This window comes from Peromyscus maniculatus, chromosome 9, assembly GCF_049852395.1.
Source record: "Peromyscus maniculatus bairdii isolate BWxNUB_F1_BW_parent chromosome 9, HU_Pman_BW_mat_3.1, whole genome shotgun sequence".
Lineage (NCBI taxonomy): Eukaryota > Metazoa > Chordata > Mammalia > Rodentia > Cricetidae > Peromyscus > Peromyscus maniculatus.
In genome coordinates, this window is record NC_134860.1 from 30,882,001 (window position 1) to 31,017,645 (window position 135,645).

Genomic DNA, 135,645 nt, shown 5'->3' on the forward strand with positions numbered 1-135,645 from the left:
AACCTCAACTCTGGAAAAAGGAAGAGGCAGGAAGATCCAGGGGCTCTTTGACCAGCCACTCCAGTCTATCAACAAGCCCTAGGTTCAGGGAGAGACTTGTCTCAAAATTTAAGATGAAGACAGATAGAGGATGATATTCAATGTTGATTTCTAACCTTCACACATGCATGTATGAATATACCTCCACAACATGTGCACAAACATGCATTACCACATACATTTTTTAAAATTTGCTCTATTCATTATCATCAAAAATAGAAACAGCCAACTTTTCCCTGCCTTGTGGTAACAGATTTACCTGATGTTTTTTACTTCTTTTGTTCTATGAATATAAAAGTTCATGTAATGCTTCGGCCTGGAGCATGTTTCTTGGGGCTAACTGAATGTTCCAAGGCCATGCTCACTCATATCTGGGTCAGAATAAACTCTAATTCCCTTTTCATGGAGAGCTGTTTTGCATCCACATCCACAGCTGAGGGTCCAGATGAACTGAAAAGGGAGGGGCAAGACAAGTTCTTTCCCCATCTCCTGGGAAAGAAACATACTTCCACCCTCAGCCATCATCGGAAATACAAGCTTGTGGATTTTGAAGTGCACCACCCAAGTTCACAGGCCTGCAGATCTGCACTGCTTCATACTACCAAGGTCCCTGGTTCTCCCATTTGTCTGTCGCTTAAAGTGCCTTCTCAACCTTCATAATCCCCTTCATACATCTGCATCTATACCTACCTCTCAATTTCTTTACCTATATGTGTTATTGCTCTGTTTCTCTGGAGATTTCTCAGTAAGATAGGCACTTACCTGGCAGTTTTCTGCACCAATGGAACTTTTTTCCTACAATGAGATCAGTTTCTCATGCAAAAATATTTTACTTCATTAACTTATTATAATGTGTGCATGGTAGGTGAGTGTGTATGTGTTTTGAGATGAAGTCTTGCTATGTAGCACAAGACTCCAGGTTCTCAGTCTCTTGACAGCAGGGGTTATAGATATGCATCACCACACTCAGCCTTCAAAATCACTTTAAAACTAAAACTAATCACTCTGTAGCCCAGGCTGGACTTGAACTCACAGAGATCCACCTGCCTCTGTCTCCTGAGTGCTGCAATCAAAGGCAAGCACCACCACCGCCTGGCCATAAAACGTAAGTTTAATCCCAGCACTTGGGAGGCAGAAACAGGCAGATTTCTGTGACTTCAAGGTCAGCTTTGTCTACAAAGTGAGTTCCAGGACAGCTAAAGCTACACACAGAGAAACCCTGTCTCAAAAAAAAAAAAAAAAAAAAAAAAAGGAAGAAAAAGAAAACAAAACAAATATAAGTGTATATGAATATGTTGAAAAGGAATACACCAAAATTATAAATACATTTTGTTCCTAAATGAGATTTATTATGTCATCCTCATTTTTAAACTTTGTGTTATGCTGTGGGATGTTCTGTATATTAAATGTGTTGCTCTGATTGGTTAATAAATAAAACATGCCACCATGAAAATCAAGATGTGAGGTACTGGTAAGCCACGAGCCACGTGGCAACTTATAGACTAATAGATAGGGTTAATTTAAAATGTAAAAACTAGATAGTTAAAAGCCTGAGCCGTTAGGGCAAACAGTTTAAATAATATAAGAGTCTGTGTGTTTATTTTATAAGTGAGCTGCGGGACCGGGGCTTGGTGTGAGCTGGCAAGAAGCTCTCCAGCTACAGTGTTATGCTTCTTTTCTAACCCTTCCTGGATATTTTCTGTATATGAAATGGACAGACAGGCAGGCAGACAGACAGACAGATAGACAGATATTAAAGACATAGATATTAGTATTTATACACAGATAGACATTATATTCAACAGAATTATTAGAGAAATAGCAAATCAAAACCACAAGACATCACTTCATGCACATTAGGATAGTGTTAAACTCACACAATAGCAGGGGTAAGAAGGATATAGAGAGGGGCTGGAGAGAAGGGTAAGTAGTTAAAAGCACTGACTCCTCTTACAGAGGGCCCAGGTTCAGTTCCCACTCATAACTGTCTGTAACTTCAGTCACAGGAGACCCAACAACATCTTCTAGCCTCCTCAGGGACCCACACTAAGACACATATATATAAAGTAAATAACTTTTTAAAGGGGGTAATATAGAGAAACATGCACATTTCTGGTAACTGCTATGGAATTTGGTATGGGAAAATACTAAAAAAAAAAGAAAAAGAAAAATTGAACATATAATCACCATATTATATAGTCATTTCACCTCTGAGTCTATATAGCTGAAAAAATTGAAAATGGAGGGCGAGGATGTAGCTAGTAAGAGTGCTTGCCTGGCATGTACAAAGCCCTGAGTTCAGTCCCCAACAACATACACACACTGAAAGCCAAGATTCAAATAGGCATTTGTACACCAATGTTCATAACGTCATCATTCGCAAAACCCAAAACTCACAATAGATGAGTGAGGTAAACAAAATGTGGTATAAACGTACAATGGAATATTATTCAGCCACAAAAAGAAGTGAAACATGACACACATATGACATCATACTAGAGGAATTAAGATAGTTACAAGAAGACATACTTTGGATATGCCACTTTCATCCAGTCAGTACCTAAAAAAGCCAGATTCATGGGGGAGGGGTGCACACCTTTAATCCCAGCATTTGGGAGGCAGAGGCAATATTAGACCTCTGTGAGTTCAAGACCAGCCTGGTCTACAGAGTGAGATCCAGGACAGCCAAGACAACAGTTATATAGAGAAACTCTGTCTTGGAAAAAAAAAAAAAAAAAAAAAAAAAAAGGAAGAGCCAAATTCAGAGACAGATGGTAGAACTATGATTGGTTGCCAGGGAATGAAGGAGAGAGTGGGAGATACTGTTTAGGGTTTATTGCATGAATCCTAAATGGTCTTATAATAAGAACTTGGAGCCAGATATCAATCACGGTAAAAGCTGAAATATCAGAAAAACAAAGCAAGCCACAGTTACCACCTCTTACCTACCAACTCCTTAGTCTGGCAGGGCCTCTGCAAGAGAGCAAACAGCAAATTTCTGCCTCCTCCTGTCTTATATTCCTTTCTCTGCCCAGCCATATCACTTCCTATCTCAACCTTCCTAATGCTAGGATTAAAGGTGTGTGATCCCAAGTGATTAAATTAATTGCCAGCTGCTGTGGGATGTTCTGTATGGCAAATGTGTTGCTCTGATTGGTCAATAAATAAAACACCGATTGGTCAGTGGCTAGGCAGGAAGTATAGGTGGGACTAACAGAGAGGAGAAAAGAAAGAACAGGAAGGCAGAAGGAGTCACTGCCAACTGCCGCCAGGACAAGCAGCATGAAAAGCCACCAGCCACGTGGCAAGGTATAGATTTATGGAAATGGATTAATTTAAGATATAAGAACAGTTAGCAAGAAGCCTGCCACGGCCATACAGTTTGTAACCAATATAAGTCTCTGTGTTTACTTGGTTGGGTCTGAGCAGCTGTGGGACTGGCGGGTGACAAAGATTTGTCCTGACTGGGCAAGGCAGGAAAACTCTAGCTACAGCCGGCTGTTTCTCTTTAGACTGGATTAATTTCATATATCCCAGTGTGGCCTTGAATTCACAGAAATCCAGACAGATCTCTGCTTCTATCTCCCCAGTGCTAGGATTAAAGGTGTATGCCACCACTGCCTGACCTCTGTGGCTAACTCTGTGGTTAGCTCTGTCCTCTGATCTTCAGGCAAGCTTTATTTCTTGGATTACAAATGTATCACCACAATAGTTGAAGAGCTTTATCTGGGAAGATGAGACAGGTCTTGAGATGGTTGGCGGAGATGGTTAAGAAGCATGAATGGACTGGAGAAATGGCTCAGTGGTTAAGACCCCTTACTGTGCAGAGGATCCAGCCTCAGTTCACAGTATCCATACAGCAGCTCACAACTGTCTGAAACTCCAGTTTCAAGAGATCCAGTGTCCTCTTCTGACTTCCAAGGGCTGTTGGATGCATGTTGTACATGTGCATATACCTAGGTACACTGGTATTCACTTAAAAATGAATGAATAGGGTTTGGGGATTTAGCTCAGTGGTAGAGCACTTGCCTAGCAAACACAAGGCCCTGGGTTCGGTCCTCAGCTCTGGAAAAAACAACAACAACAACAACACAAAACAAAACAAACAAAAATGAATGAATAATTAATAATAAGAATGTGAATAGTATTCACACATGAAAACTAGACACTTCAAACCTCAAAAATGGTAAATTTTAAGTTTGAATATTTTGTACACAAATTTGAAAAATACAATCTAACTAAAATATGGTCAAAAGACTTCACCAAAGATGAAAACATATTACCAAAGAGGATGACACTTCACCAAAGACATATGGCAAATAGGTGAATGGGAAAACCATTAATATCAAGAACTATTTGAGAAAAAAAAATTAAAAAATGAGGATTATCACTACCTATCTAAGGGGTTGTAGGGAGCCCAGTCAGGTGTGTTATCCACATATGTAATCCTAGCGCACAGGAGTCCAGGAAAGAGGACTGAAGTTTGCGGCCAGTGTGAGCTATGGATGTTAATATTCTGATCCATCCCTTGAAATCCCACCCCTTGGTGCCACCCTGCATCCTGACATAAAAGCCTCATTCTGAGGAAAAACTCCCCTTTCTCTCTCTCTCTTCTGCTTTTCCTCCCACGAGGTGAGCACCTTTGACCTCTCTCTCTTCTTCTCTCTCTTTCTGTCTCTCTCTTTCCTATCTTTCCCTTCATCTCTGTGTGGATGCAACATCTGGGTTGTGAATTACTGGCCACTACCACTGCTGCCATGCCTACATGACATGCATCTGCCTAGCCCACCACTGCATCTGCCCAGCATGTTTCCCTGCAAGTGCAGGATACCCTCGGGGGTCCCCACACACAATAATTCATAACATTGGTGCCCAACATCACCAGGCAATCCCGTTGCTTTCTCCTGCCCACCAGCAGTCTGAGGAGCTCTGGGATCCTGTACCACCTGCCATTTTTCAGGCTGGAGCACCACCGGGGACTTTTCACCCTACCAGATCAGGAAGATTCCTCCCTTCCCTTCTGGCCATTTTCCCACAAGTGAGGATACATCTCATTTTGCTCACTGGTACCGTGTGTGTTTCGGGCTCTAAGCCCTTCGGCCCCTGGCCCCATGCGATGGCATATGGAGACGGCTTGTGCCCACTCAATTCCATGACCCACAGCCTTTGTTATGATGGTCCATTGGCTATCTTGTGTTGCTGGAGGGCTTCTCTCCAGGTTCCACCAAGCCCCGCAGTCCCACAATCTACGTATAAAATAATCACTCAGACACTTATATCACTTATAAACTGTATGGCCATGGCAGGCTTCTTGCTAACTGTTCTTATATCTTAAATTAACCCATTTCTATAAATCTATACCTTGCCACGTGGCTGGTGGCTTACCGGTGTCTTTACATATTGCTTGTCCTGGTCGTGGCTGCAGTCTGTCTCTCCCCCTTCTTCCTGTTTCCCCAATTCTCCTCTCTCTTTGTCCTGCCTATACTTCCTGCCTGGTCACTGGCCATCAGTGTTTTATTTATATAGAGTGATATCCACAGCACTTCCCCTTTTCTTCTTTGTTTAAAAAGGAAGGTTTTAATTTTAACATAGTAAAATTACATATAACAAAACAATTATCGAGCAAGAATTACAGTTACAATAGTAAAGAAGATGCCCTATCTATCTTATATTTGTGAGCTTAAGGTTTTATATCTAACTTATTTATCATAACTGAGGAAATTACAACTATCTAGTCTTTAACCACATCAAAGACCTGAGAAGGAACATAATGGTACCTGAGAAATGATAGATGGATGCAAGCAACTTTCAGGAATCTTGGAAGAATAGACCAAGACAGCTGGCAGCATGGACAGTCACCTAATGTTTCTCAGCATTGTTGGTGCATTCAAATTGGCTACAGGCCTAGAGTATATGACAGACCATTTTCATAAGCAGGAATTCTGAAAGACCATCTTATCCTGTCTTGGCAGAGTACAGTGGTCGCTTTTCTTGTGTCCCACTTGTCCAGAAAGGACAGCATTGCATTTGTACTGTCAGCCATCAAGGCAAGGGCAATTCTTTGCCCAGTAGTCCATTTTGTGCCAAAAAGACAAACTTCCAAATGGAAATGTCTTAGAAGCCCAACATTCTCTCGGGATCAATTAGTGCAGCCAGGAGCAATTGTGTCTCACGTCAACAGAATTCTAAGTTATTTAAATGCCATATTCTCTAGGTCTATGAACTGTTTGAAGATTACCTGTCCATCTGACCTATGTATCTGTTAATCTGGATAACCTAACCAACGTAACTATAGAGATGACTAGCAGCTATAGTTACAACTTAGTATATATAATATCTTAGATAGAACATATTAAGTATTAGATTCAGGTTCTTTAGGATAGGACACCTTTGAATGATCTTTATAACATGCCATTTACCTATGCTCTATACTTCTCTGGATTTTAGTATGTGTTTCTTGCTTGATATTGTTTGCATTGATTGTAGTTACATCTTATCTAGGTCATTATCCCTCATTATTCCTGGACAATATTTGATAACCATTCCTTTGTATATAGTCTTGTATTAGTTTAGAACCTTCTTATTTAGAAAAAAAGGGGGAGATGTAGTGGGTAGCCATTCCAGCTTGGATCTGGAAGTTCCAACCCCCATCGAGACTCTGGCAACTGTCATGCCTACGAGGCGGGACAGGGGAGGTGCCTGGAGACTCGAGAGCTGGATGGGCCAGCACTCTCTCTGTGCGCTCTCTCTGTGCCGGGACGCTGAATGTTGGAAGTGGACTGAGCAGAGCTCCAGAGAACACCGCTGGACTACGATACACCTTTCCCAGACCCTGCGACCTACCTATCACTTAATTTGTGAGTTATGCCATTAAATAAATATCCTTTTAACTACGTGGAGTGGCCAAAATAATTTCTCCAATAATTTTGCACTGTTCATTAGTCCTTGCTGACTCTCTGGGTTGCTGGAGGTCAGATTGATCTCATTTCGCTTGCTGGTACCACGTCTTTCGGGCTAATAACCCTTCTGCTCCCATCCCTGTGAGATGACATGTGGAGACGGCCAGATTCCATGGCCCATAGCCTTTGTGTCCATTGGGTATCTTGTGCCATTATCGTTGACCCTCACTGAGCCACTGGGACACTGGAGGTCAATCTGCTGGGCCCCATTCCTCATTGTGGAAAAATGCACCTATCCCTACCCCCACCACCCCCACCCCTACCCCCACCACTGCTGCTTGGGTTTGTTCCCCTTCGACTGCTTGGTCCCTCTCTCCTACCTAGCTGCACTGCTACTTCTCCATCTTTCTTTCACAAAGTCTATTTCCTATGTGTGAATGGAAATGTATGATTAATATGGCCATCTATATGTCTTTCTGACTGACTTAAATGTTTCAATTTATCTGTTCCTCATCTGCTCAGTTTATTTTGGAAAAGAAATAAAACCACATGAACATATATTTGATATGGGCAATCATGTGATCAGGCAGTGCCATCTTAAATAAGGGCAATCACATGATCAAAGTGCCATCTTAAATAAGGACAACCACGTGGTCTAGCCACCCTCTCAGCTAAGGTCAAAACAGGCAGGTCATATGACTTCACCACTGTAGATGTAACAGTCTTATTAAATAAGAAACACAGAGCCAAATGCAGAGCTAAAAGCCCAAGAGGTCAGAGCAGTAGCTAAGAGCTGAGACTTAAAACCCCTTGCTGCCACTGCCATCCTTCCCCTGAAAAAGAGACCTATTTCCTGTGTATCTGTCTTTTTATTGACTTTCTGTTCTGCCTTCTCATTGGTTGTAAACCCAACCACATGACCTCCTCATCACTGCCTGTCTATACAGACCTCCAAGTCTTCTATGGTTGGTATTGAGATTAAAGGTATGTGTCTCTATACTGGTGGTGTCCTTGTACACAGAGATCTGCCTGTCATGTAATCGGGATTACAGGCATGTGCTACCACTGCCAGACTTCTGCTATGGCTTACTATTAGCTCTGACCCCGAGATAACTTTATTTATTAACATACAAATAAAATCACATTTCAGCACAAATAAAATATCACCATATACCACCATCTTTACTAAGGGCAGCATGGGCGGAGCATCCGGTGCTCAGGCTGTCAGTGTGAAGGAAGAAGGTTACGAAATCACCTCCTGCTACACATTGTTTCACTATTGTTTTATGAGCAAAGGAAAAGTCCTCCCGCCCTGGCCTGACATTCCCCCAGCTGCCTCTCTGACTCCAGCTGTCTGGGTGGGGTGGAAGTCCAGTTGAGGCCTGCTGTTCATTCCTTCATAGCTGTTCCTGTGGGCAGGGCCTAGAGTCTTATGTGCATGTAGTTGGTATCATATTAAGATTTTAAATTTCATATTTTAACATTAATACAATTCTGATACACTTTAGGTCACAAGCTCAGGATTTAAAATTTTCCTTGTCTACTCATTACCTGCTTTTGCACAATTTGGATTTCAGTAGTGATTGATAATACTAATTTATCTAAAACTTTTACTTTTTCCTTACTTATCTATTCCTAAGGATGGTATTTTTTCTCTCTCCTGGTCTTGGGACTCCTGCGCTTCTCAATTATTAAGACCATGGCAAAAAGTTTCCAAATAAATTCATGAATTTTAACTCCCATCTCTAGTCTATATTTCAGTAGGCTGGCAGAAACATCGGAGCAGCAGTTATGGACCACAACCTGCAGTACTTTCCCTGCTACAGATGTCAGCAGAGACTCTTGTCTATGTGATGTGGACCAGCCCAGCCAAACATATTGTTGCCTGCCTCTATAGCCAGGTCAGATGACCACATGCCTGGGTTCCCTCCTTACCTTTGACTAGCCAGAGTCCTCCTGACCACCTGTGCCTTGGCTGGAGGGCTAGGTTAAGGATGGAAACCCTGGGATAAAGTCCACTAAGAGGGTCCTTTTCTCTGAGTTGGGCTGTACCCTGACTCACAAGCCCCTTTTCTCCTATTCTCATTTGGCTTTGGGATCTTTCCAATGTCACTCATCTTTGCCTTCATAGGAGACAGCTTAAGAAATAATTATTTCTATGTAAGTCATTCAGGATTATAATCTGGCTGTACTCAAAGATCAGAACTATAGCTACAGGGCCTTAAAAATCATAGTAGATTTAGATATCACTGCCAACAGCTTAAAGAATGTCTCTCCTTACTCAAGGTCTATTCAGGTTTAAGAATGTAAACCTCCCTGTCCTTGCTAACTTCATTAAGCTGTAACTAACTGGGAATTTAAGTTCAAATTTAAGTCATATATATGCTCTCAAAGTTATAAATACATCTAACATATTTTGTTTCCCCAGTCCTCAAACACCCAAGAATATGGCATTTAATATAAAAACTTTTTATGATAAAGAGACATGTCAGCTTTTGGCAGCATCCTGTATCTCCTCCAAGAAGATAGATGGCCACAGAAGAACTTCCACCCAGAAGCTTATGGCAAGGCTGGCCATGCAGCAATAAGCTGAGATCCTGTCCAGACTGAATAAGTGGAACAACAGAGGACCAATTGCTCCATACTGCGAAGTCAAGGTGGGTCAGTCTTCCCAAATTTCTACTCCACAGGAAAAAATCTGTCAGATCTTCTGGTCTTATCAGCTGCCTTTGGGACTTCTGTCCCCCAATGACCATGGAGAGACTTGGGATTGCTGCCTAGGTAGCTGGAAAGCTGTCTTACTTCTTAAATGTATCCTTCTCAGATCTGACCATGTTTGATGACTAGGGTATCAGTTTAACAGCCCCAATCCCAAGATGTATATGCTTTCCAATTACAGACAGGTATGCCTCATACAGACTTCATGGTACAGGATAGACCTGTTTATATATATATAACTCCAGAAGTTCAAAGTTTTAATACTGATAAATGCAGCTTTGATAAACTGATAGAACATTGACTGCAAAGAGTACTTGAGTCCTTAAATGGATTTTCAACCCTTTTCAGCCCTGATGTAAAACCATTCCAGCTGTCTTACAGATACTTGCAGGTTCCAGGGAAAGTTCTGCCATTGCATTAAGAAATCTGGTCTGATGAAAACTAACAATCTCCAGAGCCCATTTCTGACCCCATCTATTTTTTGAGCATATTTTGCATTCACTCTTCCTACCTGACCTCCAGAGAAACAGCAGATGCCATGGCTTCCATACTCCTGATTTGGCATGACATTTATCCACAAGCTCCTGAAACATCACTGCTGCAACCTGCCTCCTCAGCTCCCTCAAGGAACGTTCCTGAGATCTTTCATCATGTGTAATTCCTGGTTCTCCCCTCGCCACTTTGCCCCTTGCCAGCTTGAAGTAGCCTCGAGAATTCAGCACCCTTGTTCCCCCACTTGCTCCCATAACTCACCTCTTCTTATAGTAATCAAAACGGAGGAATGTTAATATTCTGATCTGCCCCTTGAAATCCCACCCTTTGGCACCATCCTGTGTCCTGATGTAAAAGCCTCATTCTGAGGAATCTCTCTGCCCCTTCCTCTATCTCTCTTCTGCTTTTCTCCCACAAGGTGTGCACTCTCGACCTCTCTCTCTTTTCTTCTTCTCTCTCTTTCTCTCTGTCTCTCTCTTTCCTATCTTTCTCTTCATCTCTCTGTGTGTATGCAGCATCTGGATTGTGAGTTACTGGCTGCCGCTGCCACCATGCCCACATGGCATGCCTTTGCCCAGCCCACCACATGCATCTGCCCAGCACGTTTCCCTGCACATGGGGGATACCCTTGGGAGTCCCCTCCTCACAATAATTCATAACAATGGACATAGCAAAACCCTGTTTCAAAACCCAAAACACTGATATCAATATATATTACCGAAGACCTAGAGCAACTGGACAGACATCTCATTTATTGTAGAAGTGAAATAAAATGACATAGTCACACTTGAAAAGCAGCCTGGCAGTTTCTGAAATGTTAAATATGCACTGACCACACAACCATATTCCTGGGTATTACTTGAAAAAAATGAAAACTTACATTTACATAAAGATTTGTAAATTGATGTCCTTAACAGCTTTAGAGGTAAGAGTGGAAAACTCAATACAATATCCCCCCCCCCCGCCAGGACAGGGTTTCTCTGAGTAGCTTTGGCTGTCTTGGAGCTCTCTCTGTAGAGCAGCCCAGCCTCGAACTCACAGAGATCCACCTGCCTCTGCCTCCCCAGTGCTAGGATTAAAGACATGTGCTACCACCACCTGGCTAATCCAGATGTTTTTTAAAGAGTGAATGGACCAGCTGATTTAGCCATATGACTATTTTGTAACAAACTTAAATGTGGAATGCACTAATTTGCATAGCTGTAAAGATGTGAGCTGGTCTCAGAGGGTTACATATTGTATGATTTCATTCATATAACATTCTGTATGTATGTATATGTGTTGCTGGGATTCTAATCCAGACCCTCCCACATGCTAAATACATGCTCTACTGCTGAACTCTACGCTCAAAATATAAAAGAATGAACAGTTGAAATGATAATCAGCACTAGTGGTGGCGCAGGTTACTGACAGAAAAGTCACAAGCCATAGCCATGACTACCAGAGTTACAGAGAGCTTTATTGGTAGGAAGGAGAGAATGGGAGAGAGGAGAGCCAGGCCTGGAGAGAGAGAAAGATGGTGGGGTAGGGGAAGAGGGGAGCAGAGCAGAGCAGGGAGCAGAGAGCAGAGAGAGCGTGGGGTCTGCATCCAGTTTTTAAGGTGCAGATTGCTTACATGTGTAAGTATGTAAGACACAAGACCCCGAGCTGTGCATGTACCGGAGTGAGGGCAAGATCCTAACAGCAGTCATTTGAACACATATCAGCAATTGTTGTGAGTTGAGGACTATAAGGTAACGAGGAAATTTCTTTGTGGTGATATTCTGTGTTTTGATTGGGCTGGTGATTACATGAATCTGTACATGGGATAATACACACACACATACATATATAAGCACATTCATATGGTTAGAATATATAAACATATAAAATAATGCACATAGCTGGGCATGGTGGCATACATCTTTAATTCCAGAATTTGAGAGGAGAGGCAGGATGATTTCTGTGCACTGGAGGTCAGAGCTATAGGTAGGGCTATATACTGAGACCCTGCCTCCAAAAAAGTGAGAGAGAAAGAAAGAAAGAAAGAAAGAAAGAAAGAAAGAAAGAAAGAAAGAAAGAAAGAGAAAGAGAAAGAGAAAGAAAGAGAGAAAGAAAGAAGCAGACTGCGGCAAGAGGACTGAGGAAAGTTTGAGGCTGTCCTGGTCTACACAGGGAGTTCTAGCAAGTCTGGGCTGTGTTCAGATCAAGACTCCTCTTCAATCCAAAACAGCATATAAGGTTGGTCAAACCCATAGAGACAAAACCTTGGATAAAGGGATTTCCCAAAAATTACAAAAGACCCTGAAGGGACAAGCATTTCTTTTTACTCTGCAAAGATTTGATTTTGAGAGAGGACTCTATGGCCAATTAATGCTTCCCAAAGCCTTTCTAGAAAATCTAGTGAGCATGTGAAGACAGGTTTAAGAATTCATGACTTTAAAATCCAGGATTTTCATCATTTATGTTTTTTAAACAGGAAATTTTGTTCAGTCTTTCAAAATTGGCCAGCTTAAAAGGAAAGGAACTGTACCAATTATTATGTACTGTGTCTCTTCCCTGCTGGCAGGAGTCTGACCTCACAGTCTGATTCATTGGTTGGTCTGAAAAGAAAAAGCACTCAGGAAATGAAAGAGGAGGAGGGGAGGAGTCACTGTTCCAAACAGAAAAGGGCATTTGCTTCAGGCCCTCACATTCCAAGAATATAGCAGTGAGCCTTTATATAAACAAAGGTTTTAACAGGTGGGAAAGATTAAAAGATTTTAATGGCAGGGGCACACTGTTAATCCCAGCATTTGGGAGACAGAGGCAGACAGATCTCTGTGAGTTCAAGCCCAGCCTGGTCTACAGAGAGAATTCCAGGACAGCCAGAGCTATATAGAGAAACCCTGCCTTGAAAAATGAAATTAAAAAAAAAAAAGACAAACAAACAAAAAACATTTGCATGAAGATGGCATCCTGGCACATATCATTAATCCCAGCACTCAGGAGGCAGAGGCAGGTGGATCTCTGAGTTCAAGCCCAGCCTGGTGAGTGAGTTCCAGGACAGTCAAAGGCTACACAGAGAAACCCCATCTCATGGGAAAACAAGAGCAAAAAGACATTCCATGAAAGTCTTTCAAAGCAGGGGAAACTGAAAAGTCCTTGCCCTAAACACAAGTTTTTTTTTTAATACTTGATAGAAAAGATCCATATTTGCTCACCCTTCCTTCCCTCCCTCCCTCCCTCCCTCCCTCCCTCCCTCCCTCCCTCCCTCCCTCCCTCCCTCCCTCCCTCCTTCCTTCCTTCCTTCCTTTTCTTTCTTTCCTTTTTTTCCCGAGAGTTTCTCTTTTGCCCTGGCTGTCTTGGAACTTGCTCCGTAGATCAGGCTGACCTCGAACTCAGAGATCCACCTGTCTCTGCCTCCTAAATGCTGGCTCACAGTTGATATTTCTTACAACGTGACCACCAGATGGCAGCAGTGAGAAAGATTTGGAAGGAGTTGATCCCATACCTCTGTGTCCATCTTTCCATTTACAGATGAGATAGAATGCAGAAAATAAAAGCCATATCTAAGCAGCTATTCTCAAACGTCTATCTCTAGCCCTACCAAATCTTCAGGCATCAGGCTTCTCCAGTCTGGGTATTGAGTGGGGGGAAAAAGAAAAAAGAAAGAAAAGGACATGATTACTCCTCGGTATGGTGGAGGAGAAAGTTTATTATAGATAATAATATATAATATAGAGCATAGCCAGAGGCAGAGACATCTGGGAGAGTCCGGAGTGGATTTGGCCAGACTGAGCTGGGCCATGTGAGGAGAGGAGGGGAAACGGGAATCGGGTGCTGCAGCCAAGAGGGCAAAGGTAGAAAAGGGCCAGGAACCAAAATGTCTGGATTAGATGTCGAAGAGCCTCTGGGGGCCGGCTGCTCAGTCCTTTGGCTGGAGAGCTCAGGGTAGAGGGGTGGGATATGTCAGACATACCCAGGAGCAGATAAGGACTGAAGGATGCTGGGAGAACCGGGGAGAACCAAGTCCCCTTTGATAAATTAAATAGGCACCTCAGCCATTTGTACCGGGTTTGAAACTTGGAAGGTATGCCATCAAAATTCAGCATGATTAGAACAGCTTCCTCACCTCTTCACGCCTAGGTGGAGATAAAACTAACAGAAACCACCTACAGTTACTTATGAAGCACACATCACAATACTTGTCACACAGCGGACACAATGGATACTTGAAAGCTATTGTTTATAGTCAATGGACAGCGTCCATTCATACAGTAGCGAGGGCTCTCCCATATGTCTCTGCCTTTGGCTATGCTCTCCCATATATTTATAATAAACTTTTTCCTCTGCCATACTGAGGTGCGGTCATAGCGTTTCCTTGCCTTTTTATTTCGTTTATTTCGTCCCCCTCCATTGGACTGTGTGCAAGAACCACGTGGTACTCAAGGGCCACAGTGCCGCACTATCTCAGCACGTGGGCAGGCAGCAGTACAGAGGTGTGCGCACAGCGTGCTAGCTGCATGACAGCCATTGCAGGCAGTCTGCAAAGCCTTCTCGACAGCGCTGGTCAGAGGATCAAAGCACCTACACACCACCTCGGCAGGTTCCTGACCAGCGGGGTGGGCAGGGCTCGCAGGAATCGCACCCTACCGTTGGCTACGCTCGCAGAGGCCCATAGGGTAGAGCCTTGCTAGCCCGAGGGCGGGACCCTCTGGCATCGCACCTTGCTATTGGCTGCCCTAGGAAGGCGGAACCCTTAATCATCACTCTCTATTGGCTTTGCCCGACGGAGGCGGGCCCTGGAGTCGTCACGCCCCACCATTGGTTGCGCCAGGACGGGTCTGCGGCGCTTCTGTGTTGTCATTAGGCGGCAAGTAGAGGACACAGGCAAGATGGCGGCGGTGGCTGGCATGGTGCGGGGACCCCTGCGGCAGGTAGGTAGCGGCCCCCGCACGCCCGCGGTCTGCCCGTGCCCTCCCTGAACCTCCTTCTCTCTCCCTGCCAGGTTTCCGGGCTGCTGAAGAGGCGTTTTCACCGCTCGGCGCCCGCGGCACTGCAGGTAACTGGCGCCGACGTTGGGCAAGGCCGGGAGGGAGCCCTCGGTCCCGGCGCAGGCCTGAGAGGCCGGGTGGCATCGCGGACCCTGGCGGCGGCCGAGTCCTGCGGATGATCGCGCTGCCTCTGACCCCGCCTGGCGCCGCTCACACTGACACCCATCCCCGCGAGGCTGGTGGCAGTCTAATAAGCGACCGGCCGCTTCCCTGACATTCCCCCCACCCCCGAAATTGTGGTAAAATATAACTTTAAAATCTTTTACTAAAATGTAAAGTTTATTGGCATCGAATGCATTCACTATATACACTATTCACTTTTAGAACTTACTTTGATCATCCCAAACAAGAACGCTGGCCGTTACACAATAATTACTCACACTACTCCAACCACTCTTATATACCATATTGTACTTTTCCGAACCTATGGGTTTGCTTGTTCTAGAATGCCATATAAGTTGAGTCTTTTGTCCTTTTGTGTCTGGCTTATTTAACTTCTCACAGTAGCTTCAAGGTTCATCCGTGTTGTAGAATACATCAGAATTTGTTCTTTGAAAGGGTGAATCATCCTTTGTACATTTTATACATTTATTCAAGGGTGGATATTTGGCTTGTTTCCACCGTTTGGATTTGTAATGGTGCTGCAGATATATGCTTGGGTCCCTGCGTTCAGTTCTTTGGCATAGTATATCTAGAAGTGGAGGATTTTACCTTTCCACATATTAAAGTAGCAGCTCCTGCATTGTGGATGTGAAGTGTTGGGCACTAGTGAGTGCTTAATACTTAGCCTTAGTTAAGACTTCCTTGCTAGTTCTCTGCCTCATAGTACTCCAAATGTAGTGGTAAAACAGCCTAGCATGCTTTCTACTTAGGAAACTGCCTGTGAGCTAGTTTAGGATCCATCAACTTTCTTGTTTGGTGTCCATCAACAACAACACTACAAGTGTTCCATAAGCTTGCCGTTAACATCTAGTGAAGGATTAGTGACAGTGTTACTTTTAAGTCTTTGGAACTTTTGTTTTGTTTTGTTTTTTGTTTGTTTGTTTGTTTTTGTTTTTGTTTTTTTTTTTGAGACAGGGTTTCTCTGTGTAGTTTTGGTGCCTTTCCTGGATCTGGCTTTGTAGACCAGGCTGGCCTCGAACTCACAGAGATCTGCCTGGCTCTGCCTCCTGAGTGCTAGGATTAAAGGCAAGCGCCGCCCACCACCACCTGGCAAGTTCTTGGAACTTTAATTTGAATGATATGCATTTATCTGCTTTGTTTATATGTGTGGGTGTGCATATGAGCACTTGAGGTCAGCTTCCAGGGAATCAGTTTCCTCCTTCCACCATGTGGGACCTAGGTATCAAATTCATCAGACTTGGCCATCTTGCCTCCTCAGATTTTTGGAACTTTAAAGGTAAATGCCTGCTTGAGTGTTAAATTTATGTTTTATGTTGTGGGCAGCCTAGGTAAGTATAAGGAAGGAAATCTTCATGGTATCTAAGTAATCCTTTAGCTAATCCTGTTTATATACCCCCTATGACAGTTGACAGTTCGTGAAGCTATTAATCAAGGTATGGATGAAGAACTAGAAAGAGATGAGAAGGTATTTCTGCTTGGGGAAGAAGTTGCCCAGTATGATGGTGCATACAAGGTAACTGGAATTGGTAACTTGATATAACATCAAAAAGTACCCATTTGCCCTGACAAACACTTGAAAGTCATGGGGTTAAATCTTAATTGTAGGTTAGCAGAGGCCTATGGAAGAAATATGGTGACAAGAGGATTATAGATACTCCCATATCAGAGGTAAGCCTTCCAGATCAGCTTTGAAGAGCTAGTTGAGTATTCCGTTTTAATTTCTGTGGCTGTTTTCTTAGGCTGCTATTTGCTTTACAGATGGGCTTTGCTGGAATCGCTGTTGGTGCAGCTATGGTATGTAATATTATGAAGTTTATCTAAGGAGATTCCCTTTAATATTATCTTCTGAAACTGTTGTTTGAATTGGGCGTGGGGGCACTCACCTTTAACCTAACCCCAGAACTTAGGAAACAGGCAGGTGGGTCTCTGAGTTCAAGGACAGCCTGGTCTACAGAGTGAGTTCCAGGACAGCCTGGACTACACAGAGAAACCCTGTTTTGAAAAACCCACAAAAAGAAAGAAAATATTGTTTGCATATTGGAAGAGTGGAATGGTTATTTAGCACTCATCCGTGTTCTGTTTAGTCTTTTAACATTGATGTTTTCTACTTGACAGGCTGGGTTGCGGCCCATCTGTGAATTTATGACCTTCAACTTCTCTATGCAAGCCATTGACCAGGTTATAAACTCAGCTGCCAAGACTTACTACATGTCTGCTGGCCTTCAGCCTGTGCCCATAGTATTCAGGGGGCCCAATGGTGCCTCAGCAGGTGTAGCTGCTCAGCACTCACAATGCTTTGCTGCATGGTATGGGCACTGCCCTGGTTTAAAAGTGGTCAGCCCCTGGAATTCCGAGGATGCAAAAGGACTTATTAAATCAGCCATTCGTGATGATAATCCAGGTCAGCATAGTAACATTAAAAACTGACATGAACTCTGCATTATGGTTCAAGGCATCTATTTTGGCATAGGCATAGCATATGTAAAGTGCTAATGACAGAAAGACAGTAAAAACTGTGCTTTTCCTCCTCATTGTAAGGTGCTAGTTATTTACTGCATACCTGCACCATTGGCTTAACCTCAGCAGATAGAATAATATTGACCAAACTGCAGGTGTCAGCAAGTAAACCATCCTGAAGTTTCTAGACTGATAGAGGCGAGGCTTGTTAGTATTTAGAAGATGAATGATTTTATTGTATATGTATTCTTAGTCATTTTGTCTGTTTGAGAACTTACTGTATCTTGCAGTGGTGATGCTAGAGAATGAACTGATGTATGGAGTTGCGTTTGAACTTCCTGCAGAAGCTCAATCAAAAGATTTTCTGATTCCTATTGGAAAAGCCAAAATCGAGAGGCAAGGTAAGAACACCTACTAGTGGGCTGGAGAGATGGCTCAGCAGTTAAGAGCACTGGATGTTTTTCCAGAGGTCCTGAGTTCAATTCCCAGCAACCACATGGTGGCTCACAACCATCTCTAATGCGATCTGGCGCCCTCTTCTGGCATGCAGGTAGAACATTGTATACATAATAAATAAATCTTCACACACAAAAAAAAAGAACACCTACTAATGTATACTAAGTATGCATTAATCATTGTTTTTACTGTAGCCCTTGTGTTTGCATAGGTCAGAAGATGCTGCCATGTAGTTTTGACTTACAAAGTAAAGGATGAATGAGTTCAAGTTAGGCTTTTCTGAATTTCTGTCTGGTACATTTGTATTCTGTGTCCAAGAATACAACCTCATTGCTTAGCTCACTGAAATAAAGTGAAGGTCTGATAAGACATGAGCTATAGCTGGCTGTAGACTCACCAGTGCTGCATTAGCTCCATTGACCTCTAATCTGTGACCACTTTATTTCAGGGACCCACATCACTGTAGTTGCCCATTCAAGACCAGTGGGCCACTGCCTAGAAGCTGCAGCTGTATTGTCTAAGGAGGGAATTGAATGTGAAGTAAGTGGACATTCCCCCCCACCCCCTTCTTTAAATCAGAATCTCCTTTTAAGACTCAAGGCTGGTGGGGGCTGGAGAGATGGCTCAAGGGTTAAGAGCATTGACTGATCTCCCAGAAGTCCTGAGTTCAATTCCCAGCAACCACATGGTGACTCACAACCATCTGTAATGAGATTTGTTGTCCTCTTCTAACATTATACATAATAAATAAATCTTAAAAAAAAAAAAAAAGACTCAAGGCTGCTGAGTTGGCTTAGCAGGTTAAGTTGCTGAAATCTAACTAGTTGAAAATCTAATCCCCAGGAGACACACACACACACACAAAACCAAACAACTTTTAAGTACCTTCTCAAGTTAAGATCCAGTCTTGCTGGTCTTGGGAGGGAGCTGTGCAAGCATGAGGACCTGAGTTTGGATTCCTAGCACTCACATGGAAACAAAAACCAAAAAAGCCAGGTGTGGTAGCATTTATCCCAGCCCTGGGGAGACAGTACTAGGAGGGGGATCCCTGGTGTCTGCTAGCTTGGCCATCCAGTCTAACCAATTAGTTAGCTCCAGATTCAGTGAGAGACCATTTTTAAAAAAATAAGGTGAACAATTCAGCAAGAAACCTGAGGTCATTCTCTAACTCCTCACGTGTGTGCACATACAATCACACACGCACAAGATCCAGCCTTAGAGCTGGACTTCAGAAGTAACTAAATCTAATCTCCTGTGTAGAACCTACCAAGTAGTTCTCCTTGGAAAGTATTACTTACTGTGTCTCATAAGCTATAAAATGAGGATAATAGAAATTTCTGCTCCATAGGGTATCATGGTGTAGGGCCTCACCTATTTATTTGGTAAGAGAGATGATGAAACCAAGGAGGGTAAGTGAATCCTATAGGTGAACAAAGCTTTCTCTGATGGGAATACAGGTTTCTGCTTTAACTGTAAGATCTTTTACTTTCTGTTTAAGACAAGGTCTCCCTGTGAAGCCCACACTATCCTCAAACATGTGGTCCTCCTGCCTCAGCCTCCCAAGTGTTGGGATTACAGGTTTGCACTACTGTACTGGTTTTCCTTTTAGTCTCTACGTTTGTATACCTATTGGTAGGCAGGCTCAATTTTCCTAGACCCAGAGATTAACAAAAACAAAAAAGAAGTGATGTTTTGGGGTCGAGGCTGTATTTGTCTCTTGGTTTCTATAAAGTTTATTTACTGCATTGCCTTTAGGTGATAAATTTGCGTACTATCAGACCAATGGACATTGAAGCCATAGAAGCCAGTGTCATGAAGACAAATCACCTTGTAACTGTGGAAGGAGGCTGGCCACAATTTGGAGTGGGAGCTGAGATTTGTGCCAGAATCATGGAAGGTATTTCAAAGAAACTGGTTCTAGGATACAATCAAACTGTAGTGACCAGTGTGCTTGAATACTGACTGAAAAGAGATCAAGAGCTAGGGGTGACCAAATGACTTTTCAACTTGTCAGTCTAGGGTTTTTGTCCTTTGGGTAAATGTTTTAAGAAGTCAAGTCAAAAGCAGTGCCCTAATAACGAGGGTTCATTACCTTGTTTTTCCGAGTCCCACATCAGCCTCTCAGGTGAGCCTTCTCTTCCCCAGGCCCTGCATTCAATTTCCTTGATGCTCCTGCTGTTCGAGTCACTGGTGCTGATGTCCCTATGCCTTATGCAAAGATCCTGGAAGACAACTCTATACCTCAGGTCAAAGACATCATATTCGCAGTAAAGAAGACACTGAATGTCTAATTTGGACTTTTAGTATCAAGTCATTGAAATTTATTTAAAATACTTGTTGGGACTTCATCTGATGTGTACTGAGAAACTTTACTAATCATAAAGTTAATTCTACAGCAGCAGCAGGTGTCTCTGTACTGGTAAGAAGTTTAAACATACTTATGAGTGGAAAACTCCACTCCCCACTCTAGATGCTATACTTTCTTTGTCTGTTACTGTTAATCTAGTCTTTGAATAAGATTTATAAATATTTATCCTCTTTAACTATAAGGGGCAAGAATGTTGCAGAGTCCTGATGAAAGATATTCCCCCCAGAAGATAACTTATATGTTTAAAAAGTATATTATCTGCATTTGCTGTTAAATTGTTTTGAAACGGAATAAAGGGGATTCCTACCTATGAGTAAATTGTATTTTCCTCCCCCCCCCCCACAGAGTTTTTCTCTCTCTAACAGTTCTGGCTGTCTGGGTTCTCACTTTGTAGACCAGCCTGACCTCAAACTCAGAGATCTGCCTGCCTCTGCCTCCCAAGTGCTGGGATTAAAGGCAAGCGCCACCACTGCCTGGCAAGTAGTTGTATTTTTGTATTAGTGAAATAATGTATTTGTAAGTCTTAGAGTACTATTAAGAAATTAGTGTCAGCCGGGCGTTGGTGGCGCACGCCTTTAATCCTAGCACTCGGGAGGCAGAGCCTGGCGGATCTCTGTGAGTTCGAGGCCAGCCTGGGCTACCAAGTGAGCTCCAGGAAAGGCGCAAAGCTACACAGAGAAACCCTGTCTCGAAAAACCAAAAAAAAAAAAAGAAATTAGTGTCAAATGCAAAAGGATTTCACTGTATCCCTGGCTGGCCCAGAACTATCTGTAGACCAGGATCTCATAGAGAGCCACCTGCCTCTGCCTCCCAAGAGCTGACATTTAAAGGTATGTGCCACCGTATCTGGCCCTAATTGAAGTTTTTGGGTTTTTGTTTTTTTTTTAATTTCCAGGATCCAGGATCACAGGTATGTTAGCCAAGTGCTCTACTACATCCCCAGACCCGATTTGCTTTTATTTATATATCTTAAGCTTTACCCAAAATTGTGAAAACTAAGAGCAGAAGCACTCAGCTCCAGGTTTCCATCAGACTGGTCACTAGTCCACACAGCACTGTCCAAAGCCAAACAGCCTTTTTTTTTTTTTTTTTTTTTGAGGCAGACTCATTATTTAATAGAGGATGATGACCTTGAGATTTTGACCCACCTACCTCTCTACCTTCCAAGTGCTATAGACACATACCACCATGCTTAGTTGATAAAATGCTGGTAATGATTAATGATCCAGGGCTTCCTGAGTGCTATACAAGCACTTTGCCAACTGAGTTATATCCCAAGCGCAGTATATTGACTCTTCATAACAAATTTTAATAAAATTTTTTTGAAATTTCTTTTTGAAAATGAAAAAGATTCATGTTGGGTACTCTTCCACAGTGCCAAAACCAGATATTGTCATATATGAGCCTCTTTAGAACTTGATGGAAAGGATTGTTTTCAACAAGTTCTGGAAGCGTACAGATGGTCTCTACATAGTAAGGGCTATTAGCAGTTATGAAGGGATAAGGAGACAGGAAATGAATACACTTGTGACACTACAATTTCTTCACAAAATATGCTGTAAGAAGTTCTCAGATGAAATACCTAGCAAAGCCACAACATATTTTCTTGTCATGATTTATTTTAATAAAAATACAGCTGAGTATATCATAGATTACATGAAACTATACACAATGACATTCTTTCTGCATAGTAACCAACACTGATATGTGTATTTAAATTTTAAAATGGATTTTTTTATAATCCTTTAAAGTGCAATTTATTTAAAGGTTTAAGCAAATCACAGAATGAAAGATTTCTAATAACTGAGTAACATCAGAAAAGATGCTGAAGTTGGATTAATCAAATCAGAAGTGATTGCCATCGATGCCAGATTCACTTGTAATGCTGACTTTCCCCCTACCCTAACCTGGACCTAAATGCTGAGGACTAAGACAACCCTTTAACCTGCAAGAGCTTTTTCTGTGGTTAATGTTTTTCTTTCTGTTTTGGTACATTCTAACTGAAAACTATAAATCCAGAGTGGCTGCTCTCAGCCAGTGAGATTCCCATTGAACTTGAGACAGAGGAATTCCCCCTGTCCTGCGAAAGGGAGAATGAAGAGAGCTCTTGCTTCTCTACCTCAGCCTTGGTTAATGTTAGCATCTGAGGTGAACTACCTAAGAAATGGCCAGAAAATGCGTCAGAGGAATGAGCTATGAGAATGCTTCTGATAGAGTAGGAGGGACAGTAAGGCCAGTCACTGCTGTGATGGAATATTGTCATTGCTTTTGCTTTTTTGTCATTTACCTTTAGCTGGTGCAAATAATATGCTGCTGCCCCTAAAGGAAGCCCATTAGAGTCACAGAAGAGTAAAATGTTAAGGCAGCAATGCTGGCCCCACTTTATTCTACTTGGAGAGCATTTCCCTCTTGCAAGACTGGCTGCACTGGCTCTGCAAGGACTCACCTAGGAAGAGGAAGTTGGGGGGGAGTGGGACAGAAGAGCTTGCCCAGTGTCAACAGGAAACATCAGCCAATCTTAGGAGCACTGTGATCACAGGTTTTGGCTTTCCTTAAAGTTCCCTTTTGGAAATTCTGGATAGAGTTGAGCAAGGCCCCACGGTTCACACCATTCACAGCCTGGGGCAGGAGTGGGACAGGTATCTCTGTGCCTGAGGTTGTTGAGTGACCTGCTGGTGGAGGCGGAGGTGGTGGAGGAGGTGGAGGTAATGCAGAAGACAGCCCTGTAGAGGAAAAAGAAGGTCAGTGTTCCACCTTTCCACTTTGAGCCAGGGCAGAGTGGACTCTGGGGAGACTGAATGTTCTCAGAGGGGCTAAAACCCAGTATTCAGGGTGTTTTCAAACTAATTTAAAAAAGAAAAGAAAGCTTGAAGCAAAGGGGGGATTTAAAGGTTGCATTTCTTTCAAATGACAGTCATGTGAGAAGAGAATTGAATTGAGTATCAGGGATTATGTGAAACCACACAGTAACATCTCTCCCTAGAGTGGCTCAGACTCCACTCCCAGCAGATCGGCTCTACCTACTGAGTACACAGGGTAAGACAGATCTGCATACAGAGTTGGGCCAAAGGGATGAACAATCCCTAGCTGCTTCCTCACACAATATTTGAAGGCTGTGGTTGGCTAGGCTAGGCCAGCAAGCCCCAAGGATCCTCCTATCACTATCTCCTCAGCCTTGCAGTTTTACAAGCATGTGCTCTGCTCCTTGCTATTTATTTATTTATTTTGGGTGCCAGGAATCCAAACTCTGGTCCTCATGCTTGCATAGCAAGCATTCTGACATGATCTCACAGCGCCACAAAACTGCATCTTCACTTGAAAAGCGTGTACTGTTGTAAAACATCCAAAGCCTTAAGTGATAGAAAGCCTTAAGGTTAAGGGTTAAGTATACAGAAAGTGAGCCATTATTTGGCTTTAAGTAGAGACAGAACTTGATGACAAAAGCAGGAGTGACATCTGTTGGCCTGTTAGAGAATAAGCCACTACGGATTCTCAAATAGGAGCTAGTGCCAGCTGGTTACTGGCATTTTGAATCTGGTTTGAATGATTTCCTGTTGGGCTGAATTAAAGAAACATAAAATGCTAGTACTTGTCAGCAGGCTTTTAGAGAAAGGGCTCTCTCCCTGGCAATGGCATTTTCAAGAGGAAGTCTGACCCAAGAACAAAGTGAGCCCGTGTGTGTGTGTGTGTGTGTGTGTGTGTGTGTGTGTGTGTGTGTGTGTGTGTGTGCGCGCACAAGCATAAGGGATCCTGGACAAAGAGCAGGAACCTGGGTACCTAAAGGTAAACATCCTTCAGGTGAATTTTTTTTAAATGTTTATTTATTGTGTATGTGCACCTACACAAGCATGCTACAGTGCATGTGTGGAACTCAGAGGACAACTTGTGGCAGTCAGTTCTCTCTTCCCACCATCTGAGTCCTAGAGACTACTCAGGCTGTTAAGGCTTGGGGGCCTGCACTTTTACCTGCTGAGCCAGCTAGCCAGTCCTTAAATTTCTTTCTTTTTTTTCTTTTTTTCCTTCTCAAAATCACTAGGTAAACTGTTCTTTTTTTTTTTTCTTCTGGAGCTGAGGACTGAACCCAGGGCCTAGCAAGCGCTCTACCACTGAGCTAAATCCCCAACCCCAAACTGTTCTTTCTAATGTGAAACATTACTGCCATAATAGGCTTTAATGTGTGGCAGTTATGGGCACTGGTTTTCTAAGGCCCGGCTTATCTGTTGTTACCACACTGCTATGAGCTGCAAGAATAACAGGCAAGATACCTCGTCCACTAAATATGGATGAAGGAGGAATGACTCAAGGTCACCAATAAAATACTCAAGTAAGTACCTCCTTTCCACTAAGTGGGACAAGCAATGGCCAAAGTCTTGCAATTCACAAAAACCACTTACCTTCCTTTATACCCTTACCCCAACCTAAGGCAGCTGAAATTAAAAACAAAATCACACAAATGCACATTCTCATGCTCTGCAATCATGGAATTCTCAAATAATGATACCATAGCAATACAAATAAAGATTAAATACAGACAAATGAACAAAATGTAATTTGCATTCCTTCTGCTCAACAATGAATAAAATTCAATTCAGTTGTATATAGGATAGATTGTGGAAGACATTCCTGGCTCTCCATCATAGGGTTATAGACCTTGAAGTGACTACTGAGGTGAGAAGCCCAGGTGGGATGAGGGTAGAAGTATTCCACTTACAGCATTTGAGTAATGACAGTGAAATGCTGGAGTTAGGGAGGGTTCTCTTGAAGCTCTGGGAACTGTGTCTCTTGCCTGACAGCATGTAGTACCAAGGCTGCCAGAGGAGGAAGCTCTCTGCCCATGTGGGAATGAATGGCTATCAATAACTCATACACTAGGCACTATCTTAGTGGCCAGAGAAGTGCAGCAGAAGTATTAGACCGGACCAGGAGCTGTAGGTTTCCCCCTCCCAGCTTTGTGCTCAGACCCCTGGCTGAAGAATCACTGCAGGGTTAAAGCTCAGAAGACAGGTTTGGGCTACAACAGCATTGGTGACCCTATTGCATACCTGAAACTGGCCATCCTGAGATGGCTACCTTACAGTCTAGGGTTTAGGAAGGCTAGAGAGAGGCCTAGGGGCTTGAATTCATGAGTATGGTTGGTGGCCTTGGCATACAACAGCCTGGCTTCAGAGAACCAACCCTTGACTCTGGACTCACAATCTCACAATGTACTACCAGAGTTTGGGAGTTAGGGATGGTTTCAGTAAATGGATCTTTATTTTCTAAGTGAAGGCTGAAACTATCACGTAACAAAATCCTCAAGAGGTTGATCGTATTAATATGCCATCTAAAGTATTATGCCTGTATAGTAAACAGAAGAATGAGCATTCTGATGTCTGCTCACAGGGAGCTGGGCTAGCCTGTGCCCATATAACAACCAGAAGAGGGGGCTGTGTGAGAAGTGGTTTTGCTCATTTCAGTGGGGAAAAGTAAACACCCTGATGCCCACTCACAGGGATCTCTACCAACCAATCTCAAGGGGCCTGATGTTCCATGAATTACAGAAGACAAGGAAGGCTAGAACTCAATCTCTAGGGAATACTGCAAGTTGAGGAGAGGCCCTTAGAACTAGAAGGGCAAAACTGGAAGAGGCAGGAACACTACTAGGAGCTCAGTCTCTCTCTGAGGACAAACTCCACCCATTCATTGTCTTTGGCCATTTTAACAGTCTGTTAGCTTCTTTTAAAGGTTAGTGAGTATAAGACAGGACCATTAGCAAAAATGTCAAGATAGGAAAGGAAGGGGCAAAGAACAAACACATGCTCATGATTTGCCCTGAGAAAAACCCCAAAACAACTGCCTGATGCATGCACTCTCCCTGTACCTACACTCTATAAAGAAGTCCCTTTTATTAAAAGGCCTCTAGTAGCTTTATCCCCAAGGCCACAGACAAGAGGAAAGAGCAGACAAACTCAATGTTGTGGGCTGGTGGTCATATGAGGTCCCAACTAGGATGGGGCATGCTCCTAAAAGTGCATCTACAATGACAGCCAGGTCAGTCCTGAGTTTTCCTAGCTCATGTTCTCTTAGACAAAAATCTCAATACTAGCTGTTCTAACTTTCCCAGAAGCCTCTCTACTAGACCCAGTAGGAATGTGGCAATCAGCCATGTGCCAAAAAGAGGATGCACTCTAGGTATGCAAAGAAAAATTATGTATTTTAGATCTTCGGAGGGTTGCTGTGCTAGGAACATCGCTAACACTTTCTTGGAAAGGACATTTGAAGTCCAAGTTTAATAGTTTCTCCAGGTTTCTGTAGGTCTGGATGGGTAAGCCACTAGACCATACCAGACACAGAGGAGACAGCAGTCACACAGCAGTCCTCAGCTTTTTGGGCCACCTTTGCCTTGGCCTTAGACAGATGAGGAGACTCATAGCTTACTCAAGAATCCCCAAATGTATGTTAGAACTATTTATTTGTCATCAATTATAAAAACCAAGAAGTTGTGCCAACAACTTGTCTTCATCAGTAACTAGGAACCAACATTTTGTAGCACGGTTTTGAAAGTAAGTTTTCAAAATTAAATGCACTCAGATACCATTGAGATGCAATTAGAGCTCATATTTCCAAACTAAAATGGAGTGAAAATGTAGATTTTTAGAAGGTCATGATGGAAATGAAATGAATATGGATGAAGTGACTTGGGGGGCCTTTTAAAGATGCTGTGTTTCACTGAAATGTTCCAACAAGGGAGTAGTTTCTGTTCTGCTTCCCATGTTCACCAGTGACACAAACTCATTGGGTCCAATCTCACACATAGAAACACAGCATCTTCAAAGCTGGAAAAGTCAGCATAGCTTACTTTACCGAAAATTCACGTTCAAAGTGGTGCATGCTCTACCGAAGACAGCAGAGAGAGGGGAGAGGGGGAGGGAAGGAGAGAGAGACAGACATAATTATTCAGAGTTTAGTGTTATTTAAGCAAATACTAACAGTAAAATGTTAGTCTGAATTGCATGTTTAATATTCTCACTGCAAAACTAGGGTGCACTTAACTACAAAATGCCATGGTTTACAAACTCAAACATGAACCTTTCAGGATACAGCAAATGAACAAGTCACTTTCTTTGTCACACTTTTCTAAGCCAGTTAAATGCTATTTTTATTTATTTACAAACGTCATAGGAACTTCAGAAGAGCACAGAGCTTTTCACTCTCCAAGTGCAGCAAGAGATGTCCACTTCTGTGTCAAACACACAGATTGCAAGCCCAGCGCCATTTTGAGATTTTTGACAGCAGTTAACTCTGCAGCTCACACATGATTGAGCCTGTATGATAATGAGTATTCAGAGACAGGTAATGCCTGGGGGCACTCACCAACCTAAGACAGAGTGCCTGTGTGGCCTGGACAGGCATCTCTATGACAGGTAAGGTGACCTGCTGACATCCCACCCAACCTAAGTCAGAAGCTCATTTTTTAGTAAAAGGGGGACCTGTAGGGCCCTGGCCCCCGTTTTGGGTAACTGTTGTCTTGCTTGCTGACCTTGATCTTGATATCCTCCCTATGCTAATTCCCTGCCAGGTTCCACCCTCCTGAATGCTTAAGGAAAGATCCTTGTCTGTGTATCCTGCATAATGGGCTTTAGCAGCTTAGATGCAAGATTGTAAAACATCAGTAGCAAACTTCTGCCCTCTAGGGTTCTCCCACTGTGCTGTAAGCCTGTATTTAAGACCTCCTCCCTCTTTCAATAAACGGCATTGGGGGCGGGGGTGGGGGGGTGGGGGTGGGGGGGTGGGGGTGGGGTGGGGGGAGATGTCCGCACCTTATCACCAACCAAGGATGAAGGAAAACTCACTGCTTTACAAAATAGTCTTCCACTGTCTAAAATAGAGATTCTCTTTTTAAGTTGAGAAGAACAAAGTAGCAGAACAGGAGGGTCTGTGGGTGGGCGACCTCTCAGGAAGAGCTGTGGGGACACCCTCTGCAGCCCACTTTAGTCTAGTGAAACTTCCAAACGAAAAAAGCAAGGAAATGGTTTGGTTTTTGTTCTTTCAAACTCACTAGGTTTCAGGTTAAAGGCAAATGATAATGCTTCTTTGTTGGAGCCCATCTGGGGTTCCTGGTGGCTTTGTCCAGCAGTTCTTCATAAAGAGAATGCTTGGACCATGGGCCTGAGAATCAGGTTTTTGGAAGGGTCTACACTTGGCTGTATCTAGCAAGGGGAAGGTCTCTGCTCCTCCCCTTGGCATTGTCATAAAAAGCCCTTTGGAATAAAGTTCAAGGCTGGTGGGTTCAGACCCAAGCCCTCCCGAGGCTATCTTGGGTTTCCTGTCTTTTCTCTTGCTGTCTAGGTATCTCTTTCTAGCTAATATTTCTTACTTCTCCCTACTCAAGAGTACCCTGGGTCATAAGTGGCAGTTGGTCTGCCATACTTTTTTCCCACACAGTGAGCCCCAGAGCTCCTCAGGACAAACAGCAAGAAAGAACATATGACTGAGATGGGCCCCTAAATCCCTGTGGCCACAATGCCAACTCTGGAAGAAGCAAAGGAGGCTGGGAACACTCAGCCAGTCCCTCTCCCTGTACAAGGAGAGAAATCCAGGGAGAAGCTCACACCTTTAGAATGGGGTGAGGGGGTGCTGGAATTCCTAGCTACTCCCCAAGCTACATGACCACACATGCACTGTCCAGTAGCCAGGCAAGATGCTTAGTTATCCCTGGGCCTTACATCCTATGTAATCTGTGTGGTGTGTGATCACGTAATCTATGTGCATGTGGGGCATAGCCACCTAAGCCCATATGCGCATGTGTGGGGAGGGCCTATAAAAGCAGGTCCCACTTATCCCTTCGCCCTTTTCCCTGCACAATCATTCCCATAGGCCTAAGCACATCCCTTCTGTTCCCTTCCCTTAATAAACTCTTATAGTGGTTTTGTTGTACTTTGTGGCTTTTCTAGCATGGTAAACAGTGCCCCTTAATATCTCTGAACTGCTTAATAAATAATGGGGAGGGGGTGCTGAGAAAATGGTAGAACACAGAAATAGAGAGCAGAACCAAGGCACTCCCATGGTCAACCCTGCATGGTGACCTGCTCAGGGCAAAGCACACTGCTTTGTGTATGTGGAGCTCTGCTTACTGGATTGAGAGACCACACCCAGGGTGGAACTACATCTCCAACTGAGAGCTTTTTGAGACATTGTCTCACTACACATAGCTCAGACTGGCCTCAAATTCTGAAGCTCCTGCCACAGCTTCTCAATATTACAAGCATGCTCCACCAAGTTTATGTGTAACTTTTGAAAAGAGTTAATTGTTAATGCTGGATACAAACATTTTAGTATATACTGACTTCAGACTTGACTAGATCAGATAAATTCTGCATTTTAAGTAAGTTAATTTCTATAAGTTCAAAATTCTCTAGATGTTGCAAGTTCTTACTCCTATTAATTCTTAACTCTCCTCAGCTCTCTCTTCTTTGTGCTCTATCATTCTCTAGGTCCATATTCCATTTCATCCCCTTAAGCTCTCCAGATTCAAAACTTTCCATAACCTCCACCCTAATCTGATGATAATTTACTGTTTAGAAAGCCTTGCCATGAATATTAACTAAAAGGGCAAAGGTTCCGTGTGTGTGTGTGTGTGTGTGTGTGTGTGTGTGTGTGTGTGTAGAGAGAGAGCGCACGCACAAGTGCCACAACACAGTGTGGAGGTCAGAGAACAACTTACAGAAGTCAGTTCTCACCTACTATATGGGTTCCAGGGATAGAACTCTAGTTGTAAGGCCTGGTAGTAAGCACCTTTACCAACCCTAAGCCATCTCTTTGGCCTAAGGATCCTCTTAAAAACCAGTTTATCAGAAAGTCATCTAGAGAAGAAGATTTGCAAACCTCTACTACAGAAATCTGGAGATGAAGGGTCAGAAGATGAGGTCTAGGGAAGATTAAAGGTGATGATGGTTTGCAGAGAGATTTTATTTGAAAAAGGAAAAAGGAAACCTGCATAAGACAGGGTCTGAGCTGTGGTTTGACTCATGGCTTTCAGTGCTCTTTCATTTGTCTAGAATGTTTCTCTCTCTGAAAGTTACTTTTAGGCTGTTAGATATGTTGTCTGCCATGCCAAAAGCTTAATTCCTTTATCATGCCTTCACCATTTTGAACTTATTTTCTCTGTTAATTAGGAGTAATTTTGTTTGTTAAAAAACACTATTTAAGGGGTTAGGGATTTAGCTCTGTGGTAGAGTGCTTGCCTAGCAAGTGCAAGGCCCTAGGTTAGGTCCTCAGCTCTGAAAAAAAGAAAAGAAAAAACATTAATTGAAGTAAAGTAAAATAATGCAAATTTCCAAGAACGGAACTCATTTGTTCAAGGTTATAGTAAGCAACTGGTAGAGCTGAGAAAAAGCCTGAGTATTCTGGCTCTGTGTGCAGAATTACCACTCCAGCAGAGTAGGGCTTAACTGTGATGGTCATGGATACTCCCTCAAAAAAGCAGGCACTCACTGAGTTGAGTAAATGAATGGAGGCAGAATCAAGTTCAAATCCTGGCTCTTCAAGCTTCCATTGCCCATGTGACCTTGGTCAAGTTCTCAACATTATTAGTGTGGAACCAAAATAAGACCAAAATGCTCTCACCCCAAAACTAAAGGCCTAAGACTGCTCCTTTTAGCTACAGGCCATAAGTTACTGGAACAGGCCAGAAGTTACTGAGACCAGTCAGTTCAGATTCCAGAAACCAGGAAGTGTAAAAGTACAGAGCCACAAGATAGTCACGAGGTAATGCCTGCCAGACTATGGAATGTCCTCTCCCTGGTTTCCAGGGTAACTGATCACAGAAATGCCTCCACCTGAGGGCAGCCAATGAGAAATGGTGGCGGGCAACCACTCCCTTAGAAGTAATTTCTAGAAGTCCCTAGAAGCGAGCCAATCAGAATTGTACCTGTACTAGCACCCCTAAATGATGTAACCTTGTGACTTTTCCCTTTAAAAACTGAGCTTGCAGATAGGTGGGTGCTTCCTCCAGCCTCCACTGCGTTGGATGTATTGGACGAAGTCCCTGCCTAGGCTTGTATTGCTTTTGGATATCCAGAATTAAACCTTGCTTTTGCATTCCGGCATGCTCGTCTTTGGTGGTCTCTCTGGGGGTCACGATCTGGGCACAACAATTAGAGGCTCAGTTTTTCCCAGAAATAGGGATAAACTAGAATCCATTCTCACTGGACAGGAAGAAAGTTGAAGAATACATGAGACAGTGAATACAAATCACTTGGATGTGATTATCAAAAACAATAGTTTCAGGTTTCCCCTTTATTTAGCTTCCTTAACATACTCCTTTTTAAATGTACTTTTTTATAAAAAAGAGCCAATACATAAAGAGTTTGAGTTCACCCTGGGCTACATAAAATCCCATCTTAACCACCACCACCACACAAAAAGGCTTTGAGAGTTGGCTCAGAGGTTAAGAATGCTTGCTACTGGGCTGGAGAGATAGCTCAGAGGTTAAGAGCACTGACTGCTCTTCCAGAGGTCCTGAGTTCAATTCCCAGCAACCACATGGTGGCTCACAACCATCTGTAATGAGATCTGGCGCCCTCTTCTGTATATATAATAAATAAAATTTAAAAAAAAAAAAAAAAAAAAAAAAAAGAATGCTTGCTGCTCTTCCTGAGTACCTGAGTTCCATCTCTGACATGCCTATGGGGAGGCTCCCAGCTGCCCGTAATTCCAGGGAAACAACAACTTCTTCTGGCTTTCCCCCAAATTTGCACAACACATGTGCATCCTTACACACAGACACACCCATAAATATAAGAGGAAATCAAGACAGTAGGCCTGTTGTCTGTGTGGGGGACCCAAAACAGTTTGACCACATAGCTGCCATGACAGGCTTAGAGGCCCAGACACAGTTTCTGTGGCAGGCTTACTGGCAGGCAACACTCAGACCCAGGAAAAGCCATAAGCTGACCCCACCCAGGGAGAGCCAACATCTAAGGGGAAGTACCTGTCATTCCAAACACTCCAACCATTAGATAAGATGTCCCTTAGTCTAGCACACACCTATTTTCTTTTTTACAGATACCCCTAGACAAAAGTCAGCCAATCAGGGTCCTGAACCTTGGAAATCCCCTCACTCCAACCTCTGCTGTGATAAAAACACTACACCCAGCCTGGGCTCGGGGCTCCCTGCTCTCACTGCTGCATCGGACAGACAGACAGACCAAGCCGGGAGCTTGAAAATAAAAGCTCTTTGCTTTTACATATGGAATTAGGTATCTTTGGTGGTCTTTTGGGGGTCCCCGAGATATGGGCATAACAGTCTGTTCACCGAATACAGTGAGAGCAAATATTTGTATATGTGCAAACTAGGACATTTTAAAACACTCAGCTCCACATGAATGTACAGAAGGAATACTCCTTGTGACACATGGCATGAGATGTGTTGGGATAAAGGAATTTTAAAGCTTCCCAAAGAGACCTTTATGAGTCATGGAACAGTAGAAAAGTATTAGAAATTTTCTAACTAAGGAAAAAAAAAAAACAGGGCTTTACTAAAGAGAATGCTACTCCACCAAATGCAACTGCCACCAGACTTAATTTAGTGTGGATCTCAACAAGTTCCAAAGGAAACACCTGCAGAGAGGGTCCCAGTTGCTAGACAGGGATCATTTGTTATTAGCTCTTCAGTTAGAAATGTCTGCCACTTCACCTCTGCCAAATCCTAAGTAGCTAAGAACAAGACCTCATCTAGTTACCATGATCACTTAAAACTGAAGCTGTAGGGAAGAAGTCCTACTGCTCAACTCAACTTGTCAAAGCTGACCTGCTGTGATCCCTCCTCTTCTGAAGGGCTTGACCTAGCTGCCCCACAAGGCTGAATCATGCTTCTCACCCAGGAGAAGCCCCAAGAGCAGAGCAAGCCTCTACCTCCCATAACACTACTACCTACAATTAAGTCTCCTTAGTGTTTTGCACAGGACAAGGCTCAAGATGTTGCTTGCTGGTAGGCTAACTTTTGATAAAGATCTTTTTTGGAAGGAGAGAGAATTCGAGACATGGTTTCTCTGTATAGCCTTGGATGCCTGGTACTCAGTCTGTGGACCAGGCTGGCCTTGAATTCAGAGATCCACCTGCCTCTGCCTCCCTGAATGTTATAGGATTAAAGGTATGTGCTACCTCTGCCTGTCGAAAAAGATCTTTTATTTCAGGGCAACCACTGGGAAAAGATATTTCCAGGTTTCATAGGAAGTTTTTGTCTGCTGGAACTGCTTCCAATACTTTAGAGCTTCTGAGACACTGGACATTGATTGGCTAGAATCTGTCTGCTTCTCTTGGTAACCCAGGCTACATACAGTTCCTGTCAAACCACGGGCTACATGTAAGTGTATCTTGAATACATCTGAGGTAAGCAGACCTACTGTGCGTATCTGGCTTAGAACCTGAAATGCTAGGTTGCTAGGCAAATGCTCTGAGATTCATTACAAGAAATAGCCAGTAGAGATCGGAGCATGGTCTTTTTTTTAAAGATTTATTTATTTATTATGTAAACAGTATTCTATTTGCATGTATCCCTGCAAGCCAGAAGAGGGACCAGATCTCATTACAGATGGTTGTGAGCCACCATATAAGTGCTGGGAATTAAACTCAGGACCTCTGGAAGAACAGCCAGTGTTCTTAGCCTCTGAGCCATCTCTCCAGCCCGGAGCATGGTCTTTAGGATGAATAATTCTGTCAATAATTTCATCAACAAAATCAAAAGGGAATAAAGGAAAAAGGAATCACTAACTGGGCTCAGACGCTTCCCCTGACAGTCACCGTGCTTTTGGGCTTCAAATGTGTTCTCTCCAGCTTACAACATTGTTCCCTGCTACCCCATATTGACTGGGCACTACCAAAAAATTCCATTTTTCTTCTCTCATTCTGAAAGTTACCTCATTTTATGTAAAGTTGTTACTATATAAGATCACTCTTGGGCACACAGGTAATCCTAGGACTTAAAGGTGGAGGGAAGGATCAGAAGGTCAGGGGCATCCTCAGTTATGTAGAATTTTGAACCAGCCTGGGATATATGAAACCCAGTCTCAAAATAAATAAAAAAAAACAAAAACAATGACAACAACAACAACAAAATCACTCTCATTTAAAGCAAAGGTAACTAGAAGAGTCAGACTATGAATGAAATAAGGCATCTAAAGACAAGAACCTGAGTAAGCCGCCCAGAACCACAGCTCACACACAGTGAGTGCTCTGCACACTAAGCAGGCATTTCCCTGTTAGCCTGCGCTAAGAATTTTAAGAATCCTCTCCATTTCTTTAGTATATAAAAATAATAGGAAATTAACACCATATCATAATCTGGAAAATGACTCAAAATAGTCTGAATAATAGATTTCCAGAAATTTATGGTCAGCCCAAATAGTTATTACAATTCTGTCTATTTAGAAGTTCTTTGCAAAATCTGCTGAGAAAATCAGAGACAAAAGAATCATACCCATGACCTGGCATTTCTGCTCTATAAAACTGGCTCTAGCCCTAGAACATTCTACAGTAAGCACTCTCAGCCATCAAGGAGGAAAAGCAAATGTGCTGCCCCCTTGTTTTTACTGGACTGTAAAATGGTTATTAGAAAGATTTTAGTTCAGAAAGGAAAGACAAAAGACAGCATTGTGAAACTAGTTCACAGAATTATTTTTGTAAATAATCCCAAAGACAAATTCTTTGTCAACATTTCCCCCAAATAACAATAACAACAACAAACCCCCAAATCCTCACAGTATCTGATTTAATTCACAAGGTGAAACAAAGGTTAATGATAACTATTCAGATAATTATTGAGCAGAACAAAGAACAAATGGTTATCAGTAAATTAGTTAGTGGGAATATTTCACTCTGTACCAGGCTTTCCTCAGCTCTGCGGTTACAAACTCACAACAGGAAGGTCTGGAGGAGAAAGCTGAGGTAGGACAAAGTCTAGGACAACAGTGTGTTTGTTTTGCCCCAAGAGAAGCTCTGACCCAAGGAGCCTTGCAAGAAACTTTTCAGCCAACAGCAAGCTTGAGCCAGAGAGGACCTGACTCAGAGGAGTCCTGAAACTAGCCTGTCCCCTGAGCACTGAGCCTGAGAGCACAGCCCCTCAACCCCTTCAGATAACACATGGTTTGCATTTGCATATGGACATCTGGAGAAGACAGGTGAGGTCTAACTCCTGAGATGCTTGGGTGGATAGGAAGAAGGCATATTGCCTTACACATTACTGACCTGCTGTGGAGGGTGGAGTTGGAGATGATGGGGATGTGAGAGGAGAGCTGGCCCCAGATCCTGCTAAGAAAAAGAGAGAAATCCTCATGGGGACCAAAGACACACATTTGAAACTTGGCATGAGCAGAAACTCAGCATTGTTTGAGGATGTGTAATTAGCCCAGCATGTGACAAGGGACAGAAAATTTAGAAATGTACCCAGTGGTGACAGGCTTTCCCTCCAGTGCAGGGTGTATTTCCTCCACCAGGTCACTGAGGCTCATGGACCAATGGGGAAATGGTTGCTATATGCACTGGTTGCAGTATTTCTCTCTGAACCAATCCGATCCTTGGGTAATGACAAATGACTGTGGTGACAGCAGTCTGGCGGAGTCTCACACAAAGGAAGCAAGTACACCTTGGAGCATTCACACACATACCCTTCTCTCCTTCCCTTCCTCACTCTTCATTCATGCCCTGTAGCCTACTCAACAATTATTTTGTCTTAGCCTCCCAAGTACTGGGAGCCCAGGCATACACTACCACATCAGACTCCTTTTCTGACACAGGGTCTTTCTATGTAGCTCTGGCTGTCCTGGAATGTAGACCTCTGGTTCCCCAGTGCTGGGATTAAAGGTGTGTACCACTACACCAACTCAGGCTTTACTCAAATTCATCCATTTATATTTGAGGCAGTCTCACTAAGTAGCCCAAATTAGCCTCAACCTCCAGGACAGTGTAATTACAGGCAGTGTGTGACTACACCCAGCTCAGTTCTCCTGTGTGCCTCTCAGTATTTCCTCTACGGTAGGCAAACATCTTCCTATTATGAACTGACCAAGGAAAATAAGGCATGACCTGTTGAAGATCAACTTTACCAGCAGGTACACTCAGTTAAAGAGGCTCAGTCCTGAGTCTGTGGATTTTCTAGACGTTTTCTTACATGAAATTCAGTAAACACCCTCATTTAGGGTAAAAACCATAAGCAAAATCCCAAATCCCTGTAGCTGGAAAATTATCCCGTCAGCCCAACAAGGAAGTAGCCCTCACAGCAGAAGCCTCTTGTTTGGAATAGGAAAGCACAGCCCTGTGGAAAGGACAGCTAGAGCTCCTTCACCTGGAGCTACCTAAAGGGAGGGCTGTTGTCTTCCAGCACTGAAAAGCCACCACGAGCTCCAAGGTTAGGTCTCCAGCTATCACTCCACTAATGACTCAGAGGATGTGTTGGTGTCCCATGAACACATTGGAGATGGGTCCTAGATAAACCACACCTTGCATTCTTCACAGTACTTCCTCAGCTTTGTATAATAGGATTGATCTGCTGAAAAGGGAAGAGGTAAAACTCAACAAGGCTGCTTTCCTACTGTTTGTAGCACTAACAGATCTTAAAGATAGAAAACTGAACTTGTGATTCTAGTTGGGTTGGTAACTGATCTACACATTTCCACCAATAACCAGTACTTGGCTTTCCTAAACTCCTAAAGTGTCTTGGATATGATTTTTGTTTTTATTTATTTGGTTTTTCAAAACAGGGTTTCCTCTGTGTAGTGCTGGCTGTCCTAGAACTCACTCTGTAGACAAGGCTGGCTTCAAACCTGAATATCCGCCTGCCTCTGCCTCTCACGTGCTGGGATTAAAGGCGTGTGCCACCACTGCCTGGCTATGATTTTTGTTTCTTAGACAGGTTTCAAATTAGATTGGCTTCAAACTTATTATGTAGCTGAGGATAACCCTGAACTCCTGATCCTCCTGTTTCCACCTCCTAAGTGCTAGGATTACAAGCATGTGTCACCACACCTAGTTTATTGTGTTAGGGGATTGAAAGCAGGATCTTGTGTATGCTAGGTAACCATTCTGTCAACTAAGGTACATCATTAGCCCTCTCAGAATTCTTTGGTGTCCACTCTGGCTGAATGTGAAAGAGAGCAGGCACAATCTTGGGAAGGGGGTAGGTTTCTCTGATTTATAAAGAACTAGCTACTTAGAGTCACTAGTATATAGACATGCTGGTTGGAGACATGCATCTCCCCCTACCAATGAAAACCCAACCTATAGCTATGGAACAAACAGATTTCCAAATATGAAATTACATGCCACTCATAGCAGCTTCCATTCCCAAGTATATGTTGGTCCTTAATGGGACCTCCTCTTTTCCTTCTCCCTGTGCCTAACTCAAGGCTAGGATTCTGTGGTAGATGTCATGATTCTCATCTTATTTCTTCCTTTCTTTTTTTAGGGGGGGAGTCTTTTTTTTTTTTTTTTTCCCGAGACAGGGTTTCTCTGTGTAGCTTTGGAGGCTGTCCTAGATCTCACTCTGTAGACCAGGCTGGCCTCAAACTCAGAGAGATCCGCCTGGCTCTGCCTCCTGAGTGCTGGGATTAAAGGCGTGCAGCACGACCACCCGGCGCATTCCAATCTTTCAATTTCCAGCTCTACCCACATCTCTGGCATTCTCCAGATGCCTTCATATAGCCTTCAAGGTACATCTCAGTTCTCCTGCATACCTCACAGTATCTCCTCTAGTATAAGCAGACATTTCTTATCTGAATTGACCAAGGAAAATGAGGCATAACCTGTGATTGATCCATCCATCCATCCATCCATCCATCCATCCATCCATCCATCCATTCAGTCTCACTACAGTGTCCAGGCTGATCTCCAATTCATGGCCTCAAATAATCTGTCTCAGTCTCCTGAGTAGCTGGGACCACATGTACGCACAAGCTCATGCCCAGCCCTTTCACTTCTAAAGACTTCTGCTTCATCACCTGTCCCTCCTCGCTCTGGGTTAAGGAAGAGATGAATGGGCTTCCTCCACACCTGACACTGACAGTGGGGCTTTCAAGGCTCACTCTTGGCCCCTAGCTTCTCAATCACTCTCTTCTTTGCATATTCAGCTCCTCCCTTTCTTATGGGTCCTCAATTTTCCCTTCCCATGCCTTATTCCCCAAGGGCTGAAACTGCCTGGGTTACTGAAAACTCCCTTCTCTTTTTCCAACCACATGAGCTCCAGAGCAGAAGGCAAGATTTAGGCTAATTTCCATGTACACAGAAGGGCCTATTTCTCTTCCGCATCAAATGCTCCGTGTCTTTGAATGACTGAGTCTAGCTATCAGTGGAGAGGTGGGAGTATGATTGTTGTCACAATTTTCACTGGAGACAGAGTTCTAATCTCTGCGCTCATCATTGCATTGCTCAGTCAAATCTCCACAGCACCTACAGAGTCTTGACTGGCATCTCTGCATGGTGGGCTCCAGCCACCCAGACCAGTTAGTTACCTGAGTTAGTGGAGTTGTGCTTTGCTGGCTGCTCCTCGCTGTTTTCAACAGCAGATCGTTTTGATTTCTTTAAAAATAAAGGAATAGTATGTGGTAAGCAAAGAAAAGGCACACTTTAGCTGAGAGTTAAAAAATATTCTAGATAAACAGTTTAGCCAGCTACAGAGAATGGTTTATTTGACTTCCTAACCCAATGCAGCGAAGAAGCCACGTGCCAAAGGGGAAAATAAAATCAAGAATGCTGGCATAACTACCCAAGTCCACCATTTCCTCCAATTTATGCCATAATGGGCCTAGCAAACCAGGAAACTACATGGTCCATTATGCTTCTGTGTATGCGTGCATGCGTGCGTGCGTGCGTGCATGCATGCATGCATGCATGCATGTGTTTTAAGCTCCAAACTAGTGATCTGGGATATAGCACAAAATGTGTCATTAAAATGTGCACCATTAGCTTTAGAATTTTCTTCACATGCAGTCAAAAACTTAAAAAGAGAGCACAAGAACAGACAACTGGCTTACCTTTCGAGCTAGGATCTTTCTCCTCTTCCTTTCTTCCTCAGACCCATGGTGTGACTGAGCTCTCGTTAGTCTTCGATGTTGGTGAATCTTTAAGAGACCATGTCCCCACAAGTGTAAGCAAATTCTACCTACAGCAGGAGCCTAATGAGACTTGTACTGTTAACATAAACAGGTCTTTCTTAGCCTGCTGTCTTGTGGTTCAAGTCAAGATCTATGCGAGCAGGGTATGCTAAGTGATGATAATTCTTCTCACTTTCCCATTCCTTTCTACCATCTCTCTCTACAGAAAAATGAGTGCTGCCAACCACTCCACCTAGTAAAACCCAATCATGAAGGTTCATCACTCCTGTGCATGTGCTGTTCCTCACAGACTGAGGGCTAGACTGTGAGATATTCTGGTTGAGAGCAACTATGCACAAAGTGTTAAAGTGAATGGTCAAAAGCCAATCACTGTGACTCTCATGGCAGGGAACAGGGACACTAATAGTGAAGGACTACAGCCAGCTTACCTGCTTCTGTTCTTCAACGAGTCTCTTTTCTATACATTCTTTGGCAATTCTCAATGCCTCTTTTAATTTTGTGGGAATCTGAAAGGAAAAGCAGTACATGAGCTACTGATTGAAGTGTTTGGTGTCCCTGACTCCTGAACACACTCCACAGCAGCCATTATTATATGGGAAGTCCTCTAGAACAAAACCAGTTAAAACCACACACTCCATCTACACCCCCTACACTCACCTTTACAGCACTTTTGGGCAATCAATACATAAAATTAAAACATAAACAAACTGTTTCAAGTTATTCAAGAATTGCCAAAGCAATCTCAAAGAAGAACAAGGCATCAAAACCTATTACATGATCTCACAAAACTGTTTCAAACTAATTATTATACAGCTAATAGATCAGAATGAGAGGTTCCAGAAACACACCCACGTGTGCACAGCCAAATGGCCTTCCACAGAAGTGTTAAACATACACAATGAAGAAAGAACGATTGCTTCAAAAGAGTGTTGGTAAAAGTTAAATATCTAGCCGGGCGGTGGTGGCACACGCCTTTAATCCCAGCACTCAGGAGGCAGAGCCAGGCGGATCTCTGTGAGTTCAAGGCCAGCCTGGGCTACCAAGTGAGCTCCAGGAAAGGCGCAAAGCTACACAGAGAAACCCTGTCTCGAAAAACAAACAAACAAACAAAAAAAAAAAAAAAAAGTTAAATATCTACATAAAAAGTAGTAAAATTAGATTACTATCGTAAGTCATATTTGAAAATTAATTCAACATGGGTGCAAGACCTAATTGTCTTAAAGCACAGGGAAGGGTCATTGTGGCACTGGATTTGTCAATATTTTCTTTCTTTCTTTCTTTCTTTCTTTCTTTCTTTCTTTCTTTCTTTCTTTCTTTCTTTCTTTCTTTCTTTCTTAATCTCTCCTCTCTCTCTCTCTCTCTCTCTTTCTTTCTTCTTTCTTTTTTTTGTTTGGTTTTTCAAGACAGGGCTTGTCTATGTAGCCCAGGATGTCATAGAACTTGCTCTGCAGAGCAGGCTGGCCTCAAACTCAGAGATCTGTCTGCCACTGCCTCCCGAGTGCTGGGATTTAAAGGTGTGTGCCACCACTGTCAGGCTAATATTTTCTTTTTATTTAAAAAGTTAATTTACATATTAACCTGTCTATCTTTTGGGGGGGATGGCATCTCCCTGAGTTGTTTGGACTAGCCTTGAACTCTAGCACAAGCAAACTTGAATGCACTTGGGATCCTCCTGCTGCAGCTCCCTGGGCTGCTATGTTTGCAACCACCCATCTCCAGGACTGGCTCTTTCTCTTAAGGGAGGGTCTTACTGTATGGCCCAGGCTAGCCTGGCACTTTCTGTAGCCCAGCCTGGTCTTGAACTAATGATCCTCTTGCCTCAGAGATTACAGGCACAGACCATCATACCCAGCTGGAAATGATTTCTTGGATATGATACTAAAAACACAGGCAATGGAAGAAAACAATGAATAACTTGGACTCATCAAAATTAAAACTTTGTTCAACAAAGGACATCACCAATAATGAAATTTAAAATATTTAATACTTATCTTAAAGGACTTAATATCAAAAGATATAAAAGAATGTCTGCAAATGAACAACAAAAACATGGAACCCAATTTAAAAATTGGAAAAGGGGGTAGGGGGCTGAAGAGATGGTTCAGAGGTTAAGGGCACTGGCTACTCTTCCAGAGGTCCTAAATTCAGTTCCTGGCAACCACATGGTGGCTCACAACCATCTATAATGAGATCTGGTGCTCTCTTCTGGCAGAACACTGTATACATAATGAGAGAGACAGAGAAAGAGACAGAGAGACAGAGACAGACAGAGAGACAGAGAGAGACAGAGAGAGATAAAAAATGGGTAAAGGGTTTTAATAGAAATTTCTTCATGAAAAATATACAAATGATAAAAACATCTGCATTATCAAATTGTCTTTTCACCATCTAAAAAAGATGTTCAACACTGAAGAAATACAAATCAAATTCACACTAAGATATCATATTCCTTCATAGCCATTATGATGAACACTATCAAAAAAACAAATTAAGAAATTAAGTCTAGCCAGGAGGTGGTGGTGCACGCCTTTAATCCCAGCACTCAGGAGGCAGAAGCAGGCGGATCTCTGCGAGTTCAAGGCCAGCCTGGGCTACAGAGTGAGTTCCAGGAAAAGCGCAAAGTTACACAGAGAAACCTTGTTTTGAAAAACCAAAAAAAAAAAAAAAAAAAAGAAAAGAAAGAAAGAAATTGAGTCTGGCATGGTGGTACATGTCTTTAATCCCAGCACTTGAGAAGCCAAGGCAGGAGAATTTGAGCTCCATGCTAGCCTGGACTATAGCAAGTTTCTGGCCAAATTGAGCTACAAAGTAAGACCTTGTTGCAAAAGACAAGCAAATATCAATAATAATAAGGAATTATAACCAGTTAGGCTTAAGAGAAGGGTCAGTGGATAAGAGTACCTACTGTTCTTACAAAGGATCTGAGTGTGGTTCCCAGCACCTTCATGACGGCTCGTGATCATTCATCTAAACCTCAGTTCCAGGGATTCTAATGCCCTCTCCTGGCCTCTGTAGGCACCAGACATGTGTGTAGTACACAGACAAATATGCAAGTAAAATACTCATACATGTAAAAAAGAATAACAAGTCTTGGCAGGGATGTGGAGAAACCGGAACCTTATGTACTGTTAGTATGATGATATAGTCACTGTAGAAGCCAATATGGAGATTCCTAAAACAAAATTAAAAACAAAAACAACTGAAGAGCCACGAGAGGTGGAGAGCCAGGGGTGCTGCTACTTCCCATGCTGCAGTGCACAGGCCAACCCCAGTGCAGAGAACGGCCCGGCCCCAACAGCAAATGGTTAGTTACTAGCACAGCAGCCACAGAGCAGTGCAAGGCCCGGCCCTGGCTTTTCAGTCCCAGGGCCCATGACTGTCCTATCACACTGCTGCTTCTCTTGAGACTTCTTTCCAGATTTTTTTTTTTTTTTAAGATTCAGATGTTTGGGTTTATATTCTCTTCCAGATCCCACTATTCTGTTGATATTAGCCTAAATAATAATTACTTTCCACATTATTACAATGCCTTTATACATTTTACTTTTATTAGATAACATTTTTAAATATATACACTATAGCTAGGCATGGTGGTGTATGCCTATAACCCAGCATTGGGGAGGCAGGCACAAGAGGATTGCTGCAAGTTCCAGGTCATCCAAGTCTGTTAAAAAAAACAAAAACAAAAACAACAAATCCTAAAATCAAAACAACCCCATGCATTATAAATGACCAAAATAGTAACTACTAATAGGCTATTTAGATTGTTTCATAATTTTTCATATTATGAATATTTTTGTTGTTTTTAAAAAATTAATTTCAAAGCCAATTTACTTATGTCACAAATCCAAAATTTATACAATTTGCTTTACCTTAAACTGTGGCTTTTCAGAAGTTGTTAGTAAAACATCACTGAATAATCTGTAAAAAAAGAAACAAATGAGTAAGTCCTGGGTTTAATCCCAGTAACACGGAAAAAAAGAAAAAAAAAAAAACTCCCTTAAACCAGGCGCAGTCTCGGATCGGGTAAGAGCAGCTCAGGACATCTCAGTCCCTGAGCCAGCCCAGCCTAGCACTAAGTTTGTTAGCCAAGGCAAAGGTATTTACACATCACTTGCTGTGCCCTCAGAGGTGCTGTTAGGGAAGGGACCAGGTCAGTTATACTTGACACTATGAACAGTATAATATTTGCAAAAAATCTTTGGTAAACACCAGTTTACAAATATTGCAAATAATATATTTAATAGATGTTTCTAAACAGAACTATTTATTTTTCTTGCCTTAGAAATGGTAATCTATTCTACAAATTGGTACATTTTGAATTGTCATGATTGGAATCTAAGAGAAAAAATAATTTTCTTTTGTTTCATATGCTTCATTCTAAAGCAGCAGCTTCTGGATTGTATCCGTTCTTTCTTCAAAGGTGTGTTATTAGAAACAGCAGCAGGAAGAACCCTGAACTGCTCTGGTTAGAAGGCTTGCTTGGGTAGTGTCCAAGTGGTTAAGTGATCTTAATGTGAGAATTCTTTTACAAAGACAGAAATTTACCCCATGCAGAAGTGACAGTTGCCTTTTCAGGGTCCTTTTTGAGTCTTGGCCCTCCCCTGCCACTCATCCACTGACTTCCAGGCCTCACATCTCCACTAAACAGTCACACCTCTTCAGCTGTTCTTTTCGAAGCTGAAGCCCATAGGGTGGAAAGTTTTAGAAGAAGACAAAACATTTGCTTGATGCTGGAATTGGGGACAGGCAAAGTGCCCTAGGGGAGAGAACCCCAGTACAAACTCAAGTACATCAGCCTCACACTGCTCCTAACCAAATGCACTTTGACTTAGGAGTCTATGTGAAAAATGTAGCTTTCAAAGTGGATCTATCTTTTCACATGTACATTGTTATTAGTGGCTGTTGGTTTGGAAACAGATGCTACAGTGTCTGCTCATCAGCCAGGCCTATAGGAGGCTTCTCTAACCACATAGGAAGAAGGAACTAAGGACCTGAAGTTAGTCATAGCCTCTACCTTCACTTTGTCCTCCACCTTGTTGTTGTTACTACTTTCTGAATACCTTTGCTATACAACAAGCTGGTACAGACAAAGCAGGCAGAGCTAGGGAAACTTCTCAACACATTGAGGAAGCTTGCCCAAGTCCTCCTGGGATAAGGAATGAAGCTGAGATCCATTCACAAGTTTGTCTGACTTCAGTTACAGCACCCTTAGCCTCTCCATGAAGGAACAGCACCTAAGGAACAGCACTCTGAAACCCTCACAACTCTGTTGACAGGAGGTCTTCTGAGTACAAGACCCTTAGCACAAGGTTTGGTACATGCTAGCAGTTTAATAGCAAAAGCACAGGAGCCCAATAACACCCAATTCCTTGTGGAGGGCAGGCCCACCAAGGCCTGACAGATGTCAACTACACACAGCTAGGGGCCAGCTGGTAGCTGGCGCAGGATTAACAGAGAGGGGTGCTGGAGAGGGCCCTCCTTCTATATTTCCTAAATTAGGAGACACACACACACACACACACACACACACACACACACACACACACACACACAAATGCTAATGGTTATGGAACACATGTGGACTAAGCAGAGAGGACACAAGGCAAGGTCATGGTATCATGCCATACGAGACTCAGGGTAAGCCGGTCACTGCAGGGACCACCACTGTGTCTTTATCATGGTACTGGGCTCTGGGCACAGCGGTCCAAGATTCAGCACAGTTATCAAGATTACAACCAATGCACATGATTGACTTACGGCATCTGTAAAAGCCGGGAGACGGTAGGCATGCCATTTTTACAGGCTTCACAAGACAGCGTAGACTCCAACACGGCCACTTGAAATGAACAGATACACATTTTAGTTCCACAGAACACTCTCTCGAGGATCCACTTGCTGAGGAAAAGTTTGACATCTCTTTGTAACAACTGTCTGCAGGCTGATCAGGACAGTGTCAAAAACTCTTCACATACAGACAGATGGCATATGTGGAGGGATGGGAAATGCTGGCATTTTCAATGACTCAAAAGAAATGCCTCAGAAACCACATGCTCACAGAAAGCTAAGTATACTCAAAGATAAATGCAGGGAAGCATCAAGATTGTATTCATACAATTGTTCTTTTTAGAGAGAAGCAAAATTCTGAACTTGAAAGATTTTGTTGCTTGTTTGCTTTTAATGGAAACCAGCACACAAAGTGCCAGCTGCTGACCCTGCATCATCCAACACCATGCTATAAGCGAGTGACTAGAGTCTCCTACTCACAGGTTCAAACTCAGCAAGAAAAAGTCGCAGGATCTGTTCTCTTGAACTGCCTCATTTGGCACAGTGAAACTTGATGGATTGATTTACGTATGCCAAACAGAGCATTCCAAAAGCTACCTTGGGCCCTCTTTCTTCCAGCCTTGAGCTCTGAGTTGTCCATTCAGAAGATGGGAGGGTGAGTCTGAGATGAGTTTACATCAGTCCTAATGCCTCATCTGTCCTTCGGTTCTCCTTAGTCTCCTTAGGTAAGGCTGTGGGTCAACAGCTCCTTTACCACACTTACATGAGAATCTGGAGGCTTGGCTGGGATGGCTAGGCCCTTATTTTCTAGGCCACAGCTCTCAAGTTCCTTCCAACTCCCACTCTAGCTGGGTGGGACTCTGACACTTGACTAGCTCCTCAAGTCTGACTTCAAGTTGCCTGACTTATGATTCTGATTAAATCCCAAGCTGGCCATAGTTCTCTTTCCATCCTCCTGCTTCCAGAATTATAATGCAGTTTACAGAAGTTTCGCCAAAGGCTTCAGACACCTGAACAGACAGACAAGCCATCTGAATGTTCACTGATGTGTGCTCTGTCTGTGGAGGATGACAACTTCCTTTGGATCTTTCTTGGACTTTGGAAAGAGGTTAAGTAGCTCTGCAAACTACCAGGTCCCAGCAGACCCCACTCCCAAGCTCTATACTGACCCACAGCCATGGATGGTGCAGGAGGAAAGTAGTCAACAGGCACGGAGTCTGGAGGTCGTCCATAAGTCATTTCATACAGTAAGTGGCCAAAGCAGTGGACATCTACACTTTCTAGTGTCTGGGGAAGAAAAAGCAGTGTCATGTCCAACCTTCAGTCATTGGCCTCACTTCTCCTGCCCAGACTTCCACTGAGAAACAAGGCTCAGGGGCAGCCCCATTCCCAATGAAACCCCAAAGTCTTTTTCAAAGGCTCACAAGGCATTATTCTGATTTAACCAATAGGTCATTTTCTCCCCCTCACCTCCCCCACCCTACACCCCAGAGCTGAGGACTGAACCCAGGGCCTTGTGCTTACTAGGCAAGCGCTCTACCACTGAGCTAAATCCCCAAACCCGGTCATTTTCAATCAATGATTCTATTCACTTCCTTGTCTCACCCACCATTTCATCTTTGCCTCTTAAAGATCCAGCAACGCTCCATGAGAGAAATGGGAACAAGGTACACTCTAACTGTATTTTTCACTGCATAGTGCCTAGGGTGATCTGTACCTAAACACAGACCTGTCATGACTGTCACAACTTACATTGATTTTCCTGAATTGTGTGACGTAGGATCGGTAGAAGGAAGGAAGACCCAATAAGGAATTTTCAAGATCTAGCAGTCGGCAAGTGTTGCCATCCATCATCACATTAGCTGCATGAAGATGGCCATAAGGGAATCCTTTGTCATGGAGAAACTTTAGTACCTATTAAAAAATGTGCACATTGAATTGTTCCCAATTCATGTCTATATAACATAGGTTAAATTCATGTTTTAAATATTTGTGGGGGTGCTGGATGGCGGTGGTGCACACCTTTAATCCCAGCACTCGGGAGGCAGAGGCAGATGGATCTTTTGAGTTCGAGGTCAGCCTGGGCTACAGAGTGAGTTCCAGGAAAGGCTCCAGAGCTATACAGAGAAACCCTGTCTCAGGATGGTGGGGGGGGGGGGCACTTTTTTTTTTTTTTCAAGACAAGGTTTGTCTGTGTATCCCTGGTTGTTTTGTAACTCCAGCTCTGGGGCAGAAGGGAAAGACAAGTAGATCCCTGGCGCTTATTGGTCAACTAGCCTCGGTAATTGGTGAATTCCAGGTTCAGTGAGAAACTCTATCTCAAAAAAATGAGGTGGACAATAACGGGAAGATACCTGCTGTTGACCTCTGGCCTCCACATGTGTGTGCATAGACAAGTGTACCCTTACACCAAAACACGTATGTATATATCTACTTACCTATTTATCTATACATACATATACACACACACACATATATATAACATGGGAATAGCATTATGCTTAAATCTCTTGATGGGTATGCGCAATCTCAGAAGCCTAGAGGATATTATGTAGAGAGGATGACATGGCCAAAGTTGGCACTATTTTCTCCCTATCTCCATTTCTCTCTTAGCCTTGAGAATTACTTTGTACCTTTCGACACTAAACATACTATCCTGATGAGCTATATAGCCATCCAGTCCAAAAAAGCCTTTACAGTTCTATAAAGAAGACATATGGGGCCAGGGATGGTGGTACATGCCTTTAATTCTAGCATGCAGAGGCATATAGAACCCTGAGTTCAAAGTCAGCCTGTTCTACACAATGCACTCAAGGACAGCCAGAGCTATACTTTTTCTCAGGAAAAAAAAAAAAGAAAGAAAAGAAAGAAAAAAGAAACAAAAAAATCTTGGGTCAACCAGATGTTCAATCTGTAGAACTCAAGTGAAGGTGGAAACAGGGAACCTACTTTACAACGTTGTCCTCCGACCTTATGTCACACATAGCATGGCTTACATGCCCACACTTGGAAAATAGTAATGAAGTTTAAAAAAAAAAAATTGGTATAGAGATAAAGGTAAGATCCACATAGTAAAGTTCTTAAAAGGTCAGACACCAAATTCCAATAGCCAAACTTTTGGAATTTTATAGATCTAAATTATTGCCACCTTCATTTCAAATATTTGCTTACTGGGGAAAAATATAGCAATGCTATTAAGTTATAGATAAACAAGACAATGTCTCTGTTTTTGGATAGTGTCTGAGAACTTTCCCCGAAGAAAACTGTTATTCTAGGGGCTGCAGAAATGAGTGGCTCAGCAATTAAGATCACTCGTTGTTCTTTCAAAGACAAAAGTTCAGCTCTTCATAACCCTGTTGGGTACCTTACAATCACCTGTAACTCCAGCATCAGGGGATGACACCCTCTTCAGGCTTCTACAAAGGCTTCCACACATGTGGCAGACATACACACACAAATAAAATAAATCTTTTAAAAAACTGTAATTCTGGATGAAATATGAGTGCAACAAAATCAAATACCTCTTACCTCTAATATCTGCCGTCCATATGTTTTTATTTGCTGGAGTTCAAGGCCCTGGATTTTCTTAGGGCTGCAGTACTTCTTTAGGAAGGGGTCCTTTGGCTTTGCCTTTAGAAAGGAACCAAGAACACATAAAGTCACAGAGGAGCCAATTTCTACCTTGGGGCTTCCTGAAAAGGTAAGACTTCATGGAGACTAAGGTGCCAGGGGCCCCAGCACACAGGACGTGGCCTTTGTTGTTGTACTAATCCAATAGTCTGTAGGCTGATCTGGGCTCTGTTTCTTCTGTATCCAAGGGACTACAGACTTGGTCTCACCCTAGGCAATTCCCAAAGTCTTGCCTACTGTTAGAATTCTCCAGGACTGCTTTGTTAAATGAAAATACAAGCTTTAAAACTTAACTAGCCAGGCAGTGGTGGTGCACGCCTTTACTCCCAGCACTCGGGAGGCAGAGGCAGGCAGATCTTTGTGAGCTCGAGGCCAGCCTGTTCTACAGAGCGAGATCCATGACAGATGCAAAGCTACACAGAGAAACCCTGTCTTGGAAAAAAAAAAAAAAAAAAACCTTAACAACTAAGCAGCCTACCATGTGACAGATGTCTATCTTCCCTCATGGGGAAACAAAGACTCTTTAGTCAAACTAGGTAGTTTTTTAAAATCAGATTTAAATTTTTGTCTGCTTGTTTTAATTTTTTTGATGTAGGGTCTCACTATGTAACCAAATGTAGACTAAAACTTGCAATCCTGCCCTAGCCTACGAGAACTGGGATTTCAGGGTGTACCACCATGCTCTGCTTAAAATTTAAAAATGAAAATAAAATTAATGAGGCCTTGGGGAAGAGGAAAATAATATAATCTCAAAGAATTTTGTTGTTGTTGTTGTTGTTGTTTTGAGACAGGGTTTCTCTGTGAAACAGTGCTGACTATCCTGGAACTTATGATGTAGACCAGGCTGGCCTTGAAGTCACAGAGATCCACCTGCCTCTGCCTCCCAAGTACTGGGATTAAAGGTGTGTGCCACCACTGCCTGGCAAAGAAAATAATTTTTAAAAATTTATGGGGCCTAACTTCTGGAATTTTCTATATCAAGTATCAATAACAGGCTCTAAGGGACCAAAGAACTTCATGAGCATGAACTCGGTTTATAAGCAGTACCTTGTAGATCAGATCCTTTAGCGTTCCTTTTTCATTAAAGGTTCTAATCAGCAATGCTGAGGATTCATTAGCTGTGGCAAAGGTAACCCGATATATGTAAGGGTGCTGCAAAACAAAAAAACGAGATTCAGGTTGGTTCACATCAGGATCTAGGTCCTTTTAGATTCATGATCTGGTTATGCAGAGTCAAGCACCAGGTCGGTGGTTTAGTCTTGTACAAAGTGACATTCCCTGAACACATGCTACGTCCAAGTCATTAGATGATCAACTAGCTCCCCCCTCAGATGGAGAAAGAGGGAAGAAGTGACAGAGCAGTCTGCACGGAGCTCTGTCTGGCTAAGGCCTCCTGTGAAATCTCCGATGTCAGAGGCTCCTCATGGAAGGCCTCACACGTCTGTGTGCATCCAGAGTTAGGGGAAATCATGGTGGATGAGAGGAAAAGGGTGGAGTTTTGAGAAAATGTAACCTGATAAAGAACACAGCTCAGTCACAGAACAGCTAAGCAGGTGACAGGGACAAATGTGTCTCCGCTCACAGCTCTGCACTGCTGCTTGGATGCCAAGGCTGGGAACATCACAACTAGAGAGGAGCATGAGCAGTGTGCTTTGGCACCTTGGCCTTTTTCAGAAGCCAGCAGCATGAACTTCCCTGACCTCCTACAGAAGTTTGCAGTATGCCTATTCAGTGTCTTCCTCAAATGTCAACCAAGCAAGTGTTCTTGTTTTGTTGTATTTTAATTTTTTTTTATCTTATGTGCATGATTGTTTTTCTTGCAGTTATGTATGTGTACTACATGTGTTCTGGTACCCACAGGGGTGTCAGAAGAGGGTGACGGATCCACTAGAAGTGGAATTATGGATGGTTGTGAACCACCATGTGGGTGCTCAAAATCAAACCCAGGTCCTCTCCAAGAACAAGTGCTCTTAACCTCTGAGTCATCTCTCCAGTGCCTTCTTTCTTGTTTTTTGTTTTGTTTTCTAAACATTCATTAAAAGTAATTTAAATGTGGGTGCTAACTGGGCCTGGTGCAGACCTATAATAACAGATTTAAGAGGTAGGGGTAGGAAGCTCACAGGTTCAAAGCCTGCCTGGGTTATAGAGTGAGTCCAAGGCCAATCTGGGGAATTTAGTGAGACCCTATCTTTAAATAAATGGTAAATTATGGCTGAGGCATACTTCAGTGGTGGAGCATCTGCCCCCATATACAAAGCCCTAGGCTCAAACTCAGTTACTGCAAACAACAGCAACAAAATCTGAGTGCTGAAAGCCTGTCATACAATCAACTGAACTCAAGCCCACAGCATTTTTCTTGGACATAAATCACACCTCATTAAAAGTTGGTCTCATTGCTTTAACAAGATGTCTTCAAAAGTAAACTTGCCAATCTAAGGGGACAAGTCAGTGTAACTGTGCACGCCCCACAAGCAACTACCTGTAGAGTGTGGAAAACAGGGAATAGATGTCAACATTAACCCACCTGCAGGCCAGACTTCAGTCTTTGCTAAAGACATTCTGTACATATTCTGAGTCTATCAGTGTCCTTTCTTCCAACAAAGGCCTTAGATTAAGACTGTGTATTAAGTATAAGTAATACATGTTTCCTTAAAGGCCAGCTGTAACAGGTAACTAAAGGTAACTCAGACAGCAAAGTGACTATTTTGCCATTTCTTCACCCAGGTTACCTAGGTCTGAACAATTAGCCTGGGGCTAGAAAGAGACCTTGGGAGTCCCACTGATCAAAAACTCAGTAAGAACAAGAGGTTCATGCGTGGTAGTGGTGCATGCCTTTAATCTCAGCACTCAGGTGGATCTCTGTGAGTTCGAGGCCAGTCTGGTCTACAAAGCAAGTTCCAGGACAGTCTGGGCTCTGTTGCACAGAGAAACCCTGTCTCAAAAAATAAATAAATAAATAAATAAATAAATAAATAAATAAATAAATAAATAAATAAATAAATAAATAAATAAATAAATAAAACAAAAGAACAACAAGAGGTTCAGACAAGTGCCTCTTTCCTACTCTGGTATTTGATTAAAATACAAAGACTACATTTAGACTACATTTCAATTACTATAATTGATGGGATATGAAGATGTCACAAACGCTGGCTTAATAAAGGGCCTCAGGTTTCTGGGAGTAGCCCTGCACACTTCTGGTCTGAACTAATAGCCATTATACCTTTCCATTCTCTTGAGCCTATAGGGTATTTTCAGCTCTTCTATCCAGGTTCCCTCCCAAGAAAACACTGGCTTTGATTAGCAAGGAGGACTTGTACTTACCACACAGGAAGGCAGAAGTTTGATTACACACTGAAAATCTTTATCTGACAAGTACTTGTCTGGGCCCAGATCAGCCTGGGAATACAAGAAGAAATATCAGAGCACCACTTTGTTCACCAAAAGAAGATGTCCTTATGTCTTTCACCCTGATTTTATTTATACAAATATTTTTAAAGATTTATTTATTTATTTATTTATTTATTTATTTATTTATTTATTTATTTATTATACAGTGTAATGTCTGCATGTATCCCTGCAGGCCAGAAGAGGGCGCCAGATCTCATTACAGATGGCTGTGAGCCACCATGAGGTTGCTGGGAATTGAACTCAGGACCTCTGGAAGAACAGCCAGTGCTCTTAACCGCTGAGCCATCTCTCCAGCCCCCAAATTCTTAAGTATAAATCAAATATGGAAACTATATTAAGTCTGCTGCTTCAAGGCCTTTTCTGGAGAGGTAGTATATATACATACGAATGCCAGGATATGACCAGGATTTCATCCAATCCTATAACCAAATGTGTCACTAGAACTCCCAGAGAGAAAAGAATGAGGTAATGCCCAATAGCTTTCTTTGGAGGCCACTCCAAAACTGTCAGCCCTAATTCCAGACTGTTCCTACATCCTTCTGAACACATATTACTTGACCAAATGTATAGCCAGGCGTTTTTAACAGCCCTCTGCAAAGTGGGACTGAGAAAGTTCTCATATTACCATGTTAGAGTTTGGCACAGTTCTGAGAGTCTCTTACCAAAACTCTCTTTCATAGTGGTGGTGCACACCTTTAATCCCAGCACTCGTGAGGCAGAGGCAGGTAGATCTCTGTCAGTTTAAGGACAGCCTGGTCTACATAGTGAGTTCCAGGCCAGCCAGGGCTACACAGTGAAACCCTATCTCAAAAAATCAAACCAAACCAAAACAAAACAAAACAAAAAACCTCTCTTTCGGTATATTATTTAAATCTCTTGGAATAAACTAAAGCAAAAGAGTTAGCTTACCCAGCTCAACACCAGTCGTTCCTTTGGTTGATTTTTAATTTTCATCAAGAAATATTTCTTCCTTATCCTCCAACCTGCCACAGAAGCAGAAAGGTGCTTATAGTTTCAGCATTTTTGCTACAGTTGATATAAATTTTATTGACACTAAATAGTTAATCAAAATTACATTTAGCAATCTTAGCCACAGCTATGTAGAGACCAATCACTTAACAATGTTGTATGGAAAGGCTATACTGTAAAAATAATAAACAAAGAAATTACTATACTTATGGAAAGGTTAATAAGACACTGAAAATGACCACTGAAGAATGAATAGAGGTCTGAAAGTTACCAGTACCCTAGCCCTCTGACAGAGCTTTAACCAAGGTTAATAGGTATTAAAAGTTAAGGACAATACTTCAGGCAGTAGAGAGGTACAAGGAATATGAAGTTAACAGATGTAAAGAGCTTCAATGAGATGACTAGGCGTCCAGTTCTGTGACGTCTTCGCAGAATGGGCAGGTTAGCCTCTCACCTATGTCTTTCAGTGGTTCTACCACCTCCCACTTTGGTTCTGATCTGAAGAACATGGAAACCTGTTGTAAGGCGATCTCTGTAACAATATTGTAGAAATCCATTAGTCAGATGTGTTAGGAAAGACCAAAGGCTTCACATATTGTTCATACAAATGAAACCCTGTAGTCTATAGACTTCTTTTTTAAAAAATGTGTAATTAAGGCTGGGTGGTAGTGGTATACACCTTTGTAATATGAATGTTAAATGGTCTTTTAATATAAAACCCAGTACAGATACAGATATTGGGGTAAATGCTGAAAGATCAGAGAGACAAAGGAACAAGCTACTGCCATGTCTCACCTCACCAATTCCATAAATCCTCGAACTAAAATCCTCTGAGTCCTCACCTGAAAGCCTCCAGCCAAAAAAGCCTTTAGTTCCTGTCTCCTCATGCTTTATATACCTTTCTTGCTGGGATTAAAGGCATGTGATTCCCAAGTACTGGGAATAAAGGTGTCTGCCACTATTGTCTGACTCTGTTTCTCTCCTTAGTCCAAATCAATCTCATATAGTCCAGAGTGGCTTTGAACTTATAGAGATGCAGGCGGACCTCTGCCTTTGCTGGCTATGTTTTTGTGGCAGCCTCTCTGCAGCAAACTCTATAGGTTTTTGGACTCCAAAAACCACAGAAATTAGATGCTTTTGCACATTTCCTTGTGCAGACAGCTGGATCGTTCACTTCTTTCCTCTCCTGGTGGGTTTTGGCTTTCTCTGGGCCCCCTCCTTGGGCTGCTGTCACACCATTATCTGAAATGTCATAGTCAGCGATTTTGGTGAGTCAATTGGGATTTCTTAAAGGGAGGAATTAGATAAAAGAAAGTTTTTTCCCCACATTAAAAAATGGGAAACACTATTACAATGAAGGAAGTTTGCTCTCTGTTTGATAATATGATTTATGGTCTGAAAATGGAACAATTAAATGAGAGGATAATTAATGTTGATGGGATTTATGTAATGTCAATTATAAATATTATTTGTTTGATCATTTCTGTTTTATCATTTAAAAAGCTGGCTAACATGAGTGCCAAGATAAAAGCTTTAGAAAAACTTATTATAACAGATCATAGAGATAATCAGACCCAGATAGAGAAATTTGAAGAACTAATTTCAGCATTGCATTATAAGGTTACAGAGAAACAGCCTAAGGCTTTCAAACAGACAACCTTAATTTATCTAGTAACCTTACAGGAACTACCAAATAACAGATATCCCCAAGACTGTGTATGAGCTGAATGGATTCCTGTGCAAATGTTAGATTTGAAGAGATTCAAAGAAGCAATAGTCTCATATGGCATCCATTTATCTTTTGTGAAGCAGATGTTAAATTTGTGGTCAACTTGTAATAGAATTATCCCTCAAGACTGGAGAGATTTGGTTACAGCAGTTTTGGAGGCTAGTCCCCAATGACAATGGAGGACCTGGTGGAAAGATGAAGTTAAGACCATTGAACAATGAAGTAGGGTTAGAGCTATTGAAATATCCCAAGATCAACTTCTTGGAGAAGGTGATTATGCCTATATACAAAGACAGTCTTTATATGATGACCACACCCTGGCTTTATGCCACATGGCAGCCTTGAATGCTTAAGACAGAACTGAAGAAGTAGGAAAGAAAATTGAATCATTTATAAAAGTTATACAGGGCCCAAAAGAAACCTTCACTGATTTCTTACAAAGACTGACATCAGCAGTAACTAGAATGATACCAAATTCAGAAGCTAGACAGACAATAATTGAATCCCTGGCTTTTGAAAATGCTAACACACAATGCAAAAGGGTAATTAGGCCATTAAAAGCAAGATTGGCAACCTTGGAGAAATGGATTCAAGATACAATAAATGTTGAATCTCATGACCATGATAATACTTGGATAGAAGAGGTGATTTCCAGAGGTTTGAAGAAAAATAGTAATGTCAGATATTTCAATTGCGTAAAACAAGGTCACCTAAAAAGGGACTGTAAACAGGGCATTCCTAGAAACAATGTTTTTTCAAGGAATAATCCCAACAGAATGCCCTTCCCTTCTGGATTATGTAGAAGGTATGGCAAAGGCAGACACTGGACTAATGAATGTGTCAAGAAATACCAGGAGGGGCCTCTCACAGGCCCCCATGTCAAATTCCATTCAGTCCTTTCCTGTCACCATGGAAGAAACTCCATCCCAGAGTAATTAAAGAACCTAATGCCTATTGTAAAAAACCATACTACTCTGGATGATAGCACAGCTATAGAAGAGAGAAAAAAAAAATCAAGAGAAACTATGAATCAAAACTGATAAAAATTAGAAAATGGAACCTCCCCAAAGTTAGGATTGGGGAAGGGTTTTGTTTTTGTCTTTCAGGAGAATGAAGGTTAAGGAATCTGAAGACCACTGGACAAATGAGACATCTAAAGAAAAAGGACAAATCATCCAGAAAAAAATGGCCCATGAAAAAGATTTTCTGCAAAGAACCATGACCACACCTAACAGTGACTTTCAAGTCTCCAAAAAGATGATGAGACCCCACAATAATGATTCCATCAGGACAGTGATAATGCCACCACGCTGACAAACACCACCCAAAGATCAGCTTTAGAGTACAAACTGCTCAGGACAATATCAAGATGGCTAGCTGAGATGATATAGCCTCACAGACTACTCCAGTCAGGACTGACCATAATCCTCAATTTTCTTTGTATTCCCATAAGACTACCAGTGTCCCCAATCATCAGGAAGTAGCTTAGAAAACTACACCCACATTCCCAAAAAATGGATTATGGATGTTTGTCTTTGTTTTAGGGGTTGGTTAAAAATTGTTACTGGTTATAGTCAATCACTTTCTAAAAAAAAGAAAGGGGGATATGATATAGAAATGTATTATATAGAAATGATATGATAAAAGGATAGATTATTGAATCTACGCTGAAAAGAAAAAAAGAGAGTATAAATATGATAAGACAAAAAGGTAGATTATTGAATTTACTTTTAAAAAGCAACTATTAATTTTAAATATTTACACTGGATTGGATTCTTGTATATTATACACAAATTGTGTATATTGATAAAAATTTGAGATTAATTTGTTAGAATTCACTGTACATATATTTCTACTCTTGTTGAAGATATTGTACCTATACAGTTCATTTAACAATATAATGCAAATTGCTAGTCCTTGAAAGGTATTATCACAAATTAATTAGGATATAAAGAAATGAAAGTTAGTAGTTAGGTATTACAATCTAATTTATAGTCAGGTTAGGTATGTTTTCAAGGTCAAACAGATCTACTTTATTTTATTTATTTGTTTGTTTGTTTATTGACACAGGGTTTCTCTGTGTAGCTTTTGGAGTCTATCCTGGAACTTGCTGTGTAGACCAGGCAGGACTCAAACTCACAGAGGTCTGCCTGCCTTTGTCTCCCAAGTGCTGGGATTAAAGGCATGCACCACCACCACCCAGCTGCAGATATATTTTAGATAGATCATCTCCAAACACTTCAGAAATCTGCAGAATATTCTTCCGGGCTGCAAGAATATATTATAGAGATTCAGCTGTATATTAAAGTTATACCAGCCGGGCGGTGGTGGCGCACGCCTTTAATCCCAGCACTCGGGAGGCAGAGCCAGGCGGATCTCTGTGAGTTCGAGGCCAGCCTGGGCTACCAAGTGAGTTCCAGGAAAGGCGCAAAGCTACACAGAGAAACCCTGTCTCGAAAAACCAAAAAAAAAAAACAAAAAAAAAAAAATAATAAAGTTATACCTAGAAATTTCAAGGAATTTTTCTAGAAGAAGTCATCTATCACCGATATTGGTGTTGTTTAATATTTTTTTTTTTTTAATATTTCAGCTGTCTTCTGCTATGAAATTCTTGTGGGCCCATATACTACTACTAGACCATATTGGCAAACAGTTCAGCTTCTCAGACCTGCTGATCCTCTAGGTAACAAACTCCCAGGCTGAGTCTAGGAGACAGGCAGGCTATAGATGCATAGCTTTGCTTCTTGTGTAAATGAAGCTGAGATCATCCCTTGTCTTCTGGCCTAGTGGCATTCCAGAGCTACTGACTCAGAACAAAGAAAGTTGGAGTAAAAAGTGAAGCATAATTCCTGGGGGCAGGGAATCAAGTGGCTAGGAGAGAAAGGAGAAGGTAGTTTTTCTGCAGATGGCAGACAGAACCATGTGGCCAGAAAGAAGAGAGGAAGACAGAGATTCTGTAAAGGGTAAGGCAGATCTCTTATAGAGTTTTCTGAGAGCCAGGAGTAAGGAGCGAGGAAGGAAAGATGGAGGACGAAGGAACAGAGGATGAAGATGAGGTCAAAAGCATAGGAGTTTACTGAAACTATGAGGACAGGAAAAATAGGCACAGAGAGGAGCTGAGTGTGAGGACGGAGCTGAAGCTGTATAGATAGAATTTTGTCATAGAGGACAAAAAGCATGGTGTACGTAGATTCTTTCCCCTGAAAACAATTCTCACCGTTCATAGTTTCTCTTCTGGACCCCCTGGGAAGAATATTATTAAGGCTGGTCCAATAATAATATTTGAGAGAATATGGCATTTAAGATTTTTTTTTTTAAGCTGAGGATCGAACCCAGGGCCTTGCGCTTGCTAGGCAAGCTCTCTATCACTGAGCTAAATCCCCAGCCCTTAAGATGTTTTAATAACATAGATTCTTCTTTTTTTGTGACTATGGGATATGTCTGCTCCTGGCAGAATCAATCTACTTCAGAGGAAATGATGGGCATCGGAGTAACTCCATATGGAGTTTACTTTCTTTGCGGCAAAAGTTAGCACTAGGCAAGAAAATGCCCTTACATCAAATGCTGACAGTATGCAGTCCGAATGGGCAAGCAAGACACAAAAGAAAGGACTCACAAACCTTGCCAAGACAAGGTAGGACAATCCTTCAGAAAATCTTGCTTCACAGAAAAGTCTGTCAGATATGTTAAGCCTGTAGGCTGAAGATGGATGCCACAATGTTGCAGAGGAACCTTAGGTGACTGTCCAGGCAGCCAGCTGTTTCTATCATTTTTCATATTTTTTGGAAGTTGTTTGTTTGCACTTCCTGCTTACTTAGGTAATATTATTTGCTTCTCAGGTCTCTGAGGGAGTTGAATACTAGATAGTTATAGTTTTCCTTGTTAACAAATTCAGAAAAGAAACTCACTAAAGAAGTGTCAAGTGTAAAGTTTGAAAGGCATCAAAAGATAGTTTTCGGTTAGTAATACAAGTTAGGACAGAAAATGAATTAGGTACAACACTTTGGATTCACCAAAATAGGATAAATAATAGAGTATTTTTTCTGAATTTATCAAATGTTAATGGACTGGACATTGTTAATATAATTCTTGACTGTATATACTGTATATAGTTATTATACTTGTATATAGCTTTTCTTGTATTAGTTATAACCTTCTTTTATAATTTTAGACAAAAAGGGGAAATGTGGTGATATATTGTGTACCCTAATAAAATTTGCCTGAAGATCAGAGAACAGAAAAAGCCATTAGATTAAACATAGATGCCAGACAGAGGTGGCATACATCTTTATTCCTAGCACTTGGGAGGCAGAGGTCCGCCTGGATCTCTGTGAGTTCAAAGCCACTCTGGACTACATGAGATTGATTCGGACTAGGAGAGAAACAGAGTCAGACAATGGTGGCAGACACCTTTATTCCCAGTACTTGGGAATCACATGCCTTTAATCCCAGCAAGAATGGTATATAAAGCCGGGCAGTGGTGGCACACACCTTTAATCCCAGCACTCGGGAGGCAGAGCCAGGCGGATCTCTGTGAATTCGAGGCCAGCCTGGGCTTCCAAGTGAGTTCCAGGAAATGCACAAAGCTACACAGAGAAACCCTGTCTCAAAAAAACCAAAAAAAGAAAAAAGAAAAAAAAAAGAAAAAAGAAAAAAAAAGAAAGGTATATAAAGCATGAGGAGACAGGAACTAAAGGCTTTTTTTGGCTGGAGGCTTTCAGGTGAGGACTCAGAGGATTTTAGTTCGAGGATTCATGGAATTGGTGAGGTGAGACATGGCAGTGGCTTGTTCCTTTGTTTCAGCATTTACCCCAATATCTGCACCAGTTTTTTTTTGCTTTTTTTTGTTTTGTTTTGTTTTTTATTAAAAGACCATTTAACATTCGTGTTACATGCCTCTAATCCCAGCATTTGGGAGGCAGAGGTAGGCAGATCTCTGTGTGATCAAGGCCAGCCTGGTCTACAGAGTTCCAGGATAGCCAGGGCTACACAGTGAAACTATGTCTAGAAAAACCAAAAAAGAAAGAAAGAAAGAAAAAGCAAAGAAACAAACTCATGATCAAAAAGGGGAAGATTAAAAACAATGTAGGCTTTTAGATTGGACCCTAGGAAAACTATTGAGAGCCGAGTAATGCCTAAGTTTAATGGTAATGTACCAACAGTGCTTTCTTAGTTCCGGTTTACTTGCCATGGTTATTTCAGATGCTATACTGGAGGAAGTAGGTGAGGGGTGTCTATAGACACTATTACTGCAATTTCTCTGAAAACTTAAAATTACTCTAAAATTAAAGGACTATTAAAGAGCAAAAATAAGATTACTAATCATGTGAAAACAGACATATTTTTAAAACTAGGAAATCTAAAGTACGTAAACTAGCTGGCTAAACCAGGAATGTAAGCCACAATGAAAGCTCAAGACTCAAGAAGTATTATAAGGTCACATGAAACAGCATGTTCTAAGTGATACTCATCCCATCTTTATTTCTTGTGGAGTTGTAGCATTCACAAACAAAGAAGTGATTAGCTCTAAGTATATGCTGAAATAAAAGCCAGAGTTTCAGAAATATATCTTCACGACAACATGGCTCAATTGTGGTGTGGTACAGGGTGCCTGTTTCCTTACAGATTTTTTTTATCCTCTTTTTGTTGTTCATTTATCATGCAAACATTTCCCCTTTTAACAAAGACAATGAAAAGAAGAAGTTCCTTCAAGTTCACTGTATTCAAAACTATCAGAATAATCGCTTTTTATATCTTCTCCAAAATATGACCGGATACCATTTCCTCTCAATGCAGTGAGTAAGTGAAGCCACTCCAGATCCCTGAAAGCAAATAGCAATCTTAAAAATTACCGGGAATTTCACCTCTGCTTAGCATTAATTACATTCCAAAGAGACTGGTGAGACTTGGACTCACCACAATTCTCTCCATATGTCAAAACAACATTCTCTCCTGGAATTGCTGAGAGCTTGGCAAACATTATCACTGCATATTTTACAGAGCATTATGAGTGAAGAAGTTTGCAGGAGACAACAGTTGGCTGTTTGTTTACTGACTCACTATGTAAAGCATCCCCTAAATATCCCAGAGGAAACACATACATTGTCAAATTCTGTTAGATTTACATTCTATTTACATTCTTAGCTGTTCTAAGATGCCACAGGACTATGGGAAGGGCTGGGGCTCCTAATAAGAACATCAATTTTTAGTAACTCTGAGAATGCTATGCCTCTGTTATAAATGTTGATACAGTATTTTTACCATTTCCAAAGAGTAAGTTAAAAACAAATTAAAAAGGAAACTATTATAAGTAAAAGTATCCATATCAACTTTGAGAAAATCAGGAAAAAAAATTTCTAGTTTACTACAATGCCACTTCAAGAAACTACATAGGACAACAGTTCAAAACTAAAGTGACTCATAAACCATCAATCAACAATGCACTGCATGTTACTAATGTCAGTTCCCACAATGGTGGCCAGCCTGCGTCTGTGGTGTCTTTCCATTGTCAGCTGTGCAGCACACACACCCTTTAAAAGGGCCCTGCTGTCAATCTGTTCTCTCTGTCTGTCTGTCTGCCTCTCTCCTGCCTTTTGCTCTTTCACTCTCCCCCTCTCGACTCCCCCAATAAATCTCTCACACTAACAACTCTGTTGTTGTGCATGGCATGTCCTTTTAGTGGCATACCTTGGCAGGCTCTGCCGAAGGTACCCAGTTGGCCACATTTTATCCTTTCAACTACGTGTCGCACACTGTTTTTGAAATGGAGAAGTAACAGGGACAAACAGGATGGGATAAATGTGTCCTGATAAATTGGGGACTGGGAATTAGATTTTTGTTTTAAATTTTGGTGGTCAGAGAGCTCAAGAAAGAAAATTTTCACTGAACTGTTATTTATCATAAAAAATTGCATGGTGACTGATACTAATGTCCTCTCTTCCCAGATTCAGCGTCAATCCTAAACTTTCCCTCTGTATGCAAGCCCATACTGGCTTCCCACTTCCTTACCAAACCAAAACCTAGCTGCTAAAAGCAAGTGTCTATCTGGCTTTGGCTTCATGGCCCACAATGTTTGGTTCACCCTCCACACTGAGCTCTGCCTCCCACAACCCCTCTGGCCTGGCCCCAGCATCAGCATTTCCACAAGGACCAGCTAAACCTTCAGGAAGAGCCGAAATCTACTGCTCCTCTACTCCCAACTCCTCCTCCTCCTCACAAACTTCCAGGGCATCTGTCCCTCAGGGACCTTGCATGTCCTGAAGTAGGATTGCTCTCTTCATTGCTGTAAACAATGAAGAGACATTGTTGCTCTTCATTGCCAAGAGGACATCTTTTAACTTTTAAGTAAAGCCTAGAGTCCTTTGGAAATACTAATTCCCCCTACCCTGGGTACTTCTTCCTGGAGTACTGGCCCCTGGCTCCAACCCTGCTATCCTCCACTGCCTCTCAGATCCCATTGTCAGCATCACTGCTTCTGGGAAGCCCTTCTCTATCTCCAGGCCTGGTGCACCTTCTTACCCTGTTTACTTTGTAACAGAGAAATCTCCCTACATAAGTGCTATGGGCCTTGCTGTACACTTAGGATCTGACATATATAATACTGCTCAATTAATATTTGATGAAGAAAGAACTAAAGATTCAAAACATGGCCAATGGATGTGGGACCTCCCATTCCAACCATTAGAATGTGCAGACTTCCAAAAGGAATACATTTGCCTTCTACTATTTTCTCTTTTCTAATACTTATTTTTAAATTTTGCTGCTTTTAAAAATTGTTGTTTCTTAGCTGAGCATGATGGTGCACGCCTTTAATCCCAGCATTTGGAAGGCAGAGGCAGGTGGATCTCTGAGTTTGAGGCCAGCCTAGTCTAAGGAGCAAGTTCCAGGACAGACAGAGAAACCCTGTCTTGAAAAAGGAATTAAAATAAAAATTGTTGTTTCTTAATTGAGTGGTGGTGGCACACACATTTAATCCAAGCACTTGGGAGGCAAGGGCAGGTGGATCTCTGTGAGTTTGATGCCAGCCAAGGCTAGAGAAACTCTGTCTCAAAACCTCCCTCCACCCACTATCCTCCGCACCAAAAAAAAAAAAAAAGGTTTCTTTAGCCCGGACAGACATTGGCAAACACAGCTACTCAATTAAGTGCTAAGAAACAAAAGACCAAGACAGAGAATGGGAACCAAGCCCCTAGTCCATCCTACTGCCTCCTGGCTTCCAGTTTCCATTGACTCCGAGGTACCAGGTCTCCCTCTGTGCCCAACCTTTGAACTCTAAGATCCTAGCCCCATGGGCTGACTTCAGGGAATAAAGACTCCTCCAGGCCCACAGGGCAGTCCAGACCCCCAATCTACTGCTGAGTTTTACAGCCTGCACTCCCTACAGAACATCCTGCCTTTGTTCTGAACTGGGACCCTCCTTCCTAACCACTAATCAGAGGTTTTAGGACTAAAAGGGAACTTCCACATTGCTTGGTCTGTTCCTCCCTCCCCCAGCCTCTTCTAAGGGTACATGTATGCTTTTACCACTACAGGCTTGGTCATTTAGATAAAACCAGAAAAAGGCCCAGTAATTACAGATTGGGCAGGTCTCTGGAATGTTTTATATCTAGCTGCCCACCCCCAGGACTCAGCTTAGGAACAGAGTCCCTCACAAACAAGAGTCCCAGTCAGTATGCTCCAGACAAGAAAAAGTGGCTATGCTGATTTGGATTACAACTCCAACAAAGAATTCAAATCTTGCTGAAGAGGGGCAGTAACCAGATAATTTGGAAGCTGAGAAGAGACAAGGGTATCAGCCACATTTGAAGGGAGACTTGGTCTTGCTTAGGGAGGTACAAAATGTTATGGGGGTGGGGGGCGAGTAGACAGCCTGAAGGAGCCAGGGGCCATGCTGCAAGTTTCAGGAGTGGGTTGCCCAAGCTGGCAAGAAGAAGTAACCTGTGCTTCCCTCTTCTGAGGCAGCTGGTAAACCAACTTAGAAGCAAGGCAAATTCTGATATTTCATTCAAAGAGAGAAATCAGTCTCCTCAGCTACTGTTTCATCTCAGGACTCAGTCCTCCTACAGTGGGACAGTGGGTACACTCTGGTGGCTTTGGATTTGGGTAGGAATTCCTAGTGACCACCTTATACTCTGGCCACAATGGCTTTGCACCCCTAACCTTCAGCTCTCCTGTGGAGGGACAGGAAAGAGCAAAGACAGTACAACTTAGGGGAGGAAAGGAAGAAGTAGGGGACTAGAGTTAGACAGATCCCTGATAGCCAGACAGACAGAAAAAGGGGCCATAAGTAGGTAATAAATGGCAAAGTTTCACCTTCCTCGCATGCCTTACCCGAGACAAATCTTAAAAGGTCCTTTAGCCTGTGGACAGGTCAGACAAGTTCTAGGCGGGATCAGGATATGTTTACATCAAGGCTGTGGGCCTATCACCCTGACCAACCCTGAATTAGGGAAGAGGACCCCTTAAAAACTCTTAAACCCCCTCACCCTAAAGGAAAGACAGCTTCAGCTCAGCTTTGCCGAGGGTCTTTCTCTTTGTGGCCTTCCTCTCCCCTAACAGAGGCCTTTCCTCACCTCTACTGTGTTCAAGATTTTTCCCTGCTGTTCTATGTTTCACTCAAGATTTTTCCTGCCTTTTAATTCTTTAACGGGCAGAGAAAACAAACCTGATCAAGATACCTAGATGGTACCAGAAAGAAAACAGACAAACTTCTAAAAGCCAAACAGCATTTTAATTTGGAAATATTCTAACAGGACCAGAGTCAAACAACTGTGCAGGGTCTAAGCAAGCCCCACCTCTTTGAGGACCTTAGTTTCCTAGTCTATAAGACAGTTGGGAACTAGGAGATGAATCATTCAGTAAAATTCTTGCCATGTAAGCATAAGAACCTGAATTTTGAGTTCAAGCACCCATGTGAAAACTCAAAGGCATTGGTCAGCACTGAAATCCTGTGCTGCAGAGGCAGAGATAGGATCCCTAGGGTGCGCTGGTCAGCCAGCCTAGGAAATGACAAGTTTCAGGTTCAGTGACAGACACTGTCTTAAAAAACATAATAAGGGTGAGAGTGAAAGATACCTGACATCAACTTCTCACCTCCATATGCACACATGCATTTGTGTGTATACACACACACACACACACACACGTTGTGTGATATTTTGTTTGTGTTCTGACAAAGCTTACTTGGAGTCAGAGGGCTGAGCTAGCCACTAGCTGACCATAGAGGTTTGGAGGATTCATGTAATCAATGAATACCACAAATGTTAAAAAAAAAAAAAAAAAGATGCCTTCTGGTGTCTACCCCATGTGATTTATCACTCTTCTGGTCCAAGCTCTTTAAATACAAGGAATGCACGTGCTTTATGCCCACCCTGCATATGGTGCGGCATGTCATTGACGCTGGATGAATGGATGTTATCATTACCTGCCCTCACAAGAGCATCAGCAGACACTCTTAGGAGATAATGATAACAAAACATAAAGAGGACTGAAGCCATCTAGATGACCTGCTGACAATTTTGGAACAGTCAGGGTGATACTTGGAGAAAGAAATCAAAGGGTCAAAAGGCAGTGGCAAAACTGAAGCTCTTCTGAGTTCCAGCCCGGTGTCTACAGGCTTTTGACTAAGAAAGAAGGAATGGCACCCTTGTAATCATACAATGCTTGACCTTGTAACCTAGAGTAAATTAATTTGTAATACACATTACTTTTTCTTGGCTAGACTCTGGAGAAGCATTTTCCTTAGCCCTGCAGGACATCCACTAGAAGATGTTAATTAAGCACTTTCTAAACAAGGCTTGTTACATTGTAATGCTCATGCAAATCACCGACAACCTGTTAAAATCAGTTCCTGATCCAGCAGGTCTGTGTAAGGCCTCAATTATGTTCTTTGGACAAGTTCCTGTGATGCCAACTAAACCTTGTTAGAGAACCTAGAGAACCTCACTGTGAGCAGTGAGCTCAAACTCAGTTGCATGAGACAAGCCAAGAGCCTCACAGACTCCACATAGACTGATTGACATGTACACAGCCTGAGCACTGGAAGGGTTTGGTACCTAACAAGAAATAGGCTTCCAGGTCTCCCCTCTCAAACAGGAATGAGAAGAGTCTCCCTACTAATTCAAATACAATAATTTTTATTTGTTTAGCATTTTTGAAATAGTATATCACTTTGCTGCCCAAGCTGTTCTAGAACTTACTATATAATCTAGAATGTCCTTACTTAAACTTATGGCAATCTTCCTCCCAAGTACTAGAGTTACAGGAATGAGTCTAGCTTAAAAACAATGTTTTTAAAGACCCAATAACAGAATCTATTCCCTTAACAAGAAATTAACGCCAGGCGGTGGTGGCGCACACCTTTAATCCCAGCACTCGGGAGGCAGAGCCAGGTGGATCTCTGTGAGTTTGAGGCCAGCCTAGTCTACAGAGGGAGATCCAGGACAGGCACGGAAGCTACACAGAGAAAAACCAAAAAAAAAAAAAAAAAAAAAGAAATTAACAACCAGAGTTCCATTTAGAAAACCTTAAAGTATGGCTTGGCTTTAAACAGTCTGTTTATTCTGTTTATCAGGGCAGGTCTACAGTAGTTTTAATGGTTTCTAAAGGCCACACCAGAGTGAAGTAGCTATTTAGTTCTTCCTTCTGCTGACATCAGGCTTGCATAGTTGAAGCTGACTTTGTGTGTAACCAGCAGTGGAGAAAAACCCTGATCCTGGGGAGCCACCCTCTGTGCATGGCACACGAGATCCTCAGGGACACACAAACAGCCCTTCTAAATCAAATATTACATTAAAGACAACTTAAAGAAAAACCAGGCATATTACACACTGTAAACACAAATCAGATTGATGCTGCTCTGTATACTACTGTGGGTTGTCTCCTTTGTTCCAAAGAGACGATAACAGGCAGACCAGAAGCACACAGACATGACTGTTTCTCACCTATGTTTTTTTTTGTATAGGAATCATAAATATTTTGGAAGGAAATTATGTCCCTCCTATAAATGTATAGAAAATCACAACCAAGCAAGTCTTTGCAAACAAATACTACTCTTTTTACAAATGTACACATTTCCCCAGTGAAAGTAGAGTTTTCCCATATATTATCTCTTGCTGAGCTGGGGCCCCACATGACTGCACCTCACAGACCCTGTTTCTTACCAGTGTAGTTTGCAGAATAGTTGTTCGGGTCTAGGAACTTCTTAAGCAGCTCACAATTGGACAAGACATGATTTGCCATGATGACATTAAGGTAGTTCTGCAGGCCTCTCTGTCTCTCAGCTATGAATTCACGGTCCATGTTTCCAATCAGTTTCTTAGGAGGAAGAGGCAGACTCAGGCCTGCAATCTGAAAGAACAGAAGGAAAAAAGGGAGGAAGAGAAGGGGAGCTATAGTTGTGTGATTCACAAGTAAGTTTGATATCTGAATCCTGAACTATCATAGTTCATTAAATATAAAACAATATAGACTTTGAAGATTAGAAATCTTATATATAAATATATATATATGATTTTATATATAAAACTACAAATCTCATGATTGATAAAATTATATACTAGTCATAGTAACTGATTTTTTTTTTACTTTTTCCAAAGTTTTATTGGTATATTTATTATATATAGTACCAAGAGAAGTAGTTTGCTTTTACAAAGTTAGCACTAGCAGTCCTGTGGAACTACATCCTCCACAGCCCATGGACCAGGCTCTCTAGACCTTGGAACAGCCATAGCAGTCCTTTCATCTCATCTTTTGGCATTGGAGAATGCCCAAATTGGTATGTCTTGACTCTTCATTCTCAGGCAGTATTTCTAATATTTTCGTGATGAGTGACGGGATTAAGTTCTCCTTCACAGCTGAGTAGTGGTGGCAAATACCTTTGATCCCAGCACTCAGGATGCAGGCAGATCTTTGAGTTCAAGGCCAACTTGGTCTACAGAGTGAGTTCCAGGCTACAAGAGAAACCCTGTCTTGAGAAACAAAAAAAAAAAGTTCTCTTTCATAGTTCTGACCTTACCTTGCACAGCCTGTCTCCTGCTTATAGTCACATTATCTAATTTTACCATGTTTACACTAGGTGAATGATTCCTTACAATTATATTCATAGCAACTGCTGAGCCTTTTTTGGGTTCTGTGATATAAATAGGATCCTATGAGGTTATCTGCTTCCTGCCTCACAATTCTGCCTTCTTACATATGACTTTTTTTTTAAGACAGGATTTGTGATAGTTTCAATGTAAATGGCCCCCATAATATCATAAGTGTGGCTTTGTTGGAGTGGGTATGGCCATGATAGAAGAGGAAGTTTGTCACTGTGGGGGTGGGCTTTGAGGTTTCCTATGCTCAGGATACCACCCAGTGTTTCAGTCGACTTCTTGTTGCCTGCAAGATGTATAACTCTCAGCTACTTCTTGAGCACCATGTTATGTCTGCATATTACCATGCTCCTTATCATGATGATAATGGACTGAACTTCTGAAACTGTAAGCTGTCACCTCAATTAAATGTCTTCCTTTTTAAGAGTTGTCATGGTCATGGTATCTCTTCACAGGAATAAAAACCCTAACTAAGACAGAAGTTGGTACTAGGGACTAGGGTATTGTTGTGATAGGCCTGACTGTGTTTTTGTTTGGAGGAACTTGGACTTTGGGAGTTTGGGTTAGAAAAGCAGTGGAATGCTTTAAGCACTGCTTAATGGGCCATACTAGTAGGAGCATGGAAGACAGTCATGCCAAGAGTTATTTGAACTGTGGGTGCTCCTTCAAGAGGTTTCAGAGGAGAAGAATTTTAGTATGTTGCCTAGAGATTGTTCTTGTAATATTTTGGTGAAGAAAGTACCTTTGTTGAAAGAGTCTACCTGAGGCTAAAGTGAAGAGTTTTGAATTAATTCCATTGGCAGAAGAAATCTCAGAAAAGACTAGTGTAGACTCTGTCATATGGTTATAAATGATAACTCTAATGGAAATTTATAATCAAAAGGAGTAAAAGGAATGGCTTTAAGTGCTGTCTTCAAGAGATAAACAAATTAAGAAATGGAATAAAGGGAGTTGTGATCTCAGGGGCAAGATTCCACTCAGCTAACTTTCCAATTTGTGAAAAGGAACTAAAGAAAAGCTTAGAGCTGAGTATAGTGGTATACACCTTTCATTCCAATACTCAGAAGGAAGAGGCTAGCAGATCTCTGAATTTGAGGCCAGCCTAGTCTAGAAATGTAGTTTTAGAACAGCCAAACTTAGGCAGTGAAGGACAGAAAGCTGGTGAAGATGTAATTAAATGAGGGTGCCACGTTCAAGCTCCAGCAAGCAGCAGTATTTAGCAGCTTTGGCCACATGGTTCTAGCTTTAAAGTTAAGGATAGAAGAAGTAGGTAATGGAATATGCCTCTGAGCTGCAAAGGCCAGGCATGTGTCAGGGGTGCCCCTAAATGGAGGCCTAGAGAGGCCATTGCATGAAGCTGTGAAGTTGAAGCCTGGATTGCCTTGGAGAACCCAAGATGTTAGAAATGCCATAGTTGTGGGATAGCTGCTGAGGAGAGCTGCTAACAGGGAGTGCAACCATCCCAAGAGAAAGAGGTGTGTTGCAGTCAACAAAGCTAAATAGAGTTGGAGATCTGAAGAGCACTTTGACATCAGACATAGTGATGCAGAGTTTGGGATTTTCCTAGCTGGCTTTTGGTCTTGCTTTGGTCCAGTATTTCCTTGCTATGCTCCCTTCCCTATATTTTTGGAATGGTAATATATATCTTTTGCCATTATATGTTGGAAGTATATGATCTGTTTGGTTTTTCTTTTTTTTTTTAATTTTTAATTTTATGGGGGATTACAGAGATTGCATGAATCTCAGAAGAGATTTTGAACTTTTGAACATTGTCCAGACTGTGATAGACTATGTGAACTTTTGAAGTTGGACTAAATGCATTTTGCATTATGATACTGTTACAAGCTTATAGGGGTAAGACAGTGGAATGTGGTAATTTGATTGTAATTGGCCCCCATAATCTCATAGGGAATGGAACTATTAGGAGGTATGGCTTTGTTGGAGGAAGTGTGTCACTGTGGCTTTGAGGTCTCTTTTGTTCAAGCTTTGCTCAGTGTAATCTGACCATTTTCTACTGCCTTCTCATCAAGATGTAACTAGCACCACATCTGCCTGCAGGCCACCATGCTCCCTGCCATGATGATAATGGACCGAACCTCTGAACTATAAGCTGCCACCTCAATTAAATTTTTTCCTTTATAAGAGTTGCCATGGCATTAATCTATGGTGATACAGGTCATAGCAATTATAATGTAGTGGGAGGATAGGCAGTTTTTGATTATTAGAGGCCTTAAATTCTTGAAGATTTATGCATTCTGTAGCTGGATCTATGTGGTGGCTACCAGGTATATTTAGTCACATTGATTGAAGCATAAACTGCCAAGTTTTAAACTGTATTGTAGCTGCTATATAGTAACAAACAGGGGGAGGGGGAACCTTCATCTAAACAGTAGGAAAACAAGGCCTATAGACGTATGCGATATGTAGTCTAATATATGTGTGTTCATGAATGCACGCTACTCCTGTAGATAAACACGTATTAACAAATGAGTTCTGAGGTTGAAAAGGCTGGGCGCTAGCTGCTCCCCTAACAGGAGAGAAACTGGGTGCTCTTTCTTCCTTGTCATTGGAGTAGCTATCGAGGAATGAGGACGGAACGAAGTAGGATGGCACCCAGGAAGTGCTGACACGGAGGACGGAATGAAGTAGGATGGCACCCAGGAAGTGCTGACACAGAGAAGCCATTTACAGAGCTACAGGCTCTGCAGTGTTTGGCTAAGTAGATTCCTCAAGAAAACAACAACACATATTTTCCCCCTGTGGCTTTGCTTTGCTGTGGTGTATTGCTTGTAAGACAAATGGACAGAAAAATGTACCACTAAAACATGCAATCAGGAACAACCTCAAGAGAACACAACCAGCACACTCAGGAGGCCTCTCTTTCAAAAGGGGCCCACGGCTTAGCCGAAGCTCTGGCTATCACTATCTTGAAATTCATAATAATTATATTTTGAATTTTTTTGTTTGAATTTTAATTTCTGTAGGTGAAATCTGACTAAAAATGGAACTTATGCCTGAATAGAGGAGATACATACCAGACAGGAAAAAAAATCCTGCATTTCAGACTTTTAAATCCTTTTTTCTATTTTAAAAAATTATTATTCAGTCAGTTGAATACAGTGGCAATGTATAAAGTGGATAAATTTTGTATTTAGAATATATGTTAAATCTACATCAGTTGTAGGATTAATCACTGTTGTGACTTAATGAGTGCTTTAAAATTTTTAATTATTAAAAAAAAAGAAGAGTTGCCATGGTCATAGTGTCTCTTCACAGCAATAAAAGCCCTAAGACATGATTTCTCTGTGTAGCCCTGACTGTCCTGGAACATGCTTTGTACACCAGGCTGGCCTCAAACTCATGCAGAGATCTGCCTGCTTCTGCCTCACAAGTGCTGGAATTAAAGTTGTGCACCACCACACTTAGCTGTCATTTGGATTTTCAACCTAAAATGTTTGTTATGTTTTTTACTTCTGCATTTCTATTTGTCCTTGAAGGTATACATTCATGTGTGTGTGTGTGTGTGTGTGTGTGTGTGTGTGTGTGTGTGTGTGTGTAGTCAACTTATTATTGCTTACAATAGCTAGGGAGGAAGAAAAGGTAAATGTGGGTGCTCAGTCTCCTGTCATTTTCCAGACCACTTCAAACTTTTGAGACTATTTTTAAACTTGAAAAAACAAAGCAAGGTCAATTTCAAAGAGCAGTATTATAGTGCTATTTGACACTTGTACAAAAACAAAGCAGCAATCCAAATGATATTCATATTGCATGACTGAGGGTAAGGCCTAATGAGAAAGACATCTTAAGTTTAGAAAAGGATGCATAGTAAGCTATTCACAGGGGCAAACTTAACTCAGGTTCCACTCTAGATTCTTCACGCAACAATGACACAGTCAAATGAATGATATAAGATGTGTGTGGCTGGAATGAGAATCACCCCTATAGGCTCATGCATGTGGTAAACACATGGTCCCCAGTTGGTGGTTCGGTTCGGGGAAGTTTAGGAGGTGTGGCCTTGCTGGAGTAGGTATGTCACTGGAGGCAGGTTTTGAGAGCCTGCAGCCTTCCTGCAGTTTGCTCTCTTTTCTTCATGCTTGTACTTCAGGATATGAACTCTGAACTGGCTGCCAGCTGTCATGCCTGCAACCTGCTGCCATGCTGCCCCCACCATCATGGGACTCTAACCCTCTGGAAAGCTAAGTCAAAATAAACTTCCTTCTATGAGCTGCCTTTGCCACGGTGTTTTATCAGAGCAACAGAAAATCATGAGCACAACATGATGGGAAAACACAGCTAGCTGACAATTCTAAGTTGCCTATTTCTCCTGTATAACTATGAAAATGTGTCAGACACAATTAGGATAAATTTCTATCATAGCACAGTTTGTCACCAGAGAAGACACTTAAATTTCAAGTGGTTTTCCTCATTCATAAAATTAAGCTTTATCTAAACAATTTCTTCATTTGACCTCAGCAGAAAGGCCAAGAAGTGATTACAGTTTCTTATTTGTTAAATATAATGCATATGTACAAAGAAAGCACATCACTCAGCATACCAATCATTTTATTTGATGTAGCTCAGGAGCAGAAAGGATTACAAATGCTTTATATTACTATAGCCTAAAATATAACTGGTGCCATCCTTTAAAAATATCTTATGAAATTACAAAATATCTTACTTTTGTATAAACCATGTGGATATGCTCATATATGGGAATGAACACTATCTTTTTCTTTCCTCAAAAGCTTTTTAATTTTAAAAAATTTTACGTGTATAACTATTTCTGTTGCATTTATGTCTGTGTACCACATGCATGCCTGGTGCCCATGAAAGCCAAAAGAGGGCTTCAGGTCCCCTAGAACTGGAGATGTAGATGGTTATGAGCCACCATGTGGTTGCTGGGAATCAAACCCAGGTCCTCTGGAAGAACAGCCAGTGCTCCTAACCTGAGCCATCTCTCTAGCTCCCATGAAAACTGTCTTAAAGAGTAATACTGGAGAACATAGCTATCTCTAGGAGTAGGTTGCTACTTTTTATTCTCTGTGATGAATTATTTATCATATTCATTTACACTTTTCAACTAAAAAAGAAAAACATTCCTTTTCTTAATTACAATGATTTTTATGCAAGGGTTTTAAAAAAAATGTATTTATTATGAGCAGATATGACTGCATGATCCATACAACTGAATCCTACACCATCCCATATGGCAGCGCTGGATTCAAACACCAGTATTTTGGCTATTTCCCATTCATGGTGGGGATGTAAAAATGCTTTTGATAAAATGTTTGTCTTTTGTTTGTTTTGAGAAAGTAGTCTCCAACTCTCTAGGTAGCTGAGAATGACTTCAAGCCTGATCCTCATGCCTCCACTTCCTAAATGTTGGAAGTATATGTGTGTACCACAATACCATACTCTATGTGGTGCCAGGGAACTGAACCCATAGCTCTGGGCACGCTCTACCAACTGAGCTACACTCCAGCCTAAAATGTCTGTCTTGAATGGTGAGAGCTCCAAGCCTCAACCAAACTTTTTTTAACTTTCTTTTGTGTGTACATAGTGTGTATGTGTGTGGACCCAGATGTATAGGTGTCATAATGTATGTGTGGAGGCAGGAGTACAATCTTGGGTGTCACTTCTCACCTTCCACCTCATTTGAGCAAGAGCCTTTTAGTTCTTCCTGCTTCATGTGCCAAGCTAGCTGGTCCACAAGCTGGGAATTCTATCCCTGCCTCTCATCACTCTAGAGGGCACTGGGAGTACTGACCAATGCCACCACACCTGCCTTTGCATGGGTTGTAGAGACTCACAGCTCCACAGCAAATGCTTTAACTGGGGAGATAACCACTGAGTTATCTCAGTCTAATTTTTCAGACTTCACTTCACATTAGGGAAGTACTGATAGGCCTGATATTGTGTCAGTTTTCCCAAATCATCAGAGTTCTTTTACCCACACTATGATTATACAGTCCCTGCTGTGTCAGAGGAATAATATTCCCCAAAGTACTGAAACTGCAATGGGTGCTAATTTTTAAACCTGATGTTTAACAAGTTTAGCATCCAAGGGACATTTGTATCTCCTTCAGCTTTCTCTAGTGATGTAAACCTTCTTATCTCAGAAGATAAATCTTAGATGGAAGAAAAGAGGAACCTATGGACATAGGGTGACAGTCACTAAGACACTGGTTCCCTAGATACCTTCACACAGGTGACTTCAAGCCAGGACAAATCTCACTTTGCTAGCTTTCCCCTGAATGTGCCCTATCTGCTCCCACTTTAAGCTCCTCTAAAAAACAAACAATAACAAAATACAAAACAACTTCCCTTAAAGGGGGAAGCAGGGTGGCAAACTACAAAGCCAGCAGAAAAGTTCCTGAGTTCCATTCATAATGACTTCAGTGTGAGGTGCAGAGTTGGAAAGTCCCCAAAATGGAACCTGAAGCTGGTCCTCTGGCCTAGTAGAAGCTTCTAAACTACACACAGACTCTACCAATGTTTCCAGCTTTTATCTGAAGGAAAAACCTCCAAACTGGTCATTCTTCCTTCCTTCCTTCCATCATCAGATTTTAACAATTATCTTCAATCATATGCCAGTGTTCTAACCTCTCAACAACCCTTAATTTATCTCATAAAATAAGTTATCCAAGGTCAACAATGGGCAGTCAAATACAAATCATAAAACATTTGGAGTAGGAGAGACCACAGAAGTCAACCATTCACTTGAGAAGGAGACAATGAGACCTAAGAGATGGCTGATCTGAGGTTGAAACCAGGCCAGAGCCTGGGTTTTCCCACCATTTCAGCCCCTTTTTCCTTCCCTTTTCATTGCTGCATGGTCTCCCTGGCTGGCTGCTAATTTGACATTGCATTTATTTGAAATACGATGCTATTTTTTCTGTGTTGTTACTGTGAAATATAACCATAAAAATTTTTGGAAAACAGTTTTCTTCTATTTTTTTTCACTTATATAGTTTACATGCATTTTAACAGAACATGGAAAGTACCAAACATTATAAAGAGCTAGGGGGGAAAAGACCCATAACCCACAATCCTGCCTCCTGGGGGTCATCAGTGTTAACATTTTGGCATATTTCCTTCCAATCTTTCTTCTACACATTTCAGGTAATTATATCATGTGGCATGTAAATTTACATTCTGAAATGTCATTTCACTAAAGTATGTTCCTGTTGTACTTAGATCCACTCCATACTCAGGATTATATTTCTCTTCTTCAGCAGGAATCCATTTATCTGTAGAGAATAATCAGATACTGAAAACCACAATCAGAGTTTCATTCTGAGGTTTCTGAGTCCTTTGGGGGTTGTCTTAAAATTATTTCACTGCCAAAAAGTTGCATGTACTTTCTTCTGTTTACTTGGATGAAGAAAAGCTCTCACTGCCAGGTGGTGGCCCATTTCTGTAATTCCAGCATTTGAGAAGGCAGGAGAATCAGGAGGATTTCAAGGTCATAATGGGCTACATAGTAAAGCTAAATGGAACCCTGTCTCAAAATATCCCCTCCCCCAGAAACACACACAGTATGTGGATATCTGCATTTGAAATAAGATGCATCTCAGAAGCACTAATTTTAAAAAGCAAAACTACACTGAAGCAAAAATAAGTTCCAGGCCAGTACTTGGCAAGACTTAGCTTAAGAAAATAACAATCATTCAATCTCTGTCAACATGTTTATTATCTAGAGATTTCAACTGGCCATACTAAAATTAAAACCAAATATCGGCTGAAGGAACAGCTCAGGGCAGAGAGAGCACGTGACAGCATGTGAAAGGCCTGCACTCGGTCGCCAGAACTACACAGCAAGGATCAAAGACACAACCAACAGCAACTACACAGTGTCCTGCAGATTCTGGGGCTAACTGCAGAAGAAAAAGTACTCATGCTTTTCAGTAAGTAATGTTTGGGCTCTACTGATACCATTTTCTGAAGTCTGACATAAAACATGGCTGTATGAAGGAAAAGGAAGCATTATGTTGCTTTCTATCCAGAAGTTCTCCTGATCTAGGTGCACACCATCAGAGGTCACCAAGCATATAAGATAGCTAGCTCACTAAGAAAGGGAACAGTCCTTTGCCTCCCAGCAAATCTGGTCATCAACTAAGCACTCCAGCTCACACTGAAAGGTTTCCACTGCTGCTCACATTTGAGGAATGGCACAAGCCTGACAGTCTTTAGTACTCCACGTCCCTTGAAGACCAGTCTGCCAGGGAGAGACTTGACATGGCCAGGGATCCCGATGGTGCTGAAGCCTATCTAAGAGCCTTCAACTAGTGGCAACGGCTGTCTTTCTAGACAAATCCTTTGCATAGCTTCCTTCTTTTGATTAAGGGCATCAAGTTAGAATATTAGAATTTGGCTGGGCAGTGGTGGAGCATACCTTTAATCCTAGCACTAGGGAGGCAGAGGCAGGCAGATCTCTGACTTTGAGGCCAGCCTGGTCTACAGAGTGAGTTTCAGGACAACAAGGACTAAACAGAGAAACCCTGTTCTGTAGCACGAATTTTAAAATGTTCTTATTAATAAGATCAAACCTGAGCCAAGTATTGGAGTGAACACTGGAAGATCAGAGAGACAGAACAAGCCACAGCTAACCTCACCTGGCCAACTTCTCAGCTGATCTTCTTTCCTCAGACTGGAAGCCTCTGTGTCCTCATATCTGAATGGCTCTCAGCTGAACTGCTGCTCCAAAGCCTGAAAGCTTAACCAGCCAAATGCTTAACCAGCCAAATGCTTTTAGTTTCTGGTCACATCTTATATATCTTTCTGTTTTTGCTATCACTCCCTGGGATTAAAGGTTCGCTTTCTGGAATTAAAGGCGTGAGTCACCATGCCTGGCTGTATCCTTGAACACATGGATTTCTACCTCTGGAATGCTAGGATTAAAGGTGTGAGTGCCACTATTTTCTAGCCTTTGTATCTAGTGGCTGTTCTGTCTCTGACGCCAGATAAGTTTATTAGGGTGCACAATATTTTGGGAAACACAATACCACCACATTGTACTGAAAAATTAAAATAAAAAAAAAGAATATTAGAATCCAAGAGATTCAGAAAGGTGTACTTCAGAGAAATTGTCCAGCAGAAAAAGACCCTCTACTGTTACGATTTAATGATGATCTACAGTGCTAACTGCAGAGGAGGCCAGCAGGAAAGTAAAGGAGAGAGCCCCAGATACACCTGCATGAACTCTAGCAACCACTAGTCCTCATCCACAAAAGGAGATTATCTATACGACTTCTAACCAAAAGACATCATAAGCAACCAATGTGTGTCACCAATATTTTGAAACATTTACCTGCAAGCTGTTGTTAAGTAGATCGAAGTCACTGTATCTTCTAACAATCTGTAAAAGACAAAACAGTGGTGTTTTGATTCAGCAGAGCACCCCCTCCACCTCCTGACCTGGGACTCTCTGGTGCTCCAGAACTGGAGCACTTGTACCAAGTCAAGCAGTGCTGCCTAGTGTTCACTTTGATTGATAAGCCCAGAAAATGCACATAGCTGTCTTCCAAAGGTTGCCTGGGCTGCAGTAAGCTGGTTAATGCTGGCCAAATTCACAAGGCATCAGCAAGAATTAAATAGCAAAAAAAAATTTGTCCTGGTTTCAAGTCAAATTGACTTTCAAATATCTTTCATATTAACTGAGTACATGGAGAGGGTAGATTAATGATTTACAAAAAGAAAAAAAATGGTTTACTGAGCATAAATGAAAACAAAAGGAAACAGACAGCTTTGATGTCATTTGTCCTTGTCAGGAATAAAACCTCATCCAGTAGAAATGCCACCTCCCCTGGAGACTAAGTCTGTTCCTATAGGTAAAACTGCTTCACATCTTGGCAAAGAGTCCAGCTTTTGTGTCCTGTGTCGTTTCTTGGTTATACTGATATTACTGCTTAGAACACAGCCAAATCCCACTAGCCCTGGTGTGCTGGTTACTTTTATGTCAGTATGACACCAGCTGGAATCATGTGAAAAGGGGAATCTCAATTGAGAAAATGTTCCCAAAATGTTGGCCTGTGGTGCATTTTATTGATTGATGTGGGAGGACCCAGCTCCCTGTGGGTCTATCACTATGGGATGGGTCCTGAGTGCTATAAGAAAGCAGGCTGAGCATGGCATAAGGAACAAGCCAATAAGCAGCACTCCTCCATGGCCTCTGCTTCAGTTCTTGCCTCCATGTTCCTGTCCTGGCTTCTCTCAGTGATGGACTTATAAGCTGTAAGGTGAAATAAACCCTTTCTTCCCCAAGCTGCCTTTGGTCTTTTTTGTTTTATTACAGCTAGAAACCATAAATAAGACATCTTGGTAAGGAAATTATTATGCTTTTGAATAGTTTAACTTTAGTCTTTATCACTGATTCTCAAATGTATGTAGAAAAATTACCTGGATACCACCTAGAACCTCACCTAAAGACAAGTTTCATTTGGTAGGGCTCAGATGGGGTCTAAGAGCCCATTTTTGTTAAATACACCATATAAGGTAGTAGAGCTAGAAAAGACTATTCTGGTAGGGTAATTCTTGTCAAATACACATAACGTTATATGTTAAGTCCTTCCCTGATAACAAGGAAGCCAAACGTAGGACAGTGTTTAAGTGTAAGAAAATGCACATTGCAACGCTGCTCTGCCAACATCTAAAGTGTGTGACCTCAGACCAGTTACTTACCTCCAAAGTGTACTCCAAAGTGGGAGTAATGCTGCTATAGAGGAATGGTTTAAGAGTGGAGTAAATCAATGTGTTTAAATCAGTGGTGAACACTTCATAAACTCTCAACAGATAAAAGATGTGATAAATATTCAAATAAAAGCAGTCTGAAACTTCGGCAAAGAAAAGACTACATTTGGAGCCCTGTGGTCAGAGACTGCCTAAGGTTGAGCTAAGGTTCGAGCTGGTTGCAGAGCACAGACAACACTGCTGAAGGGGTAGGATGGTGACCATAAGCACTAAAACAGCCCCATAAGCAATTCAGCTACCCTTTGGAAGCCAAGCTTGATGGGAAAGACCTTCAGTTTTCTCCATCATCTGTTTCTCTTTAAGGCCAGCATTGAGAAAAGTAGAGCTAGGGACCTCAAGAAGAGCCTTCCTTAGGGACAGTGAAGGAGCTAGCTCCAGTTGTCCAAGGTTAGACTTGTCCATAAAACACAGTGACCTGATGGTACATCATTTTATTTACAATTCTGGGCTGAGTTGGAGAACAGCTTTCTACTCTTCTAGGTAACCCCATATACACATTAACCAACCACCAGGAACAAAGGCTTTGTCTATCTGTCTTAAAGTTGAAGACTTACGGGGCTGAAGAAATGGTTCAGGGATTAAGAACACACGCTGCTCCTGCAGGGCCAGTTTGCGTCCCAACACCCATATCATGTGGCTCACAACTGCCTGTTGCTCCTGCCCCACAAAATCCAACTTCCTCTTCTGGCCTCTGTGGGCATGGCATTCACTTGCACAAACCCACACTGAGACACACACATACATATACATAATTTAAAAAGAAAAGAAAAAAGAAAACTAAAAGCTTACACCTAAAAGAAATACGATTTGTACTATATGAGTATTTTGACTTTTCCAGATTTTTCTGACACCAAGAGACAGCTTGGGCCACAAGTTTAAACATTTTTTTTCTAATAGACAAAAATGCTTACCTGCCAGCTGTTTTCCGTGGAAATTCCTCTTTGTACCCTAATGATATATTCCTAAAAAGGATAAAAGAAAGAGCCTTAGCTGTAAAAAAAAAAAAAAAAAAGAAAGAAAGAAAAGAAAAGAAAGAAAGAAAAAAAGGAAAGAGAGAGAGAAAGGAAGGAAGGGAGAGAGAGAGAGAGAGAGAGAGAGAGAGAGAGACATAGAAAGAAAGAGAGAGAGAGAAGTAGTGTGGGTACAGAATGTGGCTGGGTGAAGGAGGCTCTGGGTTTAATACTCAGCACAGGGAGCTGCTGGTCATGGTGGCATCTGTACTCCCGGCCCCAGGCAGATTAAGGCAGGAGAATGACAAGTTCAAGGCCAGCTAGTGTTATATGGTGAGACTCTGGTTTCAATAAAAGACTCACGTGGATAAATGTATGACTTTAAAGAAAGGGTTGGAGTAATGGCTCATTTGTTAAGAGTGCTTGTTGCTCTTGTAAAAGATGTAGATTCTGTTCCCAGAACCCACAGGACAGTTCACAACCATCTGTAACTCCAGTTCCAGAGTATATGATACCCTCTTCTGACCCCCAAGTACACCAGGCATGCACATAGTATACATATATACATACATGCAAGAAAAATACACATAAAACAAAGAAATTTAAAAGAAAAAAAGTATTTGTGTGTAATGTTTTGTTATTGTTATTTGTTTTTGTTTTCTAAGACAGGGTTTCTATAGCTCTGGCTATCCTGGAACTCACTCTGTAGACCAGGCTGGCCTTGAACTCATAGAGATCTGCCTGACTCTGCCTCCCTAGAATGAGGATTAAAGGTGTGGGGCACTATGCCTGCCTTAAAAGAAAAGCTTGTAAAAAGACTTAAAAAATTATGTCTCTAATTGGGAGACCCAATCTCTAACATTCTGAGTACTCACGCTATGTTTAGAAAGTTTCAGATTTAGCAGAGCATGGCAACAATGCCTGAAATCCCAGCACCTTGCCATGGTAGCACTAGAAAGACAGAGGCAGGAAGGTCACTAGTCTGAAGCCAGCCTAGGTATACCATCTATACATACTGGGACCCTGTATCCAAAAAACAGTAAAAATATTCAACACAAATTCACTTCAGAGCAAAGAAAATTACAGACATGGAGTCTTAAGAAATCAAGACCCACCGGGTGGTGGTGGCACACACCATTGATCCCAGCAAGTAGATCTCTATGATTTCAAGGTCTGCCTGGTCTACAGAGTGAATTCCAGGACAGCCAAGGCTACTTAGAGAAACCCTGTCTTGGGGATGTGGGGAAGACCCAAACACTCACAGAAAACTGTCCATTTTTGAGCTTAGGTTCAATGAATAATCGGTTTGGACTAGAGGATATGGCTTGTTTTTGAGACCAGTCTCTTTGCAGACCTGGCTGACCTCAGACTTTGCAATCAACCCTATTACCTCAGCCTCCTTAGTGTTGGGAGCATGGGCATGGACTAGGGTGCCTAGCTGCTGGTATATTCTTATGCTAAAAGACAAAATGGGGAATTCCAGGAAGGCTATCTGCCCAGGTTCTTCTCCTTGCCTGTGTGTGCATCCCTCTCTTTGGCATAGGCAATAACCCTTTCTGAAAGGAGATTTAGGATCTACTGTTAGACAAGATAAATAAGGATTATGATCTAGCAATGGGCCCCTACGAGGGGGTGTTCAGAAGGTTCTACTGAAGGGAGAAGGCTCATCCTGAAGTGCTGGGTTTAAAAAGGATAACTGTATCATTCATCGCCTTCTGTTTCCTCACTGTGTGCCCTTTAACAGCTGCTTTATGCAGCTGCCACCAGGCCTTCCCTTCACAAGGTCCTGAACTTTCAAACTTTATTAAGCCCCCAATAAAGCATTCCTTAAGCTGCTTCTGCTGGGTATTTTGTCACAGCAATGGGAAAAGTAACTGTACAGTTTTCTAATTAAAACTTAAATCAGGCCAGTATTTTGGTACTTCCTTTAATCCCAGCACTTGGAGGCAAAGGCAAACAGACCTCTGTAAGTTCGAGGCCATCTTGTCTACATAGTAAGTTCCAGGGCAGTCAAAACTGTGTGAAAGACCCCATCTTAACAAACAAACAACACTTTGAACAAAAGTTTCATTTGATCCCTGGATCCTACAAGATGGTGAGAGAAAACTGACTCTTGAGAGCTGTCCTCTGACCTTCACATGATAGCTGTGGCAGGTACATGCCTGCTTTCGTACACACATATGTGTATGTGCACATACACTGTACACATAAATCAATTTTTTATTTCAAAAATAAACTTAAGTTTTAAAGAGACTAATAAAATCAACTTGATGTATTTGGTAAAGAACTAATGCCGGGCGGTGGTGGCGCACGCCTTTAATCCCAGCACTCGGGAGGCAGAGCCAGGCGGATCTCTGTGAGTTCGAGGCCAGCCTGGGCTACCAAGTGAGCTCCAGGAAAGGCGCAAAGCGACACAGAGAAACCCTGTCTCGAAAAAAACCAAAAAAAAAAAAAAAAAAAAAAAAAAAAAAAAAAAAAGAACTAAACCTATGCCGGGTGGTGGTGGTGGTGGTGGTGGTGGTGGTGGTGGTGGTGGTGGTGGTGGTGCACACCTTTAGTTTTAGCACTTGGGAGGCAGAGGCAGGCAGATCTCTGTGAGTTCAAGGCCAGCCTGGTCTCCAAAGCGAGTTCCAGGAAAGGCACAAAGCTACACAGAGAAACCCTGTCTCAAAACAAAAAACAAAAAACAAACAAACAAAAAAAAAAAAAGAATTAAACCTTTGAAGATCTAAAGAGAAGTAGGCTGTAAACACCATATGCTGTGTAGTTAGAGACAAAGAAAAGAATGGAAAACTAGAAAGGTAATTTTTCTCAGAAAATTTTTATTCTGCTTTATTGGATCAAAGCTACTCCCTGATTAAAAGACATTTGATTTTTTCAGATTCCTTGAACTGCCATACAAACTGGCCAAAATGAAATGTTTCACTAAAATTTCCATTGTTGTAAAGGAAAATATCCTAGCTGTCCTCTGCCTGGAAGCCCTGGTGACTATGAGGTCAGCTTCCTCCTGAGCTGCAGGCTACAATGGCACCCTACATTCTCCAGGGACTCGTGCCCACTCTTCTCACCTTCTCTGATGTGGAACTGACCCTATGTGCAGTAGACAAGACAGTATGAATCACCAAGGCCTAAAACATGGACAGGAGCACTAAAATGTCTAGGGTGCTACTAACCTAGCCATCTGTAGCCACTTCCCCAGAGTTCCCTCCCTCCTGCTCCTCCTGGCACCACACCCTTAATCTTGGCATGCAAAGGAGGGTGGAGCACTTGGGCATTTTGACAAGTCATTGTGGTCTGGTTCTGAAGTTTTTCAAATTGGACATGTACTAGGACCACATGATATGGAGCATAAATGAAGAAATAAAAGAGAGAATTAAGGGGAAACTTACACTAACCCTCTACCTTACATTAGTCATTGAGTCTTCTGGGTAGCTACTCTAGGAGACAGATTCATACTCCACAAGATACAGAGAGCTGTCCAAGGCAGCACACTTTTGGTGGAGCTGACTGGAAACCGAATCTTCACCTTGATCACTCCCAGGACCTTCCGATGTGGTTGGTAGGTCCCCGATCTAGTGAAGCTGTAAGGCTGGGCTACTTCTACATCTCTAAAATACTGGTACTTAGGCTGGTGAGAGATAGCTCAGCAGATAAAGGTACTTGCCACCAAGGCTGATGACTTGTATACCTATAACCCACAGAATAAAAACAGAGAACCTATTCCTGTGGGTTGTCCTCTAACCTCCATACACATAAGGAGACATGTATACTCCTAACTCTCTCTCTCTCCCTCTCTCCCTCCATCCCTCATGCCTCCCTCCCTCCCTCAAATAAATAAAAAAATATGGAGGACTACTCTAGTGCACAGAATTCACTAGATTACCTTAATAGTGCACACTTATTGACTCTGGCCCGAGGGTGCAAGGGTGAGGGACAGTCATTTCCAAAATTGTTGATTAATGCTTTCAACACAGACCATTTTCCAAGCAAGAACATCCATAGGTATATTTTGGATTTCACCACACAGTGGCTGGTACTCAGTTACCTTGGTTTGATGAGATTCTAGGAAAACTTTATTTTGCATCTGTCTGGCATCAAGTTTTTTTAGCGAGGCTAAAAACACAAACCATCTTGACAAAAAGGACTTAAAGCTGGGGCTTAAGGAAACCTTCAAACCACCCTCACACACATAATTCTTCTCTCTTCATTTCTGCACAGTTCTCACAATTACCATGACACTTAAAGGATAGATGCAGACAGCTGTTTGGAGATGTTTTACAGATATGCTGACACAAAAGCAGAAGGTCTTATCACCTAGAAAACTTAAGAGGAAAGAAAAGATTCATATGTTTGCTTGGGTCTGATCTCCCAGAGTTAATGATTCATTGTCTGGGCTAGGCTTGTGCATTAACAGTTACTACAAGCTCCCTAGGTGATTCCAATGTATAGCCAGAATAATGAATGACTACTGTTCCATAGCCTCTTAAAGAAACTGGAAGCAAGCCAGGTGCAGTGGTCCACATCTGTAATCTCAGCAACAAGGAGGCAGAGGCAGGAGGAATGGTAAGTCCTAGTCCAGGCTGGGCTACAGAATAAGGCCTTATCTGAAAAAATAAAACCAATCTCTAGGGGGGGCGTGGTGTGCTGTGGATGATTGATTGATAAAATAAAACACGGATTGGCCAGTAGCCAGGCAGGAAGTATAGGCTGAACTAGCAGAGAGGAGAACTGAGAGAAGAGGAAGGTGGAGGGAAGAGGATGCCAGTTTGCCGTCCAGGGAGCATCATGTAAAGGCAGCAGATAAAGCCATGGAACACTTGGCGACATATAGATTAACAGAAATGGGCTGAGTATAAGAGTAAGAGCTAGACAATGGTAGGTCCGAGCTAATGGCCAAGTAGTTTAAATAATATAAGTGTCTGTATGTTTATTTTATAAGTGGGTTATGAGACTGCCGGGGATTGGCAGGACCTGGAGAGAAAAACTCAGCTACAGTGGTGCACACCTTTAATCCCAGCACTCAGGAGGCAGAGGCAAGTGGATCTCTGTGAGTTCCAGGACAGCCAGGGCTACACAGAGAAACCCTGTCTCAAAAAAACAAGCAAACAAATAAAGCCAATAAAAGATGTGAATCATGAGTCAGGTGTGACAGTACATGTCTGTGGTCCTAGCATTACTTGGGAGGCTAAGGAAGGAGGATCAGGAGTTCAAGGATAGCCTTGAACTAAGTAGAGCATAGGCTACATGAGACCTTGCCTCACCCCCCCCCCCAAAAAAAAAAGTGGAACAAAGAAGGGAAGAAAATAAATCAGAAGCAGCTCTCTATCACAGAACTAAAAGCCTCTGCATGGGAGGAAGGACACAATTAAACCATTAAACCAAACACCCACCAAACTTCAAAGATCTTTGCCTTCTTCCTTTCCCTCTCTCCACAAGGGCTCAGCTCTTTTATTTCCATGGGCACAGTACATACTTGAGTCTCTTGAGATTCTAAGCTTTGAGAACAGTTAACCTCATGTTATAGTAAGGGAAACTGAGTTTTGTGAGGGCCAGCTGCTAATCTGGGGTAGGAGGCAGCATGTTTGTCTCAGTGCCCACTAACCTTCCTAATTCTCTGAATTCACTCCCAAGCTCACTTCTCTACTGGCACGTCTCCATCATTGGAAGGACCCAGAAAAATGCCGCAAACAAGTGACTGTAATGAACAAACAATACTTCTCTGCTCTGAGACTTTCCGTGCCTCCCACTAGGTTAAATCCTCAGCCAACCTTCTACATTCTTGTACATCCTGACCAAACTGACCTAACCTTTTCTATATATTTAGTCTCTCCTTATCAGACTGCTTATATCCTAAATATTCCTGTTTTATGCCTCTCAGTTTGCTGTTCCAAATACTTAAATCCTAGAGTGCTCAGCTTTTTAAATGTTAACTGCTATTTTTGTCCCATATCAATGTTTGGGGAACTAGCTCTCTCCAATTGGACTAAAGTCTTGAAGAGCTGGGATCACACATTTCTTATGTTCCAGATCCCACACAGCACAATGTGAGGTCAGCAGCAGAGACAAAATAATCAGGGCATTAGTCACCTAATTGCTCCCTACTACAAACAAGTAAAAATCAATGTACTCTAAAAAAAGCTTCACAAGATCTCATAAGTCTCAGATTGACTATCTCTCTAGAGAATTAATGTTCAAGTCAAGTGTGGTGACACACACTCATGGGGCTAATGCAGCTGTTATGCACCTACTGTCTTGAGGGTACAGCAGAAAGAGTATAAGATTCAAGCCAGATTGGCTACATAGTGAGACCTTGACTCAAAGGGGGAAAATTAGGAAGTTTGATGGTGCTGTAACTCACAGGCAGCAGGTAGCATCCCATTCAGGGACACCAAGCTTCTGAAGAAGTCTCGTAATAGATACATTGGTTTAGCTCACTGGCCATCTGCCTGGCTACTCACCATCTTTAATATTTCACAGAATTAATGATTACTTTTTGCTCTGAAACTCATTTATCTCTGCTTCATCTGCAGATTCTAAGTGCTAGAACCTACTTTTATTCTATGTCAATTGCTATGCAAAACAATAATGTGTAAAAAATACCTGCAAACAAATGAAAATCTTGAGGATTTTTAAAGGCATCTGAAGAACCACAACTGTCTTAATATAAATTCTGGCAGGTGAGTGAAGCCAAGTGTACCTCCTTTCCAACCACTGAACTCTATTTAAAACTCCTCACCAGTCAGATCATAGAACCTTAAGCTTTACTCTTCACAATCCAAAATTCCCCAGTTTGCATTATGCAAAACCAAATTGAGCACTTTCACTCTGTTCACAGATGAGTCAAGGAAAAGCATCACAGCCCACTTTGATTCCTGCAGTGAAAACAACCATGATCTTGGGGCCTTTGAGTTCATGCTGCCCTCTATGGAATGGTCTCTCTCCAGGCAGAAAAGCTGGTTTGCACAAAGACTTCAAAGACAGGTGATACTCCAATTAAAGACATTCCACAAAGAAGCACTCTGAACATCTCTGACTTCAGATATGGCTACAGAATGGATATGGCTTTTTGTTGTTGTTGTTTTGTTTGCTTCGTTTTTTGTTTTTGTTTTGTTTTGTTTGAGACAGGGTTTCTCTGTGTAGCCCTAGACCAGGCTGGCTTCAAACTCAGAGCCACCTGCCTCTGCCTCTCCAGTGCTGAAATTAAAGATGTGTACCAACACCACCTGACATAACTAACGCTTATATAAAAGCAAAGCATAAACACACAAAGACTCCTCAACAAAGCTTTTAAATGAAATATAACTTTTACTTATTTGTTCAATAATTCCTGGAACACCTCAAACTGCAGAAATGGATGCACAGAACGTAAGGCACTACCCATCATATAATAAACTAGGAGAAGTATTAAGCAGACAGACTTGTGGCAGTGGTGATTGTTCTGTGGTTCTGGATCTCAAGAGGCTGACTCAGCTGAAAGTGACCTGCTGAGAGCTGCAATGTCCCCATTCTGGGGACACTCTTTGCTACCTCTTTTTGTTCACTGTTCCAAAGACAGGCCTCCTAGATGTCCTGGTGCCAGGAGGACATTGGGTAACCACAGCAGACATCCTGACTCAAGGTCCAACTGCACCTTCTAGTTTCTTAGCTTAATTTTTCTAAGCCTCAATTTGTATCTCTGCATAATCATATCTTTTCAACGTTTGTGGTGAATACTGGATGAGACAGCATTGCTAAGGCATTCAGAACTATGGCCAGGCTCCTCAGTTTTCAAGGGGTCTGCAGGGGAATGTTAGTCTCCAGAACTGTTAAAGAGTGCCTAAAGACAAAAAAACAAATGCAGCCATTCTCTTCAGCATGGATAACAAGTCATTAGACTCCAATTTCTAGGCAATGTTACTCTAGCTCCTATGTCTCCAGTTCTTTCCTACTTTACCATATTTTCATGTTATATTCAATTAACACATCTTACTTTTATAATAAGAAAAAGCATTTCTTAAAAAAATATTTATTTATTTATTTTGGTTTTGCGAAACAAGGTTTCTCTGTGTGTAGTTCTGGCTGTCCTGAAACTCCCTTTGTAGACCAAGCTAGCCTCAAACTCACAGAGATCCTCTTGCCTTTGCAGGATTAAAGGCCTGCACCACCACCACCACCACCACCACCAGCTAGGAAAAACAATTTTTTAAAACATTTATTTACAGTGTCTACGTGTTTCACAACTTTACAGAGTTTGCTTTCCCCCTCCACCGTGTGGATCTCAGGGATTTTTAGGCTAAGCAATAAGCACATTTACCCACTGAGCTTTTTCATTGGCCTCAAAACCAATTTTTTAAGTTTGTTGATTTGTAGGCTGGAGTACTGCACAGTAATAAGAGTGTTTACCTAGCTAGTCTGGCTGGAGGCACTTTGTTCAACCTCAGCACTCTCAGTACTGGGAGTGGCTACACTTGTAATTTAAAACATAGTACTTTAAGAATTCTGAGTGATAAGGATTGAGATTCCTGATATGTTATCAAGATAAATATAGTTGATCCCTTTAGGTCATTTTATTACCATTGGCCAGTTGTGTTTTTGGTTTTTTCTAGACATCTCTGTGTAACTGTCCTGGTTGTTCTGAAACTCACTTTGAGTGCTGGGATTAAAGGTTTGCACTACCACCATCTAGCCACCCATTGGCATTTTAATTTATGCTGGGGAGACTAGGAACAGAACATGGAAATAAAGTAAATTAAATGTCTATTTGTATGAGGACTGATAAAATAGCTGTGTTGGGGGGGGCATGTTCTAGGGATGTAGCTCAGTTGGTTTACTCTCCAGTACTGTGTGAACTGAGCATGGTGATACATACCCATAATCCTAGCACTCAGGAAGGAAAAGCAGGAGAATCAGAAAATCAGGGTCATCCTCAAATACAGAAAGAATTTAAGATGAGCTTGAGTTGCATGAGCCCCTGTCTCAAAGTGAAAAAAAAAAAATGGTGGGAAAGAAGTCAAGCTGATAGAAAATTACCGCCTGATTTTAATAATGGTTCTCGCAAGAAGGAGAGCTGAATACACCAAAGTCTATTCAACCCAGTGTGAACACGTTAGTGTCCTCCTGACACACGAATATTTCATAACCAATCATGCATGTTATCATGATGTTCATTACACACCATGTTGTCATAAGCCTCCTCAAACGTAACAAGCTCCTATGTTCATGGGGTACTTACTCAGCTGATTCCATCACCCAACAAAAGGTCAAAGTTCAGAGAGAATAATTACCTTAAACATAGCCACTCAGCTCTTAAGTGGTGAGAATGACTGGGCAGCAGGCCTCCAAGACTAATCCAAGGACACAACTGCTCCGACATTCTATGACTTTAGGCAGATGTTTTCACATTGTGTAGTTTCCTGTCAGTGATTCAGGTCAGCTCAGTAGGTAGAACCATTCTATCAGGTCAGGAGGATGTGCTTAGAACACAGCCTTTTGATTTTAATATCCCAAAATGTTTCAGTCTACCTCCTACTACATGGGCACCAACTGCTGGAGTGAGTGTAATCTGGGCATCATAGAAGCCTCGTACAAATATGAACATTATTTTTCCTCCATGTTAATTAAATCCTATCATCAACATTTGGCAGGTTCTGGAAAAACAGAAGGGACAGGAGAGATAGCTCAGCAGTTAAGGGTGCTTACTGCTCTCACAGAGAACAGGAGTTTGGTTCCCAACACTGGCACAAAGCAACTCACAACTGCTTTATAACTTCAGCCCCGGGGGTCCCAATGCCCTCTTCTGGACTTTATACGTACTGCATTCACACACACACACACACACACACACAGAGAGAGAGAGACAGAGACAGAGAGACAGAGAGACAGAGAGACAGAGAATATAAAATCTTTTACAAAAATAAGCAGGAAAAAGGCTAGGAGGTGGTAGGAGGTGGTGGTGCACGCCTTTAACCTTAGCACCTGGGAGGCAGATCTCTGTGAGTCACAAGCCAGCCTGGTCTACAAAGCTAGTTCAAGCTAATTCCAGGACAGCCAGGGCTGTTACACAGAGAAATCCTGTCTCAGGGGAAAAAAAAAAAAAAGAAAGGAAGGAAGGAAGGAAGGAAGGAAGGAAGGAAGGAAGGAAGAAGGAAAAGGAAAGAGAGAGAGAAAAAAAGAGAAAGAAGGGAGGGAGGGAGGGAGGGAGGGAAGAAGGGAGGGGAGAGAAGAGGAAGGGAGGGGAGGGGAAGAGAAGGGAAGGGAAAGGAAGGGAAGAGCAGTGGCCGTCATCATGGTGTCTCTGTACAGAAATAAACAGGAAAAAGGATTTTTATATGAACATTCATGAAGCAGTCATCATGCTTATGGGGTACTCTGCAATTAAAAATACAGTTAATTTCATTTGTTCAAAATGGAACAGCATCATCACAGGCTACTCTGCTTCCCTCCTGTGTTAGTACCCGGGGGACTGACAACAGCTACTCCTCCAGGGGCTTCCTGTACCTTATTTAATAGCAGTGGCCAGGATGCACCAGGACTAGGTCCTGTTGCTCACAGGCCTGGTCTGCCTGGCCCTCTTGCTCAGTCCTTCTCACCAGTTCAGCCTTCGGAAGGCCACAGAGACCTAAGGTTTAACATCTCCCATGGTGGCAATACACACATGGGACTACTGAGCCCTCAGATACAACTATTATTAGGGGCTGAAATTTTAATTTAATTAATTAAAGTATCTAAGTAAGGTATAGTGGCCACATGTATATAATAGCACTAAGGAGGCTGAGGCAGGAGGATGGAGAGTGTGAAGTCATCTTAGGCTACACAGTAAGGCCCTGTCTCAAAAGAATTAAGTAAATGATCTTTAAAAAGTTTTGAGTAATTTAGTATGCAGTGGCTACTGGACTGGCCTGTGCAGTTAAAGACTATCTATCTGAAGGTATTAAGTATTTTTTAAAATGAAAGAATACTAAACATAATGTGTGATGGCTTGCTTTTCCCCCATTAAGATACCACAAATCTCTTTCCAGAACAATATATTTGAACATTATTTTTAGGATTTTTTTTTTCAAGACAAGGTTTCTCTGTGTAGCCTTGGCTGTCCTGGAACTCACTCTGTATGCCAGGATGGCTTGGAACCCACAGAGATCTGTTTGCTTCTGCCTTCCAAGTTCTGGGATTAAAGGCATGTGCCACCATTGCCTAGCTATTTTTAGGATCTGTACCAGTGCTGTTCGGTAAAGGAGCTAGAGCAATACATAGCTAAAGATCACTTAAAATTACTAGTATGATTTGTGATTGTTATAATCATAAAATACACACTACACTGCAAAATTTATATGATGAAAGGAGTATAAAATGTAGCAATTTATACTGATTTCAAATTGAAATAATATTTTGGATATACTGTATTAGGCAAAATATTTTACTTAGATTATTTCACCTTTTTTAGTTTTTTAATTTTTTTGTTTTTTTGTTTTGTTTTGTTTTTCCAGACAGGTTTTCTCTTTGTAGCTTTGCGCCTTTCCTGGAATTCACTCTGTACCCCAGGTGGGCCTCGAACTCACAGAGATCCACCTAGCTCTGCCTCCCAAGTGCTGAGATTAAAGGCATGCACCACCACTGCCTGGCAATTTTTTTTTAATTATTAGAGAGAGAGAGAATGAATGGTGTGTGTGTGTGTGTGTGTGTGTGTGTGTGTGTGTGTGTGTGTACAGGGACATGTATGCCATGTATATGTACATGTGAAGGGGAGGTCCGAGGACAACTTTAGAAATCAGTTCTTGCCTTCCATCAAGGAATCCAGGGATCAAACTCAGGTCATCAGGGCTGCACAGGTGTGTTTGCACAGACGGCCTTTCTGATCATCTCAGCAGCCCTCTGTCACTGTTGTTACTATAGCTATTGGAAAATGCAAAATTACATGTGTCACTCACACTACATCTTTACTGGCTGGTGCTGCCTTCAGCCTCTAGTATGTGTGATGAATTAACTCCATGCTCATGCGGCTAGGGTGGAGAACTGAAAAATTGGTCACCCAAATCTCTGTCGTGTTCTCAAGGGGACTTCCAAATTGTCGGTGTCTAGGTCAGTGCAGCTCTCAAACAAGCCTCCATTCTGCAGGTCCAGTGACAAATCATTCTAAGACCACAGGTGTCATGGAAGCCACTCTACCACTCCTAGCCTTGAAGTCCAGAACCACTGTCCCTACTGTTTCCATTTTCTTCAAAAGGGCATTAGTAAAATGTAACTCAGACAGTTATGAGGATAAAATGAAAAAACCTGGAAAAAAAAAAAACTGACTTCTTATAAAGTAAAACATATACTTAGCATATCATCCAGAAATTTCATCCCTAGGTATTTATTCAGAAGAAATGAAAATGTATGTTCACAATGACTACCCAAATACTCACGGCCTCTCTATCATAATATACCCGACAGGAAATGACCAAATGCAGATGTGAGGTAATAAACCGTGGTTTACGCACACAATAAAATGCCATTCAGTGATTAAAAAGAACCTTGGAGCCAAGCTCAGTAACACTCACCTGTCTTCTAAGAAGTTTGAGACGATGAGGCAAAATGATCATTTGAGCCCAGAACTGTAAGGTCTGCCTAGCAATGTAATGGGACCTTCTCTCCAAGAGGGAGGAGAAGGGAGAAACTAAATACTGCACCAATGTAGTAATATATTATGTACCCTAATAAACTTGCCTAGGGATCGAAGGACAGAACCAGCCAGTAGATTAGACATAGAGGCCAGACAGTGGTAGCACACACCTTTAATCCTATCACTCGAGAGGCAGAGATCCCTTTGGATCTCTGTGAGTTCAAGGCCACACTGGAAACAGAGCCAGGCAGTGGTAGCACACACCTTTAATCCTAGTACTGGGAAGCACACACACCTTTAATCCCAGGAAGTGACATGGCTGGGCAGAGAAAGGTATATAAGGCATGAGGAGACAGGAACTAAAGTAGTTCAGCTGAGACCCTTTCAGGTGAGGATTCAGAGGTTTTCAGTCTGAGGATACAGGATCAGCTGAGGAGTTGGTGAGGTGAAGTTGGCTGTGGCTTGCTCTGCTTCTCTGATCTTTCAACTTTCACCCCAATATCTGGCTCTGGGTTTTTTATTAAAAGACCATTTAACATTAGAACAACACACCCTATACAGTTTTACTTACAGAGGGTATGCTACAAAAGATGAAATGTCAGGAACAACAAGTAGTTGTTCGAAGTAGTAGTTGCCAGGGACCAAAAGAGGATACTGACTACAAAGGATGCTAAGGAAATGCTTGCTGTAGAAAATGTTACAGTAGGTACGTCTTTTTCAAATTTACCAAACTGTATACTTAAAAATAACTATTTTTTTCCCTTTGGGGGGACAGGGTTTCTCTGTGTAGCTTTGTGCCTTTCCTGGAACTCACTCTGTAGCCCAGGCTGGCCTTGAACTCATAGAGATCCACCTGCCTCTGCCTCCCTAGTGCTGGAATTAAAGGCGTGCACCACCACGGCCCAGCAAAAAAAAAAAAAAGATTAATTTTATTGCATGTAAATTATACTTCAACAAATCCAACCTAATAGGGAGTGAGGGGGAAAGTAAAGAGAAGAAATTAATGATAAACATGAAGTACTTTATGGCTTGGCAAATAACAACATCAACTATATGACATCACCACACTCATTTCCGTGTTATTTAAAAGGTTTATACACTAGCTGGGCAGTGGTAGCACACGCCTTTAATCCCAACACTCAGGAGACAGAAGCAAGCAGATCTCTGTGAGTTCAAGGCCAGCCTGGTCTACAAAGTGAGGTCCAGGACAGCCAAGGCTACAGAGAAACCATGTCTTGAAAAACCAAAAAGGTCTAGAACTTAAGACTCTGACCTTGTACTATTTCTCTATTCATATCTTGGTGCAGCTGTTCCCACCTGTCACCTGGTCAACTTTCCCTTCCTCTTCCCATCTTGTCATGGACCCGAAGTATCCTGATTTCACTGATCCATTACTCCCCTATGTCCTTTTGTCCATCACACGGTACCCTATATACCAGCAGTAAATTAGGCTTCCTAAAACATCATTCTCATGTGCTATACACCTGCTCAAGTCTCCTCAATGCTGCTCAGATCCCCTGAGCCTGGCATTCAAGAGATCCTACAATTGGTTTTAGTCCACTGCTTTTCCATATTTACACTGACACAATAAACAAATGGAAACTAATGTACAAAGGCAGGAACCAACTCTATCTTGCTTAGTTCTGCACCTCACATACCAAGTGCCCAAAACATGGAACATGTCTACAGCAAATTATGGAAAAATACTGTTCAGATGTATTACAACTGATCACCAACCTGATTCAAATCCACAGCACAGATGTGAAAAGCCAAACATGGCTGGGCATGCCCATGGCTCCAGCACCAGATCACTGAGATGGACTCAGAGAGTAAACAACTCAAAAGTCTCAAGAAGTCCCTGAAATTTACCAGACACACAAGACTCCTTCCTCCCCAAGTTTGTATAAGCAATAAGGACTGTAGAAGAGATTCAGATCAGTTTCCAACCAGCCTACCTGTCTATAAAGGAAGAGATATTCAGTGACCTGTCAAGCTGCCTGCAAGTCTCGAAGGGCAGCTTGACAGGTCACTGAATTATTACCCATGCTGGGCTGGCTGGGCTTTCAGTGATGCAGCTGCTTCTGAGTCATCCCTGCTCTTGTTACTGACTCCAATAAACTCAGTAGCTCACCCACTTGGACTTTGGTGGTATTGTACTTAGGTCTGTCATCAGTTCCTTATCTGGGGGATGAATAGACATTTTTGATTTGTGTTGCATCTCTCCTGGAAAAGTGTCACACAACACTTGGGCATACATATTTACCTGCATGCAACACACACACACACACACACACACACACACACACTCAAGAAAGTAGCAGACAAGTTGAGCATGGGGGCTCATGTCTGTAGTTCCAGCACCCAGGAAATCAACCAAGATAAGAGGCAGATAGATATAAGTTTGTACAGAATGCAATTTGTAAGGAATATAGAGGCATGCCTTAGGCAGCAAGAAGATAGGATTATCACAACTCAAGGGAGAGAAAAGGCTTATGTAGGAAGCTAGTCAGTATTCTGTAGTTAACTGGAATGTCCCTGGGCTTTCTCAAAAACTATTAACAAAGGGGTCAGCATCAGTTAAGTAGCAGTTTGGGAGTCAGAAGCTAGTAGAACACATTCTCCTGTCTTGATGACTTTGTCCTATATGGGAATGTGAGATAACTTGTAATAGGGTGATCTGCAGGACCACACGCAGAAATGCCTAGGGTGTGACAAGGGACTGACCATTCTCTGTGCTCTGGTGGGCCAGTGGGCTGCTCTCTACTGGCCAGATACTTGAGGCTGGTGTATACAGGCCTACTTCCAGCTTCATTTCCCTTTGCTCCAACACAAAAGAAAGGACTAAAGTGCACAGAGTCCCTGGGCAGAAAGGCAGGCCTAGCAGGGAGGCCCTGAATGAAAAAGACTGCTTTCCCTTCTCACCTCTACTGCATCCTCCCTTATCAATACTCCATTCATTTCCTCCCTCGTCACGGCAGGGGTGTGGGAGCTGCTCATCTGAATTAATGAGGAAAAACGACTTGTTGCTCCAAACCATGCCAAAGAAATGTGGGAAAACTCGTTTAAATGCTCTAAGCGAAGGTGCTGTGACTATCAAGTGGAACCATAGCAAAGGCTCACACATACTTACTGGTTTAAATACGGCTACCCACTACACATACTGCTTTCTGGTCCAGAACCCTGTGCCCTTCCCTTGGGCGACTAATAAGTCATCTGTGCACATACACCAAACTGCACTATGCAAGCTGCAAACTAAAGCAGTTTGTTTTCTTTTTTGCCACCTATAATCTATTTAGTGTTTTAAGTACATTTTTCATAAAATAACATATATATGACAGTATAGTACATTATTTTTAAATATACACATCTCACTGACTAAAATAAACTTCAAGCTTACAGTTTTTCTTTTGAGTGTTGTCTGTGTGCTTGCCTAAGTAAGTATAGAAACTAGAGGCTGACATCGGGATGTCTTTTCCAATCACTCCTCTACCATATTTTTTAAGATGGGGACTCTCCATGAACCTTGAGCTTATTATTTTAGCTAGGCTGGCTGGCGAGAGAGCCCCTGGAATCTTCCTGTCTCCACATTTCTCATCTCTGTGGTTACAAGTACATTTTGTCACACCCAGCTTTTACATGGATGCTAACTATCCAGACATAGATTCTAATGCTTGTTGTGCAAGCATTTCATCTACTGATCCACCTACTCAGCCAGTTTTTGGTTTACTTTCTTTCTTTCTTTTTTTGGTTTTTCGAGACAGGGTTTCTCTGTGTAGCTTTGGAGCCTGTCCTGAAACCCACTCTGTAGACCAAGCTGGCCTTGAACTCACAGAGATCCACCTGCCTCTGCCTCCTGAGTAGAGTGCTGGGATTAAAGGCCTGTGACACCACCACCTGGCCTGGTTTACTTTCTAACAGTGATTTTTATCCTAAGATCCATAGCCTGGAAGTGATGCTCTGAGAGGTTTACAGACAGGTATATGAGTGTTTATGGAAAGAAGCTGTTCTGTCGATGAAACTCAAAAAAGGAGCTGGATCATAAAAGCAAAGAACTTGTGAGTGAGTGTATATGTTCTGAGTTTAATATCCTGCAATGTTATAAACCTTTCCAGAATAATAAAGGAGTGGCTGGTTGCTTTGGAAGGTAATGAAAACATTCTAAATTGTACTGATATAGTCACAGCTCTGTGAATATACTAAGAACCACTGAATCGTCCATTTCCACTGGGTAAAGTGTATGTTTTGTGGATTATATAAAGCTATTGCCAAAAAAATAAGTGTTAAAGAAAGCTTCTGGGGCAGATTCCTGTCACAATGAAGTGGAATTCCCAAGCTGAAATATAATCACATTAACAAAAGAGAGTGTCTCTTAGCGACCAAAAAAATAACTATTCAATTATTCAAAAGCAACAGTAACAGCAAAAGTTCCTTTTGGCTTTCAACTGTGCTCTTTTTAGGAAGTGTGAGGAAATGCTGGTATCTTATTATTCATTAAAGATAGCCAGACTTTCCCCAAGTTTGGTCACCAGCATCATCAATTGGAGACCAAGAAGTCAATTTGCAGAAACCTTCTCCAAAATCCAAGTGTTTACCCAAGATAAAGCATTTGTGTCCTTAGTCAAAGTCTCAATCTGAAAACAAAGGACAATGACCTCTTTATAGCACACTTTAATCTCCCCACTATGTGCATGGTATTCACAATTAACCAAAATAACACCCAGTTAAAAGGCAAACCCATGGGAGGAGTTGACCACTCCCTTCCCAACCCTGAGCACTTAAGAGTTCCAAGGGAGAGCCAAGTGTGGTGGCTCACACTGGTAATTACAGCACTTGGAAGGCAGAGGAAGAGGGTTAAAGTTGGAGGACAGCTTAGTCTATACTGTAAATTTCAGACTAACCAGGCCTACATAGTAAAACTCTGTTTTAAAAAAGTGTGTGTGTGAGGGTGGGGGTATCCAGCATGGTGACGTTTGCCTTTAATCCCAGCACAGTAGGTAAGGGTGCTTGCCAAGATGCCTGATGACCCAAATGTGATCTCCAGAACCCACATGGTGGAAGGAGAGAACCAATTCCAGCAAGTTGTCTTCTGATCTCCATACATGTACTGTGGGACCCACATAGCCTCCACTCTCCTCATATCCAAATAAACGAATAAACACTATACAAAATTTTTAATTAAAAAAGAGTTCCATGCCGGGCGTTGGTGGTGCACGCCATTAATCCCAGCACTCGGGAGGCAGAGGCAGGCGGATCTCTGGAGTTCGAGGCCAGCCTGAACTACCAAGTGAGTCCCAGGAAAGGCGCAAAGCTACACAGAGAAACCCTGTCTCGAAAAACGGGGAAAAAAAAAAAGAGTTCCAAGGGGACTTGGTGATTAAACAGTCCATAAAGTATTTGTCACACAAAGTACTTGAATCCCTAGCACCCACATAAAGGGTCAGGTACAGCATATACCTATAATGGATCACTCAGACGGCACAAATAGAAGGGTCATTAAGGCTTAGTGGCCATCAGTCTAGCTGAATCTGAGAATTCAATGAGAAACTTCCTCAAAAACACTGAAAAGGGCTGAAGAAATGGCTCAGCAGTTACAAGCACTTGTTCTTGCTGAGTACCTGGGTTTGATTCCTAGCACCCATATCTTTAACTCCAGTTCCAGGGCATCCAACACCCTCTTTTGACCTCCATAGGCACCAAGCACATACATGATACACATACATATGTATAGTACAAAAATTAATTAATTAAAAAAATAATAATAAAGGTGGTTGAATCTAGCATGGTGGCAAACAATTATAATCCAGCATCTAGGAAGCAGAGTCAGGTGGATCTCTGTGAGTTCTGGACCAACCAGAGTGCCATAGTAAGACCCTATTTCAAAGAATAAGTACTTAATAAAAGACAAGACACTCAACTTTACCATACACACACACATACACCCAGGCACACACACATGTACACGTATACAGACACATACACAGACAGAAACACACAAATACAGACCCACACCTAAATACACAGGCACAGATAGACACACATACATACAGACTCACATACAAACACATATACAGATACAATCACAGACACACACATGCATATACAGACAACACACATACAGACACACACAAACACACATGGATACACACACACACACATACATATACAGATACACACAGACACACAAATACACAGGCATGGGACATATATACACACAAAGACACAGACACAGATATGCGCGCGCGCACGCGCACACACACACACACACACACACACACACACACAAGTTCCAGTTCAGGTACAGTTTCCCTTTTCTCAGAATGTCAAAAGCTTCAACACAAGGAGCTTCCTTTCCTATGAAGCCCTCAAAAGCCTCTGGAAGCTCAGAAGGAAGCAGCACAGTGGAGAGCTAAGGGCTTGTCCTATGTGTTACAAATGAGCACATTTAAACTTTCCACTGACTGACTGAAATCTGAACAATCTCAAGATCATAACAGAAGGAATGGCTGTTTCTGCTATTCTAGACAAGAACAAAACACTTTTATTTTCACATAAAACAAATTTCTGCCCTGGAACTGCACATTTCCTACTAGAAACATCACCATGTTCTTATTGCTACTACAAGACATTTCTAATGGGGTAATGCTCAAAAGAGGTGACAGACAAGGACTGAGTATCATTGATCTCTAAATCAGGTGCAAAAAGAATGTTTTTCAATAAAAAGAGATGACTTAGAATCTCTAAATGAACTAAATTACCAGTCTCTAAACACTCCCAAGGGAGGGTTTTCTGATTGCATTTGTCAAGTTTTGTAGGACAACTGGAAAAAATACACAAATAAGCAGCAGACGAGTGAGGAGATGCCCAGAAAACAACTGCCATCATTACCTTATTGCAGTGTGTTGAAGCAACGCCATTTCCTACCACAGAGCCAGCATTTGCTTATGCAAATATTTTCAGAGGAACTGTTTTACAAATTTTCAGTATAATTCAGACTTCTGAAGAAACCTCCAAATAGAATCTGAAAAGGCAGTCAAGGTAATTCTGACACTGAATATCCTCTTACCTGAATATCCGCTTTAGGCTCTGAAGACAAATGATGTCATTTTTTTTGTTTGTGTGGTTGGTTTTTTGTTTTTCGAGACAGGGTTGCTCTGTATAGCCCTGGCTGTCCTGGAACTCAAGACCAGGCTGGCCTCCAACTCAGAGATCAACCTGCCTCTGCCTCCCAAGTGCTGGGATTAAAGGTGCATGCCATCACACCTAACTGTAACAATGATGTTTTATTTGGCATCACACTTGAATAGGTATCTTTTTTTTTTTTAAAGATTTATTTATTTATTATGTATACAGCATATGTGACTGCAGGCCAGAAGAGGGCACCAGATCTCATTACAGATGGTTGTGAGCCACCATGTGGTTGCTGGGAATTGAACTCAGGACCACTGGAAGAGCAGTCAGTGCTCTTAACCGCTGAGCCATCTCTCCAGCCCCCTTGAATAGGTATCTTGGTGATATATGAACGACTTTGGTGGTTTGTTTTTTTTTTTTTTTTTTTTTTTTTTGAGACAGGGTAAGATTAAATGCCTGGCTATAAATAGAGTTTTTTAAATTATTTTTTCAAAAGGTCACTAGCTAAGAAACTAAACTCACTAATTAAGAAACTAAACTGGGGAGGGGGGGCGGTTTGTGGTGTGTTGGGGAGGTGATGTACCCCTTTAATCCCAGCACTCAGGAGGCAGAGGTAGGTGGCTCTCTGTGAGTTCGGGGCTAGCCTGGTCTACATAGCTAGTTCCAGGACAAAAAAATAAAAGAAAAGAAGAGAAGAGAAGAGAAGAGAAGAGAAGAGAAGAGAAGAGAAGAGAAAAGAAAAGAAAAGAAAAAAACTGTTTACACTTCAAACATCACACAGTGGTCTTTAGTTCAAGAACAAAATGCACAGATAGCCAGACGAGCCGGCAAGACATTCAAGAGGAAAAAGCTGAAGTGAAAAGGCTAGCCACACTGCCTTTACAGACAGCCCTCTGGGTTCTGGCTCTAAGAAGCCTGCACTTCAGTGTACTGACTTTGTTTTCCCTTCATGCAGCCAAGAATCTACATTTCCCCCTTTCTTCTCTTATTTTTCATAAGCTTGCTTACAACTACCTGTTGGTCCTTTGCCATAATCTCATTTAGAAAACCTTTCTTCTCAAAGCATCCTGTCCCTGAATACTAGCCCTTCTGATTTGGTGAGAGTGAGAGAAAGGGAGGGGGAGAGGGAGAGGGAAAGGGGGAGGGGGAGATGGGGAGGGGGGAGAGAGGGAGAGGAGGAGGGGAGAGGGGGAGAGGGGGAGAGGGAGAGGAGGAGGGGAGAGGGGGAGAGGGGGAGAGGGAGAGGGAGAGAGGAGAGAGTGTCTATTTATTTTATGTGCACTGGTGTTCCACCTTCATATATTCACCACTTGCCTGCCTGGTGCCCCTGGAGACCAGAAGAGGCCATGGGATTGGATTGGAACTGGAGTTACAAACAGCTGTGAGCCACCAAGCAGGTGCTAGGAACCCAACTTGGGTCCTCTTCAAGAAAAAGTGCTCTTAACTGCTAAGCCATCTCTCCAGCCCTTTCTGATCAATTTCTTGAAGCTAAAGTTATTGTGCTCCATTAAAAAAAAGAAAGAAAGAATGTACAAAAGAAAACCATTCAAGCCAAAGACAGGCAATGCATCCCCTACCAACACACACCCCTCCAGCGAGCTGCTGCCCATCCAAGTGTCTTTTTGGGAAATGACTTTGAGTTCCTTTGTCTTCCTGGTATCTGTTTTCCCCACACAATTTTTCCCTTCAGAAATCCTAAATCAGATTTACCCTCTAATTTCGAGTCGTAAACTGTTTTCTAAGACAAAACAATTTGACAAATTAAAGTAATGGTGGACAGAAATGAGCTTACTTGGAATACCATATTTAAGTGTGGTTAACCCTCTACACATAGGTTCCTAGGAAATAAGGAGATGGAAGATGGGAACAACCTTACAAAAAGATGATTTTTCATCCTTGTAACAAAAGGAGAGCAGTTGAGAACAGGCACTGATTATTCCCATTTACATATGACAAAACTAAAAAGAGTGACCTGGTGGTTGTTAGGTTTCAAACCTGGGACAAAGGCTGAGGCCCTTTTTAACATATCAAATCAGACCTGGCCACCAGGTTCTCCTAGCATCCCTCAGTCCCTACCTGTTAGGGGTCCTCCTGGCTGGCATACCCCACCCCCTACCCTAAACTCTCCAACTCAGGGGGTTGAGCTGCTGTTCCCTATATAATCCAACCATTTGGTTTCCCACTCTCTTTGTGCCTTTGGCCTCCTGGCTGCACCTGGTACCCCTGCTCTCCCCTCTTTTCCTCTCCCTGCTCCTCCCACATGGCCCAGCTCAGTCTGGTCACTGTCCACTCCGGACTCCCCCAGATGTCCCTGCCTCTGGCTATGCTCTCCCACATATCTACAATAAACTTTCTCCTCCACCATACCTAGGAAAGCCATGTGCTTTCCTTTCCTTTCTGTTTCTTTTTTTCACTCAGTGGTTCATGCTGGTGCATGTCTGTAATCCCAGCACTCAGAAGGTGGAAGCAAGAAGATGAGGTTGTTCAAGGCTGGCTTCAGCTACATCAGAAATAAAAATCTGAGTGAGCTGAAATACACTCTGGATGGGATCTCTATTAGTCCAAGGTCTACATATCGAGCTCCAGACCAATCAGGGATAGTGAGACCCCATCTCAAAACAAAACAAAACAAAACAAAACAAGGGGGGGGGCTTCAATGACTTGCCCAAACAAAGTCACAAAACTGACAAGTATGATTCCAAACCTATAGTCAGCTTGACTCTTCAAAGAGCAGCTGCTACTATATATCCCTCCATGTGTTTCTGTCCATAGCCAAGGAGCAACTTCCTAGAAAGCAGTATTTCGAAGGGTACATCTTTGACTTTTGAGACATAATTTTCCATTGGCCAACAAACTGTAAAGCTACCTTCAATCTGCCCAACAGAAAGCAATGCCTTTCTCTTCTTCTACGTACCACTTTCAAGAACTACTTTCCAACTGATCCTGTTTCCAAGGGACTTACTCATAAGTCATTAGTAGTCCAAGAAGTTTGCATCAGTATATGCTTTTTCTCAATAAAGTTTAGAGCTGATGCAACATTTTTTAGTCTCACACTTCACAGCTAAAATGACAAAAGCACAGAACAGTCAAAAATTACGCAAGACAACGATACAGTTTTTATTCCACGTCTGCCTCTCTTGGGCATCTGTGAGTCACTGTCTTTCCTGTTCAGTCATCATTATAAAAACTGCTATTTTTTTTTGCCCTAAAATTATTTTGTGTTTATTTTAATGAAAGGATCTGCATAAACGATGGGATCTCATTACATCTCTCACCACCTCGCTTTAGCACTGACCTCTGTTAGCAGCCCAGAAGCCTCATTCTGATTTTCACAATCTTGCTTTACACAAACAGGAAAAGGGGCACAAAAGGGTCACAATGTGGTTGCAGTTCATTTACTTACCCATCCAACAGACACAAATGAAATACTATCAGATTGAGACCCAAAAGTGAATGAGAATTGTCCCCCCCATCATAGTGTGACAGAGAGGAAGTTACATGATTATAGTGGTGTCCATATGGCCTCAAGTAATAGCTATGAATGAAGGCTTTCTAGAGGAAGTGGTCTCTGAGTACGTATAAGCATTCATCTCTTTTTTTTTTTTTTTTTTTTTTTTTTTTTTTTGGTTTTCCGAGACAGGGTTTCTCTGTGTAGCTTTGCGCCTTTCCTGGAGCTCACTTGGTAGCCCAGGCTGGCCTCGAACTCACAGAGATCCGCCTGCCTCTGCCTCCCGGGTGCTGGGATTAAAGGCGTGCGCCACCAACGCCCGGCAAGCATTCATCTCTTTAGTACTAAATAGATCTAAAAGACTCAACACATTGTCTAAGACTTATTTGCCAGTAATCCAGTCAAAATATAATTTGAAAGAATGATTACTTCCTGCCCTAAACCTTGGCCCTTTAAACACTCACTTTACAACAACTACAAGTTTAACAAACTCATGGGTATTTGGTGCCTTTTCACAAGTTTCTCGACTAGGGCTTAAGATGTTAGCAGAAGGAGACAAAGTACACTTTTTAAAAAGATAGTCATTTCTCTAACTGAGGACGAATGCTTTGAACAATACAGGACCTACAAAACAAGGCTATCAGGGAGGAAATGGGTTCAAAAAAGTCCCGCTTAAATACAACAGAATGAAAGATCTCTTTGAACTTGCCAGCGCACGTATACATACACACACACACACACATACACACACACACACACACACACACACGGAAGGGGGGGCTTTAGCCTCCAAATGATGAACCCCCAAATATTGCCATGATAAACAAACAAGCCTCTGAGCTGGAATCTGATTTGGTGGCCTGACAAAACACTACGATCTAAGGAATCCCACTCCTACCTCCATCCCATTCATCATTTCCTCAATAAAGTCCCAGAGGCTAGCTGCTCCCCAGTTTTTACTGGTTCCTGGATTTATTGCTTGTAAATTACAATGCATAGAGCGCCTTTCAAAAGAAAAATTGTACGGGCAAATGAAAACAAGCGTGCTTTAAAGACCCATAAAAGACTGTATGTAAGCGAAATGAACTCGCCTGTGTTTACTACGAGTACCTAGGGCACCCTTATGCCACTCCAGGGGGTCCCAGATGCAAACGCACGCCACCCAAGCCGCGGCGGAGCAGGAGGAGGGCGGCAGGGTCACACACCTGCCCGGCTCCGGTGCCCGCGCCCCGCCGCGCCGTCCGGCCTGCGCCCGGCCCCCGCCCTCGGCCCCGGCCTCCCGCCCCGGCCGCGCACCGTGTGCGACTGCAGACTCTGGCTCGCCTCGACAGCCGCTGTCAGCGGCACCGTGTCGTCCAGCAGCACTTTGCCGGCCGGCGGCTTCTCCATGAAAGCCATCCCGGGCCGCCGCCGCCGCCGCCGCCTCTCAAGCCGGACCAGGAACCGGAGGCGCCGAGCCCCGCCACCCGCCGCGTCCCGCCGCCGCTGCTGTCAACGCGCGCCGCCCCACGCGCCGCCGCCGCCCGCCGGGTCCTAACGCCAGTCGGCTTAGCCCGCTGGCTGTCAACACCCGTTCGCCCGCCCCCGCTGGGTCCTAGCGCCGTACAATAGGTAAGTGACTGCCGGCTCTTGAACGTCCCAATGCTGCTGCTGTCAGAGGCATTGTGTCGCTGTCTTGGCACCTCCTAGCTGCTGCATTGTACATCCAGTACCGTGAGCACCTGGACCGGGACCCAGGAGCACAAAACTAAACCATCACCACCGGGAATCCTCAGATCTAGACACTGCATCTAGAGCAGTTTTTCAGATGACAGAACTGAGTTTTTCTGATGAAACTTTGTAAAGCTCAGATTGGCAGATTTGAGACTCTACTGATCCCTATCACATCTCCCCTGCCCAAGGGCCTTAGGGCTCAGGAAACACCTTCAGGGAGCACCCTCAGTCTGAGCCTGTAGACCAAACTTTCTAAACCAAATCCTGATTCAGGTTTTGAACCTGGATCCTCAGGAGAACCTAGCTGCTGCATGCACCCTCGTAACTGGATCCTACAGTGTTTGATTCCAGAACATGAACTGGGATGGAAAGATAAAGGATGCAAAGATTTCCCTGCTTCTATGCTTGGCTCCTAGCTCTCTGTTGAGCCCAAAGGTCTTCAAATCCCAAGAGCTCTTAGACTCTTGAGAGTCTTTGGTTCTAGCATTCTGGCTCTAAGAACCTTAAACTTAAAATCATCAGACTTGAAGATCAACTTCTCAGCATCAAATCTACACTGATTACCTTAACCCAAGATCACAATTTTCAAGGATAATAATGGAATTAAACTTAGGTCAGATGACCAGGACCTTCTGGCTCTGGCATTTACTTAAACTGTATGACCTTGAGTAACTCACTCCCCGAGACCTCACTTTTTCATTGGCAACACTGAATAAATATCTATGTAAAAAGTGTAATAGGAATGAATAGGATTGGAAAGTAATTTGCAGATGTTAAAAATAACAAACAATATACATTACAATCTGACAATGCACAGAACAGAGATTTCTAAGTGTTGTTTGTTGCCATTAAATTTCTATTATTTCATTCATAGAAACAAAGATTTTTTGTGAATCCACCACCACTGCAATTTGACATCATAGCAAAGGTCTAGATTGCACTAAATGGTTAAGCTTAAGAGATTGTTGGGCAATCCTAAGTAGCCAAGTGATAACGACAGATTGCTCAGTAGAGGGAGATATGGAGAATGTAACTTCTGAATTTAGCCCTAAATAAATGAGATCTCTTCCTAAATCTCATTTTTATCTCAATGTACTTTAAAGCTGAAATCTATTAAAGCTAAACCATGTGTCACTTAAGGAGGACACAACTCTTTCCCTCCATTTCTTTGTTTAAAGCCAATGGGGTATTTCAATTGTCAGAGTACCAGAAACCCAAATCCTGCATTATTACTCCTGTCAGGATGGATAATAGACAAGGTCATACATACTCATATCCTCCTGCTGGTGTGTGCTTAGTGAAGGCATTAATTCACTCAGCGATTATTTACTGAGTACCTACCACATAATAAGCTGAGTGGTGGCACTGGGATTTAATAATACACATGAAGGATTTGAAAATATCTCACCCTAAGACTAATTCTGCCTCTAAGAGGGTTATACAAAGAAAGTAATGAGGGATTTTTGAAAAAGTATAACATGTAAAAGATAAGCATCTAATCCACAATATAAGATTACACAAATTATGGTATAATCATCCTATAATCATCCATTTTTGCAAGGCTAAAAACCCAGATTATTTGCTAAGGGTATAGCTCAGTGATAGACAGAAAATGTACTTGATTTGCACAAGGCCCTGGGATCAGTCATTAGCACCACAACCAGTTTAAGAATATCTAATGATATTCAAGAACATTCTTGATCTAATAAGTGAAACAAGCAATACATCTATCTGTAAAGCCAAATGCATTTACAGGAAAAACACCAGAAGAAAATAAACCAAAATGCTTCCTGTAGGAAACAGAACCATGCATGACTTTTTCCATATTTTTCAAAATGCCTTTAATTACAATATTTTATTTTTATGATTAGGAAACAAAAATATTATATAACCAGAGCCCAGTGCTCTACCAAACCACAAGTTTCAAAATATACATTTCCAAGGTTGAGAAGATACCTCTCTGAATCTAGCAAACTGGTACTCAGCTCCATTTCCAGTGCATCTGCACAAGCAAAATGAGGTAATTGTGCTATTTGACTTTGGGTACAAAAGGGTACACAAACGAAAAACCAGAAAATGAGTGGGAATTTTGGTTTTGCTGGGGTTCAAAACCAGGGCCTCATGCATACTAGGCAGGTGTTCTGCCACTGACCTACATTCCCAGTCCAGTCTTTCAATACTATAGGAGGAAGGAAAGATTGTCAGAGACAATGCCTGCAAGGTACTGAAATTGAGGTTCCAGCCACCATAGGAGCATAAGAGATAAAACAGTAATGATAGTTAGTGGACTGTGGGGGCAGTTCATTAAAGATATGGGGTTTGAGTGGGGTCTTCAAGAACCCAGCCTTTTGCATGCTAGCTATAATTTCAGCCCCATTCATGCTTTTATCAGAAACCTACTGAACTACAGAACATACACTAAATACCAAATATTGTGTTAGGCATAGGAAAGAAAAAAAAAAAGACAAATGCCACCTGTCAAGTTTCTGAGGCACATAAACTAGAAAAAAATTATGGCATAAAGTCACAGGCTACTCCAGGGATCCATGTAGCCTGAAGCAGCAAGAGACAAGGATGTGTGATAAGCTGGGCAGGAGGTGCTTAGCAGAGAGAGTTCTTCACATTCCGCTATGACGGACATTCTCCTGACAACTAAGGTAGACATTCTCAAAGCACAGACTGAAAACTTTGGGGAGTCACACAGACTGCAGCAGCCACTAACAGTCTTTCTTTTGTGGTAGTACCTTAAGGTGAGTAGTAAGTGGATAAAAGTACTGGGGGAGGGGAGCAGGAAATGGGTATGGTGTGGGTGAAGGAAGAAAGAATTGGTTTGGAAGAAGACTGCCTTGAGAGGAAAGAAAAATTGAGTTAGAATCAAGAACTAAGCAAAACCTGCCTTCACATATCTGAGGAAGAAACTAGAGTGCTTGTCATGGTTACAGGTCCATGTTCTAAGCTGACTTAAGGAGTCAGGATTTACACCAGCTCCAGAGGTACCCAGAAGCCTGATTTCACTTTGCTTCACCTTCCTCGGCTGTGGAATGGAGATTGGGGCAGCCTCAGCAGGCAGGATTACTGAGTGTACTGAATTGTGCTAATGTTGGTATACCTGAATGAAAGGCTAAGTATAAACTGCAGGATATTAGTCAGGAGGATGTCAGCACAGGCTTTCATGGTAACAGGGAATTTGTATGCTTTTCTCTCCAGAAGGGGAGGGACTGAAAAGGAATTACAACTGAAGACCTGGGCTGCACATGTCATGAAATGTGACTTGCCTGTCTTCTTTACCAGGAAAGAGAAACTGAAAGTGAGAAATACTTGACAGAAGCCAGGGACAAGCTCAGTGTTTCCTTATCCTTCTTCTGTGATTCTTTCAGAAGGCCCTTAGTGCAAACACTTCTGCTAAGCTTATTTTTCTCCTACACCTCAGTGAGTTCCTTGTCAGCAACCTGAGTATCCTGAGACACACAGACCAGACTCAAAACCATGATAACTTCAATAGTCATCTGGCTTTTTGTTTTGTTTTGTTTTGTTTTGTTTTGTTTTAAATTAGTGTCTTGGCCTTGAACTCCTGGGGATCCAGTGGTTCTCCTTCCTGCCTGAGTCCCAAATGACTGACTACAGATGCAGGCTTCTGTGCCTGGCTCTGACTGGCATTTGAAATGTCACAGACTAAATATGGGAAAGCTCTTCCTAGGCCAGAGCTGATCTAATTCAAATCAGACTTGCTTTTCTAGTCTTGGGCTGAATAAATAAGGAATGAGAGAATGTCATCGCTTTGCTTTTTGCATACATACAACTACTTGCAGGATAACAGAAGAAAAGAGAATTTTTATATTCTGCTATGTTGCCAAATGTTTAGACAGCTCATGGGTTGTTTATCTAACAACCTGAGATTTGACCAGATTGATTGAACATAATGGATTTTAGTGAGGAAATTTCTAGGCCTGACAACTGCTATGCAAATCAGATCACAGCAGCTTGTGAAAACTCAGTATTTCCTAAGCAGAGTGGTCTTACAACTCAAAATGCCTTCATTTCTTTAAATATTCACAGTCTGGATACTAAACAAAATTCAACTAATAGTCATTTGTATGTTGACATTTTCTATGATAACACTGGGAAAATCAAGGGTATAATGTCAAAACAATTTAGTTAAGAGCCACTTTAGGAATAAAGCTTGTGGAATCTATTAATCTTGTTTGACTGGTACATATTATTTGGGTTTTCTTCTAGCTGCTCATTGTGCTCCAACTCCAACTTTCTCTGAAGATGCTGAGAATTCTGCTCTTTGCAATACAAATGAAAGCAAAGAATATAGAATAAAGCACCTGAAGCCCTTAGATGACACCACATGCAGGCAGCCATGCAACCCATGGCAGTAACTGGACAGCACCCTGATTCTGCTGACCTGGGGCTAGTCAATCAACTATGCCATACATGAGGCAGTCACAGAGTTGCTCAGAGTGACAGTCAACATCTGGTAGACTGTTTTAATATAAATCCTTAATAGATGTGATGTAACAGCAATTTTCTTAAGGTCTGTGAATTATACTCTAGGAACATAAAAGAAAAATGACTAATAGTTTGGTCCCAAATAGATAACCCATGGTTATCTCAGAGGTACTGGTGTACACTTAGACATTTCTTTTTCTAGAGGAACATTCAAGACCGGTTCACAAGATAAATGGTGGCCATGGTGAAGCTCTACCTGTTAATCTAAGATTTGCTGCTGGGGAAAAAAAAATGAGTGGCATTTCAGCAATATGGAAATGTTTCCAACAGAATATAACAGTCTGTTAAGCAAATTTCTAGTACATTAGGCTAAAATTGCTTAAGATTGGTATTCTTGCTGTCCCAATCAAGTATCACATAAATATGGAAAGCGCTAGACAAAATGGCCTATTTCAGTCATTACTTTTACACTCACTTCCACATGTGACCTAGTATAATCAAAGCTCCCTCTCAATTATCAGGCCCTGGGTTTGAGAAAGAGAGTGATCATTTCTCCTGGTGGTTGCTTTAACAGAGCATGAGCAGCTTGACAGCCATGGCTGAGTCACCACTTAGGCTACTGACTCTACTCTGTTTAACAGAGACCAAAGTTCATGACCACCCCAGACTATTAATAATGTGGAAATGCTCTAAATGAGAAGCTACTTTTGAAGTCACAGTGTAAATCAGCTATTAGCCAAAGTGACATCCCTCTCTACTCCTCACATGGCTTACATAACTTTTTCTTTTGGTTGGTTGGAACAGATAGCCTATCTTCCTGCCTCAGTCTCTGAATTGCTAGAATTAGGCATCAGCTACTGCCTGTCTCTAATTTTTCTTTCCATCTAGCTGATCCTTAGAGCTTTCATCCTCTGAAAATTTCTGAATGTCATTTAGGAAAAGGTAGGTGGCCAAGCACAACGCTACATTTGCTTTTCCAGGACTTGGGAAGCTGAAACAGGAAGATGTTGAGCTCAAAGCCAGTCTAGACTATGTGGCACGACTATTTTGGGGGGTGGGGGTGAGGGACAGGCATTGGGTAGAAACCACAGGCACAAAATAGGGAAATGCTACAACTATAGCAGAGAATATCAATCTGAATAGACGTAAGAATTCTATTTAACAAAACACTATTGAAATTGACAGTGCTCCAGGAATGAAAACACTGTAGATCCACAGTGGTAGAAAAAAGGAAGTTCAACCTTGAATCTAGCTCTATTACTGTAGAATATTATTTTAAGATGTGTTACATTTGTTATGCTGTGGAACATGTTTAATGATGCAAAGATGTACTGCATTCCTTTATGTTGCATTTGTTTAACTCCATGAAGCTGTGTTACTTTGCCTGCCTAAAACAAGTGATTGGTTTAATAAAGAGCCAAACAGTCAATAGTGAGGCAGGAGAAAGGAGAAACGTGGCTGGCAGGCAGAGAGAATAAATAGAAGGAAAAATCTGGGAGGAAAAGGAGGAGGAGCAAGAGAACAAGGGGAGGTATTGTTTGAATCTTAGATGGTCTTTAAATTAAAAACAAACAAACAAAAACCCAGAGCCAGATATGAGGGTGAAAGCTGAGAGATCAGAGAAACAGAGCAGCCAGCCACTAGTTCTTACCTTTACGAAACCCTCAGCCTAAAGAGAGTGAGTTCCTGTTTCCTCATGCCTTATATACCTTTCTCTGCCCTGCCATAATACTTCCTGGGATTAAAGGCAAGTGTGTTTTCCAAGCAAAGGCATGAGATCTCAAGTGCTGGGATTAAAGGTGTATGCCACCACTGCCTGGCTCTGTCGTCTGATCCTCAGGAAAGTTTATTAGGATACACAATATATCACCACAGGGAAGAGGACACTAGGGGCCAGCCACACAGTCAGCCATGGAGTAAGAGTGAAAGATATACAGAAATAAGAAAAGGAAAAATCTCAGAGGCAAAAGGTAGATAGGATAATTTAAAGTTAAGAAAAGCTGGCAAGAAACAAGCTAAGGCCGGACATTCAAAATTAAGAATAAGCCTCCATGTGTGATTTATTTGGGACCTGGGTAGTAAGCCCCCCAAAGACCAAAAACAACTAACAACAGCTATACAGCATCAGTCTGCTTCTGTCTCAATAAAATGGGGCCATTAACTTTATAAAGCTGTTTCAAGAATTATATTAAATGCAGAAAATTAGCTTATCAGAAACGTTAAAAAAAAATCACATCATGCTCCATTTATGGATCCACACTTAAGACTGCTGCTGAATCCCAAGGGATGAGTTCTGCAGGAGTGTGCACTGACCACCTGAGTTCTCTATTTTCTTCTGATGTATAACACATTTTATTAAGTCTATTGAGTTGCCTAGAACTGTCATCCTTAGATGAACTCAGTCTACAATGCTGCCCATTCTGGGACTTACAATACTCCTGGACAACTGACTTTGGTGTTTTCTTCTCACCCTTACATACTGGAGGAAGGTGTAATAAGTTTATAATTAACTCACTTAAGACACATGACTGCCCTCTAGTGACTTACAATAATTCTTTCTAGTAATCTACTCAACTGTTCCAGTCTGGTTATTGGAACAGAGTTCTGTTGACAAAGTACCTTGCTGAGTAACTGAGGACCTGAGTTCAACCCCATGTTTAAACAAACAAAGCAGGCACAGTGGCTTGTGTTTATATATAATCCCAGTGCTTGGGGAAGAACATGTGGATTCCTTGAGCTCACTGGTGGAGCAGCTTCATCTAATTACTGAGTTCCAGGCCAGTGAGAGACATCTAACTGACCTTTGGCCTCCACATGCACAAACAAGCACACACCCACAAAATTCTGTTTACTTAAGACACCACCAGAGCCTGTTGGTGTGGCACATGTCTTTAATCCCAGCACTCAGGAAGCAGAGGCAGGCGCTTGGAGTTCAAGGCCCCCTGGTCTACAGATCAAGTTCCAGAATGGCCAGGGCTACACAGAGAAACTCTGTATCGAAAAACATCAACAAAAACAAACAAACACAACAGAACACCAAAACACTACCAGAAGGAATAACTACATCCGATCTTTGGTGTTGCTTTAAAGTCTTGCTGTGTAGCTCAGGCTGGCCTCAAATTCCTAGCGGTAAATTTTGGAATTCTAAGTAAATGATACTATGACCTGATGATCTTGTATTTCTAATCAAAGCATCTAGCTAAGGTCAGTTACCATTTAACATACTGAGCACAGTCAAACCACAAGTATATAGATACTTGCTTAAAAAGTACTTAAAAAGCACATTCTCCCTAGTCTCCCAAACTCTTAAAAAAACAAACCTGGCCACCCTCATCCACCATATACTTACACCTTTTTTCTTTTCCTATTCAAGACAGGGTTTATACAGTACTGAAACTTGCTATGTAAACCAGACTGGTCTCAAACTCAGAGATCCTCCTGCCTATGCCTGAAATTAAATGCATGCATCACCACAGTCAGGCCTGCCTTACTCCTTTTTAAAGTAGACCCACATTTTCAAGACAGGGAGAGAAGAATCAGAGCCCTTAAAATAGAGCCTTTGCCCCGAGTCTTCTCTTCAGGGTTAAAATGCTAAAAGAAACTATTGGCCTACTTCCTGAAAAATCGACATGTCAACCTGTTCAAATGTAGAACAGCCAGCTTCAAATTCAGAAAAACCCCTAGCCTCACTCATGGGAGACCAGGGTGGGAGGATAATATTGGTTATTATTTATAGGTCTGGCCCTCTGCTTATTCTGTTTCTATTATTTCCAACAATACTGCACCGTATCAGTTTACATAACTGAGTCAAGGCTGTATGTAAATCCCTCTCCCACAACAGCAAAAACCACCTGAAAGGCAAGTCACATAGAAGGTTGAAGTCCACAGCATTTTTTTTTTTTTTTTTTTTGGAGACAGTCTCTTATGTAGCCTTGGCTGTCCTGGAACTTGTTATGAACACCAGGCTAGCCTTGAGCTCCACCTGCCTCTGCCTTCCAAGTGGGGAGAAAAGGCATGTGCCACCACATCCACCACAAGATTACATCTTGGTGTAAGGAATTATAACCCTAATCCAAAAATCACGGAGAAAGGGTTAAGAGTATTTAACGGTAAAGAGTAGGTGTTCAAAGATGACCCTACTTCCATCATTGCAATTAGTAACTAAGCCCGTGGTGGTCAAAATTCAGTAAGAAACTCCCTCAACACAGATATAGGTAGGTGTTATCAAATACAAATATAACTGTGTTTGCAATTCTGAAAGTAAAACATGCAGATTCTCATTTTTTAAAAAAGATTTTTAATTTTTATTTTATTATTGCTGTATTTGTGTCACTGTTTTGCCTATATGTATGTTTGTGCACTATGTGCAATTAGTTTCTGTAGAGGCCAGAATATGGTGTTGGATCCCCAAACAGTTGTGAGTGCTAGGAATTAAACCCAGATCCTCTGGAAGAGCAGCCAGTGACCTTAACTGATAAGCCATCCCTCCAGTCCCTCTCAATTGTTTTATAATTAGAACAAACAAACAAACAAACAAACAAAAACAAAATCTCCAGAGATGATGAAATCTTGTACATACTTAAGTCTGGGTAGAGCATAAAGCCAATCTGGAAAGCAGACATTGGAACAAACTGTCTGCTTGTTCCCCTTCCCCACGTGGCTTCCAGGTATACCAGCCATTCCTTCATGAAGAGCAACAGCCCACTTCCCCAAATGACATATCATAGCAAGAGCACAGATGTTTGAGCTTACAACTTTAAATTTACAACTTTAAATTTTCAGCACCAGGAGCTTCTGGGACCATAATCTTAACCCAACCTTCCATAACTGTCTTTTTACTCTCTATTACACAGCAGGACACTGCAACTACAGCAATAAACTGCTTCAGCCTTTTCACTTCTGCAGATGCTAAAACCACTTCTCCAATATATAAAGGGGCTGGAAATTTAATTTCCTGGGAAAGAAACACACAGCCTGGCCCCGGCATTTTAGTACCCAAGAGAGCAGAAATAAGTCCACTTATCAAAACTCCATGCACAATTGTCTTTCCAAACTTGGTGTGTTTTGCATACTCTTCACTTAAATGCAAAGGATTGTCATCTCCTGTCAACTTTGAGAAGGTGGCCACATCCTGCTGTGTGAAGGCTCTGCTGAGCTCAGCACGGTCTCCAACCCTCACGTGCACATGCTGAAAGCGCTGCCCTGTTGGCACCAGGTGATTTAGCCACAGTCTCCTCTGAAGCCCACTCCACCAGAGACGATGGCCAGAAACCACACAGAACATCTTCAGTATCTCCAAATGTCATCAACAGGGCTTTAGCCTGCTTCTTTTCTCAATCTATGTAGACACCAAAAGATGCTGTTGAGAGTAGAGGGTTCTGGAACTGTAAGAGTATTTAATCCAATACTTGTTCCCTGCTATTACCAGATAATGCAAGGAGAAAGGGAGACACCTACAAAAGAAGAAAAGGTTAACTCAAACTTCATACAGACAACAGGCAACACAGAAACATGCAGGCTTTACAGGGTGCACAACACTGCAGCAGTCACATTTGAAGGCTCACCCTGGAGGGAGTACTGGCTGAACATGTATGTATGCCTAGAAACAGCCTGCCAAGACAACACTGCACACAGCATTCAATGAGAAAAGCCTTTACCATAAATTCCAAATTTGACCTTCAAACATCTTCTATGTGACCTAAAATCTGACCACTTTGCCTTTTAGAGGCAGTGAGATTCTGGGTTTGCCCTTGCTAGATGTTAACTCTGTTTGCTTTACTCAAGACAAAAATGGTGCACACATCCACCTCACATCACTACAGTGCTCAGTCCTCCTTGGAATTATGAAGGAAAAGCCTTTACCTGAATCACTCTGAAAGCACACTTCTTGTTTTTATAGGCTCCGAACAAGGTCAAAGAGCTCCACAATTTAGCCAAACCACTGTATAAAGAACAAGAAAGCATAAATAAAGATTCTGCTGCCAACAGCTCCCTGGTACTTCTGCTTGTGGTTGTCTAGAAAGTTAAAAACAAACATAGAAGCCTCATTTAAATAAAACAGAACCTTAGAAGTAAGAATGTATCACAGACAGAGAACAAATTAAGCGCAAGAATCTTTATAAAATATACACATTTCTGGCTTTAAAACCATAATTATCAACTGGGAAACTGGCTGTGATCAAACCAAGGTTTCCTCTTATCTAGAGTATAATCCCAAGTAGAGGAATGTTCATATTAACTGCTCAGAGTTCCCATGCACTCTTGTCCTGGGAGCCTCTTCACTGTGTTATTCCATCATTCTCTCTGCCCTATTATTCTAGAACTGTTTCACTGTCATACCTGCTGCATACTCTCAAGATGGCTGACAAGGTCTTCTCTTCATAGGTTAGGACGTCCACAGGCAAAGCAGCACCAATCTAGGTATGGAACAATACCATTAGCAGACTCCTGTCATCACTCGTGAATTCTGATAAAATCAATTTCAAATAATAGTGCTGGTATTCTCATGTGCCTGACAAGAACTCCTACTGTCTAGAATGTTCCTATCTCTCTTCATGATACCTCCTCACCTTTGAATCTGTAAAGTGTTCCTTCTCCAATTGGTGAGATGGCTCGGTGGGTAAAGGCAACTGGCACAGATCCTGAAGACCTAAGCTTGATCCCCATAGTTCAATACCCCGGATCCACATGGTGAAAGGAGGGAACTCTCACAAGTTGCCTGTGTACACCCCCACACACAAACACACACACACAGAAAAATGTTTTTTAAAAAGTTCCTTCACATATTCACAAGAAAGGCTCAATCTACTTACTGTGCTCTTCTTACACAAGACCCCACACATTGCTCTTCCGTAATTCTCCCCTTCTTGTCACTATTTAACAACACCAAGAGATAGACACCATGTCTTACAACTCTATCTCCTGAAACTACATTTTTTAAATGACATATAGAAATTGAAGTTTCATGTTTTAATTTGCTACAACCTACAGGGAAGTTCATGCACTTTTCTCTCAGGCTCCAACAAAAGCAGCTTCTTATATAGCCACAGTACAGGATCAAAGCCAGGTAACTGGTATTGAAACAATTCAGAATTTACTTAGACCTGACATCATTTGTGTGCATTTATGTGTGTACTTGTATGTAACTTTTCCTCATAGGTGGTTTCTTGGAACTACCACCACCACCAAAACAAAAACTTGAACCACCACAAGACTCCTTCTATTGGTACTTTATAGTCATACACACTCTACTTTCTATTCCTAGCCCCGGCAACCACTTCTTTCTTCAGGTTATGTTGTAGCAAGAGCATTATATACAAAGAATTACCCAATAAGTAATTTACTTAAGGTTGGCCGTTTCTATTTAGCTTAGTTTTCTAGAGATTTGTCTACCCATTGTCCTTTTCTCTGAGGACTATATTCCATGATTTGAATATACAATCACTGGACAATCACCCACTAAGGACAACTGTGATGTTTTCAGCTTCTGGTAAACACTCATGTGCAGCATTACTTTTCTTTAAGATTTATTTTTATATATGTCATCAGTGTTTTGCCTACATGCTATCTGTGCACCATGTGCATACCTGGTGCTTGAGATGGTCAGAGGAGATCAGATTCCATAGAACTAGAGGTACAGACGGCTATGTATGTGAGTAGTGGGAACCAGAGGGTCCTCTGCAAGAGCAAGGATAGGTTTTTTGCTTTGAATTACTTTTTTTTTTTTTTTTTTTTTTTGAGACAGGGTTTCTGTGTGTAGCCCTGGCTGTTCTGGAACTTGATGTGTAGATCAGTCTGGCCTCGAATTGCCTGCCTCTGCCTCTTGAGTGCTAGGATTAAATGTGTGTGATACCACCACCCAGCTTATTTTATTTTATTTTTTTGAGAATTTCTTATAATATTCTAGATAATATTTCTTTGTCAGATATATAGTTTTTAAATATTTTCCTCAACCTATAATTTATCTTTCCTTCTTCCTCTCCACTTCCAAAGCTCAACTTTTGTTAAGTGAATGCTAACACAAAGCTGCTCAAAGTGCTGGTCTGGGACAGGCTAAGAAGCCACATCAGAATGTCAACCAATATCACTAAGTTTTTACTTCTGCTCACACTCTTTTAGATTTACTTATTTTTATGTGTTTCTCCACATGTGAATGACAGGTTCCTAGTCAAATACAGGGCATACTGAACTCATTATTTCTGAAGTTGGCTTCTGCAAATTCTAATACAGCTTTAAAAAATGATATTTCTGTGTTTCTTACAAAGTGCTCTTCTAGGCTGAGAGTGGTGTTGCTCAATTTTAATCTCAGTGCTTGGGAGGCAGTAGATGGCTCTGTGAATTCGAGGCTATGGAGCAAATTCCAGGACAACCAAGGATATACAGAGGACTTGTTGGGCTGGAGAGGTGGCTCAGTGGTTAAGAGCACTGGCTGTTCTTCCAGAGGTCCTGAGTTCAATTCCCAGCAACCACATGGTGGCTCACAACCATCTGTAATGAGATTTGGTGTCCTCTTCTGGCGTGCAGGCATACATGCAGGCAGAACAATGTATACATGATAAATAAGTAAATATTTAAAAAAAAAAAAAAAAACTTTAAAAAATTGAAAAAAAAAGAGGATTTGTCCAACTAAAAAGCTCCTATTCTAATTCCACCTACAAGTGATTTTTTTTAAAAAAAAAAGAGAAGTTGTCTCAAACAAACTAAAAAGTTCTTATTCTAATTCCACCTACCAATGATAGAATCACAGATGCTAGAATTATGCATGCCCATAATTGTGTGTGCCCAAGTGTGTGTGTACCCAAGTGACAGGTATGATCAGTCCAAGGTAGGCCATGAGGTAGGCCACCATTCCACCACTGAGCTATACTCTGGGTCTCTTTTCTAGAATTTCTTACAAAAGCCTTAAAAATGTTAACTTGCCAAGTAACCCATACCTCCCCAAACAGGTCCTTCAGGGCTGAAACAAGCAGCTGTTTGAATTGGGCTGCATTCAGTCCAACTCCATGTTCTTGAAACTCTCTGCAAAAAAATATTAAAAAGTATCATTAAACTCCATGCTTTTCAGATTTGTAAAAAACAAGTAATATAAAACAAAACTCACAAAACTGAACTTACAAGCAGACTTTCAGGTAGTGGTACTCTGAGGGGCTCTTGTAAACTACTCTTTCATATGCAGTAGCTGGCATCTTCAAACATGGGATACCTACAAGGAATTCAGAGGGCTCATAACTACTAAGTTCATGTTGTTATTGGTAGCAGTATTGTGTTTTTAATGGGAACTTGACCTATTTAATTAATTAATTAATTACTTGTTTATTTATTGAGAAAGACTTGCTATAGAGTCAAGGCTGGCCTTGAACTGCCAATCTCTAGGGAAGACTGGGATTACCAGCTGGAATGTCAACACTTTTAAAGACTTTTTACAGTACTTTATGTAATCCTAGTTAGACAACAGTTACCCATACAGATATAAAGGAAGTCCTCTCTTTCTTTGGCAGGTCCTTATTTTGGTATATGTTGGGAGGTGACAGTGCTGGAGATCATGCCCAGAATCTGATGCAGTACAGGCAAGCTCATTTCTGTATTTTTAAACATGCCAGATCAGACCGCCCTTTAGCAAAGGAAAGATACAAACATAAGGGACTAAAACCACTTATTCTGTCCTCATAGGACATGATGAAGGGGGTCCTTTTGCTGTCCTCTTCCTAAGTCTGCTATTCTCAATCCAGAAACCAGGTCTCTAGTGCAGATGTGGCTCAGTACCAGAGTGCTTGCCTCATACTCTTGCAATACAGCTTTCACGTCAATACATCCCACTTCTAGAGTCAAATATTAATGGCCATGGCCCAGGAACACAGATGTAGGCTACTCCAAATTCCATGTTCCAAGGTAGTAAGTTTCCTGAAGTTTTTATAGTAAATGAGCAAAGACAGTCATTAATGAAGGCACTTTTCAAATACACTGGTGAAAACATCAGGTAGGCAGCTTATAACAAAGCAGGGAAACCTCTGCTATAGGCCTCAGATACTACACTTGATCTTAGTCAAAAGGCAGAGAAGCGATTAGACCTCAGATGCTAATGATATTCTTACCTTTAGACTTGTGGAAGCTAAATGATCTACCAATAGTCATAAGGATGGTATGTGAGACTCAGGTGTTCAAGGAATGACTAATTGGGGGTATGTGTGCAAAGATAACCTAAAATTGATTGTAATTAGGCTCTGGACTTGCAACATTTCAGCCTCTACACATTACTGTAGTTCTAATCAGTTAATCAACCAAGTACAAAGTCCAATGTAAATGAAGTGTGGCTTTTTGCACATACCAGCATTCCCTAGGTTAATTCTCATTACTGAAGAAGGAAGGAAAACAAACACAAACCAAAAACCTTCCAGTACACAGAATCCAGGTCTCTCTAGGGCTATTTGACAACACCATGAAGGACTGGACTTAAAATGCAAGGAGTCTAGAGGAAGTGCTGTTATGGAATATTACTTTAACTAGGCAAAGATGTGTTGCATTTGTTTATGCTGTATTTATGTATGTTATGTAAAGATGTGTTGCTGTTTTACCTTCCTGCCTAAGGCCCCTAATTGGTCTAATAAAAAGCTGAATAGCCAATAGCTATGTAGCAGAGGGTTAGGCGGGGCGGGTGGGCAGAGAGAGTAAGTAGGAGGAAGAAAGAGAGAAGGGAGAAAGAGATGGAGATGCCAGGGCTAGCCAGTTAGACACAGAGTAAGACATATAGAGTGAAAGAAAGGTAAAAAGCCCTGAGGCAAAACACAAATGAAGAGAAACAGGTTAAAATAAGTTAAAAGAATGAGTAGAGCTGGGCAGTGGTGGTGCACACCTTTAATCCCAGCACTTGGGAGGCTGGGCCAGGGGGATCTATCTCTGTGAGTTCGAGGCCAGAGATAAGGAGAATGACTCCTTTTAGTAAGCAGGAACTGTCTTAAGTTTCCAAGGGAATAGTAGCTTTTGTCTAAGTGTCAGACCCTGGGAAAGGGGATTTCCTTTTTTTTTTTGGGGGGGGGGGGAGTGGAGACAGTTTCTCTGTCTGTGTAACAGAGCCCTGGCTGTCCTGGAACTCATTCTGTAGAGCAGGCTGGCCTCGAACTCAGAGATTGGCCTGCCTCTGTCTCCCGAGTGCTGGAGTTAAGGGCATGCACCACCACACCCTAAGAAAAGGAATTTCTTGAGATCTAACTCTCTGGGCTTCCTCCTCCTCTTGGCCTGGACTAGGGCTACAGCTTCTCCGTAAGCCAGAAGCGGGAAGCCACGTGCCTCACACTTCCTAGACTTTTCCATCCGATCTGTTATTGTACCAAGGCCTCCTTGCCCAGTCCTTGCAAGTCTTACAATATTTCTAACAGAATCACAGAATATTTAATCTCCACAACGCCTGCACTCCGGGGGGGGGGAGGTGTTTTATTCACTATTGCTTCTCACGGACTCAAACGAGTGCCTGCACATTTAGGCACAAAAACCACAGCTCTGGAACTAATGGGACTAAACCAGTCATTGAAGAAGTCCGATCCCCTACTGCTGAAGAGTTACGCTGTTTCCAACCCTGCTCAATAACAACCGCCGTTCATTTAGCGCCCACCTCGAAGGCAGTGCGCCTAGCACACGGCCTTTTAACCTTCCCGGGTCGGTGTCCGGGACCTCGGCCGCGCTGTACGCAGCCCCGCGGCGGGTCTCTGACTGACCTGGCAACAGCAAGGCTCCTCCGGCCAGCCGCACTTCCACCCTGCGCCCGCCTCGCGCATGCGCACTTGCACCTGTCGCGCGCGGTTAAGCGGCCCCGGCGCAGAACGAAGCCCCTCACTGGAACAGCCGCGTTCCTGTAGCCTGAGCGCTGCTAGAATTCGGAACGGGTCGGAGTTAGCAGCCTAGGTTTGAGACTGCAAAACTGGTGTATTTGCATTTGACTCCGTTCCGCTCCGCCCTACAGACGCGAACGCGCAAGCGGACGTGACGTCACTGTGCGGCGTCGGTCGCTAGACTTGTTGCACAGCGGGGCTGAGATCGACGGGTTCAGCGCCCCCTATCGTCCACTTTCGGGACCTGCGTTTGTGGCATACTATTAGGTGCGGATAATCTTCATGGTCTTTTATTTCTACATTCATTTGCAACAGGTTATGTCAAACATCTCTCCTGGATTATTTTGTTTTGGTTTTTTTGTTTTTTTCTTTTGTACTGTGCAAGGGATCAAAGCCACCGCCTCATCTATACTAAGCCAGTCCTCTAAACATCTTTCAGGTACTAAGGACGAGATCCACTGTTAATGTCCCTTTGTGACTCCTAGCACACAGTAGATGTTCTGTATTGACATGGAAAGATCCGGCTTGCTCCTATATCCAGATGTAAGTTATTCCACTTCTGCATTCACTCACCACGTATTTGTTCAGAATCCATTATGTGCTAGCCACTGTCCTGGGTGCTGGGAGCTTAGGAGAATAAGATATGGTCTCCCTATACGTGTGACATACAGTGTGTATTTAACAGTAACAATAGCAACTAATATTTACTTTCTGCCAGGCACTGTACAAAAGATTTTATGTAAGTTATCTAATGGAACCCTCAAACAACCTTGAGGTGGCTATAATTGCAATAGTCCCCATTTCACAGAAGTAGAACTGAGTGAGGCAGAGGGAAAGGCAAAGTTATTTGTCCCAGATCATGGTTACAAGTGGTATTACAGATTATCTGCTTTGGCCAGTGATGTCCAGACTACACCTTCTTAAACCAGCTGGAGTATGAGGTGGTCTTTGAGTATGGAAACTTGTATGAAGGCTCATCACTGCATTGCAGTCCTTGGTACTAGTGATCGCTCAGCTTGTATTTACTAGAAGGAGTTTTGATTTGGCCTGAGTTGGTCAAGGCAGTGAAGGTAAAGCTATGCCTTGCATAGCCAAGCCAGTGCCTAGATCAGTTGGGGCCTTTTCTATAATTGAGAAAAGAACCTAACATTTGTTGTTTCCTAAAGCTCTGTCATTCCTGTCTTGGCCATACTCTGTAGTCATGTGGCTTCTGCTTCCTCTCCTTCCCTCAGAGGAAATAGGACTCATTTCAAATGGGGAATAAGTGGAGGAAACTAACACAGACCCAAGATAGTGACATTTTCTTTCTCCAAAAAGTTCGGCCAGCCGGTGGTGGCCCACACCTTTAATACCAGCACTCGGGAGGCAGAGGCAGGCGGATCTCTGTGAGTTCGAGGCCAGCCTGGTCTACAGAGTGAAATCCAGGAAAGGCACCAAAACTACACAGAGAAACCCTGTCTCGGGGAAAAAAAAAAAAAGTTTGGATTTTGGAAGTTGCCAGAACTGGCTTGGAACCCATTCTCTGCCACAGATCCAGCTTTTTCACTTCTTGTAAAGATAGATCATTAGCAACTTCCTTGAGGAGTTGTGGGGAAAAAAGAGTTCATGTACTATCTGGCATCCAGAAAACTGTAACAGAAAAGAGTCTCTTTGGGCCAGCCACCTGGCAAACTCCTCTTGCCAGGGTATGTGACCAGAAAAAAACAGAAGCAGAAGCACATGCATTTTGGTTTTCAAAGAATCTTGGTAAATTTTCACTTTTGCATGAAAATCTTGAAAAGCAATGCCTCCTGATGCTTGAATTCTGTCAGGGCTCTCTTGTTAATCCAGAGTTGAGTATGAAAGAGATTACTGGGTTTTTTTTTCAATGAAATTGTACTTTCTTGCTGGGTACTATATGTATCCTTTCAGATGATATTAAAGGGAAAAGCAAAGAAAACCTCCTTAGCTAGCTACTTGCCTCTCAAAAGGTACCCTCTCTTTCCATCTCTTTCTCCCTTCCTCCTCTCTCCATCTTTCCCTCCCTTCTCCCCTCTCCATTTTTCTGAGACAGGGTCTTGCTATGTAATCTCTGCTAGCCTTGAATTTACCATTTAGCCAAAGCCAGCCTCAAATTTTTAATTCATCCTCCTAATATCAAGATTACAGGTGTGTGCTGCTATGACTGTTTGAGTTTTCATTCCTCTTCTTCTTTCCCTCCCTCCCTCTCTAATCCCCCCTTCTTTTTCCCCTCCTCTCTTCCTTTCAAGAGGCAGCAGGCTTGGCAGTAGCAGGAAAACCACCTGCAAAACCCTGTTTGAGGGTCTTAAATTTCTTCCCACAAGTTTGGTGTGGGGTTTTCTCTCTTGAACATTTAAGTGTAACATCACTTTAAATCAAACCACACAAGGGGGCTGGCAAAACTGACAGGCCCCAAAACCTGAGTTCTATATCTGGTACCCATATGGTAGAAGGAAAGAAAGTTGTCCTTTGACCTCCAGATGCTATATGTGTGTTTCTCATCTTGGCAGCAAAACGATTAGGTATCATGTAAGAACCTGGTGCATATTTAACAGACACTATGGATTCTGAGTCTGATAATGGCTTTCTCAGATTGTTGGCCACTTACAAAGGATCTATGTTTTACTGTACATACTAAGTCAATTACCATTTGGTCACCTAGCACATGGTGGCATGCAAGATTTCATGGAACACGTTTATCTTTTAACTCAACCACTACAGCTCTCAGTCTATCCTATTTCTTTGTCTTTATTCTTCCTCACTTATGTTTAACTTATATTTAACTTTGTGTTGTAGAATCTTATATATCTTTGTAAGCCATCCTCAGTCCTTCCCAAAACAACACAAGTTACTATATAGTTACTATCTTAGTTAGGGTTACTGTTTCTGTGATGAAACACCATGACCAAAAGCAAGCTGGGGAGGAAAGGGTTTATTTGGCTTATACTTCCACACCACAATCCATTATTGAAAAAAGTCAGGATAGGAACTCAAACAGGACAGGAACCTGGAGGCAGGAGCTGATGCAGAAGCCATGGAGGAGTTCTGCTTACTGGCTTACTCAGTCTACTTTCTTATAGAACCCAGGACCACCAAGTCCAGGGATGGCACCAACCACAGTGGGCTGGGCTCTCCACCATCAATCTATAATTAAGAAAGTGCTCTATAGGCTTGCCCACAGCTGGATCTTTCTTGTTTTTTGTTTGTTTTGTTTTGTTGTTGTTGTTGTTGTTTTGTGTGTGTGTGTGTGTGTATGTGTGTGTGTGTGTGTGTGTGTTTTGTTTTGTTTTTTGAGATAGCGTTTCTCTATATAACATCCCTGGCTATTCTGGAATTTGATTGATTTGTAGACCAGACTGGCCTCAAACTCACAGAGATCCGCCCACCTCTGCCTCCCGAGTGCTGGGATTAAAGGTGTGTGCCACCACTGCCCAGCTCACAGCCCAATCTTATAGAGGTATTTTCTCAATTGAGGTTTCCTATAACTATAGGTTGTGTCAAGCTGACATAAATCAAGCCAGCACAGTGTTTTGATTGTAGGCATCCTGGCATTGTTCTAGTGGGACTTTTTTTTTTTTTAATGTGCATTGGTGTTTTGCCTAATTGTATGTCTGTGTAAGAGTGCCAGATCCCCAGGAACTGGAGTTACAGACAGTTATGAACTGCCATGTGGGTGCTTGGAATTGAACCGTGGTCCTCTGGAAGAGCAGTCAGTGCTCTTAACCAGACATCTCTACTACAGCCCCCTAGTGGAACACTGTGATGACTGCATACATCAATGCACTTTTTTTTTTTCAAGAATGGACTAATGTAGCAGAGACCAAGAGTTCAGTTTATACTTCATTTCTCTGCTCTCCCTTCCCTGTCTTGCTAATCAGTACCAACTAGATTTTCTACAGTACCCAAGGGGAAATCTATTCCACAACTGTCCATCATGACCTGTGTCAGCAGATTCTTTGAAGACAGGACAAAAGTCAAAATGATCAGAAGCTAAAAGCTTTTAACTGCAGCCATCATTTCCATCTCATTATCAGGAGCTCTGCCAAGTTCCAGACAGCTGGCTCACATTATGCCATCTGTGTCATACAGTGACACCATAGTGCCATGAGTGGGACTGTCATCACCTGTCACAAATGCAGAAAATGCCACAGAAGACTCCATTTGGAGTCTATCCCTTCACATGGATGGCCAGACAAGGAGCTACTCCTTCAAGGAAACCCTGGGGATCATCTCCAATAAAGAACTGAAAAACACTTACCTGTGGCCCATGTGGAGTCTTGTAAAGAGGAAGGAAGCAAGGATTGGCAGGTAGAAAGCAAGAAGGTGAGTTCAGCTGAAGTCTGAAGCTATACCTGTACCACATAGGGAGCCCTGGAGGACAAAGGACTTACAATCTTTAAGGCAGTCCCAAAGGAAGATCGAGTCTTCCTTCTCCTTGGCCACTGGCTTCCAGCTGCAGCAAATGAAAATAAGGATTCATCATATGGTGGTGCATGCCTATATGATCTGAGAACTCATACAGCTGAGGCAGGAACATGGAGACTTTGAGGCCAGCTTGGGCTACCTAGATCACTGTGTCTCACCTCCCTAACCCAAACTGAAAGCCAAAGCCAAGCAACAAAAAAATAATTTGTGGGTCAGGTAGTGTTGGTACATACCTTTAATCCCAGCACAAGAGAGGCAGAGGCAGATAGATCTCTGTGAGTTCAAGGCCAGCCCAGTCTACACAAAGAAACCCTGTCTTGAAGAATTTGTGAAGTTTAGGCTGAGATAGTTCAGTGTGAAACAACCTGAGTTCATATCCCCTCAGGTAAAAGTCAGGTATTTTCACACATGCACCTGGGGGATGAAAAGAAGCAGCAGATTCCAGCAGCTCACTGGCCGGCCAGCCTGTGTAAATGTAAAGTTTGGATTGATTGAGGCCTGTCTCAAGAGAATACTGCATAGAGTGATACAGCAAGACACCCACCCAGTGGCTTCCTCTAACCTCTACACATGTGTGTGAGACTTTGAGTGCACACACACACACACACACACACACACACACACACACACACATGCATGCACACACCACACAAAACAACAAAAACCAGGATTACCAGTTTGCCCAGTTAAATATGAATTCCAAATAAACAACCATTAGGACACAAATTAGATCCTTCTATTAAAAATGTATTTATTGTTCATCTGCCATTAAAATTTTACTGGACACTCTTTGCTTTCCCCAGCAGCCACAGGAGGTGAGAGGAGGCTGGTTGCAGCCTTTCAGTCAGTTGAGCCAGCAGCCAGTGTACAGCAGGGTTGCAGCTCAAAGGTTACTAAAGGGGAAGGCAGGGATTCTGAGAGCAGCTCAGCAGACCACAGTAAACAGATTAGAAGCTCTGACCCAGAACTGCAGGTCCATACACCTCCACCACCTGGGGGAGCATGGCTTGGTCTCTACATTAGTGCCCTCCCCACTGTCCTGACCCTTCCCCTGACATGTGCCCACTGGCACCAAGGTCAAGCACTTTGTGTCTTGGTCATTGAAAGCTTCTAAATGATGAGGGAGAGGGAGACTTCCACTGAAAAATTAAAACTGAAAGGAAAAGTATGGGCTCAGGACCTCCAAGGCCAAATTCTCAGCACAAAGGAGATTTATTTGCCCCAGAGGGACAGAGGGCAAGGCAGAGACAAACACAGGAGATAGAGGACCAGGGAGAAGGGAAAGAGAATAAAGGAAAGGGGCAGGGATATTTGTCCCAGTGGGGACAAAGGACCGCCTCTGGATAGAGAGGAGACAGACTTGGCATGTAGGAAAATGGCAGCTTATAAAGGTGAAAGGGGAAACCCTGTGTTAGGATGAGTCATTTCATTTTAATTGGGCATATTAATTAGGTGAGCCAAAGGAGGCTTTTGATTGCTGGATTTCAATACTTCAATAGCTGGACGTTGGTAATTAGCCTCAGGAGGAGGAAATAGCCAAATAAGGGGATGGACCTTGGTGGCTAGTTTAGGAGTAATCTAATGTTTTTTAGCAAGGCACAGGAATGGGAGAAGGGCAAGGCTGCCAGAGCTATGTTTGCAAGGCCAGGGTTGGCTAGAGTCCCTTCAAAAAACAACCCTCCAGACCTCAGTAAAGGAGAATCTAACCACCATGTACTGAAGCAGATTGCTTCTAGGGGCCGGTCTTGGATCCACCCCAGCTCCTCCTTAACCACCCATGTTGTAGTTTAGTGGTGTACAACAGAACTTACACGGGAGGTTTATTGGGAGAGAAGGGAAGGGGGCGCAGAGGCATCCTCTGGGTCAAGAACTGAGGAGAGAAGAGGCAGAAGATGGGAAGGGCTTGCTTATTATAAGGGGACATAGTGCATGTGCATAGGGAGAGTTCTTTATAGCGGCAAAGCTGATGATGATGATGATGATTCTGTCAGGACCCTGAGCAGACCAGTGTAGATGCCTGAGTACTAGCAAGTGCGCATTGCACACAGGGAGTGGCTGTAGCTGATGATGTATCCTGCCAGGTCCCAAGGGCAGGCCACTTCAAATGCCTGGATGCTAACATTTCTTCCTTTTGTTTACTATAAAAAGGTGAGAAATTAGAAAGGGGTAACAGGTGAGGCAGGAATGAGGGTACTAGGTTCTTGAGACTGCTTCCTGCTGACCTTGGTCATCTTTGGGGGACCTGAGAAACCTGGGATGCTGAGATAACGTCCTGGGGATAGCTGGTAGTTTTACTGCTGTCCAGGCTCTGTGGGACCGTCTGACACCGCTTGAACCTTGCAAGATACTGGCAGGACAGAAGATAAAGTTAAGTTTGGGAGGAAATTTTTTTTCTTAGGTCCTGGTAATTAAGGGAAGGGAGTCCCAAGATCAGGGAAAGGTGGGGGTTAGGCTGTTGACTGACAGTATTTATCTGGAGTGCATCTGATCTGTTTGAGGTGGGATCCAAATCACCTCCCTGGAGCTTACAAGAATTTTTGAGTTTGCAGAGATAAGCTTTAGACACATTAGTGTTTATAATCTGTATTGAAATTTACATTGTAGAGACAGCAGCATACTCACACCTTTGGGTCACAGAGGACCCAGAAATGATTCTGATTGAAAGCATTAACATTCTTTCTTCTATCTGGAAAACTGTGAAAAGATGTTTTTAGCACAATGAAAAGCACCTTTTAAGTTTATAGTTAGAAAATAACCAAAGGGAATTTAAAACCTGAGGTTGTTGCTATAATAATAGTAGTAGTATCACATAGTGGTTTGTACTCTTCCAGAGCTAGATTAATAGCTTATCATAATTTCATAGATTAATGTTAAAACTATGGATTTTTGGAGTCTTAATATAACAGTAGCATAGCGAGGGAAAGGAACCTGAAACATTTCATTTTTTTATATACTTTAAATCACTTTCTTATTGCCACTTAAGCCTTTTTTCACTCTCAGAACTTCTTAACTTGCATTTGCATACCTTAAGTCACTTTCTTAGACCCTAAAGCATTCTTAGATCCTCACATTTTAAGCTTTCATATCCTCACATTAACTTGATACCTTCAAACACCTATCTAATTCACCAGGAGATACAGGCGGGTGATTACTGAGAACAGTCACTGTAAAGTGAGTTCCTTAAATAAAATATAGTAGGACAGGCCCATTGGGTCAAGGGAATTGGCTCAAACAAGTTGCCAAGGCATGCACATAATGTACTTGCTTATGAGCCAACGTGGAGTCTGCCTGCGGGTCTAGCAACAGGCACTGCCAGAGTTCCTGTTGCTGTCAGAGTTCCTGATCATGCCCAGCCAGTGAGGAATGACAATGCAATGCCACCAGACTGGGACACAGCCTGAGTGTTGGGAGGAAGGTATAAAAGGCCTTCCTCATTATTGAATAATGGTGTCTACTGTTTGCCTTCAACTGATTCCCAGTGTCTGTGTTGTTGATGATATGCCTTCTAACCCCTCCCCTAAGGGTGCCATTAGGACCAAGAAAAAATAAAGGAATGGTAAAATGTTGCATTGAAATCTGTTCTGTGAGTTTATCTCTTTTCTGAGTCTGGTAACAAGGTAAACTATGTCTAGACCTTGTAGTAGCTCTAGGACAGAGTGTTGTTTTAAAAATGATAAGTGGCCCTGGTTTCCATGAAGAAAGGTCATGAGGAACAAGCCACGACAAAACCCAGTATCAGAGCTTTATTGGGGGGGAGGGGGGGAGGAAACAAAAGAACCAGACCTGGGGAAGAAGCATGTGCAGAGAGAGAGAAAGATAGAAATAGTGGGGGGAAGAGAGAACAGAGAGGAAGAAGGAGGAGTCTGTCATGCATGCACTGATTGTGTGACCGTGCTGTGCATGTGTAACCAGCGCACACTGATGATGTAAGACACAAGACCCCTTACTTAGCTGCTGAACTGCGCATGTGTGGCCATGTAGCTGGAGTGGTGGTAAAATCCTAATGGAGAGAGAGGCCTGTGGCCTGAATTTTACAAAGAGAACTGAGAAGGCAGTTGAAGGCTTGGTTGCTGCTGTTAAACTGACAAGGCTAAATCTAGCCTAGTTGTCAAATACCATCAGACTTCTGAGAAGGAAATTTTACCTGAGTAAGCAGAAGTGCAGACAAAGCAGCTTCCAAATCTATTTAAAAATGGCAGAGACTTACCAGCTACCTGGACAGCCACCCCAGCGTCCTCTGTGGTCATTGGGGAACAGACTTCTCGGGCAGCATCAGTCTTTGGGTACCAGGCTCAGAAGATCTGACAGATTTTCCTGTGGAGTCAGAACTTGTGAGGGGACCAGCCTACCTTGTCTAGGCAGATCGAGGCAATCAATTCCCCAGTGTCCTGTTGTCCAGTCTGGGCAGGGGTTTGGCAGCAGTTGATGTGAAGGGCAGTTTTGCCCATTGGCAGGCATTGTCACATTTGAAGCAAGCTTCCAGATGTGGGTTCTTCTCTCCATCTGCTTTGGGTTGCTGCCAGGAGCTGGCATGTCTCTCTAATATGAAAAGCATTTTAATTAGACATTTAAAATGCCATATTCTTCTGATCTCTGAAGCATTTGAGGACGGTCTATCTATTAGGTATATCTGAATAGACAAACTTTGTTTCTAGTTACTTGTTTTAAGTTTAAACTTTGAAAACATGTACAGGGGGCTAAGTAAGGCTTATCCCTATAATTAATTATATTAGTACTTAGCACAACAATAATTAAAGAATTTGATCATTTATAAGATGACTATCTATTAACTTGTATTCCTTAACAGTGTACAATAAGCTAGCAGCTTTCATAAGACTAGGACTTTACATTCCACTCCTGTCAGAATAAATATCAAAATAAAACTTTTTTTTTTGTTGTTGTTGTTGTTTTGGTTTTTCAAGACAGGGTTTCCATGTGTAGCTTTGTGCCTTTCCTGGATCTCACTCCGTAGACCAGGCTGGCCTCAAAGTCACAGAGATCCGCCTGCCTCTGCCTCTTGAGTGCTGGGATTAAAGGCATGTGCCACCACCGCCCGGCCCAAATTAAACTTTTAATCATAGATTAATGAAAGAAGCTGAATTAGAAGTATAAGATCCCAGTTCTGTTTTCTTCTATTTGAGAGAGTTTACTTAGTGAAAAGGGGACATGTACCTTAACAGGCTTCATAGCTGCAGGAGCTGAGTAAAGAAACAGGAAGAAAGGACAGAGGGAAGGCTTGGAGAGAAAGTATGAGAAAGCTTGGACATAGGGTACCCCTTTTCACTAGCAGAAGTTGCAAAGGTCCCATAAAATATCAGGATATAGGGTGCTGGTAAGCAACCATTTGGATTGATATCTGCTGGGAGCCATCCCCAGTGGTGAGCAGGACCCAGAAGAGGATGTAAGGAATTGGCAAGGGAAGGAGGTAAGCCAGGCCATGGTGGGTGAGAATCTTTCAGCCTGACTGACTAGCAGCCAGAGTGCTTCTTTATATATACAGAATTTAGTAAGCAGGGACAGATTCATATTGTTCCAAAATATAGATCATATCATTTTTGGTTTTGGACATGTGTTTCATTTCCTCTTGCTCATCTTTTAGTCATCATTAATAAACTATGACAGAAGAGAGTTATCATTTCCAATCATTTTCCCTCAAGTTTTGACATCATTAATAAATGGAGTTATCATTTTTAGTCACTGACCCTATAACCCAATTTTTAAGAATCTAGAAGCATATGACAGCCTGTTTTCAGGCTGGTAGCTCTGGTTGCTTCAAGGATGCTAGATCAAAACAAAATCTTTAAGCCAGCCCAGGCTATTACCATGTCCAAGCAGTGTATTATTAACTCTTAATGGCAGAGTGCCCAAGAAAAGTTTCAGGCCAAAGCTACTGTAGTTATTATTCAAATTCTGGCATAATACAATGTTTATATCTTTATAGAATTTGTCTATATGTCTAATCCTAACATTCTGCTGTTCCTTGGTCACATGACACCACAGTGGCTCTGCATGTGCTTACTTTTCTAAGAAAGGGAGGTCCTGACGTCTCATTCTTTTATCATCTTTCTACTCCATTCTTTGCTCATCGATATAAGTCCCTGTGTAAAACAGAGGTAACTTCCACTAATCTAACTTCATTGCTGTATATGCCATGTAATCGCCTGAGTGTATAGTGGAAAGGGGCTTGCAATCTGATCTGTGGCCAACTCCTCTAGCCCACCGGAATCTTGTTTACCTTTTTGAGTTTACTTTGTTTGAATATTTTGTTCCTGTGTAAGTACAGGGACAGATGTTTCAGAATGTCTCCTACCCTCATAAAAAGACCTCTGGCTTCTTTATGTGTGTCGCAACCTCCAAGGCATAAGGAAGACCTTCAAGTAGATAAGGATGTCTCCCTAAAAGCAGAAGGGGTAATGTGTTCAGGACTTTCCTGGGGAATCTTAGAAGCAGTATTCCTAGGAGAAGGCATAAATGCTTCATAAGAAATTTCCCATTAATCTAATATCCCAAAATTGTACAAATATTAAAAGTCTCCCAAGTATGCAACAGGTGGAGATGAAAACCAGTGGTGGCATGGCAGCCATCATGTGGCTCAGCTTTGCTGGATCTCTGTCAAGCAACTGTGCTGGCCTTATGACTTTTGCCATTCCCATCAGATATGGCTGTGCCAGATATCTAAGGGGTACTGGGACCAGATCCGACTGCAAAGCTGGAAAAGTTTAGAAGCCCTTTGGGGTTGGGTGCTAAGTATAGAGGTCTGAGGTTTTCCAAAAGACATCCTGGGGAAGAGTTTGGACTTATAGTGCTAGGTACAGTTCCCATAAGTGAGGCAGAAAAATAAGATCCAAAGGCCTGGAATCCCCAGCATCCCAGGAATTCATGGAGGATCAGATTAAGAAGGCACAAGCTGCCCAGTGTGTCATCACACAAAGAACAGGGGCCAAGGCCTGAGTAAGGCACAGGCTGTCTTGTACATCATCATGCAAGGACAGGATGCTTAGAGCCTGCCAGAGAGACACGTGGTTGCCTGGTAGCAGGGCTTGCAGGCAGGGCCAAAAGGCAAGAAACCACACTCAAGAGACAAAGCCTCACTTGTAGGAAATGGCCAAGGGTGGCTGACAATGAAGGTGGTCAACTGTAGCCTTGAAGGCCATGGTTGGGTGTTCCCCCACCTCCAAGTACACCAGAGGGGTGGCAGATACTCAACGGTCATTCCCATGGGTCCAGGGAAGCGTTTACATGGACCAGGAGAAGGGGAACTTACCAGTCATTGCCAGTGTTGATCGGCCAGTTGGAAAAGTGAGGCTGTCACAGGTGGACTAGTTCCAGGGTCCTGGTGTGCCTCAGACTGCCGGTGGGCAGGAGGAACTGCCAGGAGAGCTTGCAGAGTCTCATGCACCAATGTTGTAATTTACTGGTGGGAGAGAGAGAGTCACACCATACAACAGAACTCACATGGGAGGTTTATTAAGAGCTGAAGAGAGAAGGGGCAGAAAATGGGAGGGGCTTGCCTATTATAAGGGGACATAGTGCATGCACATAGGGAGAGCTCTGTGCAGCATCAGAGCTGATGATGATGATGATTCTGTCAGGACCCTGAGCAAACCAGTGGAGATGCCTGAGTACTAGCAAGTACAGGTACATGCCAGGTATCCTGCCAGGTCCCCAAAGGCAGGCCAGTAAAGATGCCTTAATGCTAACATTCCCCCATCCCCCCACCCCCCCATCCTCAATCCTCTTCCTCTCTCTAGGAAATGAAGAAACAAACAGAAATATAAAACAGAAGCACAGTCTTCTTATCCAGTACCAACGTGAAGGGAAAGCTTGTTTCAGATCTCATCCAATTTACACTGATAGCAGAAACAAGGATGTATCAATTGGATCATACATGGAGTTGGGATGTTATATGAGATATGGTGCATGGTCCTTTTACATGGAGATTGTTCTGGATTTGAGTAACATTCAGGTCTGATAGCCTTGGTGAGGAATTATGGAAGTAGGCTCACACTACTGTCAGCAGTCACCTTCCAAAAGTTATGTTACAATCAATAAGAGTATAGGCCCCAGCTAGCTTTGGCCTTGGGTCACTAGGATTGTCACAATCCTTCCTGCCCACCACCTGATGGAGCTCCATGGCCCAAGGTTCCCATTGGAGCTTTAAGAACCAAAGATCAAAAAACTCAGAAAGGAATGATCCCCTCAGTGACTCCAGTATTTTCCCAGGAAGCTCAATCTGCAACAACTCTGATGGTCCCAACTCCAAGAACAGGAATTGAGCCTCCTGGGGCTTTCCATTTTATCCCAGAAGTTCCTGGCAGTCCTTCAGAAAGGGCTGTGATGAATAATTCTTCTTTTAAAGATTCAGCAAAAGTGCAGAGCCCAGCAGGGTGGTGTGGAGGCAGCTAGCAGACATTAACTAGCAGGCTTCTTAAAATTATGGGGTTAAGACAAAGGGCACAAGGGACTTCCCAGCATGGCCGGGCGATCAGAGAACCTAGAAAACCTACTTTATGTGTTTATAGAAAACAAAAAACAAAAAAAACTCCCTTATTCTTGGTTCATGACTTCTAACAAGGTTTTCTGTTGATAGTGCAGGAAGTGGGGGTCATCATGTCCACTGCAGAACCTGCCTAACTGTTCTTCCAGGCTGAGGTGGACAGCACATACCCTGCCAGATGACAACGCAGATCCCTCTCCCTGTGCCACTGTGATTGGAGAGTCTTACTATGGCTTCATGATCTTTCTGCTTCCTCTTTCCAAGTTCTAGGATTATGAGTATACACCAGAATACCTGGTTCACAGATGCTTCTAATCCTTGCCAGTAAGAAATCCTGTGTCCAGAAAGCTGCTTTTGAAACGGATCCCCAGGTCAAGGGCCTCTTTAGTGATTCAGAGGAAACCATCTCTTGTCACCTATGTGCAGAGTCACCCTCCTCACAGGAAGCTCAGCACTCACGGGAAAAAGTCAAATCATCTACTATCTACTTTCTTTGAGAAACAGAATAGATTCTGATTTTATTTTCAGTTGGATTACTCCCTTATTTCACTGTTGGATTTACTATTTTTTCCCAAGCTTCTGGAGCTAATTTATTAATTTTCAGACTTTTCTTTTCTTTTTCTTTTTTGTTTTTCAAGACAGTGTTTCCATGTGTAGTCCTGGCTGTCCTGGAACTAGCTCTGTAGACCAGGCTGGCCTCAAACTCACAGAGATCTGCCTGCCTCTGCCTCCCAAGTGCTAGGATTAAAGGCGTGCACTACCAACGCTTGGCTCAGCCTTTCTTTTCTAATGTATACATTTACACCTATACATTTTCCTGATCAGTGCATTGGCTACATCTCACAAGCTTGTTGTCATTTTCACATCTTTTCAAGAACTATACTCCATGCTTCTCTGATTAATTATAATATTCAAACCACACCATGGATTCCCATTTAAGCTATGAACAACAGAAGTGAAGGAAAAGAAACAAATTGCTGTGCATTAGTGCCACACACTTTTAATCCCAGCATGAGGCAGAGGCAGGAAGCGCTCTGTGAGTTCCAGGACAGCCAGGACTGTTGTTTTTTTTTTCTTTTTAAATTAAAAAAATTTTTTTTTTTTAAATTCCTTTATTTAATATGTATATTGTATTCTGTCTGCATATTTGCCTGCACACCAGAAGAGGGCACCAGATCTCATTATAGACGGTTGTGAGTCACACCATGTGGTTACTGAGAATTGAACTCAGGACCTCCGGAAGAACAGTCAATGCTCTTTAACCTCTAAGCCATCTCTCCAGCCCTAGCCAGGACTGTTACATAGGGAAACCTTGTCTTGGGGAAAAAGAAAACAAAAACAGAAAAACAAAAAACAGAAAAACAAAACCAACAAACAACACCAAAAACAAAGAAAGAAAGAAAAGAAAAAGTTGATGACTTCTGCTTTTGAGCAATGATTTCAGTTACTTTAAAAAACACTTAGGATGGAGTAATGGCTCAGCAGTTACCAGCACACACTGCTCTTGCAGAGGACCCAAGTTCGAATCCCAGTACCCATGCAGGGCACAATGTCCTGTAATGGCAGCTCCAGAGGACCTGGGGCTGCTGGCCTCCACAAGCACCTGCAC

General features: G+C 42.2%; 4 protein-coding genes and 1 long non-coding RNA gene across 20 annotated transcripts; 1 reads left to right on the top strand and 4 right to left on the bottom strand.

The window, feature by feature from the left end:
• The first annotated feature begins 14,571 nt into the window (after window positions 1–14,571).
• On the top strand, window positions 14,572–20,885 carry Pdhb (pyruvate dehydrogenase E1 subunit beta). Its single transcript, XM_006994744.4, has 10 exons — window positions 14,572–15,046; window positions 15,118–15,171; window positions 16,692–16,799; window positions 16,892–16,954; window positions 17,045–17,080; window positions 17,402–17,687; window positions 18,034–18,144; window positions 18,648–18,739; window positions 19,955–20,096; window positions 20,345–20,885. The coding sequence occupies exons 1-10, from the start codon at window positions 15,005–15,007 to the stop codon at window positions 20,488–20,490; spliced, it is 1,080 nt and encodes a 359-aa protein (XP_006994806.1). The 5' UTR covers window positions 14,572–15,004; the 3' UTR covers window positions 20,491–20,885.
• Window positions 20,886–22,166: 1,281 nt separating this feature from the next.
• Pxk (PX domain containing serine/threonine kinase like) lies at window positions 22,167–104,637 on the bottom strand. Of its 14 annotated transcripts, none has more exons than XM_076544558.1 (19): window positions 104,421–104,637; window positions 79,933–79,983; window positions 77,583–77,630; window positions 67,340–67,526; window positions 53,904–53,981; window positions 53,390–53,463; window positions 52,394–52,468; window positions 50,117–50,221; window positions 48,968–49,069; window positions 47,192–47,353; window positions 46,609–46,726; window positions 45,413–45,491; window positions 43,525–43,573; window positions 40,081–40,158; window positions 39,572–39,658; window positions 39,050–39,116; window positions 35,793–35,855; window positions 27,411–27,440; window positions 22,167–23,290 (listed from the first exon to the last, which is right to left on the bottom strand). In XM_076544558.1, exons 1-18 carry the CDS (start codon window positions 104,520–104,522, stop codon window positions 27,424–27,426), a joined length of 1,542 nt encoding a protein of 513 aa, XP_076400673.1. In that variant the 5' UTR covers window positions 104,523–104,637; the 3' UTR covers window positions 22,167–23,290; window positions 27,411–27,423. The 14 variants fall into 14 exon arrangements, with proteins under 14 accessions (XP_076400673.1, XP_076400674.1, XP_076400668.1 ...); XM_076544559.1 differs by having other exon boundaries at window positions 35,793–35,852; window positions 104,421–104,627; XM_076544553.1 differs by lacking the exon at window positions 27,411–27,440 and having other exon boundaries at window positions 35,793–35,852.
• An 8,929-nt stretch (window positions 104,638–113,566) lies between these two features.
• Htd2 (hydroxyacyl-thioester dehydratase type 2) lies at window positions 113,567–114,576 on the bottom strand. Its single transcript, XM_042284409.2, has one exon. It carries the CDS (start codon window positions 114,574–114,576, stop codon window positions 114,055–114,057), a length of 522 nt encoding a protein of 173 aa, XP_042140343.1. The 3' UTR covers window positions 113,567–114,054.
• Rpp14 (ribonuclease P/MRP subunit p14) lies at window positions 113,567–121,276 on the bottom strand. Of its 3 annotated transcripts, none has more exons than XR_013042260.1 (6): window positions 121,001–121,276; window positions 118,407–118,494; window positions 118,226–118,310; window positions 115,632–115,708; window positions 115,155–115,307; window positions 113,567–114,745 (listed from the first exon to the last, which is right to left on the bottom strand). XR_013042260.1 is itself a non-coding variant. In XM_006994747.4 (6 exons), exons 2-6 carry the CDS (start codon window positions 118,475–118,477, stop codon window positions 114,689–114,691), a joined length of 369 nt encoding a protein of 122 aa, XP_006994809.1. In that variant the 5' UTR covers window positions 118,478–118,494; window positions 121,001–121,276; the 3' UTR covers window positions 113,567–114,688. The 3 variants fall into 3 exon arrangements, 2 of the variants coding, with proteins under 2 accessions (XP_006994809.1, XP_006994810.1); XM_006994747.4 differs by having other exon boundaries at window positions 115,155–115,233; XM_006994748.4 differs by having other exon boundaries at window positions 115,155–115,233; window positions 120,898–121,032.
• An 8,663-nt stretch (window positions 121,277–129,939) lies between these two features.
• On the bottom strand, window positions 129,940–132,914 carry LOC143267280 (uncharacterized). The gene is made up of 3 exons (XR_013042261.1): window positions 132,804–132,914; window positions 131,850–131,934; window positions 129,940–130,078 (listed from the first exon to the last, which is right to left on the bottom strand). It is a non-coding gene; the product is annotated as an uncharacterized LOC143267280 (long non-coding RNA).
• Window positions 132,915–135,645: the final 2,731 nt, after the last annotated feature.

What these genes read in the sequence shown, in the direction of transcription:
- Rpp14 (XM_006994747.4), bottom strand. Translation starts at nt 118,477, where the DNA reads ATGCCAGCTACTGCATATGAAAGAGTAGTTTACAAGAGCCCCTCAGAG. An exon ending in ATCTTGAGAGTATGCAGCAG is followed by an intron (nt 115,234 to 115,631) that starts GTATGACAGTGA and finishes TTCTTTATACAG; the next exon opens with TGGTTTGGCTAAATTGTGGA. An exon ending in GTGCTTTCAGAGTGATTCAG is followed by an intron (nt 114,746 to 115,154) that starts GTAAAGGCTTTT and finishes CTTCTTTTGTAG; the next exon opens with GTGTCTCCCTTTCTCCTTGC.
- Htd2 (XM_042284409.2), bottom strand. Translation starts at nt 114,576, where the DNA reads ATGTTCTGTGTGGTTTCTGGCCATCGTCTCTGGTGGAGTGGGCTTCAG.
- Pdhb (XM_006994744.4), top strand. Translation starts at nt 15,005, where the DNA reads ATGGCGGCGGTGGCTGGCATGGTGCGGGGACCCCTGCGGCAG. An exon ending in TGCGGGGACCCCTGCGGCAG is followed by an intron (nt 15,047 to 15,117) that starts GTAGGTAGCGGC and finishes TCTCCCTGCCAG; the next exon opens with GTTTCCGGGCTGCTGAAGAG. An exon ending in TTGTGCCAGAATCATGGAAG is followed by an intron (nt 20,097 to 20,344) that starts GTATTTCAAAGA and finishes TCTCTTCCCCAG; the next exon opens with GCCCTGCATTCAATTTCCTT.
- Pxk (XM_076544552.1), bottom strand. Translation starts at nt 104,522, where the DNA reads ATGGCTTTCATGGAGAAGCCGCCGGCCGGCAAAGTGCTGCTGGACGAC. An exon ending in CACAATTCAGGAAAATCAAT is followed by an intron (nt 46,727 to 47,191) that starts GTAAGTTGTGAC and finishes TTTCTTCCCCAG; the next exon opens with ACACTAGAAAGTGTAGATGT. An exon ending in GCACAACTCCACTAACTCAG is followed by an intron (nt 35,856 to 39,049) that starts GTAACTAACTGG and finishes TCTTTTTCTTAG; the next exon opens with CAGGATCTGGGGCCAGCTCT.